General features: G+C 37.0%; 2 protein-coding genes and 1 pseudogene across 5 annotated transcripts; 2 read left to right on the forward strand and 1 right to left on the reverse strand.

The window, feature by feature from the left end:
- The first annotated feature begins 38,243 nt into the window (after positions 1–38,243).
- SHOC1 (shortage in chiasmata 1) lies at positions 38,244–120,330 on the forward strand. 2 transcript variants are annotated; one of them, XM_082469267.1, is made up of 25 exons: positions 38,244–38,331; positions 45,726–45,910; positions 52,989–53,154; positions 53,358–53,469; positions 54,397–54,547; positions 55,504–55,605; positions 56,690–56,798; positions 64,717–64,811; positions 65,918–66,160; positions 71,658–72,071; positions 75,034–75,153; positions 76,132–76,308; positions 80,695–80,799; positions 84,329–84,507; positions 93,563–93,635; positions 97,717–97,783; positions 99,467–99,645; positions 101,323–101,440; positions 102,630–102,741; positions 104,017–104,138; positions 108,269–108,362; positions 112,314–112,445; positions 114,562–114,711; positions 115,370–116,333; positions 118,750–120,330. In XM_082469267.1, exons 1-25 carry the CDS (start codon positions 38,267–38,269, stop codon positions 118,848–118,850), a joined length of 4,335 nt encoding a protein of 1,444 aa, XP_082325393.1. In that variant the 5' UTR covers positions 38,244–38,266; the 3' UTR covers positions 118,851–120,330. The 2 variants fall into 2 exon arrangements, with proteins under 2 accessions (XP_082325393.1, XP_082325394.1); XM_082469268.1 differs by having other exon boundaries at positions 53,358–53,451; positions 75,025–75,153.
- LOC309664160 (heterogeneous nuclear ribonucleoprotein K pseudogene) lies at positions 60,298–62,056 on the forward strand (annotated as a pseudogene). The gene has a single exon. The product of its transcript is annotated as a heterogeneous nuclear ribonucleoprotein K pseudogene (transcript).
- Positions 120,331–124,526: 4,196 nt separating the features above from the next.
- GNG10 (G protein subunit gamma 10) lies at positions 124,527–131,220 on the reverse strand. Of its 2 annotated transcripts, none has more exons than XM_082469266.1 (3): positions 131,064–131,220; positions 126,517–126,648; positions 124,527–125,484 (listed from the first exon to the last, which is right to left on the reverse strand). In XM_082469266.1, exons 1-2 carry the CDS (start codon positions 131,142–131,144, stop codon positions 126,523–126,525), a joined length of 207 nt encoding a protein of 68 aa, XP_082325392.1. In that variant the 5' UTR covers positions 131,145–131,220; the 3' UTR covers positions 124,527–125,484; positions 126,517–126,522. The 2 variants fall into 2 exon arrangements, with proteins under 2 accessions (XP_082325392.1, XP_082325391.1); XM_082469265.1 differs by having other exon boundaries at positions 124,527–125,487.
- Positions 131,221–137,450: the final 6,230 nt, after the last annotated feature.

Below are 137,450 nucleotides of genomic sequence, written 5' to 3' on the forward strand. Positions count from 1 at the left end.
CTGGTATTTGAGCCTAGTTATACCTTTTGCTTTTCTTTCTCCATATTTTATTTTTATTATTGCTGTGGATGGAGCAAGTGAGCTTTCATGGCATAAATCCACCGCACCACCTTGAAAGTCTATGTGCTTCATATCTGGGTCATGACTCTCTTCTGTATTTCTTAATTCTTCTCCTGGAATTTCTAGTGGCTTTTCTTTCTTCTTTATTTATTTGTATTTACATTTTCTTCAAATTTTCCAAGTTGTAAAAAATACTTCCTTTAATATTGGGTTCCCTTTATTTCTGTAAGCTTTCCTCCAAGAGCCCTTAATCTTCCAGCTTCAATCTGGAACAGTTGCTCCATAGACTTGTGAATTAGCTTCATCCTGGAACCTCCTTCCACTGCTTTTTTGAGTTAGAGTGTTATACTCTTTTCTGGATCTCATATCTCATCTTTGTGGTCTGTTCTCTAATTTTGCTGGAGTACACCCTCAAGTTCTAAAAACAGGTACTTGGAAGGTGAACTTTTATTTTTGTGTGTGTCTAAAAAGATCTGTTTTCCTCCCTTATCCTTGGTTAATAGTTTGCTTAGTGTTGGATTATACTTTGAAAACAATCTTCTCTCAGAACTTGAAAATTCTGGAAAGACTTTATGTGGAGGGACATGTTCTGGAAGATGTCCCAGTGATATTCAGGATCAGAAATAAGTGAGCAATTCCTTAGGCTTCTGGAGGTTTGTCTTTATGTCTGCTTCAGGTGTGTATGTACATTAGAAGGGGACAGGTCAGGCTGACAAATATCTCTGTGGGGAGAGTTCAGGGTTTTGAATAGTCTGGAGAGGTTGGCTATGTTCATTTTAGGACAGAGACAAAACACCTGGAGATGGGTATCTCTGGATTTAACTGGCTTTTCTTGGTTAGAACAGTTCCCCTTTGAATTCTTCATTTTCTGGGGCCAGCTCTGGATGGCTGGGAGAAAGATTTGGGCGGGGGGGGGGGGGGCGGTGGCGCATAATCAAGCTCAGGTGCAGAGTATCTGTGTGCTTCCTGTACCAGATGGTGCCCAATCATCACTGGGGCTGGACTGCTGAGATATCACAAGGCAGGGGGAATGAGCAACGTGGAAGTGTTTGTATTTTTATTTCCCTTGTTTGTGAGATAAGGCATTATCTACTTGCCTGTCCAGTGCCTACAGGACAGAAACAAAACCTGGCCCACCTTGTACGAGATGAGGTAAGTTTCTAGGGCCTCAGTTGTTCTAAGCTCACTCCCTGAGGTTTCGTCTTCATGCCTCTGAGGTAGCCTTTAAAGCCAATAACTCTAACTCCCACATGGGGTAGTTGTGGAGTCATAGTTATCTGGCTCCTCTATGAATATGATAATCCTATACCAGAGGGATGGAAGTAAAGCTTCTGACAATATGGGGGTGGGAAAGGCTTGGGATGATGGGAGTTTTTCATGGCTTGAAGATGTAGCAATGCATCACACAGTATGTTCTTTTTTATGAGGTGGTTTGGATAAAATTGGGAGATGAATTGCCCATAAGACTACTAAAGCCAAAGATATGCTAAATACTTCCCATAATTTTGAGAAAATCCCATTTCAAAACCATTGTTAACTTATTAGGCATCACGTGGAAGTCTTGTTTGGTTATGTGGACCAGTAATCAACCTGTGAGTCCTTAAACACAGATCAACGGTTAAGCCAGTTCTTACTATATTGCATCCAGGAATATCCACGTCCGTGATTTCTGTGAAGCTAGATTTTTGGTGTAGATCAGGAGGATGTCCCAATAACAGTAAGTAAGTGATGTGGTGTCATAATTAGCACTTGAGCTGTGAAGTCATGTTTCCAGGGTCCTCCTGGCTCTGGTGTTTACCGGCTGTGTGAACTGGAGCAAGTTACCTGCCTTCAGTTTCTTTTTCTGCAAAATGTGATTAATAGTAGTACTTATCTCATGGATTTGCTGTGAGGCCTAAACTAGACATCCTATAAAGTACTCAGCACAGTGCCGGCATAGAATAAGTATGTAATAGATCAGCCGTTATTAATAGCTATTAGTTCAGGAGCTCCTTATGGATCCTTACCATTTGTCACTGGAAGATGATGGTGGGAGGGTTATCCAATAGTCCAAATAGTATAAAGTAGTATAAAGATGCTCTCAAAAGCCAAGGTATAACATGGGACCTGGAGAGTTGTGTTTGTTCATTGCTTTAATTGTAGGTGCCCAAAGACCCAGCTTCATGAACACCCATGTTGAGGTTGGTCCAAAGGTTGGCCATCAGTGAAACTGTGTAGCTGTCTCAGATGGTGAGCCCAAAGAAGCTGCAGTAATCCTGAGCCAAGCAGAACTCACAGAAGAGCTCCAGGATTGCCATTGATTTGAGGAGTGCCCAGGTTTGGAAAAGGCATATAGCAATGTAATGGGAGTATTTTTCACAGTCATATACATTCATGTGTGCAGAGTGGAAATGATTTCCTTATAACTCAACTTACTTTAGCTCTGGAGTCTTTATTTCACTGATGATTGAAAACCTAACCCTGTAATCCAATGTAATCTCAATGTTTTTTGGATAAAGGTCAAGTTAATATTTTCTCCCTTCACCTCCTTCTGTCCCTTCTTAGCAGTAATCTAAGTTCTGAAAGTTCTAAACGATCCAAGTCCTGGGTGGTCGATCATCCTGACTTTGAAGGTTCACGGTCATTGCAAACCACCTAGGTGGTTTCTGCTGAGAACAATCCCTGTTTCCCTTGTATTGGTTGCCTTTTCCTACTATAACCATGCTGAAATGTCTGTGTCCTGGTGACTGGTGAGCCACCAGTCACCAGGACATTGCAAGTCACTCTAAATCCATCTTATCCTGACCTCTCCAGGCCTACTGGCCTCACTTTCGTTTTTGTCTTCCTACTGCAGGTATGAGAACATTTTCACCTTGATTTTTTTAAATTGTGGTAAAATATACATAACATAAAAATTTCCATTTCCACCATTTTTACGTGTACAATTCAGTGGCATCATTGTTCATATTCACGTTGCTGTGCAACTATCACCACTATCCACTGCCATGACTTTTTCATCATCCCAAACTGAAACCCAGTACCTATTAAATAACTCTCCATTCTCCCCTCCCCCAAGCCCCTGATAACCACTATTCTACTTTCTGTCTATTCTAGGCATTCTAGGCAACTCATATAAATGGAATCATACAGTGTTTGTCTTTTTGCATCTGGCTTATTTCACTTAGCATAACGTTTTAGAGGTTCATTCCTATTGTAGTATTAGAATTTCATTCATTTTTAAGGCTGAGTAATATTCCATTGTATGCGTATACCACATTTTATTTACCTATTCATTTGTCAATGGATATTTGTGTTGTTTCCACCTTTTGGCTATTGTGAATAATGCTGCTATGAACATTGTTATAGAAATATACGTTTGAGTTTTTGCTTTTAATTCTTTTTTTTTTTTGGCTGTGTTGGGTCTTTGTTGCATTGCACACAGGCTTTCTTCAGTTGCAGTGAGCGTGGGCTACTCTTCATTGCAGTGTGTGGGCTTCTCATTGCGGTGGCTTCTCTTGCCTCGGAGCACAAGCTCTAGGTGCGCGGGCTTCAGTAATTGTGGCACGCAGGCTCTAGCACGCAGGCTCAGTAGTTGTGGTGCATGGGCTTAGCTGCTCCGCGGCATGTGGGATCTTCCCGGACCAGAGCTCAAACCAATGCCCCCTGCATTGTCAGGCAGATTCTTAACCACTGTGCCACCAGGGAAGTCCCTAGTTTTTCATTCTTTTGAGTTTACAGCTAGAAGTGAAATTGCTGGATCATAAGGTAATTCTATGTTTAATTTTTTAAGGAACTGTCACACTGTAGCTTAGGAATTTAGAAGGTTCTCCCACACCATGCAGGGGTGTGCAGCACTCTGAGAAGCTGCCTAAGGCCCATTTACCTGGTGATCTCATTTAGCCACTGCTCCTCCTCAGCTCAGATGCTTTCCTAGAGACTAAGGCTTCACCACAGGCGATGCCATCTCACCAGGCACCACTCTGGGGAGCTGGATGGTGGTTCTCCTGCTCTGAGAGCCCCCTAAACCTTAGCGGAATAGCCGATGTGTTTTGCCCATATTCCTCTTGGGATTCAGTCTGAAGAGCATCAAGGACAGATACTACCCCCATGAAGCCAAGTTTCTTTCGTGTTCTCTCCAATTCTTTCTCCTGCCAAGTCCTGGAAATTTTACTTCCTTTTGCCTTGGAAAACTGCTCTTACATCATCCTATATTGTTCCAAAGTTGATAATTATGGTATAAACTTTATATTTGGATTTTGGCTTTTGATTTTCAAAGGCAAGCTTCTGAACTTAAGCATACTTTCACTTTCAAACAGCCCAACTTTTGCAATTTAAAAGTCTCTACTTGCACTTATTGTCTCTGCTATCAATTTCAAGAGCTTACTTTAGAATTGAAAGCCCAGAATTTAACTTTTTGTTCCTGGCTCTGTAGGCAGTACCTTTAGAAACTATTGCTGCTACCCAACTGATGGGAAGAGGATAGCTGTTCAAAAAAGCACAAGTGTCAAAAGGAAAACAACCTTCAATATCTTAAAATATTTTATACCTGTTAGCTTATTAGCTATAATACAGATCATGGACACAAAGTCTTAAGAGTTTCTGGGGGTATGAAACCAGTCAGCCAGAGAAAGGCCTAAGATAGTTTCTCGAAACCAGAATATAACAGAACATCAGAGAGCTCAGGGAGCTGATAATGCAGAATAACAGGATTCTCATGCACCCTGGGATGGGGATCCTAAGCAAATACAAGTGTTGAGGGCTGGTACTGGTGACTGACTTTGACATATTCTCTATGGGGCTGGCTAAATTGAAAGGGCCAGGAACAGGGTAAAGTGTGCAAGTGATCCACCTTACACCCTAAAGCGTTCCTGGTACCCCTGTGTACAGCATGTTAGCCTATAAATTCCCCCAAAGAGACTCAGCAGGACCATGTACTTTTGATGCAATTATCCTTTGATTATCTAAAAGCACTTAGTTGGTCATTATTGGGAAGGAATTTTCTCAGTAGATGTGTGTGTGTGTGTGTGTACGTGCGAGAGAGAGAGAGAGAGAGAGAGAGAGAGAGAGAGATTTTTAAATACAGTTTGTTTTGCTTATTATATATACCAAGGAACAACAAAGCCCACTTCTGAATCCCACAAACCCAACCACAGAAAACAACCATAACATTGCTGAAGGTTAACAAAGGTTGATTAAACAAAGCTTTGTGATTGAGATTCAGGGTTCATTGAATTCTAGTCTTTATTGTTGCCCCTGAGTAGCTGTGGCTTTGGCTAGGTCATGTTGTCTCTTTCTGTGCTCAAGTTCCCTCCTTCACTTGCAAAATGAGGTTAATTATAGGGACCAGACTCACTCCCAAAGTGGTTTGTGGTTGTTGACTATTTTGATTAGCAAGTCTTTTAGTACCAAGAATCATCAACATAAATTATCTATACTCTTTATTGGTAATTGTATGGGTAGAGATGTAAATGTCACATTTCAGAAGTTGTTTTTTTTGTTTGTTTGTTTGTTTTAATTTATTTGGCTGTGCCGTGTCTTAGGCATGCGGGATCTTCGCATGCAGGATTTTTTTTTTTTTTTTTTTTTTTAGTTGCAGCATGCAGAATCTTTAGTTGTGGCATGCAGGATCTAGTTCCCTGACCACGGATCGAACCCGGGCCCCCGGCATTGAGACATGGAGTCTTAGCCACTGGACCACCAGGAAAGTCTTGCATTTCAGAAGTTTTTGACAAAAGGAAACCATGTAAGGGTCAGTCTCTTTCAACAAGTGCCAGTTCACAAGAAATAAATGTTTCTGATGTTGTACATTTAGATACCTCTTCATGAATGTCCTTCTAGTTAAATAAAATCTTAACTAAATTTTAACTCAGGATGCTGAAAGGAAATGCAAATTAACTTCATCATCTTCATAATAAATATTAGGTCTTTGCCATTCTTATAATGTCTCCTTTGGCTTTGGTGAATCCTACCAGGCTCTTGGCTTCCAAACTTCTCCATGTTTGTAGAACACAGGTCATAAAAACGGGGACTATTTTTCCCAAGCAGGAAGAAGCACACAATCTTCTTAAAGTTAATGGGCACCCATGTGACTGTCCCATATCATGTGATATCAGAATGGCTAATAACTCACTGGCCTTCAGACAATGTTCTCCTAGCACTAATTTGTGTCATCTGAAGGCTCACAGGGTATCCAACACAGGAGGAACATTATGTGCCAGCACCCTGCTGGTGCTTGTGCACCCCTGATCTCACCTATTTCCACAACAACCCTAAGAGTATTTTACACTTGAAGAAACTTAATATTAGAGTTTAAGAACCTTCCTCCTATGACCACATAGCTATGAAGTTACAGAACCAGGACTCAGACTCAGACCTCTATGACACCAAGCCCAGGATTTTCCTGAGATGATATATGAAAAGTATTCAGAACAGTCTCTGATTCACAGCAAGTTCCATTTAATATTGGCAATTCTTTAAGTCATTATGAGACATTCCAGTGTTTCTCAAAAGAGCACTCCCTCTTTCTTCTGAAAATGATTCCCATATGCCAATCATGGGGAAATGGTTGAAGATGACCTTCTTCCCAGATCTCATTCATACCAGGAACTTGAGAACAGATATTGCCCAATTTATAAGTAAGGACATCCTATTTCCCACTTTAAAAGCCAGTTTTTATAAGTCGTTTGAGATTATATCTTCCTCCTATATTTTGCCCTCCCTCTGACCTTTCCGTCAGATGTGAAGTTGCTGACATTTTCTTGAAGTTCCCAGGGGACACTGGGCCAGCTGTCATAGGTTTACCTCTTTCTTTAACCTTATGAAGACATGATCACATCTTGTGACTTGCGTGGTGTGTGCCTCTAAAGCATTTAGCACAGATACACAAATTTATGAATAAGGCAGACTTGTTCGCTCTTTGCTTGGGGGAGATACGAAAAGCCATGTGAGTGGCACATAGGAAAGACTTGAGTGCTTTCACCACAAAAAAGACACGATAATTATGGGACATGATAGATGTGTTAGCTACTGCCCCGGTGATAATCACATTGCATTATATAAGTGTATCAAATCAACATGCTGTATACCCTAAACATACAAAATGTTAGATGTCAGTTGTACCTCAATTAAAAGAAGAATCAAGAGGATTTTATTGATCTATAAGCTACTCTGTATAAAACTTCAATTTCTAATTAACATTCTAACACTGCTGATTTTTTACACACCAGAAAGGGGGCATAGAGTTCCTCCTCTAAAGGAAAATATGAAATACGGACTTATCTTTTACATAAATGGTGTACCTCTCCAGCAGCCATACTGATAGCCACTCTGGAGTTCCCCCAAAATTACACCTGTTTTGCTGCTAAGTGTAGCTAGCCATTGAAGTTCAAGTATGTGTGAAACTAGTTTTATTTTTATGTTGAATTCAGCTCATATTCTAATGGATAAGAATGAAAAAAAGTAGCTGGGGTTATAGGAGGAGCCATTAGGAAACTCTAAGGAAATGAGGACGGAAAATGAGAAAGTAGATGCAGGGAGAGAAACTCTCCAGAACTCCCTTTTCCTCCACTTGTAAAATCCTGCGTATGTTTACACAAAATGTAGTTTATAATTAGGGTGACAATACTCCCTGGTTTGCCTGGGATAGCCTCCATTTGTTCTTGCTGCCCTGGCATGATTATTAGTTTTCTTCTTTAATTCTTAGAAGTATCAGGTTTAGAGAATAAATTATATGGTCACTTTATTTCTAATCTAATGTCCAAAGTTCTGGTTTCATGCCTATATAGTATTTTTCAACTATCAAGGATTAGATTTCAGCAAGTCAAAATTTTTATTTATGTTTAACCTTCCTTACACACAAGTGAGTATAGAAATGTTGGCACCATTCAAAGAAGGTTTGACAAACATTCCAGAATTAGCTGAATTAACAGAAGTTAAATAGCTTTAGCAGAACTTTTGAGATCATGTACTATCTTTTAATACAAAATGGTTTGTTTTCTTAGATTGTCACATGAAATCCAAAGTCAGATTCTGTACAGGGTTATTTAGAACTGTCTTTTTTTTTGGTCATGACTTCTGCCTTCACACCTGATTGGTTGAGGTAGGACGGTATAAGAGTGGGGAATAGTTCTATTCTGTAAAATAGATACGCCTGCTGGGATAGAGTGGTATTGGATCGAAGCCCAGCCGGACACCGTAGCTCAGAAACCAAAAAAAAGTAAGTAGTAGTAGACAGACCACTTCAACATCCGTATTGGACCAGACCCACCTGCCTGGCATCAGCTCGTTATTGTTAGGTAGTCCTCACAAGACAGTTAGTTAAATCTTTCAGCATTCACACTTTAACCTATGGTACTTTTACCAAACAGCCAGATCAAATTACTTGTGACTAAGAGGAACCTCTGCACATATCAAAACTCATGGGGTGATTATATCATGATACTTCTTAAATTCCCTCAATTCTGAATTTAGTGGAAGTCTCTATAATCATTGGAAATCAGAAACAGGCCACCTGAAGCTTGAAGAAGCAAGTTTTTCTTAGTTTTCTAACCAGAATTTTTGACTATTTACTTAGAAATTTCTCAAAGGATGAATGTGCCCTTAAGATTCTACATCCAATTCTGATGTGTGGGTTTTTTTCCCCATACCAAGCAATTTTCTGACACCAAGATGGGTGTTCTACAATTCAATTAAATTCTGAAACTATATACCCAGAAAGAGCATCAGATCTCACAGGTTAAGGGCTCAGTCCTACAAGACTGCCTCCCACTACCACCACTACAGATGCCAATCGCAAGTCCAGGTTGTCACCAGTGCTTCTGACCACCTAGCTGTAGATCAGAGGGCGTCCAAGAACCTTCTCCTGGGGTTTGATCAAATTGCTTGATGGACTCAGAATTCACAGAAACATTTTACTTACTGGATTACCAGTTTATTATAACAGGATATAACTTAGGAACAGCCAGATGGAAGAGATGCATAGGTCAGGATACAGGGAAAGGGATGCTCTCTCAGAGCATGCTGCTCTTCCAGAATCTCCACATGTTCACCAATGCAGAAGCTCTCCAAACTCTATCCTTTTGGGGTTTTATGGAGGCCTCATTACATAGGTATGGTTGATTAAATCATTAGCCATTGGTGATTGGACTCAATCTCCAGTCCCTCTTCTCTCCCAGGAGGTGGCAGGGGTTGGGGGGGGTGGGAGGAGGTGGAGAGGATGAATGGAACTGAAAGTTTCAACCTTCAAATCCCATGGTTGGCTCCACTGTTGTGTTTTCTAAAAGTCACCCCATTAACATAACAAAAGATAACCTTTATCTGTCTCATCACAGGAAATCCCAAGGGCTTTAGGAGCCCTGTGCCTGGAAACAAGACAAAGACTAAATATATATTTCTTTTTTTTTTTTTAATTTTTATTTATTATTTATTTATTATGTTTATATTTGGCTGTGTTGGGTCTTCGTTTCTGTGTGAGGGCCTTCTCCAGTTGCGGCGAGTGGGGGCCACTCTTCATCGCGGTGCGCAGGCCTCTCATTATCGCGGCCTCTCTTGTTTCGGAGCAGAGGCTCCAGACGCTCAGGCTCAATAGTTGTGGCTCACGGGCCCAGTTGCTCCGCGGCATGTGGGATCTTCCCAGACCAGGGCTCGAACCCGTGTCCCCTGCATTGGCAGGCAGATTCTCAACCACTGCGCCACCAGGGAAGCCCTATATTTCTTTTAATAAATCACAATATCACAGCCACATTCCTTTTGGAATATTTCCCAGGTATATATTTCCTTTGGGAAGACTTATACTCTCCCCAGCTTCCTCTCATCTTAGGCATCATTATATGTATTGGCAATCCAATTACCTTTTTTATAGCATTTTTCAATACCCTCCCTAGACTCTTAGACAATTGTACCCTAGTACCACAGACAGTTTCTCTGAGTCTGTATTTGTCAATATTCTCCCTTCACTGCTTACATTAGAAACAACCCATCATTTGTGTTACATAAATACAGAAAAGAAGAAATGACATGACTACGGGGTAGGGGGGAGTCAAAAGAAGGAAAATGAGGAATAGAAGTAAAAAGAAAAAAAATTTAAGAAAAAGAGGAATAAGAGACAAAAACATAGGGGGGAAAAGAAGCAAGAAGAGAAGATGGGCAATAAAAGCCTCAATAAAATTTAAGGGTTTAAGAAAGTTGCTCTTGGGACTTCCCTGGTGGTGCAGTGGTTAAGAATCCACCTGCCAATGCAGGGGACATGGGTTTGAGCCCTGCTCTGGGAAGATCCCACATGCTGCAGAACAACTAAGCCCATGTGCCACAACTACTGAGCCTGTGCTCTAGAGCCTGTGAGTCACAACTACTGAAGCCCGCGCACCTAGAGCCTGTGCTCCGCAACAAGAGAAGCCACTGCAATGAGAAGCAGCCTGTGCACCGCAACGAAGAGTAGCCCCCACTCGCTGCAACTAGAGAAAGCCTGCAAGCAGCAAAAAACACCTAATGCAGCCAAAAATAAATAAATAAATAAATTTATAAAAAAAAAAAGTTGCTCTCAAAATCTAAAGTCAAAGCAATCTTGAGGAAGAACAAAGCTGGAGCCATCACACTTCCTGACTTCAAACTATCTCCCAAAGGAAGAGGGGTCCAAGCCCCACATCAAGCTCCCCAGGCTGAGGGTCCTGCACCTAGAAGGCAAGCCCCCAGAACATTTGGCTTTGCAGGCCAGTGGGGCTTACTTTTGGGAGAGCCAGAAGGCTGTGGGAAATAGTCTCCACTCTTAAAGGACACACACAAAATCTCACAAGCTCTGGGATCCAGGGCAGAGCAGTAATTTGAAAGGAGCCTGGGTCAGACCCACATGCTGATCTTGGAGAGCCTCCTGGAGAGGCAGGAAGCAACTAGAGCTCACCCTGGGGATGCAGACTCTGGCAACAGCCATTTTGGGGAGCTTGGTCTACCACAAAGACACTGGTGCTGGCAAGCACCATTTTGGAATCCTCCTTCTAGCTTATTAGTGCTGAGAACTGGCTCAGCCCACCAGCCTGTCAGTACCAGTACTGGGACACCTCAGTCCAAGCAACTAGCCTGGCAGTGACACAGCCCCACCCACCAGGCTGGCTGCCTTAAGACTTCCTGAACCCATAGCCTCCCCAGGACCCAGCCCTGTCCACCAAAGGACCCAGGGCACAGCTCCATACACCAGTGCACAGGCACTAGCCTCAGGGCCCACAGGGCCCTGCAGCCAGAGACCCTAAACCTGGCTCCACCCACCAGAGTGACAGCACTATCCCCAGGACCAGCCTCATCCACCAGTTGGTGAGCACCAGCTCTGGGATCCCCTTGACCCTGGCCCCAACCACCAGTGGGCCGAAACCAAGACCCAGGACCACCGCAGCCTGACATCCTGTCATGTCAGGATCCAGTCCACCCACCATCAGGCTGGCACAACCTGGGGACCCCCTGGGCCCTGGACTTGCCCACCAGCAGTCCAACACCAGCTCTGGGACACCTTGGGTCCTTCAACCAACTGCCCAAGGATGCAGCCCCACCCACCAGTGGGATGACACAAGCTTTGAGACAACCCAGACACCACAGCCAGCTATGTTAGGAACAGGCCAGCCCTGCCTACTGGTGGGCTGACACCAGGCCTGGGACCCCCAAGGACCCTACAGCCAAAGACCCCGGGGCCAAGGTCTGCCCAACAGTAGGCCAGCTGTAGCTATGGGACCCCCTATGTCCTGGTCCCACCCACCAACAGCCAGCACCAGTTCTAGGACACCCAAAAGAGAATCACACAAAGACACATTGTAAGTAAAATGGCAAAAATGAAAGATGAAGCGAGAATATTAAAAAGCAGCAAGGGAAAAGCAACAAATTACATACAAGGGAACTCCCATAAGGCTATCAGCTGACTTTTCAGCAGAAACCCTGCAGGCCAGAAGAGATTGGTCTGATATATTTAAAGTGATGAAAGGAAAAAAACCTACAACCAAGAATATTCTTGTCAAGGCTATCATTCAGATTTGAAGGAGAAATCAAAAGTTTTACAGAAAAGCAAAAGCTCAAAGAGTTCAGCACCACCAAGCCAACTTTATAAGAAATGTTGGGACTTCCCTGGTGGCGCAGTGGTTAAGAATCCACCTGCCAATGCAGGCGACATGGGTTCGAGCCCTGCTCTGGGAAGATCCCACATGCCGTGGAGCAACTAAGCCCATGTGCCACAACTACTGAGCCTACATTCTAGAGCCTGTGAGCCACAACTACTGAGCCCGTGCGCCACAACTACTGAAGCCCTCGTGCCTAGAGCCCGTGATCCACAACAAGAGGAGCCACTGCAATGAGAAGCCCACACACTGCAATGAAGACCCAACACAGCCAGAAATAAATAAATAAATTTATTAAAAAAAGAAATGTTAAAGGGACTTCTCTGAGTGGAAAAGAAAAGGCAACAATTAGAAACATGAAAATTACAAAAGGAAAAAATATCATTGGCAAAGGTAAATATACAGCAAGGGTAGTAATTCAACCACATATAAGGCTAGTAAGAAGGTTAAAAGACAAAAGTAGTAAAATCATCTATATCCAAAATAACTAGTTAAGGGACACACAAAACAAAAAGATGTAAATTATGATGTCAAAAACAGTATATGTCTGGGAGGAGGGGGGAGTAAAAATGAAGGGTTGTTAAAATGTGTTTGAACTTAAGAGATCAACAACTTAAAATAACCACATACACATATAGATAGATAGATAGATAGATAGCTATATATAAATCTCATGGTAACCACAAACCAGAAATCTATAATAGATACACACATACAAAAGAGAAAGGAATCCAAACTTAACACTATAACAGTCATCAAATCACAAGGAAAAAAAGCAAAAGAAGAAGAAAGGAACAAAAGAGAACTACAAAAACAAACCCCAAACAATTAAGAAAATGGCAATAAGTATACACCTACCAATAAGTACTTTAAATGTAAATGGACTAAATGCTCTAATCAAAAGACATAGAATGGCTGAATGGATACAAAAACAAGGCCCATATATATGCTGCCTACAAGAGACTCACTTCAGATATAAAGAAACACACAGACTGAAAGTGAGGGATGAAAAAAGGTATTCCATGCAAATGGAAATCAAAAGAAAGCCAACATAGCAATACTTATATCAGAAAAAATACTTTAAAATAAAGACTGAACAAGGGATGATCAAGGGATCAATCCAAGAAGATACAACAATGATAAATATATATATATGTACCCAACATAGGGGTACTTAAGTACATAAAGCAAATATTAACAGACATAAAGGGAAAAATAAACAGTTATACAATAATAGTAGGGGACTTTAACAGCCCACTTATGTCAATGGACAGATCATCCAGATAGAAAATCAATAAGGAAACACTGGCCTTAAGCAGAACATTAGATCAGATGAACTTAACAGATACAGAGAGAGCATTCTACCCAAAAGCAGCAGAATACACATTCTTTCAAGTGCACATGAAACATTCTCCAGGATAAATCCCATGCTAGGCCACAAAACAAGCCTCGGTAAATTCAAGAAACCTGAAATCATAATAAGCATCTTTTCTGACCACAACGCTATGAGACTAGAAATCACTTACAAGGAAAATAACTGTAAAAAACACAAATACGTAGAAGCTAAACCCAATGGGTCACTGAAGAAATCAAGGAAGACATCAAAAAAAATACCTAGAGATAAATGAAAATGAGAACACAATGATCCAAAATCTATGGGATGCAGCAAAGCAAAGCAGTTTTAAGAGGGAAGTTTATAGGTATACAAGCCTACCTCAGGAGAAAAGAAAAATCTCAAATAAATATCTTAAAGTTACACCTAAAGGAACTAGAACAAAGAAAAACAAACAAAACCCAAAATGAGTATTTATAATAAAGATTATAAAAGAAATAAGTAAGATAGAGACTAAAAAAACAATAGAAAAGATCAATGAAATTAAGAACTGCATCTTTGAAAAGACAAAAAAAATTGATAAAGCTTTAGCCAGACTCATCAAGAAAACAAGAGAGAGGGCCCAAGTCAATAAAATCAGAAATGAAAAAGGAGAAGTTACAACCAACACCACTGCAATACAAAGGATCATAAGCGATTACTATGAACAATTATATGCCAATAAAATGGACAACCTAGAACAAATGGAGAAATTCCTTGTAATGTACAATCTCCCAGGATTTAGCCAGGAAGAAATGGAAAATGTGAACAGACCAATCACCTGTAATGAAATTGAATCAGTAACCAAAAAACTCCCAACAAACAAAAGTCCAGGACCAGATAGGTTCACAGGTGAATTCTACCAAACATTCAGAGAAGAGTTAACACCTAGCCTTCTCAAACTATTCCAAAAAATTTCAAAGGAAGACTTCCAAACTCATTCTATGAGGCCAGCATCACCTGATACTAAAACCAGAAAAAGATATCACACACAAGAAAAGAAAATTACAGGTCAATATCACTGATGAGTATAGATGCAAAATATTAGCAAACTGAATTCAACAATGCATTAAAAGGATCATACACCATTATCAAGTGAGATTTACCTCATGAATGCAAGGAAGGTTCAATATCCACACACCAATCTGTGTGATACACCACATTAACAAATTGAAGAATAAAAATCATATGATCATCTCAATAGATGTAGAAAAAGCTTTTGACACAATTCAATATCCATTTATGATAAAAACTCTCAACAGAGTGGGTATAAAGGGAACATACCTCAACATAATAATGTATGTCAAACCCATAGGTAGCATCAACAGTGAAAAGCTGAAAGCAATTCCTCTAATATCAAGAACAAGACAAGGATGCCCGCTTTCACCACTTTTATTCAACATAGTATTGGAAGTCCTAGCCATAGCAATCAGATAAGAAAAAGAAATAAAAGGAATCCAAATTGGGAAGGAAGGAAAACTGTCACTGTTTGCAGATGGCATGATACTATATATAGGAAATCTTAAAGACATCATTAAAAGACACCATTAGAGCTCATCAGTGAATTCAGTAAAGTTGCAGGACACAAAATTAATATACAGAATCTGTTGCATTTCTATACACTAACAACGAATTATCGTAGATGACACAAACAGATGGGAAGATATACTGTACTCATGGATATGAAGAATTAATATTGTTAAAATGACCATACTACCCAAGGCAATCTACAGATTCAATGTAATCTGTACCAAAATATCAAAGACATTTTCCACAGAACTAGAACAAATAATTCTAAAATTTAACGGAAACACAAAACACACCAAATAGCCAATAGAATCTTGGGAAAGAAGAACAAAGTTGGAGGTATCATGCCATCTGATTTCAAATTATACTACAAAGCTACGGTAATCAAATCAGTATGGTACTGGCACAAAAACCAACACACAGATCAATGGAATGGAACAGAGAGCCCAGAAATGAGCCCACACTTATACAGGCAATTATTCTATGACAAAGGAAGCAAGAATATACAATGGGGAAAAAGACAGCTTCTTTAATAAATAGTGTCAGGAAAGTTGGAAAGCTACACGCAAATGAATCGAACTGGGTTTCTCTCTTATACCATGCACAAAAATAAATTCAAAATGGATTAAAGACTCAAATATAATACCTGAGACCATAAAATTTCTAGAAGAAAACATAGGCAGTAAGCTCTTTGACATCGGTTAGTAATTTTTTTTAGATATGTTTCTTCAGGCATGGGAAATAAAAGCAAAAGTAAACAAATGGAACTACATCAAACTAAATAGTTTTACATGGCAAAGGAAACCATCAACAAAATGAAAAGTCCACCTACTGACTGGGAGAAGATGTTTGCAGACGATATACCCAGTAAGGCGTTAAAATCCAAAATTTACAAAGAATTCATACAACTCAACATCAAAAAATCAAACAACCTGGTATAAAAAATGTGCAGAGGATCTGAACAGACATTTTTCCAAAGAAGACATACAGGTGGCCAACAGGCACATAAAAAGATGCTCAACATCATTAATCGTCAAAGAAGTGCAAATTAAAACCACAATGAGATATCACGTCACACCTCTCAGAATGGCTATTAACAAAACAGCAAGAAATAATAAATATTGGTGAGGATGTTGAGAAAAGGGAACCCTCATACACTGCTGGTTGGAATATAAATTGGTGCATACTTTATGGAAAACAGTACAGAAATTCCTCAAAAAATTAAAAATAAAACTACCATATGATCCATCAATTCCATTCCTTGATATTTATCCAAAGAAAATGAAAACACTATAATTCGAAAAGATATATCACCCATATTTCATTGCAGCATTATTTACAATAGCCAAGATATGGAAGCAACATAAGTGTGTGTATATACACATATATATGTATATATGTGTGTGTGTATATATATATACACACACACACACATACATATACATATGAAATTATTCAGCCATAAAAATGAATGAAATCTTGCCATTTGCAACAACATGGATGGACTTAGAGGGTATTATGCTAAATGAAATGTCAGACAGAAAAAGATAAATACTCTATGATTTCACTTATATGTGGAATCTAAAAAAGAAAACAAATGAACAAAAATAACAAAACAGAAACAGAGTTATAAATACAGAGTACAAACAGGTAATTGCCAAAGGGGCAGGGGTGAGGGAGATTAAGAGGTACCAACTTCTGGCTGCAAAGTAAATGAGTCATGGCTACGGAATGTATAGTGTGGGAAACATAGTCAATAACTATGTAACATTTTTGTATGGTGACATATAGTAAGAAGACTTATTGCATTAATCATTTTGAAATGTATAAAATATCAAATCACTGCATTGTGTAACAGGAACGAACATAGTGTTGTAGGTCAATTATACTTCAAAACAAACAAACAAAAAACAAACAAACAAACAAACAAAAAACAAACAAGCTCATAGAAAAAGAGATCAAATGTGTGGTTACCAGAGGCAGGGGGTAGGTGGAGAGGGAAATGGATGAAGGCAGTCAAAAGATACAACCTTCTGGTTAGAAGACAAATAAATACTAGGGATGTAATGTACAACATGATAAATATTTAACACTGCTATATGTTATATATGAAAATTGTTAAGAGAATAAATCCTAAGAGTGCTCATCACAAGGAAAAATATTTTTTCTATTTCTTTAATTTTATATCTCTATGAGATGATGGATGTTCACTACAGTTATTGTGATAATCATTTCTTGATGTATGTAAGTCAACTCATTATGCTGTCCACCTGAAACTTGGAAGGAAGGAAGGAAGGAAGGAAAGAAGGAAAGAAAGAAAGGGAGAGAGAGAGGAAGGAAGGAAGGTAGGAAGGAAGGAAGGGAGGGAAGAAAGGAAAATGACAGTAATTCACAGGAAAGCGGAGCCCTCTGGAGGCTGAAATTTCAGTTTAGCGTTTTATTGGGATTGTACTCTACAATCACAATTAATAAAGTAAAAACCAACAGGAAGATAATAGAAAAAAAGATCTCATTTGTAATAACAATGTATAAAACACAATTAAATTTAGTATGTAACATGAAATGCATATAGTATATAAACACATATAACATTAGGTAGTACTTATATGGTACTTACTATGTGCTAGATACTATTTTAAGTACTTTATGTATATTAACCCATTTCATCTTCACAATAAGTCTAGGAGGCACTATTATTATTGTTCCCATATTACAGGAGGGAAAAATGAGGCACACAAAGGTGAATGAATAGGTTACATGATTAGCTAATGGCACAGCTGAGTTTGGAACCCGGGCAGTGTGATTCTTGCATACATGCTCTAAAGCACTATGCTCTACTAAAGGGTTCATGTATATACACACAGCTACGCAAAAATTGTAAAATTATAAAAGTACTGGGAGAAATGAGAGAAGGCTTGAGTAAATGGAAAACCATATCAGGGTTTCTGATTTTGAAGATTCAAAACCAGACGTATTAAATATGTCAATTCTCCAAATTAATCTATAACTTTTATTCCATCTCAATCAGAATCCCAGTTTTTTTAAAAATGTGGAATCTTGACAAAAACTTTTCATATGCTGATTTTTAAGAGGGTAGCCAGGAATATTTCTTTTAAAGAAGAGTAGTAAATGAGATTGCCAGCCAGAAGTTAAAACTTTAATAATTAAAACAATATAAATAAATAAATAAAAACAGCCGAGGAGTAAACCATCAATAGAAAAAATGACAGATCTAGAAAGTTGATATATTTATACATATATGAGAATTTAGCATATGGGAGTATGTAATTTAAAGTCAGAAGGGTAAATCAATAAATAACTCACTAAACTATATAAGAAAAATATTAAATTATAAACCTATGTTATGCCATACACACATACACACAAACACATAAACACACACACACACGTAATCCCAGAGATTCTAAACGTAAAGGATGACATGATTAAAACAGAAGAAAACATACTTGAATCTTTGGAATGGAGGTGGCCTTTCTAACCATGACCCTAAAAGCAGAAACAGTAAGAAAGAGAATGATAAACTTGGCTACATAAAAATAAAAAACAAAAATTGAAAAATTACTCTCCCATCTTCTTCCTACTCACTGATTTTAAATAACATAAAGAAACTTGTTTGTTAACGGTGTGTGGTACTGGTGTTTCTAACTGGATAATACAGACTTCAACCTAATGTTGCCTAAGATATTTTATCAGAATGGGAGGGTTTGTTTTTCCTTCTGCCTAAATGAACAATAAATACCATGTATGGGGATGAGTCATATCCTGAAGTGCTCTTATTCCTGGTGGCCAATAAATCTCTCATGATTCTCAAACTGAAAGGATATGTTCTTAACAGACATTTACTCATTCATTCAGAACATATTCAATAACTACTCAGACCAAGGTAAAGTGCTAGAATATATGGGGGGGAACCAAACTCAGAAGCCATAGGTAGTGTTGTAGAAAGAGCCGTTAATTGGAGACATAACTCTTGGGCTAGAGCTTAGAACAATTTTGCTCTTTGGCAGGTCTCTTGATCTCTCTGAGCCTCAGTTCCCTTATCTTTTGTAAAGTATAATCACACCTTGGAGAATTGCTATGCAGATTAGAATCAAACAAACAAACAAACAAACATTTATTGAGCTCCTACTCTTTGCCAGGTTCTTAGCATGTATAAAAGAGTTTTTGTAAAATTCTACACAAAAGTATGTTACTATTACATAACAAGTTCCCTGCTCTAAAGGAGGGCAAAAAGCATACATATGATTAATGATAACAAAATCTGAAAGTGAGGAAAGCTCCACCAGGGGGATAAAAGGAAAGAAGGAAGGAAGGAAGGAAGGGGGGAAGGAAGAGGGAAAGGAAGGAAGGAAGCAAGGAGGGAGGGAGGGAAGGGAGGAAGGAGGGGAAGAAGGAAGAAGGAGGGAGGGAGGAAGGAAGGAAGAAGGAAGGCGGAAGGAGGGAGGAAGAAGGAAGAAGGAAGGAAGGAAGGAAGGGAGGATCAGAGAAGATTACAGAATTCATCTGGGAAGTTTGAGCTGGGCTTGAAAGGTGGGTGGGTATTTGGACCTTTAGACTTGTATGAGAAGGATAACATAGACAGAGGGTATGATACAAGTGAGAGCAAATAGAAGAAAAGAAAGCAAAGAGAATATGAAGAAAACAACATCACTTTAACAAGAGTGTGGGGTAGATGAAGGTCAGCAGTAACTGGAAAAAGTTTGGAGCCAGATCACAAAGAATCCTGAAGGCCCAACTAAGGAGCTTAGACTTGATTCCTTAGGGAATGAAGAGTTCAGTAAAATGTATGACTTTGGCATAAGACTGCCATGGATTTGAAACCTGGCTCCGCACTTCCTAGCCATATAGTTTTGACGCCACCTAACCTCAGTTTCTCTTTTATATGATTGAGATACTACTAACTTGAGTCAAGTTCCAAGCATAGCACCTTATAAATAGAAGATGCTTGATATGGCATAGTTATTATGTATAAGCATTGGTTGACTACTGAAGGACTCTAATGAAAATAGTGGACATAATCTAAATTCTACAGCACTAAGCAGACTACATTAGAGGCTAGGAGAACAGTTACGAGAAAATTACAGCAGTCTAGGAGTCCTAGGGGATACAGAAAAGTTAAAAAGTAAAATGATCAAAATAAGTTTTAGAGAATATTTTAGGACAGAATATAATTAATCAGACTTTGGACACAGTGAAAATGCAATACAGCAGAGAGAATGACGATGTACACGAGAGGAAACAAGCTATGAACTAAATTCTGGAGAAGGTGAGTGGGGATGAGATAAAGAATCCAAGGGGAGGGACTTCCCTGGTGGCACAGTGGTTAAGAATCCACCTGCCAATGCAGGGGACACGGGTTCGATCCCTGGTCTGGGAAGATCCCACATGCTGCGGAGCAACTAAGCTGGTGCACCACAACTACTGAGCCTGTGCTCTAGAGCCCGTGAACCACAACTACTGAGCCCGCATGCCACAACTACTGAAGCCCACGCACCTAGAGCCCGTTCTCCACAACAATAGAAGCCACCACAATGAGAAGCCCGCGCACTGCAATGAAGAGTAGCCCTCACTCACCACAACTAGAGAAAGCCCACGCAGAGCGACGAAGACCCAACGCAGCCAAAAATAAATAAAATTAAAAAAAAGAGAGACTTGATGCTGAACTGTCTCATTCTAATAAAAAAAATCAAACAATTTTTTAAAAATTAATAATAAATAAATAAGAATCCAAGGGGAATAGTACTCTTTGCCTGATTTCTTATCTGTTTTTATTCTGTGATACAGAATGCATTTTTGTAGGTAGCATAATTTGGGGAATAAGGTAGGGCATAAGTATTGAATGAAAATAGTCTTGAAAAGAAAGAGAAATACTTATCCATAGAAAGAAGAGAGTAAGAAAATGCCAAATGAGGCTACCTAGGCATTTTGAGACAAAAAGAGAAAAGTGAAGGAACATAACTTCTCATTCAAGAAGAATGTGAAGCCATCTGCAAGGAATGAGGTAGGTTTTATATATATGACTAGAAAAGTGTGGAAATAGTTTAGTCTTTAGTTAGTTAATATCAGGATTTCTCAACCTTGGCACTATTGATGTTTTGGGACGGATAATTCAATCTTTTTTAGGGAAGATGTGGGGTTTTCCTCTCTTTTTTAGAATGTTTAGCAGCATCCTGGACTCTACCTATTAGATGGCAGTGGCAGCCTTTCCCCCAGTTGCGACAACCAAAAATGTCTGCAGACATACTTAAATGCCCCCTGGGAGACAAAAATACCTCCATTTGAAAACCACTGGTCTAGGTGTTGTTGGAATATGATAAGGGTCTAGGTGTTGTTGGAATATGATAAGGGGCCTAAAAATACAGACATTGTCTTGTTTGAAGTTATTTCTCACATCTAGGACACTGTTGGCACATACTGACTCTCCAGATAGATAGATAGATAGATAGATAGATAGATAGGAAGAAAATGAAAGGAAATAATGATTGATAATTGGCATTGAAGGACGAGATGAAGTTGCATAGCGTATATTTGTAGTGGAACCAATGAGACTGATTTTATAGGTAATATTTTCTCCCCAAATTATGGAGATTGCAGGTCCAGAAGAGGTGAGAGAAACCAGAAAGCTAGAAGTCAAAAGAGGAAAGTATTTAAAGGAGAAGGAGGTCAAATAGTGTTAGTTGTTAGTTGTTTTTGCTTCCAGCTATTTTTCTTTTTGTTCTTTTTTTTCCTGTAAAAGACAATACAAGTTGTTTAACTTCCTATTAACTTTGTACATACTGAGCACACAGTAGCTGTTAAAAAATTATTTGTTAAATTAATTTATATTCCAAAGTACAAGATTGGGTCTAAATTCAAAATATGAAGTGGTCTGAAAGGGAAGTTGAGGAATAGGATAGAGATAGGTTAAAAAGTAGACCTTAATTACATCCTTTGTTACTAAAAAACAAAACAAAACCTAGTTGAAATAAATAATACAAAAATTGAATATTTGTTAGTTCTGGATGGCGGGAATATCTATGAAATATCAAATAAATAGAAAAATAAGGAAAAATAAAATAAAATAGAATAAAATATGAAGTGGTGAGAATTGCTGTTTACAATTCAAATCTTCTGATTTATGGGAAAAGCACTCCCTCAGTTTTTCATATAATTATTTTTCCTGCATTTGGAAATGTAACTATTAATGTAATATCCTCTTCCCAAATTTAGTTTAATGCCCAATCTCCTCCATTTAAAAAATATAAAGCATAAATACAATCAAGGATGCCTCAAACAATATTAAGACTTCTTCTGGAGAGAAAAAGAGAAGTAATCATTTTCCCACCTTTTATAAGTATGATATTGGCTACCTTAGATATTTGTGACATTTGTTATAACTAATTATAGTTTGAATTTTCAAATTTAGACCTTAGGAAGTTATTTATTTTATAAGTTGGTTCATTTTTCATTAGGTACATAGTAGTACTGTTACGGCTTTTGTGGCTCAAACAGCTAGATTTCCCATAGTTGTGGTTAATCTGGTGAAATATCTAAATGAGTTACCTAATCAATTATTCTTCTCTATCTCTACAACTTATTTGTTAAAATAATACAACAGGGGCTTCCCTGGTGGCTCAGTGGTTGAGAATCTGCCTGCTAATGCAGGGGACACGGGTTCGAGCCCTGGTCTGGGAAGATCCCACACGCCGTGGAGCAACTAGGCCCATGAGCCACAACTACTGAGCCTGCGCTCCGCAACAAGAGAGGCCACGATAGTGAGAGTCCCGCACAACGCAATGAAGAGTGGCCCCCGCTTGCCGCAACTGGAGAAAGCCCTAGCACAGAAACGAGGACCCAACATAGCAATCAATCAATCAATCAATCAATCTTTAAAAAAATAATACAACATTTTCTCCTTTTTATACTCCCATAACTCTCAGGACATTAATTTTCTGAGGGAATAACTAGTTACTTATGTGAATGTCTTCTTTTCCCTGCCACAGTGACAGAGTAGAATCATCTGCTCTCCCCAACTAGCATGGTTCCTCCATATAATATACACTTAAAAATAATTGATGGATAAATCAGTGACTGAACAATTACACCTCACTGGTTGAAGTCAGAAGACTTGTGTTCTAGACCTACCTATGTAATTTTGGGCAAATCGCTTAACCTCACTGGACCATGAAGTGTTATAACTGAGCAGGACCTTATGGGGCCTTCCCAGGACAGACTTCTCCCCCATATCCTCTGCTTTAACTCCTCTCTGAAGTACCTGCATAACAGTATCTGATGCATATTTCCTGAGTTGTTTTACAGATGGTAAAACCACCAGCAAATGGAAGAAATTAACTACTTGATGATCATAAGCACGTAGCCCCCAGACCTACTGGCGCCTAAGGATTGATAATGTTGGCCCCCGTCACACGCCCTGTTACCTCACTATCAACCAATCAGAGAATTGTGCACAAGCTTATCACATACCCTGGGATGTCCCTCCCTCACTTTGCCTTTTAAAATGCCTTGCTGAAACCCATTGGGGGAGTTCTGGCTTTTTGGAGCACTAGCTGTCTTGAACTCCTTCCTTGGTGCCCTGCAGTAAATGCTGCACCTTCCTTTACCACAACCTGGTGTCAGTAGATTGGCTTTACTGCATAAGGGTGAGTGGACCCAAGTTTGGTTAGGTAACAGTATGAAAGGTGTTAGGGTAAATGTTACCCAGGGAAATATTAAAGTGTAGAGTTGGCTTTTTCATTTTTCCTAAGGAAATGGACACTCAAGCATAACTGTTTATTCCAGCCTGTGTTTTCTTTGGTGGGTACAGAGTCAAATATAAGCATGGATAAAGTTTTCATCCTGGCCAGAAACTTCACTTATGTGAATTTTCAATGCGTGTGAAAGATCTGATAAACATGTGAGGTATGAGATGGCTCATAATTAGAAAAATGTTGAGGGGTTGGACATGTGGAACAGAGAAAAGTGATAGTGTTTATAGAGACAAATGTTGCAAAAATAAGCTACAATAACATTTGGCTTCTTTATGTGAAAAAAAAAGTAAACTAGTGAATATGAAATGTTAGGTTTCTCTTCTATACTTGAGAAAATTTCTTTACATGCTGATGCTACCACAGCTCTTTTCTAGCACTATTATCTAGGTTAATTAGATTAAATATGTTGTGCTAAAATGTTTGCTCTCAATCTATTTATGTGAAATAGTCCCTTACTGATCAAAAGATAGTATGTGAGGCTACACCCATAAATTAGCAAATAAGACAATAAGCTACTTATGCAACACATTTGTGCAATATTGTTTCATTTTATATATCCAGATTTTCTCCATTAGCAGTTTCAGACTAATCTGCAATTCTGTTTCAAGATGATTATCTGCCATATTCATGTCATGTTCCCTTTGGCTGGTGTGTGTGTGTGTGTGTGTGTGTGTGTGTGTAATATTTCATACACATTAGTGCTCTTGCAAAAACATCAAAAACCTAAAAATACCAAAAAAAATTTTTTTGATAGCTATTATTTCAAAATGACCTAGTGCCAGATTTTAAGTAAATTAAATATTCATTTCAGAGCTTATTCTAGATAAAGCATTGTGCTAGTTACAAAGTATATAATTAAGACACGGTCCATGGTCTACCATCTCAGGAAGACCAGTCTAGTGGGGGAAGCAGACACAAACAAAACAATTATAAACCAAAGCATGAACATTTCCCAAAGTGGGATGTTGACAAAAACTCTAAGAGTGCTGAAAAGGTAACAACTAATTCTAAAAGTATCAGTGGGAGGAGGAAACATTTGAACTGAACCTTATAGAATAAATTGGGTTTCAACATGTGATCAGAAAAGAAAATAAAACAGCAGGAACAAAGACTTGGAAGTGGGAGGATCTGGGAGATGTTCAGAGAATGGCCAGCGGTTCAGGGTTGCAAAGTAAATGGGGCTGAGTGAGTAGTCGTTCCTTGGTAAGGATTTCAGATTTTATCCTGTATGTGAGAGAAAGATGAAAGAATGTGCAGCAGAATGATATTCTCAGTTAGTTGTTTTAGAAATATCATCCTGGCAGCAGTGTATAGAATTGTCTGAAGAGATGAAAAACAACCTCAGACAAGGATTTGTGAGCTTCTTAAAGGTAAAGATTTGTTTTCCTTATTTTTGCATCTTCAGTGCTTCGTATTGTGCCTGGCACAAAGTACGTTCTCAAAAACATTGAACATTATTACTATGGCCTCGACAGCACAGCATGTGAATATAACAATGAAGCTTAACATCATCACGGGAGATTTCCTCAAATGTGTGGAATTAATCTGGATAGAAAGGGAGCTTTCCCCCCTTCCTTTATGGCTCCTCAACTTAGTTTATATTCAAGTGTATCTAAACATTTATTTCCACCTGGATTCAAAATAATAATGGAGCAAATAATTGTGAATTAAAACTTATGGGGAAAAGTAATTGTCCTAAGATTCTCTTTAAATGCATAATTTTAGAAATTATGCAGAAACATTACTGAGAAAAAATACAGATGATTTAGATATGATAAAATTCACTGTAGATATATAAAGAAAACTTTTAGAAATTTCCAAAGATAAGCAAAGAGAAAACATTCGCAAAACATATAGCAGACCAAGAACAAATATTCCTTTTAAAGAGTGTATGGCCTAGCTAAAAGCATGGATTCTGAACCAGACTGTCTGGGTTTGCAATTCTGTCTCATACTTTCTAGCTTAACACTACTTAAATTAGATACTTAAGTTCTCAATGTCCCAGTTTTCTTATCTGTAAACTGGGGTTTGTAATATGGTATCTAGTTTATAAAGAGTGGCAAAGTGTTTATAATAGTGTTTGTCACATAGTAAATGCTCAATAAAAGTTAGCTGTTTTTAAATTATTATTCTTAATGTGGCAGAGACTACTATGTATGTCCCCCAGATCTGTCCTCTCCTTCCTATTTTAGTAATAGAATCTCTAAGTTGTAACTATGCACATGACTGTCCAGAATAAAACCTGAATCTTCTAACCTTTATTACAGAGAGGACTGACCATGTGACTAGGGCCTGGCCAATGAGAGGTAAGCAGAAGTGTCATGTGGAAGCTTACGGGAACCTTCCTTAAAAGACAGCTAGATACTTACCAGATTCTCAAAATTAAATAGAATGAAATTGATCAGGGTCAATGAGAATATAGAGCAACAGGAACTCTCAAACGTTGCTGGTGGGAATGTAAACTGGTATAATCATTTTGGAAAACAATTTGGCATTCTTGAATTAAATGTAAAAATATGCACATTTCTCAATAATCAAGAAATTCATTCCTAAATTTATATTCTAGAGAATGGTATATGTGTTCTAAGATACATGTACAAGGATATTGACAGCAGCATTATTTGTAATTGCCCAAAACTAATAATCCAAAGATCCATCAATAATAGAATGGATAAACAAGTTGAGGTATATTTATATGAAGGGAGTAGTTCAACAATGAAATTGAATTAACATATATACGTACAAGAACATCCACTGAATGGAAAAAGCAAGAACCAAACTAACACAAACAGTAAGATTCAAAAACAGGCAAAACTATATCATTTAGAAATGCATACTTGGGTGAAACTTTAAAGAAAAGCAAGGCAATGATTATCATAAATCAGGATTATAGTAATCTCTAGATCTAGGAGGAGAATTCCTCTAGGGAGAGTTATGATTAGAAAAGGAAACAGAGAGCTCCTGAAATTCTTGTAATGCTCTGTTTCTGAGTAGAGTTTGCATGGATGTTTCTTTAAAATAATTTTTAAACTACACATTGTCTTATGGACTTTTCTACATGAACATTGTATTTCACAATTTAAATTACAGATTCTATAAAGGGACATTGTGCTTTTGGTCTCTCTTCTTTTTCATTCCTTCCTCCATCCTGATGCCTGAAACATAGATACTGTCACCTGAGACCATGAAAACAAGGATCACAAACTAGGAATATCAGAGTAATGAGCTGGAAGGTAAGTCCCTGAGGACTTTGTGAGGACAGCTGCCATATCAGTTTTGAACCTTTTACCTCTATGCTTCATTTACATGAAAGAGAAATAAATTTTATATTATTTTGGAATTTTCTGTTTTTTACACAGCCAAACTTGATATTAACTAATATACCTATACTCAAGATCTTCAGAAAGACAACCTACTCAATAGAAAAATTGCATGATCTCATACACACACACACACACACAATTCCTGGGCAATTAGTTCCTTGAAGAAGAAATCCAAAGGGCTCATAAACTTCTAAAAAGTGCTTCATCTCAGCAGCAATCAGAGAAATGCAAATTAAAACAAGATAGTATTTTTCATGTATCAGATCAGCAAAAATATTTAAAGAGCAATATATTCATTTCTGTTGAGTATTCAGGAAAATGGTTCCTCTCAGGCACTGTTAACATAAAATGCATAAATTTTTGGGAGGTAAATTGGCAATATCTATTAAATCTGAAATGCTCTCACTTACGTGAGTCAGCAGAACAACACAAATATATACCATAGAAATAACAGCAATAATATTCAAGACCATATGTCCAAGAATTCTTACTGCGGTATTATTTTCAAGGTAAAAAACTGGAAACAATCTGTTAAAATCCATCAGTAGTAGAAAGTTTGGATAAATTATGGCACATCCTTACTATGAAATATGTGGCTGTTTAAAAATGAGTTAAATCTGTATGTCTTGATCTGGAAGGTTGTTCAGGATGTATTGTTTAGTAAGGGAAGTAAGTAACCCATTTTTATGTAATTGGCCAAACTATTTTGTGCATGCATACCTGTATAAATTTGTATGAACATGCAGGAAAGTGTGAAAAGATACACCCCAGATTGTTAACATCATCTACCTGGGAGTTGGGGTGGTAACAGAGATTACTTTTTCTGTATCCATCTTCGGATAGTTTTACTGGTTATGATGAGTATAACTACTTCGTGTTACTTTTGTAATTTTTGCAAAATTAAATTAAAATTGGTTTAATAAAAGGTATACATCCAAGAACACAGAATAATTAATGTAACTCAATGCCAGATGAACACCTTTACAATTGATTCTTGCTAAACATAAAATCCGTATCGCTGTAGCAAACTGCACAAACCTCTACAACGTAGAATGAAGTAGGTAACTTACTGTGGCTTAACCACTGAGTTTCATAATTAGTATTTCGTTAATAATTAACTTGAAAGAAACCCATGTGTTAGTAAACTAAACAAGTCTATGTTACTTCTTGCAATCCTCTGGGAAGGAATCAAAGGCCAAGCTATGTCAGGAAGGCAGGAGTTAAGAAATGGAGAGAGGGCTTCCCTGGTGGCGCAGTGGTTAAGAATCTGCCTGCCAATGCTGGGTACACGGGTTCGAGCCCTGGTCTGGGAAGATCCTACATGCCGCGGAGCAACTAAGCCCGTGAGCCACAACTACTGAGCCTGCGCGTCTGGAGCCTGTGCTCCGCAACGGGAGAGGCCACGACAGTGAGAGGCCCGCGCACCGCGATGAAGAGTGGCCCCCGCTCGCCGCAACTGGAGAAAGCCCTCGCACAGAAACGAAGACCCAACACAGCCAAAAATAAATTAATTAATTAATTAAAAAAAAAAAAAAAAAAGAAATGGAGAGAAAGGGACAAGTCTCCTTCCTTCTAGGGTGTATCAAGGGACTCCTAAAGAGTCTGTCGGTTAAAGGGAGGCTGTGATCAAGGTACACAATTTGCATTTCCCCAGTCTAACTCGTTCTCTTCCTGCCCCTCCTCGAAGGTTCTTCTGCCAAGGCACGACCATCACTTAGCCAGACATGTCTGGAGTCACGTTTGCCTCCTCCCTTTTGCTTTCCTTTGCCCCTGAATCTGGCTGCTAAATCCTCTCATCTGCCCTCTGGCACGCCTCTGCCCTTGCCCTCATCTGGTCCCTCCGCGTTCGGCGCAGCCACACCAAAGAATTCCAGACTCCTGTGACCGTCGCGACTTTCCACACCGGCTCCTCCGAGCTTCCCGCCACCATCCCCACGGTCCATCCTGTGCCGCGAAGGTTTGCTCACCCGTGAGAACCTCGGCGCTGACCACATCACGTGCTCGGGCCGTCTCCTGCCTGGGCGTCCCAGGATGTGGGCCACGGCAGACGGAAGTGCCCTCATCCCGAGGGGCGGGGCAAGAGGGCGGGGTAGGGCGACGCCTGGCCCGGCTGGCCAATGAAAGCACTGAGCTCAAGGTCAGAGGTCAGGTGTCCAGCGGGCGGGAATTTTCTCCTGAGAAGAACGGGAGGACGCGATTTCACCTCTGGTAAAAACCCTGAGAGGCTGGAGACAGGAGGGAGGTAAGGTGTTCTTGAGCTGAGGGGAAGAAAAGGTCGGGCTGGGGCTAGAGTATGGCGACTCCGAAATCTCTAGAAGACAGATTTGTGAGGCCCGGCTGATGTGGTTCTGTGGGGACAAGACCCCAGAACCAGCGCCCACCTAACCTAATTGGTCAAGAATAGAGGGTGTGAAAGGAACAGAAAGACCAATAGGATTTCTAGCCACTAATTAGGTTGCATAGATTAAACAACTTGAGAATATCCGTGAACCTTGCCTCCTCTGCGATTTGACAATGGTGAAAGTGTGGTTTTTATGCAAGGAAGTGAGGAAGGGAAGAAATCTCCCGATACCTGAGGCTGGTGGAAGGAGATGGGAAGACTGCAAACCACACTCACCTCTGTGTGATCTTAAGTGATCTTGGGAATAATATTCCATTTTATATTTGTACGCTGTAAATAGATACAATTTTTATTTGTCAATTCTGCCTCAATAAAGCTAGGTGGAAAAAATCTTGGGAAACCTAACTTCTCTAGCATTGTGCATAAGAGCCTGACCTAATGATTTGTATGCATTTCTATTCTGACCCAACAGAGTCCTGTCAGGAGGTAGCACAGGAGCAATAAAATTTTTAGGAATATGTAAGGAAAACTATTTCAGGAATTGCTGCAATTCAGAAGTTGATTATTTTAAGATACCTTCTCTCTAACCATGATTTTGCTTGTTTTCCCCCTTGTCTTGGATTTTAGAAGTAAGGCCAGTTTCTCTCTCTTCCTGTCCACCCCACCGCTATGAGATGGATTCAAATATCTGTAATGCAATGAAATACAGTTGACAGATGAAAGAAATTTTATGAATGTATATGATGTCCGGTATCTTATTTAAGTACTATACATTTAGCATGAATTTAAATGACTAACTTCAATACAACAGTAATTATTGTTTAAGGTAGTTGATGAGAGTGATGAATCCAAAGCTGATAGAATATTAGGCTTCACAAAAAAGGAAAATTTAAGATAAACACTGACAATAAACTGAATGGATATACTAGGTAGAGTTGGTTGATTTTTAACTTTTTCTACTATCAGGCACATTCAGATAATTTTTCCTGAAAGTGCAATATCAAGAAGTAGAAATTCTAGAATCAATATTTGCTTCAAAGATCAGTGATACTCTGTATGGAAAAGGTATGGAAGTACAATGGTTGGAAATATTTCCAGAGAAGTAATCACCAGTTAGAAGATGCTTATGTTGGCATTAAGTAAGAGTGAAAGAGGGTACCAACACTATGTGTTCCCCACATTTGTTGATATCACAGAATCTAACAACATTAAAAAGTATTCATATAACTTATTGGGTTTGTTTTCATTGGAATGCTTATTATAATATCCAAAATGTCTTCTGATTCATTAGTGAAATAAAATAATTTTGCTCTATATTAAGAAGTTTGCACTTAGATTTTTAACCCAGTAATTGAGTAGTTAAGAATGTTCACTTGACGATAACTGAAAATAGGAATAGATTCATAGCCAATTAACATAAATGAGATCTTCAGTTCTTCTGGAGAGCAATTTTACTATTTGGAAATAGGTAAACCTCAAACAGATTTTAAATGATAATGAAACTAAGGCAACACCATTTGGATTAAAATGTATATTTCATTCACTGAAAAACTACTACTGTATGAAAACTTCTAGTTTATATCTGAATTCCCAAAAACATTTTAAATGATTGATCAAAATGCTAAGAACTTTCTGATAAACTGGACTGTGTCCTAGAGTAAATATTCTAAGCTGTAATTCCTCTGATTCTCACATAAATGAGAACCATTTTGGACTCATTCAGCATTCAAAATTTATTGAGACAATCTGGGACTAGCAGATGCAAACTATTATATATAGGATGGATAAACAACAAGGTCCTATTGTATAGCACAGGGAGCTATATTCAGTATCCTGTGATAAACCATAATGGAAAAGAAAAAAAAAATTACTTCATTAGGTGAATTTGTTGATTTACTAATAATGACCCAATGACCTAAAAATAATATACCATAGTTGCTTTATTCCAAATGAGGTAGTAGGGAATTCTAACTCAGGCTTTTTATTTTCTAAGAGAGTGGAATTTTCCAAATCCTACTCCACTGCTTCAGCACAGTTTTGCCCTTGGTTATTCGATTTCGAGACCACTTAGGAAATACAGTTATCCTGAGAAAATCACTCTATCAGTCTTGTGAACCCCAGCCTCTTTTGCAACAAAATGATCACATTAAATATATTGCAATCCACCAACTAGGAGTTGTATGGATAAAATAGTATGAAAAAATATATGAACAATTTTATACCAATATATATTATTTTCATATTAGATTTAAATCATAGTAATAAATGTTATTTTCATAGTTAAATTTTTATCATTCAGAGCCTTTTTTAAAATGAATGAACCAATGTTTTGTGATTAAGAATGGTTTTCTGCTCCTGGCTTTGCTGTTTTACCAACATTTACTTTTAATTTTTATATTTCCGGATGTTGAAATTTGTACTGCTTCCAAAGAAAGAAGACATGTTTCCAGCATTCAAATATTGCGCAATAGACTATTCATATGAGGTAGAGTGTTACTGGATCACTACCTATTTACTAAAAATTATGATATAAAAGTGTTATCTACATTCACTATATGACTATGATCATTTTTCAGTAATCCTTAGTCTAATTACTTTGAAATTCATTTAAAATTACTTTCCACTTTTAATATACCTTAAAAATGCTACTTTGGGAAGGAAATTATTGACAATTTAACATGAATTTGAAGCTATCAGCAGGAAAAAATATAGAAACTCTTGACAAGTTTGGACTGCTTTTATGAATGATCTTGAGTGATCTTGAGAGGACTGGGGAAAAAGCAATCCCAGTTATCTTTATGATAAAATGACAGTAACAGTATGTATTGGCCACTTACTATGGGCCAGATACTTCGCTCTTTGATGGATTATATCATTTGATCACTTGCTCTTTTGATGGATTATGTCATTTTGATGATCATAACTACTCCATGAGGAAGATACTATTATCTTATCAGGTTTTACAGTTTTACAGGTTAGAAAAATGGTGTCTAGAGAAGTTAAATAGCTTGTACAAAGCTGAAATTCAAACCAGGCACATTGTTAAGAAACTAATTAAGGACTTCCCTGGCGGTCCAGTGGTTAAGACTCTGCGCTCCCAATACAGGGGACATGGGTTCGATCCTGGTGGGGGAACTAAGATATCGCATGTCGTGCAGCAAAAAAAAAAAAAAAGAAAGAAAAAAGAAACTAATTAGAATAGTTGTCACACAACAGTTCATAGTTCTTATGATCTTAATTAACAAGTTAAATTTTGGGTTTCTTTATAACCTTGACCCCCATCTATCAGGAAAAAAATTGCTCCACTATAACTAAAACTGTGTTATATTTTATAGGAAATAAAAAAGGTATATAGGTATCTTCAGGTTTTCTTATTCCCTCATAACCGAGGAAGGCAAATGTATCATTATAACACATATATGGTAGGGAATCAGAGGTCATTGTTACACAAATATTTATGAATATATTATCCACTTGCAAAATTAGTCTATACTCAAACATCCTCAAACTTTTATCCTCGCCAATGGTATCTTAGTTTCTTGCTGATATCTTAGTTTCTTGCCATGATACAATACAAATATACTAACCAATGGCAAATCTTGCAAAAGATACTGGGTTTTGTAAAGTTCGTGAAAACAGTGTTGAAGAACCACTCAAATAACAGGTAAAGCTATTATCAGATGAAGATTTTACAAAATTAGACCAGATTACAGACAAGAGAAAGAGAATGGTTTGAATATCAAAGGAGTCAGAGATGCCTTGGGAAAATTTGATTAAATCCTCAAATATTTTCTAGAAATATTTATGATCAAAGGTGAAATAATGATTAGTATCATGCATATCATCATATAATACAGTTTTGAGGGAAATTATGACAAAAAATCAGTTATAAATATAAGCTAACTATGAACAAAATTTCATTAAATATAAATTTTAATTTTTATAATTTTATTTCATTTTTTAGACAAAGTTCCAATCAAGCTTTTCTTTCCTTTTTACTATGAATCTTTGGTCCTCATTTTATATAAATTACTTTAACTGAGCTTTTCTTTGTACCATTTATTCTTAGATAATGAAGACCTCTTATTTAATATGTTACTATACCTTCAGCAAACATAAAACTCTTGGGAAGTAATGCAAGAAACTATCATTTGTCCAAATACATAGAATAATGAATTCTGTGGGAAGTTGAGAGTCACTGAGGGACGGCTTCATAGAGGAAATATTGCTTAAAATGAGCCTTGAAAGATGAATAGAATTTTGATAGCTAGAGAAGAGTATCAGGGCGTTTTTCAGAGGCACAGTGTAGACCACAGTGTTGATGAGGAAGTGACCACTAAATGTTAATGGGGTAGTAATTGATCTATTTAAAGACTACAGTTAGTATTAAAGAGTAATGAGAAATAAAGCAGGAAACTAAAGGCAGACCCAAGTATAGAGAATTTTGATTTATAAGCTTACTTAACTGATTTAACATCCTTTTAAGGTTTAATTATTAGATTTTTTTAAAAATTAGTAACATATTTGCTGGATGTCACAAGTGAAACTGCAAAGACGTAGAAAACAAAAGTTAAGATAGCCATATTATACTGTTAAGTGAAAAACAGCACATTGCTAAATGGTATATAAATGATGTGATTCCATTTTTTTTGTCACACGCACTCACACACACACACACACACACATTTTAGCCTAATCTAGAAAAGAAAGTATCTAGGAAAATACACGAAACTATTACTGATATGACTAGGGACCTTGACTTTCTCAGTTATGTGGTTCTGTGTTAGATATTTTATAGTGAGCATGTATTACCTTTAAATAAAAATAATATAAATTTGAAAGAATAGAGAATTTTAATATTCTGAATATTGACAGATAAGTATTTTAAATCCACTATCTATATATTAAAAGATTTTATAATCTTACTTTCTTACATAGAATGTAGTTAGAAAGAAGTTTTGCAGAGATGCTTTATTGCTTCGAATCCCTTCATGTTTATATCAAGATGAAAATGATCCTGCAAGAGTTATTGATAATAAATTTAGGAGGCCATGGACAAGAGGTATGTTTTATTTTTATTTTTAAAAAATCTATTTTTAAAAGTATTTCAGAGTTTAGCATAATAAATTATTAAGAAAATGCAGTGATTTTCTCATTATATAAAATTGTATTCATATCAGAATTCCAAGAAGTTTACAAATTAATATTTTTGTGACAGAATTTAGGTGACAAAGTAAGGAACTGGAAAGCTTATACTAGATATGAATAGAACAAATAAAAGATATGTAGGTAATGAAGTCTTAAAATATTCTAACATTGTAACATTTGTTGTACTATAATAGGATCTTGTTCAACTGTAGGAAGGCTACTTTAAGTTGTAATAATACACTGAATATAAAACTTTTTAAATGTATATATACAAAATACCATCTTTTGCTTTTATCATGTCATAGACTTAAGAAAGACTAGCCTCCCTGGAGGATACAAGTCAGTTAACAACATTTATTTACCCTGTATTCTGTATAGGCACCATTACAGGTGCTAAGAACACAGTTACTAATAAGACATAGAAATAGTCCCTGCCTTCAGTGGGTTTTCAGACAGGTAAGGAGGATGCAACAATAAAACCATTAAATATGTAAACTAATATTTGGTATTGATAAATGTATAGAGAAGACACATAGTATAATGTTATATGAAATTTCAGGAGTAGGGAATGCTATTTCCTAAGATGGTTAGGGTAGGACTACAATGAAGAGGTGGACATTTGAGTTGAGATCTGAGTAATAAGACAACAGCAGCCATAAAAAGATATAGGGGAGAAGCCTTTCAAGCAAATGCAAAGTTCCTGACTCAGGAATAAACTTGATGTGTGTAAGGACCAGAAAATTAGGCCATCATGACTACTTAAGGAAAAAAGGGGACATCTGACAAGTAGGCAAGTTCTGAAAGATATGAGGCTTTGAAGGCCATAAGATGGAGTTTGTTTGTTTGTTTATATTATGGCTGATATGGTAAGTCATTGGACAGTTTTAAGAAAAAGTGGCATAACCTGATTTTTGTATTAGAAAAACCATTCTGGTTGTTTGGAGGTTGGAAGGGGTAGGGATTGGGAGGCAAGGGTAGAGGCGAGAAAATCAATCAGGAAGCTACTGGTATGGTTCAGAATCTAGACTACTAGGTGAATCTATACTCTACATAAAAGATGGTACCTTAGACTAGGCTTATAGTAATAAAGATGTGAGAAGTGGTTGAGATTGGGATTATTTTAGAGGTCCAGCCAACAGTGAGAGGGTTAAAAAAAAAAATAGAAGAATAAAGAGTTTCTTCTAGGTTTTTGACCCGAGCAACTGGGTGGATGGCAGTGCTATTTCCTAAGATGGGGAAAGGCTTGTGGGGAAGCCAATTCGTGGCTGGAGTCAATAGCTCTGCTTTGGCCAGGTTAAAATGCCTATTAGGCATCTAAGTGGAGACATCAAGAGGCAATTGGTTATATTAATCTTGAGCACAGCTGGAGTTTCAAATTGGGGTCATTGATATGTAGACTGCACATTCATTTGTAGAATTGTATGAAGTCACTGAGAGCATGAGTATAGATAGAGCAGAGAACCTAGGACAAAGCAGTAGAACACTCCAACCATTAAAAGGCTGATATAGAAGGTGAACCCAGCTAAGAAGACAAGTGAGGTAGAAAAACCAGAAGAGTGTGGTGTTGTAGAAGTCTAAAGGAGAAAGTGTTTCAAGAAGGAAGAAGTGGTCAAAATCATTGATCCCAGTTAAAGTGTCAAGTAAGATGAGAATAGTGTGTTGACCATTAGCTGAACTAAATGTAGATCATTGATGACCTTGGTAAGAGCGGTTCCACTGGAATATTGTGTATGAAAGCCTGATCAGAGTATGTTGAGAAGAGAATGCGAAGTGGGATGTGAGATGGTAGTTATAAACAACTCTTTTGAAGAATTTTGCTATGGCGGTAAATAGAAAAATAGAGGTGCATTAGCTGAAGGGAGAAATAGGGTAAAGAGTTTATTTTTTTAGATGTGCGAATTAAAAAAATATATGTGTGATAAGGAAAGAGACTATAAAATGTTTGTCTGCCAATGGAAATAATCTTGGTAAAAAGAAAGAAAATGATGATGCAGGAAGTAAAAAGGATAACTTAGTAAAAGAGGATAGTATCAAGAGCACAATGGGAGGAGTTGGTATTAGAAGCCAGGATGGTTCTTCCACTATGATAGGATAGGAAGGCAGGGTTTGTAGGTACTTATGCTAGTGAGATGTTAGAATTGGTGATAGAAGATGAGGTCGTTCTTTTCTATTTGTACTAAGTTTTTGTGTGGAGGCAAGGACATAGAGAGTGGGTAGGGGGATAAGTATCAAAAATTTGAGGGGGGGGAGTGTCACATAGTTGGCCTGAAGAATGAGAAAGTCAGTTTCATTAAGAAGGATATTAAGATGAATTACCATTATCATCTGTCAATATTGGATGCCCATTTAAAAGTTATGGTCAAAATCTCAAGTGAGCTAATTCAGAATGGCTTTTTTTTTTCCAAATAATTTTCAGCTGTTCTAGTGTACATATACAAAGTGAAGAGTAGGGGGTTTCCTAAGTTGGTATAAGGGAAAGAGAGGCAAGGGAATTAAGAGTCTTTGTAAGGGAGTGATTATGAGACTGGCCGTGGAAGCTAAGCTGTATGAGAAAGGAAGTGAGGACATGAGGGAGGATGAATATATTGTAAAAATGGAAGGGTCAGTGGATTGAAGGTCTCAGTCAGGTTGGAAATAAGGTAGAGAGTAGCTTTCATCAAATGCTTCTCTAAAACTATAGAAGGAAAAAAATGAGTTAATTATTTTTCCTATTTCTTTTCCTTTTCTTCTTTTTAAAAATAATAATAACAATAACACCAAAATTTATTAGGCATTTACACCATGTCAGGCACCATTCTAAGCAATTTACATGTCTTATCACATTTAATCTTTACAACAACACTTTGAAAAGGCCATTATTGTTCCTAATTTGTAGATAAGGAAACTGAGATAGAAAGAGGTTAAGAGATTTACCCAAGATCATACAGTTAATAAGTAGCAGTATAAGTATCTAGGCAGGGTGATTCCAGAACCTGTATTCTTAACCACTAAACTTTTATATTTTTCAGTGAGGCACAGACTCAGATGTTCAGTTGTTTGTTCAAGGTAACAGGAATAGTCAGAGCTAACGCTTAGGTAGAATACAGGTCCTTTGCCTCTTCACTCAGTTGCTGCTTCTGACACTAGCATATGACGTGGTCCCTCTACTTAAGGAACCGAGGGTCTAATTTGGGAGACAAGCTATAGATACACATAAAATTTTAAACTATGACTGTATATGATTAAGTACTGAAGTGAGTGCCACTGACAATATTATGGCCCTTCAAGGGGAATGTATCAGAGTGAGCTGGAATGGTAAATAAAGGCTTTATGAGAAGTTACATGAGCTGTTGAACAGGATTATCTAGGATGGTAGTGCTGTATAAGCAAAAGAGAGGCTGTAAAAATGAGGATGCTCTGTTCAGGTGATATTGTTCTGACTGTGGTAGAGAGGGTTTTTTTTTTTTTTTTTTTTTAGTGGGGGTTGTAATAATGAGAATGATTATTTAAGTATTTGGAATCTGGTATAACTTTGAAAAAATTACATTTGTGAACAAATAAAGATAACACCATAATGTAAAAGGTGAATGTTTGGCTTCCTTGTATTAAGTTTAAAAGAAAATTCCAGAAGCTAACGTTTACCATTCTCCTTTCTAGTTTCAGCTGTTTCAGTTAGGGGAATGACAGAAATCTCAGCCTTGGATCAACAGAAAGCAAATCTCTTTGTGGAGGAGTTCCTTGAGAAGTATGTGTCCTTAATCCCAAATTTCCCCTATACATCTAGAAGATGAATAGTAAATTCTCCAGACACCTAAGAGAGAAGATCCTTTCCTTTATATCCTCACAGGTTTTCTTCTTTTATCCAAAAAACAAGCCCTAGTCTGAACCACAAAGGAGGGGTTAATCGAAATGATTTACAGCCTTTTTTTTATCTTTCCCTCATTTATCACATATTAACACTTTTCTATGCATTTGTATTGCAAAAGACAGAAATAAATCCAAGACGCTATTATGCTTTTAACAATAAGTAAACTTTTGGTGGAAAGAGTCTATAAAAAATCCTTTCTATTAAAATCAGTCTTTTTATCCCTGTAGTAGAAATGCAGATTAAGGTTGTTTTCTATCATACTTTGTCAAAACGTTATTTATTATTAGTTCAGTCATTCATCAGATATTTATTGGATACCATTCTGTATGCTGGATACAGGATAAAAAATGAATAAGATACAGTCTCTGCTCTCAAAGAACACAAGAAAATAGGGAATAGAGATTTATAAATAAATAATTACAATAGAATGTGGGAAGTACAATGCCAGAGATAGGAACACAGAGCATAATATGAGGAAGAACATCTAACCCATTCTATGATGTTCAGGTAGACATAAAGTAGAGATTTTAGTGCAAATATGAATAATTTACTCTGCTGCTTCACTTCATGCAAAGAGTGCTGATCAGACCCAGGAAGGATTTAGTTATTGTTCAGATTTCCAGTTTTAGTAATTTAAGTTTTCCTTAGTTACAGAGAAGCCCAATATACTATTTCTGTCATCTAGGAATTTAAAAATCAGGTTAGGAAGATAATATATGAGCAGAAAAAATTAACAATGTTAAGAATTAAATGATAATATAAAATGACCATCAAAAGGTCTTTCACAAGGTATAAGGTCAATGCAAAGTATCTATCACATGACTAAACTGTCGAGCAGGGAGGAAGCAGAAGGGTGTAGTGAAAAGAGCCCTGCACTATGAAATAAAAGATGTAGACTTGATTTGAAAAGTCAAGTACTGACTCCTCAACAAGTCATTTTCTCTCTCTGATCTTCACTTTCTGTTTCAGTATAATGATGATGAGTCAGTGTTTCTCAAACTTTAATGTACATATGAATCACTGAGGATCTTATTAAAAATGGAGATTCTGATTCAGTCAGTCTGTGTCGGGACCTGAGATTCTGCACTTCTAATATGCTCTTAAGTGTGCTGATGCTGCTGGTCCAGGAGCCTACTTTGAGTTACAAGATACACGATGCTCTCTAGAATTTCTTTTCACCCTAAGAGTTAGATTGGTAGGGCTGTGCCTTTATAAGCAGGAGAGATCAGCTTCACAAAGAAGTAGGGACTGAGCTTGAGCGGGACAAAGAAGGAGAAACTAACTTGAGAGAACGCATTTCAGGCAAAGGAAACAGCCCGTCTGAATAGAGGCAAAAATGTGCAATAATTACTCAACGAAGGCAATGATGAGGCTCAAACAAAAGATTCCTGTATGAGAGAAATGCGAGGCCCATCATATCTGACCCTCCATTTTGCAGTACCAAGATCACGTCCATGGCAAAGAAGGTGGAATCTGTGGCACCACCTAGAATAAAATTTATATTTCTCTGCCTCCCTGTAGCCACGTGACTGAGCTCTTCCCAAAGCATATAAGCAAAAGAGGCTTATGCAATTTCTGAGGGATGTCCTTAAAAGGAAGTGGTGTGTCTTGCTCCTCACTTTTCTCCTTCCTGATGTTATTGATAGAATACAGATGTAACAATTGGTTCCAGCAACCACCTTGGAGTATACAGGATAAGAACTAAATCTAGGAATGGCAGAGTGGAACAAAAGAAGCCTCAGTCCCTGATGAATTGTGAAACTGTCTCGCTAGCCATGACCTTCTAGCCTTGGGACTTTTTGTGTGTGTTTTAGCCATCATTAATTTCAAGTTTGTCTCATGAAGTGAAATTTAATTTTTAATAGCCTTTACTCTTTAGATCAGTTTTTGGTTCACAGTAAAATTGAGCAGAAGGTTTAGAGATTTCCCGTATCAAAATTTAATTTTAAATTTGGGAGCTTTATTACCTAATGGAAATTAAGAGTAAACATTCTGATCATTAGCACTACCTAGATTTCCTAAACCTTGCTTGTCCTCTCTTTCTCACCTCTGTTTCTTCTTCCTGTTTTGTTACTTCTTAATATTGATTCTAAGACCTCAGTTTTTTTACTTTTATTAATTTGTTAGTATACTGTTTTAACATATATAGGCATTTTCTGCCATGTGTCCTGAAAAACCTTATGTTCTTCAAAACTGCACAGTAAAAATAACAGGGCATACAGGAAAATTAGCTTCTGTAGTCAAAGCTATGCAACTTGCAACGGAGCACTAATAAAAATAATAACTATTCTAATTTACTTTAAAAAAGACCACCAGCATACTTGAAAAGACATGTTAAATTCCTAACAAATAAATACATATTAGGGTAAATATAGAAATTTGAAAAAAATGAAGATATCTTAATGGACAGGCTAAAGGAGGAGTTGAGGCTACTGAATTATGGAGACAAGGGCAAAATGCAAAAAGATCATGGAGAACCATGCAGTAAGCTTCCTAGCTTCCAGGACAGAGCTCATGGCCAACTAGAGCAAGAGGAAGAACATATAACAACATTCTCTATTCCTCTGTGGCTTGCTGCATTCAGATAAATGCAGTTGAATACAGGACATTGCACATATATTTAGTTCATGTACACCTCATAATAACTATGTGAGATGGGTATTACAATCCCAACATTATATGTAAGAAACTAAGACTCAGATTAAGTCAATTGCCCACAGACATGTAGCTAGTCGATAGTTGGAGTGAGGATTCAAACCCTCAAACCGTAGTCTGTATGACTTCACACCCTATACTCTGGTTTGGTTTATATAACATCTTTATTGAGATAAAATTCATATCCATATAACTCCCATTTAAAATGTCCAACTCTGGGACTTCCCTAGTGGTCCAATGGTTAAGACTTTGCCCTCCAATGCAGGAGGTGCAGGTTCGATCCCTGGTCGGGCAGCTAAGATCCCACATGCCTTGCAGCCAAAAAAACAAAACATAAAAGAGAAGCAATATTGTAACAAATTCAATAAAGACTTTAAAAATGGTCCACATCAAAAAAATCTTTTAAAATTTTTTTTAAAAATTTAAAAAATAAAGTGTCCAGCTCAACAGTTTTTAGTACAGTCACAGGGTTGTACAACCATCACTACAATCAACTTTAGAGCATTTTCATCAACACAAAAGAAATTCTGTACCTATTAGCAATCACTCCCTATTCTTTCCCCCTTACCCTGGACGGACAACCACTAGTCTTCTTTCTGCCTCTCCAGATTTGCCTATTCTGTACATTTCTTTTAAATGGAATCTAACTAAAATCATACACCAATCCCAGCAGGGGTGGCGCTGGTGGTGATTTCCCCACACCATGAAGCAATGCTCTAACACCAGCTGGGTGTCTTACGATTCAACTCAATTCTGACACTATCAACCTGGAGATAGCATCAGATCCCACAGGTTAAGGGTTTAGTTCTATAAGACTGCCCCCGCACCCCACACTTTAGATGCCGTTTGCAAGGTTATCACCTGTGCTTCTGACTGACCATCTATAGATTGGAGGTTCCAACAACCCCCTCTTTGGGTTCAATCAACTTGCTAGATAGACTCACAGAATTACAGAAATATTTTACTTACTGGATTACCAGTTTACTACAAAAGGGAACAGTCAGATAGAAGAGATACATAGGGCAAGGCATGGGGAAAGGGCATGGAGCTTCCATACTCTCTCCCATCACCCCACTTTCCCAGCACCTCCATGTGTTCACCAACCTGGAAGCTCTCTTAACCCTGTCCTTTTGGGTCTTTAGGAAGGCTTCATTACATAGGCATGATTGATTACATCATTGGTCATTGGCAGTTGATTCAACCTCCAGCCCCTCTCCCCTCCCTGGAGGTCGGAAGGGTGGAACTGAAAGTTACAATCTTCTACTCACATGATTGTTTCTCATGGCAACCAGTCCCCATCCTTAGGTGCTTTCCAAAAGTCACCTTATTCACATAACCAGAGATAACTTTATCGCTCTCATCACTTAGGAAATTCCAATGGCTTTAGGAGATCTGTGCTAGAAACGGATATGAAGACCAAATATATATCTCATGTTATAAATCACAGTATCACACATACAGTATGTGATCTTTTGTGACTGGCTTCTTTCACTTAGCATAATGTTTCTAAGTTTCATCTATTTGGAACACTATTTTTTTTTTGGCCATGTGGCATGCGGGATCTTAGTTCCCTGACCAGGGATCAAACCCTTGCCCCCTGCAGTGGAAGCATGGAGTCCTAACTACTGGACTGCCAGGGAATTCCCAGCACTTCATTTTTTATAACCAAATAATATTCCATTTTATGGATATACCACATTTTATTTATCCATTCATCAGTTGATGGATATTTTTTCCCCCTTTCTGGCTATTATGAGTAATGCTGCTATAAACATTTGTGGACAAGTTTTTGTGCAGACATATGATTTTATTTCTCTAATGGTGGAATTGCTGGATCATATGGTAACTTTGTGTTTAACTGTTTGAGGAATTGCCAGACTGTTTTCCAAGCAGCTGTATCATTGTACATTCCCACCAGCAGTATATGAAGTTAAAATTTATTTACATCTTGTCAACACTTGTTATCATCTGTCTTTTTGATTATAGACATCCTGGTGGGTGGCTCATTGCATGTCATTGTAGTTTTGATTTGCATTTCCCTGATGGCTAATGATGTTGAGCATCTTTTCATGTAATTATTGGCTTTTAGTATATCTTCCTTGCAGAAATGTCTATTCAAGTCCTTTGCCATTTTTAAATTGTGTCATGTGCCTTTTTATTATTGAGTTTTAAGAGTTCTTCATGTATTCTAGATACAAGTCCCTTATTAGATATGTGATTTGCAAATATTTTCTCCTGTGGATTGTCTTTTCACTTCCTTGGTGGTATCCTTTGAAGCACAAAATTTTTAGATTTTGATGCAGTTTGATTTATCTACTCTTTCTTTTGTTATTTGTGCTTTTGGTGTCATATCTAAGAAGGCTTTACCTAAACCAAAATCACAAGGATTTACTCCTATATTTTCTTCTAAGAGTTTGCCTGTGATTTTTTTTTTTAAAGCCATAAATCAGATCGTGAAATGTCTCAGTTATTGGTGGTTTATCCATTTCATCAATGGTATCCCATTTCACATAGAATAAAATCCAAAGTTCTTACCAAGTCCTGTAAGATCCAACATGATCTGATCCTTGCCCACCTATCTAATCTTACTCAGTTCCAGTCACCCTGACCTTTCTGCTTTTCTTAGACTATGCCAACCTTGCTCCCCTATTTTAAGCCTCTGTATGGCTTACTCCCTACCATTATTCAGGTAGCTGTAGCTCCTCAGAAGGCCATTTACTAACTACACTCTGTAAAATATACCTTTTGTCAACCCTCTGGCTGTTACTTGATGTTCTAATACCTCTTTTTATTTCACTCATAACAGTTTTTCACCACCTGGCATTATGTTATTTACTTACTCATATATTTGTCTGTTGTCCCATTAGCAGGTAAACTTCATGAGGGCAAGAACTTTGTTTTGTTCACCATTCCACTCCCAGTGCCTAAAGAGTTGTTAGCACATTGTAGACACTCAATAAATATTTCATTTAAGTTAAGGAATTAGTGAACTGCAGTGGATTAATTTACTCAAAAAGAATGATATGGAAAGAAAGCAAAGACAATATAGACTGGAAGCCTGGGAAACATCAGCACTACAAGTTAGGCAGAGGGAGTGGCACCAATGAACAAGGAATAGATAATATTGGACAAGGAGGAGATCCAGGATATACTGGTCTTTACAGTTCACTTATATCTAGGGAAAGAGAATTGATGCGGTTTTCTCAAAACTATAGTACCAAGGATTTTTATAAAGTACTGACTCTGTCAGTAATATTTATTTTTTTAAAAAGCAGTTATCTAAGCACTAAATTTAGAAGCCTATAAAGATCCACATAGGAATCAGTGTTCTTTTGAGTAATATGGACCTGGGTGAGTTGAAATATTTTTTCTTGTACCTTGTATTTTCTTAAAGAGTAAAGCAGAAACTTTAGAGATTTTTCTATATATGATTTGGGTATGACATGTTCATTGTTTTTCTCTAATTACATTGGGGAATTATATTGATTTTGGTTCTTTCAGTCTGTACAGAGAATTATTAAGGCTAAAATATTTTAGGATATCATAAAAAATGTATATCAGAATGTGTAGCTAAATTGCCAATAATATATTTATCTGTTGCAAAAATCAGTGGAAAGATCTCTTGTAAGTCCAAATACCCCAATGATATAGACAATGGCAGATATACCTGGATCAATCAGGAAACAGGCAAGGTACAGGCAGGGTCAAGGGAGCCAAAAAAAAAGTTCCCAGGACTAACAACAGCTGGAAGTTGTTACCACCCTAAGCTTGAAGGAGCAGTAACCAAAACAGTAAGAACTGCAGCTATGGGAGAGAGGCTGTCTGATAAAAGATGTAACTGTTGGTAGAAGAATGCAGCCACTTCTCCAAACTGTGGCCCAGGAGGGAAAGATTTGGAAAGAATAATATTTCAACCTGTTTGTTTTCCCACCTTTGATCTCCTGCCAATGCTTCCACTGTTTGAACGCAACCAGAAGACAGAGCAAGGGAGCCTAGTTGGTTCACAGAGATCAGTCTCCTAGGTTGTAGAACAGAATGTAAAAGTTGGATAATGACATGGAAAAACAGACATTCAATATCCAGCACAAGGGCATTTTGGCAATGCATGGCAAAGTCTAAAAATCTATGTATCTTTAACCTCATCATTTCCATTTTTAGGAACTGCGTTTTGAGAAAACGATTAGACAAGTGCACAAAGATATTCCTTGCATTGTTGCTCATAATAGCAAACAATTACAAGTTTAAATTTCCAATACTAGGGAACTGGTTGAATAAATTATTATTTACCAATACAATGGGTTCTTGTTCATCCACTCAAAAATGGAGTGAATTGTACATTGATTGACATATAAATGTGCTCATGCTTCATTGTTTAGCAGAAGAAGAACAGGTTACAGAATACTATGTACTTGAATCCACTTTTATTTTAAAATATTCCAAAATAATTGAGAAAATGCAAAATTTTAAAATTCATCTCTTGAATGGTGGAGCTATGGGTAATTTTTCTCTGGATCTGTTGGAATTTGGTAATTTTCTAGAGTGAACATATACTATTTGTTAATAAAGATGTTTTAAAATAGGACATACACAAAATCAGTAATTTTCTAAAGTCACAGGAAAACAGTTACAGGAATGGTGGCTAAGCTTAGCTGTGAATTTGAGGAAATTGTTCCAAGTCCAAACCCAGACTCCCAAACTGAAGTAGAAGAAGCCAGCTTATATACCCATAAGGACTACAATGAAGTCTTAACACCTGTCAACGGCTTAGAAAAATGTCCATTACTTCAAGCACAGAAGCAAGGTAAAACATTTGTTATTTCCATTGTTATAAAACATTTCTTACTAATATACAAATGTTCATTTCGGTGATTTTTTTTTCTTTTATTGGATTTTTAAATTTTTTATTTTGCTAAGGATATTCACCTACAAAATTGTAATTCTAAGTTTTACATTAGTGAAATATTTTCTTTCATATTAATCCCCTTTTTGTAAATGTAGTTGTTTTTGGAGTTTAAGTGTGCTGAGCTTCAGAATAGCCTCAGAGGTTTGATCATAGGTTGCTCACAACATATTGCTATAATGATATTAGCATCTATGTACAGATCTGATGACACAGCAGTCTGGTGTAACATTAAATTAGTAGATTATTAAGTGATAGTTATATTTTATTTTCCCAAATATGCTAAAGATTTTCAATCTTATCTAATTTATATGAAACCATAATTCAAAGTGGAGATAGAAGAGTTGCAGTATTAGGTCAAGAAATTCACTCCGTTTTTACAAATTTACAGTAAGTAATAATTAAAGATACATTTTATCCAAACTATATTCCAAATCTCTCATCTTACTAGAGGGTGATAAATTTTTCCAACTGTGTAAAAACTTGCTGAGAACTACCTTTCTTGTATGTATAACAACCTATTCCCTTTTTATATTGAAAAACTTATGTCTCCATTATATAATTGCTACTATCATTTAAGATATGCTTTAGCTTGAACATGAAAAATAATTTGGTTCTTTTAGTGCTGTTTTTATGTATATACATAAATGGTGTATAAAATTTTTAGTGTTGGTAAATATGTGTGTGATATAGAGAGAGTTAAATCCCTCTTATAGTTTGAGAAGATAGAGATTGCATTAAAGACTAAACTTGAGAGCATGCTATAATAGGAAGAGCCTGAATTTGGAGTCAGAAGATTTGATCATAGTCTAAATCTACTCTTAAAAAGTGGCACAATTTTGACAGTTATTAAAAAGTTTATGGTTTTCAATTTTCTTCTATAATTTCTTTCTTTTAATTCATTCTTTTAATTTCTTATAAACAATTTTGTGGGGATCAAATTATATATATGTACATGTAAAGATATGATATATAAAAAATAACAGGCTACCCAACCACAACTGTTATTATATTAATGGGGCAAGCTAGAAGCATCTATTGGCAAATTTCATAATATCTGTCATCAGCTAGAACCAGAAGCTTCTTTAACTATTATACACCGAATGAAAATATGCTTGAGTTTCCCAAATACATATGAATTGTCCATATCCTATATCTCCTTAAGGGTCCTGTGTCATTTGACATCACTTTATAAATTTAAATTTGCAATTCCATTTATTTTCCTTGCAGTTATATTGATTGCTACCAGATTTATAGATACTTTGGTCTCACTGTCTAAATGGAAAGGAATGTATTATACTTTGAGATTCAATTGATACTGTAAATTTGCTCTGTCTTATAAGAAATATAGTTATTACTAAATTATAAGTTAATTCCAAACATATATTTCTTTAAGACATAAAAACAGTGGGTATTTTTTTTTATTGTTTGTTGGTTTGTTGATATGTACTAATTTTTCTATAATATTCACATATTATTTGTCAATAAATGTAACCATTTTTATGAATATCCTTTTAGACATCCCAGGAATATATAAACAAATACAAATTTTTAATTTTTAAAAATTGTACATGTACATAGTTTAGAGAGTCACATAGTTATTCAATGTTTATAGTAAAAAGCAGCAGCCCCCTAGCTTCATCAACCACCCACATGTATTTTAGCTTTATAGAGGTATAACTGACAAATAAAATTGTAATGTATTTAAAGTGTACAATGTAATGATTTGATATACGTATACATTATGAAAGGATTCCCACCATCAAGTTAGTTAACACATCCATCACCTCACATATTTACCTTATTTTTTCTTCTTTTTTTTTGGTGGGAACACTTAAGTTCTACTCTCTTAGCAAATTTAAACGCTACAGTATTATCACCTATAATCACCATGTTATACATTAGATCCTCAGACCTTATTTACTTATAACTGCAAGTTTGTACCCTTTACCAACCTCTCTCTATTTCCCCCACACCCCAGTTCCAGCCCCTGGCAACCACCATTCTACCCTCTGTTTCCATGAGTTTGGCTTTTTATTTTTTAATTAAAAAAATTTTTTAGATTCTGTATATAAGTGATACCATGTGGTAGTTTTGGTTGTTCTCTGACTTATTTCACTTTGCATAATGCCCTCCAGTTTCATTCATGTTGCAAATGGAAGGATTTCCTTTTTCAAGGCTGAACAATATTCCCTGTGTGTGTGTGTGTGTGTGTGTGTGTGTGTGTGTGTGTATCACATTTTCTTTACCCGTTTATCTCTCAACAGACACTTAGGTTGTTGGCTATTGTGAATAATGCTGCAGTGAACGTGGGAAGACTCTCTTCGAGATAGTGATTTCATTAGGCATCTGTTTCTCCCTTTACAACATTTATATCTTTTTTGGTCTTACTGTGCTGGCTAGGATCTACAGTACATTGTTCAATAGAAGCAGTAATAGTTGCCATCCTTGTCTTGTTTTGATAGTAAAGGAAATACTTTGTTTCACCATTAAAAATGATGTAAACATTATTTCAATGTTTACATCATTTTCAACGGCGAAATGTTAGAAAAACTTACATACTTTATTGGGTTGAGGAAGCTTCTTCTATTCTGAGTTTGCTAAGAGCTTTTGATCATGAATGAGGACTGAATTTTATCAGTCCTCATTCATTTAAAATTTTATTAATGAATTTTATGTTTTCCTACATCTTAAGTATATAGAATGTCCCTTTACTAAAAACTTATAATCCTATAATCTAAACAAAATTGTTTTACTATTGTGATCATATTGTATATGCCTTATAGTATTTTTAAATGTTAACAGTATTTTGGGAACATTTCACCATATATTTAAGTTTTCTTCCAAATCATGGCTTTTAATGACTGCAGCTTTTAATCTTATTCATGTATTATAGATTTCCCAATTAATGTTGTTTTTAATTTAAAGTACGTTCCTAAATGTATTGTGGACCTGAAATAAATAGATTGCCAGATATTTCTCCTGCAAAGATGGGTTTATTTGGGATCAGCAGAGACTTGCAATTCCAGGTCTGCAACCATGGTGAGCCACATGTAAGTCCTTGCCCAGCAACGGGGGAACTCTTTTATAGAGGGGAAAGGAAGGTGGGAGGTGATAGTAAACCAAGAGCCTATGGCTTTCCATCGGCTGAGTCCTTGCCAGGGAAGAAGAGGCGTCTTCCTTCTTCTGTTGGGCTCTGCTATCATAGCAGAACATGAGATCTTCCCCTGATCATCTCCCAACTCTATTTAATGAGGCTTCTGTTTCTTAATTTTTTGCATTATGTTTCCATTTCCAATTATTTCCTTAGAGTGAATTTCTGGAAATGAAATTATTGATGTAAGCATTTTTTGGCTATACGTCCACTAGCATGGTAGGAGAATACCCTATTCATGCCAGCCTTATCATCGTTACTCTTGATGTTGTAATACATTTATCCAATGTGATGGGCAGAAAATTATATTTTTGCTTGCATTTTTTAAATTACTGGTGTTTAATGTTCATTTGCATATTTTTATGTTGTGAGATGATTCTCCTTTGTCTCTTTTTCTATTCTTATATTTTATCTTTATGTATCAAAGATATCAATAACCCCAAATATATTTAATTTGAACCTAAGCAGTCCTGTCAATGTTTCCTTTATGATTTCTTTCATTGTTTTTAATACTGAGAAAATTCTTCCTTGGATTAAATAAATATTTATTCATATTTTGTTTGAGGTTTTCTTCAAGATTTTAGCATATGTTTAAAAGTAAAAATAAAAAGTTTTTTTCCTAAATGTTTTGGCAGTTGTCCCAATATTGTTTATGGAATACTCTTTCCTTTCCCCACTGATTAGAAATGCCACTTACATCATATGCCAAATCCTCATCCACATTACTGTTTGTTTCTGGATTTTCTATTATGTTCTATTGATTTACCTATTACTGTGTCAGTATCATACAGTTTTAACTATTTAATACACTAGTGTAACATGTATTAATAGTCTCCTCATTTTTTTCCTACTCTCACGTCTATATTCTTCCAGACTTACTTTGTAATCAGTTTTCCAAGTTCCAAGACGGACCACTTGAGATACTGAAATGTTATTGGTACCTTTTAGAATTTTTACCATAGTTAGTCTTTTTAGCCAGGAAAATGGTTTATCTTGCCTTTTCTTCAAGTTTATTTATTGGTTGATTGATTGATAATGCTCCTCAGTAACATTTTACGGTTTCCTCCATATACTTTCTGCACATTTTTGTTATGTTTATTCCTCAATATTTGCATATCTGTGGCCATCATGAACGAGTTTTTCCATTAATTTTTGACTAGGTTTATATATATATATTTGAAAACCATTGATTTTATAATTTTTTATCAGACACTTTAGTGAACTCAGTTGTTTTCATTTCGTTATCTTGGGTTTTCTAAGTAGACAAAAGTATCTTCTGCAAAGAATAACCCTATCTTCTTTCCTATCAGTAGACCTCTTTCTTTCTGCTTTTTTTCATAGTTAACTAGCCAAAATTTTGTTTCCTCATGACAATTTAACACTCCTCTACAATAGAGGAAAACAGTCTCCTCATATCTGTGTTGGTACATATACTAGTGGTAATAAGGTAAGAAATCCAGGGTATGCTGGATTTCTTAGAATATAAGGAAGTAACACCCCTGGTAAAACCTTTGATAGTTATAAAGAACATTAGTTGTGGTGTGATGCTGCCCTCAAGTGGCTCCAACAGAAAAAGGTGGTTACAATGTTCATTGCAGCACTATTTACAATAGCCAGGACATGGAAGCAACCTAAGTGTCCATCGACAGATGAATGGATAAAGATGCGGCACATATATACAGTGGAATATTACTCAGCCATAAAGGGAAATTGAGCTATTTGTAGTGAGGTGGATGGACCTAGAGTCTGTCATACAGAGTGAAGTAAGTCAGAAAGAGAAAAACAAATACCATATGCTAACACATACATATGGAATCTAAAAAGAAACAAAACGGTTCTGAAGAACCTAGGAGCAGGACACAAATAAAGACGCAGACATAGAGAACGGACTTGAGGACACGGGGAGGGGGAAGGGTAAGCTGCAATGAAGTGAGAGACTGGCATGTACATATATACACTACCAAATGTAAAACAGATAGCTAGTGGGAAGCAGTAGCAAAGCACAGGGAGACCAGCTCGGTGCTTTGTTTCTACCTAGAGGGGTGGGATAGGGAGGGTGGGAGGGAGATACAAGAGGGAGGGGATATGGGGATATATGTATACGTATAGCTGATTCACTTTGTTATACAGCAGAAAGTAACACACCATTGTAAAGCAATTTTACTCCAATAAAGATGTTAAAAAAAAAAAGGTGGTTAGAAAACAAGACCTCATAACTGATACGAGACATCCTCATGGACTCCCAGAAATACCAGGATGAGCCTGTAGGAAGGAAAGACGGCTAGAGGGGCTGAGTTTGAAAGTGGAAGGTGGAGATGGGGATATAAATGAATGCTGTTTGGGTTTTTACTGTTAACATGACTTCATTAGTACTTACAGAATGGATTTACAAACAAACCATCTTTAAATCGTCTCAGCTAAACCCTGCTTAGACATGGAACTGATTTTGGCTAGCTTTCTGCGGTGTATCATGCATGGGAAGCTCTTGGCCATAGGATTGTCAAGAACTTAACAGGTTCCAATAAACAGATAAACAATCTCTTAGGAGGCTAGTTTACACAACAAGTTCTCTTTTGGTATTGTAAGTTAGCACTAGGCAAAGAGATGGTCCCTGCCTCTCTACTCTACACCACATATTTATTAAGCACATGTATACCAGTGATGTAGCTGGTCATGGGAGACATCACTTCATGCTATCCTTCTCTCGTACCATTCTAAAATTACTTAACTGAAAGGCCACTGCCCAAAACAAGAGACCATTGCTTCCCCTTCAAGGTGGCTTTCGCTTTGGGGAGCTTGGTTTTCTGAGTAGTTCCTCATCTGAGCTTATATTTTCCTCTTTCTTTTTCCACTCAGAGATTATTGAGGAATGGGAGTAGGTTTTATGTTCCCTCCTGGGCCTAGAAACTGCTAAAGCACTGACACTGTTAGCTAAGATTCTAAAGTGACCCAAACATGATAGGGTCGGGATAGAGAGGAGAAACCTATTCCAACAATTAACTGTTAGCAGTCGTGTTTCCTAATATGTAAGCTGTATCACATTTTTCTAGTAGATACTTCACTACACAGCTTCCATTGTAATTAATTTTATAACAAACATGTTTGAACAACCTTAGCGTGCTAGAATCAGAGTTGGTCTCATTTATAGGCTTTTTAGACCATCTCCATTCCCTACATGTCAGTCTCTGGGGATGAATTGGAGACCTTAAGAGATAAAATCTTACAGAGAAGAAAACACTAGGGTCAGCAAAAGTCAAATGCTTTTATTTCTTTACAATCTTGCTGAGGCTAGCCCTGGCTATTTTGAGGCATAAGACCACAAGATATTTTTCTCCATTGATTACATTAATTTTGTTGGAAAAAAATATGAGCCTTTACAACTCTTTCAGGACATTTGGTTACTACTCAGTGTACTAAATAATGTTAAATTTTATTGAGTTTCTGTCTATGTACCAGTACTATGCTACATGATTTATTTGCACAGTACAATGAAGAACTAAAGAATTTAAAATGTGTTTGACTATTATGTATAAAATAAGCTACAACAATATATTGTACAACACAGGGAATATAGCCAATATTTTATAATAACTATAAATAGAGTATAACCTTTAAAAATTATGAATCACTATATTGTACACCTGTAACTTATATAATATTGTACATCATCTACACTTTAAATAAATAAATAAATAAATAAATAAATTTTAAAAATGTGTTTGAAAACCCCGACTGTATCAATGGCTGACTACAGTAACTATCTAGATCCTTTTGTATAACTTTTAGATTTCTTCTTCTTCCTTTATATTTCTTATTTATTTTCAGATTTTTATACTGATGATGAAGAAATAATTTTTGTAAATGATTTGATGGCCTATAGAAGTCAGCTACCAACTTCGCAAACTCTGTTGAGTAGGCTAAAACTGTTTTTGGTAAAGGATCCCCTGTTAGATTTCAAAGGACAGATCTTCACAGAAGCTAATTTTTTCAGGTACTTAATTGCCCAGTGTTGTGAATATTTTTAAGAGAAGGAAATATTCTTTGTATGCTCACAAGTCTAGATGTTATCAATCATAGTATTTTATCATTGTTTACTTCAACTCTAATTTTAATCACTATGTATTTTGATTAACTACATTTGGTATGTACCTTGCTTTTAGTAAACACTAATATAATGTTTTATTTTTTGTTAAGGGAGTGTTTCTCTTTTCAAGGAGATATGAAAGGTTTTGTGGAAGATTTTTACATGGATAAAGAGAACTTTCGTCAGGAGAAGCTAGAAGATACAGTAGGTTTAAATGAAGCTGTAATATTTGCTTTCAGTAATTTTTAAATAAAAGTTAGTAAATCACACTTTTACAAGATGTAGTAATATACATTGGCCATCTGCTATTGTCAAGTTAAAAAGACTTGATAACGGATTGAACGTGTATCAGTTAAGGAGTCAAATTTACTTCAGAGACAGCGGTCTAAACCTTGGCTACACATTGGAAGTACTTGATAAATTTTAATAAAATTCTGAAGCCTGGATCCTACTCAGATATATTCTGATTTAATTGGTCTGGTGTGCAGCCCAGGTATAGGGAATTTTTAAATAATTTTAATCAATATACCTGGTATAGGACATTAAGTGGTCATATATATATTGGTCTTAAGGCGTTTAAAGGTTTTTTTTTAACTAAAAACTTTAACACACATGGTAAAAATATTAATTCACCTATTAGCCCCTTTTCTCCAGTCCCCCTCTTCCTCCCCTGTTAATTCTGAGAGTTATGCACATACAGTCTCACTTGTTGAAGAATCCAGTTCTGTAGGAATGAAAGAGAAATAAATTCTATGGAATGCAGTAAAGATCCATTCCATTCCATCTGCTCTTTTTACTTCTCTCCATTCACCAGCTCTCATTTGCTGCAGTGATTGTTTTTAATTTAGAATTTTGAAAATTTGTTATTAACATAAAAGAAGATACTTCTGCATCTAGGGATATTGTATGTCACTAATGTAATCAGTGGCCATGAAGGATATTACTCAGAGAGAACATTGCTTGTAATATATTTTTTTGGCTGCTACACTTACTTTTTAAATAAAATGTATGCAGAGCATTAAAATTTTTGAGTGTGGGTTTAGTCTAAAATTTGGTACACCAATTAAGCAAATGTATCTATTTATGAACTCAGAAATATTTATTTGGAAAACCTCACTAAAAACTAGTTTTACCTATATGTTATTTCAGCCATCAATTTTGCCTGAGTGTGAATTCTTAATATCTACAAGCCTCAAACAAGAAGTTGATATTCCATCACTCTCAGAACTGAAGGAGTCATTAAACTTAATGCCAGAAATAATAAATTATGTAGATGAAAATGAAAAGCTTTTCAAAAGAGGTGAGAGTTAATTTTTAAATCTATTACTTGTTAGAAGTACTTACTAATGTTTGTTATAAAAATTCTTGTTCATTAAACTTTTTTCTGAACCTTCAGATTTTTGAAGTGTCCTGTAAGTTTACACAACGAAATCTCAAAATTATTATTGATAAGACACTTTTCTCATTGTCTCCTCTTTATACACTTGCAAGTTTAAAATGTCTCTGAAATTAATCTAACCATTTCAAGATAATTATAAAAATAGAGCTAAAACACATATGACTGTATTAATTTTTTTGAGTTATTTTCTTATACATAGTGACAAAGCACTAACAACTTCTATGCTGACTTTAGAAGCTCAGAGTAAGGTTATGATTCATGGAATCAGATGACTGGGAGAGTCATAACCTAGAATTTAGATGGTTTCTTCCCAGTTAGACTAGTAAATATTGTTGAAGTCTTTTAATATAATTTAAGCCCAAATATTTAACTGTCCTCTCATACATTCCAGTTGAAATAATCGAAGATAAATAATATTAGGGAGAAGTGAAGGGGGATTTGTGATATCCATTGAGAATAGGGATGCTTGCCATCAACAGAATTGAAGGAATTCTTGCAGACAAGACTAAATCAAGGGGATTACTGATGAGCCTACAAGTCAAGCAAGGTAATGAAAAGCCAACCTAAGTAAATAGATCAAATTTATACCAGAACTTGGAAATCTAGCAGAGCTCAAAACTGCAGGTGGCCCATGGGCTTGTTAGAAGGACACAGATCTATGCATGGTAATGGAAAAGGACAGGTGAATTTACTGAATGACTGTGGTGCTACGCTCCCAGCCTTCACTTGGCCCTGATGGTGTACTAAATGACTCCTCAGAATCATTGCCACTGAGGAATGAACAAGATTACAGAAAAACTAATATCATAGTACTTTTGCTGGTAGTAGACTTTCTCCTTTTTTTTTTTTTTTTCCAGATCTTACCATCAAGCATGGAATTCACATTGAGGATATAAAATGCAGCTCCACAGAAATTTTGGCCATTCAAAGTCAATGTGAACCAGAGTACAAGGAGCCAGGTAGAAATTTTGAATAAATCATGGAGCTTATCAGGGGATACCTATATATGATGTAAAAGTACAATACATTCACATATAAAGTCTACTATGAGACAGTTTTCATGTTTAAAATTTGATTATTGCAAGCCAAGTTGTTCTTTTCTCTTATCTATCCCTTTACATTTGTTACTATCGTTAACATCCTTCTAGCATCAAAAGAGGAGAGTTACAAAGATTGAGGAAGAGGAATAGAGGAAATAGCATTAATATTAAAAATAGAAATCTTGTAATTTTATAGCTCAGTTAAAAAGAACTTTATATTTTACCTCAGTATTAGCAATCTTGCTGACCCTTGTTATACTTTTGTAAATTTAACTTTTTAATCCCCAAAGCAATCCCATCATTATTGTTACTATCACTATCCTACCAAATTTGGAATCTCAGAATCATCTCTTGTTCCAGTGTAATGCCAGATTGTATTGCTCCCTAACTATGTTGATGATGCTGTTATTTAGTTACATTTATATCTGATCATATTAATCATCTATTTGGTAGTGTACTGCTTTATTTATGAAAGTGACAGAAACACACTGACTACTTATGATAAATGAGGATTAGTTTTTCAAGCCCACCCTATAAAAGATATAACTCTGTGCTAGGCCACCTAGACTCCATACTTTTTAAGGTGAAAAACTACTGTCTATTAATACTATTTGTTTAACATCACCAGTATTTAGTATGGAGATAAAAATAGTACTACCTCTTAAGTACTGACAACATAAGTTGTCAGAATTGAAAACATTATTACACATAAAGTCTTAGAATTTATCTTATATAGTAAACAATAAAGTTTAGTTGCCAACGTATTTTTTAAAAATCACTAGTATCATAGTTGAGACACCATGTGGTATATGTGTAATCCTTTACATGGATGGAAATTTAAAACTGTTATTTTGTATTTCAAATGACCCAAATTTCTTTTGATTGAAAATTTCTGTTGTAACACAATGATCAAACATAATAGTTGCTTACAAAAAGTTATGAATTATACATAATTTTATTCAATGTTTATGTAACATGATTTTTTAAATTTTATATATTCTAGTAGAGTTAGAAATGCCATTAACTCATCTACACCTAACAAACCAACATTCTTCAGTGAATTCATTATGTGCAGAACTTCAGAAATTTCCATCTTCTCCTGCTTGTAAAATGTAAGTAAAGATTAAATCTAGAACTCAAATTGCAATTCAGAAGAAGCAATCTTTAATTAAATCTCTCCATATAAAGTCAATTTCCCAGATAGCTCTGTGAAAAAAATGTAAGAGATTAAATGGTGTTCATAGTAAGCAACTGAAGGGAATATATGAATATATATGTACATAATTGTTTTTATGTGCATAGAATATCTTTAGAAGGGCACACAAAAATCAGGTACTGTTGGTTGAGCCCAGAAGGGAACTGGGTAACCTGGCAATATAGGAGCTAGTAAGTGATCAAGCTAGGCTCTTTTATACTTTTAGTATTTTGAATGTGAATATATTACCATTAAATATAAACAACTTGAAAATTTTAATTTTAAATTTAAAATTTAAACAATCTGCTTAGAACATTGCCAGTGGATGCTTACCAATGACACTGCCTCTGTTGTCACTCATTACCATGAAATACAGTGTAGCGGTATATTGGTTTGTTAGGGCTGCCATAACAAATACCATAGACTGGCTGGCTTAAACAACAGAAATTTATTTCTTCACAGTCTAGACGCTAGAAGTCCAAGATCAAGATATCAGCAGGATTGGATTCTTTCTGAGGCCTTTCTCCTTGGCTTGTAGATAGCTGTCTTCTCCCTTTGTCTTCATGTGGTCTTTCCTCTATGCATGTCTATGTCCTAATCTCCTCTTCTTAAAAGGATACCAGTTATTTGGATTAGAGCCCACCCTAATCACCCCATTTTAACTTAATTACCTCTTTAAAGGCCCTAGCTCCAAATACAGTCATTCTAAGGTACAGAGAGTTAGGGCTTCAACATATGAATTTTGAGGGGGACAAATTCAGCCCATAATAAGTAGTTAAGAGTCCTGAACTAGAGCCAGATTGCCTGGCTGTATCATTTACTAGCTCTGTGACCTTAATTACCCTGTGCCTCAGTTTCCTTATCTGTACTATTGGGATAATAATTGTACATACCTCATAGGGTTGTTTTGGGGTCTTCCAAAAGATTTGTCATACCTCTCTGACCAGGAAGAGCCAAGGATAACAGAGCAGTGTGTTCAGTGGTTGAACAATAGATTTGGCTATCAACTTACTTCCCTAGGAGTACCAGAGATCACATCTCCTCTCTAACAGAGGACATCCACTGACCTTCTTTACCTGTGTCAATGTGGTATTGGTGTTGGGGAAACCAGATATGTAGAACCAGATACTGAGCCACAAATATGTTCAGTACAGCCCAGGATGGTCTGTAATCTTCTCAGAGTTTATACTGCAGGGTTGGATCATTGTATTCTAGTTTGAGCCAAAATTGCATAGCTTAATAGCCCAGCATCTTTGTCCTCTGAGTCTGAGATAGCTTTGATTGCTATCTTATACCATACAGCATACCTGTAATTTAATGTTTTTTATGTTAGATTAGTCTGCCATCCTGGAATAAAGTCACCTCATTCCCCTACTTCTTATGCTAGTTACACAACTAAGAACATAACCAGTACAACCCCCTTCTTCCCCACTGTAATCCTGGAACTTCATATGTCCTAAAATAACACAGTTTAAGGAAAATTACAGGAACGTCTCCAAGTATCTAATAAATTATTCCCAGAGTGGACACTGTGTGCTGTGTTTTGAGTTCTTAGCTGTGATTGGCTGATCTGCCAGAGGAGAATGCTCTTGGATTACTGGAAGCAACTGGAGCATCTCACCACTAGCTGCTCAGGCTTCTATTAATGGTCTCAGGAAGGTGTCACAGCATAAGGTGGAGGAGCCTGACATTGAGGGCCCCAATTATCTTCATCTTCTGGCAAAGAGGTATTTCCTTTGGGGGGTAAATTTGTGCTATACAGAACTCTACCATGAACTAGAACTGCCCATATCAGATATGAACTCTAAAAAAATAGCATGGGATGAGTACAGAAACTACCTAAAATTGGTTTAAATATTTTTAATCCCTTTGTTAAGGTGCAAGATGTTTATTTGCAGGACCTATACTTCTTTTTTTGTGTGCTCTTTTACTCTTTTATTTACTCCACATACCCTAATCCATCTGTTAAGGCAGATTGGCAGTTAGAAACAAAAACTAGCTGAAATTAGTATAATCTTGAATTTCAATCTGATACTGAAAGTATTTACTTAAACTGCAGTAAACTCTTTAATCACACAAGTTATATACCTACTTATTGTTATAATTCAAATATCTAATGAGAATTTATGAAACTTGTCTTATCTGTATATGATGATTTACCAAAGTTAGAACAAAAAGACTTTTTTTTTTGGTGTTTTAAATAGCAATGTTATTTTATTTTATTTTATTTTTTAACATCTTTATTGAAGTATAATTGCTTTACAATGGTGTGTTAGTTTCTGCTTTATAACAAAGTGAATCAGCTATACATATACATACATCCCCACATCTCTTCCCTCTTGCTTCTTCCTCCCTCCCACCCTCCTTATCCCATCCCTCTAAGTGGTCACAAATCACCGAGCTGATCTCCCTGTGCTATGCGGCTGCTTCCCACTAGCTATCAGTTTTACATTTGGTAGTGTATATATGTACATGTTTGGAGAAAAGGGAACCCTCTTGCACTGTTGGTGGGAATATAAATTGATACAGCCACTATGGAGAACAGTATGGAGGTTCCTTAAAAAACTAAAAATAGAACGACCATATGACCCAGCAATCCCACTACTGGGCATATACCCTGAGAAAACCATAATTCAAAAAGAGTCATGTCTATTTACAATAGCCAGGACATGGAAGCAACCTAAGTGTCCATCAACAGATGAATGGATAAAGAAGATGTGGCACATATATACAATGGAATATTACTCAGCCATAAAAAGAAACGAAATTGAGTTATTTGTAGTGAGGTGGATGGACCTAGAGTCTGTCATACAGAGTGAAGTAAGTCAGAAAGAGAAAAACAAATACCATATGCTAACACATATATATGGAATCTAAAAAAAAAAAATAGTCATGAAGAACCTAGGGGCAAGATGGGAATAAAGACACAGACCTACTAGAGAATGGACTTGAGGATAGGGGGAGGGGAAGGGTAAGCTGTGACAAAGTGAGAGAGTGGCATGGACATACATACACTACCAAACGTAAAATAGATAGCTAGTGGGAAGCAGCCACATAGCACAGGGAGATCAGCTGGGTGCTTTGTGACCACCTAGAGGGGTGGGATAGGGAGGGAGGGAGGGAGGGATACGGGGATATATGTATATGTATAACTGATTCACTTTGTTATAAAGCAGAAACTAACACATCATTGTAAAGCAATCATACTCCAATAAAGATGTTTAAAAAAAAAAAAAACGAGTCATGTACCACAATGTTCATTGAAGCTCTATTTACAATAGCCAGGACATGGAAGCAACCTAAGTGTCCATTGACAGATGAATGGATAAAGAAGATGTGGCATATATATATACAATGGAATATTACTCAGCCGTAAAAAGAAACGAACAAAAAGACTTTTAACGCTCGTTCAAAGCGTTACGCTCGTTAAAAGCCTATGCTCGTTCTCTGTCTAGCTGTGACCAGCTGAGGCAGCGCGGTGGCATAGGGACGGTAGCCTTGCCTGGCTACTGCAGCACTAGGGTGTCAGTTGGTCCGGCCCAGAACACTTCAGTTCTGCCCTGCAAGTATATATTTAATAACTGATTGGTGTGTCCCTATAATACAAGAAAATGGAAACTGAACAGCCAGAGGAAACCTTTCCCAACACCGGAACCAATAGCGAATTGGTAAACGCCCTGCTGAAGATATGGAAGCCAAACAAGCTTTTAAAAGATCTAGAAACACTGATGAGATGGTTGAATTATGCATTCTGCTTCAGAGCAAGAATCTTGGGGAAGTTATTGGAAAAGGAGGCAAGTATATTAAGGCTCTCTGTACAGACTACAATGCCAGTGTTTCAGTCCCAGACAGCAGTGGCCCCGAGCGCACATTGAGTATCAGTGCTGATATTGAAACAATTGGAGAAATTCTGAAGAAAATCATCCCTACCTTGGAAGAGGGCCTGCAGTTGCCATCACCCACTGCAACCAGCCAGCTCCCACTCGAATCTGATGCTGTGGAATGCTTAAATTACCAACACTATAAAGGAAGTGACTTTGACTGCGAATTGAGACTGTTGATCCATCAGAGTCTGGCTGGAGGAATTATTGGGGTCAAAGGTGCTAAAATCAAAGAACTTCGAGAGAACACTCAGACAACAATCAAACTTTTCCAGGAATGTTGTCCTCATTCCACTGACAGAGTCATTCTTATTGGAGGAAAACCTGATAGGGTTGTAGAGTGCATAAAGATCATCCTTGATCTTATATCAGAGTCTCCCATCAAAGGACGTGCTCAGCCTTATGATCCCAATTTTTATGATGAAACCTATGATTATGGTGGTTTTACAATGATGTTTGATGACCGCTGTGGACGTCCTGTGGGATTTCCCATGTGGGGAAGAGGTGGTTTTGACAGAATGCCTCCTGGTCGGGGTGGGCATCCCATGCCTCCATCCAGAAGAGATTATGATGATATGAGCCCTTGTCGAGGACCTCCTCCACCTCCTCCTGGACGAGGGGGCCGGGGTGGTGGCAGAGCTTGGAATCTTCTTCTTCCTCCGCCACCACCACCTAGAGGAGGAGATCTAATGGCCTATGACAGAAGAGGAAAACCTGGAGACCGTTATGATGGCATGGCTGGTTTCAGTGCTGATGAAACCGGGGACTCTGCAATAGATACATGGAGCCCATCAGAGTGGCAGATGGCTTATGAACCACAGGGTGGCTCTGGATATGTTTATTCCTATGCAGGGGGTCGTGGTTCATAGGGTGATCCTGGTGGACCTATTATTACTACACACGTAACTGTTCCCAAAGATCTGGCTGGATCTATTATTGGCAAAGGTAGTCAGCGGATTAAACAAACCCGTCATGAGTCAGGAGCTTCGATCAAAATTGATGAGCCTTTAGAAGGGTCTGAAGATCAGATCATTACCATTACAGGAACATGGGACCAGATACAGAATGCACAGTATTTGCTGCAGAACAGTGTGAAGCAGTATTCTGGAAAGTTTTTCTAAGACTAGTGAAGAACTGAAGGAGTCCTTTGTCTTTTTCTTTTATCTGCTTCTATTTAAAAAGCCAACATTCCTCTGCTTCATAGGTGTTCTGCATTTGAGGTGTAGTGAAATCTTTGCTGTTCACCAGATGTAATGTTTCAGTTCCTTACAAACAGGTGGGGGGTGGAGGAGGGTGTGCAGAAACACTGAAATTTTGAAACAGCAGCAGAGTGAGTGATTTTTAATTTTTGTTCATTGGTGGTGGTTTAAAAAAAAATCCGGGGCTTCCCTGGTGGTGCAGTGGTTGGGAGTTCGCCTGCCAATGCAGGGGACACGGGTTCGAGCCCTGGTCTGGGAAGATCCCACATGCCGAGGAGCAGCTGGGCCCGTGAGCCACGATTACTGAGCCTGCGCGTCTGGAGCCTGTGCTCCGCAGCAAGAGAGGCCGCGATAGTGAGAGGCCTGCGCACCGCGATGAAGAGTGGCCCCCGCTTGCCACAACTGGAGAAAGCCCTCGCACAGGAACTAAGACCCAACACAGCCATAAATAAAAATAAATAAATTAATTTTTAAAAAAAAGAAAAATGGAATAATATTAAAAAAAAAAAAATCCCCCCATGTAATTATTGTGAACACTTTGCTTTGTGGTCTCTGTAACATTTGGGGGGTGGGACAGGGAGGAAAAGTAGCAATAGTCCATATGTCCCCGGCATCTAGTCAGAGCAGTGTGCAGAATGTAATGCTCTTTTGTAAGAAACGTTTTACGATTTTTAAAATAAATTTAGTGAACCTAAAAAATAAATAAATAAATAAATAAATTAGCCGAAGGTTCCAGGGCCATTTGAAACAACTTAAAGGAATTTTCTCATCACTGGCGAAAAGTAAATTGTTTCCATTGGTTCATGACTATAAAAACTTAAAAATCCCTATTTAAGAAATAGATTTACACCTCAACTGTGAAACTAAAAACAAAGAGAAAAAGTGTTTAAAAAAAAACAGAAAGGAAAAATAATATGTAATGTTATTATACTCTTAACTTGCTTTTATGGCCCTAATTACTTTTATTTCAGAACACAACATTTTGGCTGGAGGTAGGCCCAGTTAACAAATATTCTGAGTTCCTGCTACATGTAAAACTCTATGCTAGATTCTATGGTGCTAAAAAGAAAAGTCTGTATGGCGTTGCATCTTTATTTCCGCACTGATTACTGAATCGTGAATATATTTTTATACATGACCAAAGAAGATATCAAATTCAGACATATCTTCAGAAAGCTCCATTAAGAATGAGAATAGGGACTTCTCTGGCGGTCCAGTGGGTAAGACTCCACGCTTCCACTGCAGGGGTCACGGGTTCAATCCCTGGTTGGGGAGCTAAGATAGCTGCATGCTGTGCAGTGCAGCCAAAAAAAAAAAAAAAAAGGAATGAGAATATTTGTCTGTATTATTGTTTTCTGCTGAACATGGCTTGCCTAAATATTTTCTCTTCCTTTCACTTTAAAATAATCGCCTACAATATGAGGTGTCTGGTTGTCAAAGAGACCTTGGTAAGGTTGAAGAGTTGTCTAGATTCTCAAATATTGCCACCACATGCCAGATTTTTTGATTATGTGGGTAAATGGGATGGTTTAGACGTAAGACCTAGTTGTCTGCTACTACTCAGAACTGTCAATTTAACTAGCAGTACCTACAATTAGCATGCTCATATATGCTCCATATGAACAGAGAAACAAAATACAATCAATTCTCACTTAGGAGGGAGTGGGAGGTTTGGGGCATAGATTAAAGGGTTTGTGAATTAATGGTCTCTTCCCTACCAAGGCTAATAACTTCATACCTACTAATAAGCTGTACTTACTGATTTACACTGCTTGTCATACATACTTCCTTCTCTCCTCAGCACCCAAAACACACAAACAGACACACATCGCTCACTCACACACAAGACTGAAGGACTTGAACTAAACTTTAGGGCCTGTCACTTCCTGAGAAGGTAGAGCAGACAGAACTTTTTCATAGTTCTGATCCTCAGCCAGTAGTAGCTCCAGAAGTTCTGTTTAGAATGGACTTGGTGGGGACAGCAGTTTTATAAAAATTTGTGTTGAAGCTACCATTTTGTACGGTAAGCAAGGTAATTTTATGTAAAACGCATTTTTATTTTGGGTGGCTTATAGTGTTGGTGCTAGCAGGGTTTATGGAAGGAAATGCTAAAACCCTCCCAAGTCAGCCCCCTCTGGCTCCAGGTTCCACTGAAGGAAATGGAAGGAAGTAGAAGTAAGTTATAGGAAAGCAGGAGCAGTTAGGGAGCTGACAAACTGACAAACCTTCCTAGGGTAGGAGGAAGTAAGCACTTGAAATTTGGTCTATGGAACTCTCTACTTCAGTTTACACATTTATAAAATAGAGTTCATTTTTTTAAAATAAACGTATTTATTTTATTTTTGGCTGCATTGGGTCTTTGTTGCCGCACGTGGGCTTTCTCTAGTTGCGATGAGCGGGGGCTACTCTTCGTTGCGGTGCGCGGGCTTCTCATTGCGGTGGTTCTCTTGTTGCGGAGCACAGCCTCTAGGCGCGCAGGCTTCAGTAGTTGTGGCACGCGGGCTCAGTAGTTGTGGCACATGGGCTTAGTTGCTCCGCGGCATGTGGGATCTTCCCGGACCAGGGCTGGAACCCGTGTCCCCTGCATTGGTAGGCGGATTCTTAACCACTGTGCCACTAGGGAAGCCCTAAAATAGAGTTCATTTTTGACATGCTTTTGAGTGTAGAAAATACTTAGAAAAATACTTTTCTTGAAATTTTATTATGCAAAAAGATAATATAATTAATAAATTAAACTTTAACTCTTCTTTTTCAGTACTTTGCTTATTGCTGGAGAATCAGCTAACAAATACTGTATGGTGTGGCAATCAGAAAGCTGCAGAAGCTCTTTGAATCCATTTTTGTTTAGAGGTAAAGATTAATTGATTTTGAATGCTAAATAGAAAGTATAGATAAAAGGTACAATCAGTAGAAATGTATTGTCAGTATTATTATTATTATTATTGAAAACACTGTCATTATAAAAAGCACCATTCCAAAATTAGGATTTCAAAATTTATAATTCTAATTTTGGGTTGAGGCTTGTAATGCAGTTAATAATATTAAGTAGTTGTGCTACTTCAGTTCCTCCATACAATATTCTGTGTCCCTACTTAGGCTAAAAAGTAATGAAGCGGAAAGTTCTGTGTCACAGTATTTAAAATGATAGTCATCATAAAAATCTGATAAAATATATCATCTTGTTTAGGCTCATTATAATGAATTGGAATTTCTGATTTAATAAATCTTACGTTAACTCTTCAAAATATTGTCAAGGGCTTCCCTGGTGGCGCAGTGGTTAAGAATCTGCCTGCCAATGCAGGGGACACGGGTTCGAGCCCTGGTCTGGGAAGATCCCACATGCCACGGAGCAACTAAGCCCGTGCGCCACAACTACTGAGCCTGCGCTCTACAGCCCGAGAGCCACAACCACTGAGGCTGCGTGCCTCAACTACTGAAGCTTGTATGCCTAGAGCCTGTGCTCCGCAAGGAGAAGCCACCTCAATGAGAAGCCTGCACACCGCAACGAAGAGTAGCCCCACTCGCCACAACTAGAGAAAGACCGTGCTTAGCAATGAAGACCCAACGCAGCAAAAAATAAATAAAATAGAATAAATAAATTTATTAAAAAAAATATATTGTCGAATGTATTAATTTAGTAATTACTAAAATGGTCAAACAAAATAATAGTTCCATCTCCTACTAAATAGTAGAATAATTTTAACTTCATGATATTTCCGTAAGTTGAAATAAACCTTTATGTGACTTCTATTGCTATAATATTTTGGACTTTTACAAATATTAGCATCTTGAAGATGAAATACTAGACATAACTTTATTTTACTTTTTTTCTAATTTGTAAAAATCTATTTTGTAAGAAATTTCCAGTGTGGTTCTGTTTATTGCGTTTTTTAATCTTTTTTGCCCTGTGGACTGTTTCTCACTATTTGTTCTTTGGTTTGTTGTGGTTTTTTAAGTGCCAAGAACTGAAGAGCCCAACAGTCTATATTCAGTTGCAGATTTTAAAAAGATATTTTCTATTGAAGAAGAAAGCCTTGTGGTTAATCCTGAAAACGCAGAGTGGTGGAAACAAGCAAGACTAAATCTGATAATGACAGAAACTTTGGAACATCTAAGTACATATCTGCATCATAATAATCTATCTTCTGATGATAGTAAACTGGAGACATTTTTGCCTACCAATGTGCTTCAATTAGAATGTAAGTATGTAATAGTAAATATCACTTGTGTAAACATTTTCAGAATGAGATGTTAGATACTGGCTTTCCACTAGGTTATTGGGAGAATAAAACTAAATTCCAACATTCAATATAGCTCTGGCTCCACCAGAATTTAAAACTTTGACCTTCACTAAGCCTCATTTTCTTCCTTGAAAAAATGAGGAAGTTTGACTAGCTAATCATTAAATCTCTTTCTGTCCTAAAATTCTATAGTCTCAGCTTTAAATGTCTAGCCATTTTCAATTAGTGTCTTTGTTTTCTTTTATAAATGATTAATTTCTAGCCCATTTTCTGTTTACATCAGCCTAGATACAAACCAGCACTGTTATTTTTCAACCTGACAGCTGAGCTTTAAGTGTTCAATAATATCTAGTAATCTCTCTTCAACAATAGAAAATCTTCCTTTGTTACCAAAAAGTTTACTCATTAAGGGTTTTTTACTTGTATAATTTAAGAAGTCAAAAATGTCTTTTGAGTTAATTTTTTTTCTTCTTCTAGGAACTTTATGTTCTCCCAAGTTCTTTGAGCATATTTATGATTATTACCTTGAACTCTTCATTGGGTAGATTGCTTATCTTCACTTCACTTAGTTCTTCTTCTGGGGTTTTATCTTGTTCCTTCATTTGGAGCATAGTCCTCTGTCCCCTCATTTTGCCTGATTCACAGTTTTTATTTCTATGTGTGTGGTAGGTTGGGTATGTTTCCCAGTCTTGTAGAAGTGGTCTTTTGTAGGAAATGTCGTATGCGTCCCAGTAGCACACTCCCCACTGGCCACCAGAGCTATATGCACTAGGGGTGCCTCTTATATGGGCTGTCTACGCACTTCTGTTGAGGCAGACTGACTAATGTGAGTGGTCTGATAGGCGTGGCTGGCCCCTTGTTCAGTTGGTTGCCAAGCCCTGCCCTTGTGTGGAGGCTGCGGGCCACTAGTGGGCGGGGCTGAGTCACAAGGTGGCTGGAGCTCTGGGGGCCCCTGGGGTTACTGTTGGCCCACTCATGGGCAAAGCCAGGTCCCAGGATGGCTGGTTATAGACCTGCGGGTCACAGATCTACTGTCAGCCTGCTGGTAGGCGGGGTTGGCTTTTGACCTGGCTAGCTGTGGGGCCTGGGGTGTCCTGAAGCTGGTGTCACCCAGCTGGTGGGTGGGGTCAGACCCTGAGGTGCCTGGCTGAGGGGCCAAGGTGTCCCAGAGCTGACATTAGCCTACTGGGGGGTGGCAGTGGGGCTCAGGGGATGCAGGGCTAGTGCCCACCCACTGGTGGGTGGAGACAGGTGCTGGGGTCTCTGGCTGCAGGGTCCTGGGGTGTCATAGCTGGTATTGGCCTGCTGGTGGGCAGGGCTGAGGCCTAGGAGATTCTGGGGCTGTTGTCCAGCCACTGGTGGGCAGGAATGGGTCCTGAGCCTTCTGGTGGGCAGGACCAGGTCCCAGGGTGGCTAGGGGTTCAGGGGTGCCTGCTGGTGGGTGGGGCTGGGGAGTGGGGCAAGAAGCTAGCTGGTTGACCTGAGGCATCCCAGTACTAGTCCACAGGCTGATGGGTGGGGCCAGTCCCAGTGCTAATAAGCTAGAGGGAGGATTCCAAAATGGCACTTGCCATCACCAGAATCTTCATGGCAGAATGAGCTCCCAAAAAATGGCTACTGCCAATTTCTATGTCCCCGGAGTGAGCTCCAATTGCCGCCGGCCTTTTTGGAATCTCTCCAAGATCAGCTGGTGGGTCTGATCCAGGCTCCTTTCAAAGTACTGCTTCTGCCCTGGGTCTCAGGGTGAGTGAGATTTTGTGTGCCTCCTTTGAGAGTGGAGACTGTTTCCTACGGCTCTCCTGCTCTCCCAAAAGTAAGCCCTGTGGTCTTCAAAGTCAAATGTTCTGGGGGCTCGTCCTCCTGGTGCATGACCCCAGCCGTGGAAGCCTATGTGGGGCTCGGACCCCTTACTCTTTGGAGAGAACCTCTGCAATTAACCTCTGTAATTATCCTCCCATTTGTGGGTCACCCACCCGGTGGGGGGGTATGGGTGTCTACTATACTCTGTCTCCACCCCTCCTCTCTGTCTCATTGTGGTTTCTTCTTTATATCTTCAGTTGTAGAAGATCTTTTTCTTCTAGTCTTCAGGTCTTTCTCATCAGTAGTTGCCCTGCAAATAGTTGTACTAATTTTGGTGTGCCCATGGGAGGAGGTGAGCTCAGGGTGTTCCTGCTCCACCATCTTGGCCACTCCCCCTCCTCTTTTGAGTTATTTGGGTTGCTATGTATGCCATTATAGTAAATGGAACATACTTAGACTCAATTATACCTTTCTGAAATATGTATTGTTTTAAATACGTATTGTTTTAAAATCAGTTTGTGCAATAGTTAATAAATTTAGCTTTTAAAGGAGCTGGGGAAGTTTACTTTTTGTTTATTACAGAGTAAATAAATATATTTAAAAGTGAATTTTAGGGACTTTCCTGGTGGTGCAGTGGTTAAGAATCCCCCTGCCAATGCAGGGGACATGGGTTCGAGCCCTGGTCTGGGAAGATCCCACATGCCGCAGAGCATCTAAGCCCATGCACCACAACTACTGAGTCTGCATGCCACAACCACGTGCCTAGAGCCCGTGCTTCACGAGAGAAGCCACCGCAATGAGAAGCTCGCGCACCACAACAAAGAGTAGCCCCCACTCGCCGCAACTAGAGAAAGCTTGCGCACAGCAACAAAGACCCAACACAGCCAAAAATAAATAAATAAATAAATAAATAATTTTTTTTAAAAAGTGAATTTTAGACATTATTGTGTACGTTGGAAGACTGCTCTAAGGAGATAGGAATTGGGGTGAGAATTGTTATCAAGGGATGTTTCAAAGACAGAAGACAGAGGGCTTTGGATGTGGTAGAAAAGAGGGTAGATAAACAGACTAGGTCAAGCAAATGCACACCAGTCTATCCTAAGACCCAGATGGTTACCCATGGTAGAAGAAGAATTTTAAAAGAGATGAGGTCAGATTGTGAGACAAAGAAAAGAGAGAAGATGATTTTATGGGGTCTTCCAATATCCATAATTATGTATTAAATCTATAAAACTATCTATAATCTTTATTATGATATGTAACTATATTGAGGTTACAATGAAACATATAACTCATCCTGTTATCTAGTAGAATTATGAATCCCGAAGTTTCATTCTGAAATTTAAAAAGCAATAACTTTATCAGGAGCCCATGGCCACGTTGTCAGGATAGGGGTGGTTAAAAGAGAGTAGTAGAGGAAAATAATCAGAAAAGTGAAATTGTAAACAGTTCCTATTTACCTACTAAACACTCCAGAATATCTCTAGAAAATATCTCAGAGGTTGCCAATTGGTAGCACTCAGATCCTGTTCAGCCCATGTACTGTTGACCCATATGGTATTTTAATTAGTTACCAGCATTTAAAATTTGGAGGGTTGTACGAAAGTGATCTGTATTTTGGAATTGTCTTTAAAATTCCAAAAATCAGACTCAGATTCTCACATGGCAACAACTGGTTAGGGCTGGTAGTAGCTCACCATTGAGACAGACCATGCACCCTCCAGTTCACCGTAGTTCCCAGCACTCACAAATTGAGGCCAGGTGTTGGTTGGTATTTAGCATTACTCTTGCACTTTTGTCTTATATTTATAATAGTTAAGAGAAAAGTAAAATGTTTCCGATACCAGTATCTGTAATAAAAGCAAAAGCAAAAAAATTTATAGACCACATTTTGGAGGAAAAAACCAAAATCTATCTTCCCAAAGATTATGATTTAAGCACTGGCCCTATACTTCACTCATTTACATTATTTAGCTGGCCTATAAGGCACTTATGTTTTTTTCAAATAAACTTTGAGGTATAATTTACATATAATAAAATGCACTTGTTCTAACTGTACAGTTTAATGAATTTTGACACATGTATTTTTATACCATGAAACTATCACCACCATTAAGATATAAAATATTTCTATCACCAGGAAGTTCCCTTGTGCTCCATTGCATTCTATAGTGATTCTCCTTCTATCCCACCCTTCTCCCCTACCAACCTTCACCCCTGACTTCAAGTAACCACTGGTCTACTTTCTGTCACTATATATTAGTTTCCCTTGTTCTGGAATTTCATTTATGGAATCATACAGTATGAACTCTTTCGTGTCTGACTTCTACTCAGAATAACATTTTTGAGATTCACTCATGATGTTGTGTGTATCTCTAGTTCATTTCTTTTTTATTACTGAGGAATTTTTCATTATATGGATGTACCAAGGTTTGTTTATCAACTCTCCTGGATTTTTTTCTAGTTTTTTACTGTAATGAGTAAAACTGCTATGAATATTCTTGTAGAAGTCTTTTTGTGGACATTTGTTGTCATTTCTCTTCAGTGAATATCTAAGAGTATAACTGTTAGGTTTTATGGTAGGTGTTTGTTTAACTCTTTAAGAAACTACTTTTTTCCGAAGTGGTTGCTCTGTTTTACATTTACACCAGCAATGTGTGAGGGTTTCAGTTACTCTATATCCTTGCCAACTCTTGGCATTGAAAATCTTAAATTTTAGCCCTTCTGATGGGTATGTTGTGGTATCTCATTGTGGTTTTAATTTGTATTTTCCTGATAATTAATGACGATGACCATCTTTTTACAAGCTCATTGGCTCTATTTATACCTTCTTTTAAAAAATATTTAATAGCTTTATGGACATGTAATTCACATACTGTATAATTCACCCATTAAAAGTATATACCTCTCTGTGAATACACTAAAAACCATTGAATTACCATTCAAAGTTAGTATATTCACAGAGAGGTATAATCATCACCACAATCAATTTTAGGAGATTTTAATCCTCCCCCAAAAGGAATCTTGTACCCATTAGCAGTCACTCCCATTCTCTGTCTTTATAGATTTGTCTCTTCTGTATGTGCCATAGAAATGGAATCATACAATATGTGGTCTTTCGTGACTGCTTTCATTTAGCATGTTTTCAAGATTCATCCATATTGCAGCACGTGCATATCTTATATGAAGTATTGATCAAATATTTTGTCAAATTTTTAATTGACTTTCTTTTAAAATATTAAGTTATAACAGTTCTTTATATATTTTGGATACAGTCTTTTTTAAAGTATATGTATTACAAGTATTTTCTTCTGGTCTGTGGCTTGCTTTGTATGTAAGTTTTTGACCCTTAGAATAACTGTAGGTATGATAGCTCCAAGGCTATGACTTGTTGTTAAACTATTGACAATAGTCTGGAATTCTTTCTTTGCTCAGTAACCTTAGCTCCAGTAGTAGGAAAAAGAGGTGCTGAATTTTTATCCTTTAAAAAATTATTTTATTCAGACCAAAAATTGATTTTAAAAGCAGTAAACAAAGTACTCGTAAGGATCAAATTATATTAATCAGAACCCAGAACTAAAGGTTATCTTAATACCCTAGTAGAACATTCATTTAGGCATGAAAGTCATTGGATATTTTCATTTTCTGTTTTCAGCATGGCTAGAACATAAAAGTTGTTCCTCACCTATTAAACTTATTGAGATATCTACAAATGATCATTTATCACCTTCACCAAAGACTCCACCTCTGGCAAAAGAAGTAACAGACTCGTGTTTTTCTGATGAATATGTCGCTGTTGAAAGACCACGAAAAGAAGAAAAACCAAAGAATGACCTAGAACTAGGTTATAGAATAATCCGAACTAAAGAAAATAAAGATTACTTGGAACTTGACAGCACAGTACCATCTACTGAATCATCTTCCTCTTCCAAAATTGAAGAAGCATCTTTTAAACGTGGTAAAAAACAGGAGAATAATTTGGACCTTTTGAATGACTTTATTATGCTGCGAAATAAGTATAAGACTTGCACCTCAAAGACTGAAGTCACAGACAGTGATGGAAAAGATGGTGAGTAATTTAGTAATATTTTGGTGTAGGTATGATAGCTTCAAGGACTAAATGTATAATTTATTATAGAAGGTAAAGAAATAAAGCTCTTCAGATAAAACACATTATTCTTCAAAGTCAAAGAAAATGTCATTGATTCATGACACATTATATACGGAGATAGATATGGGATATACAGATGTAGATATGTATTTTCCAAAAAATTTAAAAGTGCATTTGAACTTTTAAGAAAAAACTTTTAAGTTTACTATTTGTAAAAACTCACTTTCTACAACTTGGTCATACAGATTCATAACATTTCTAACTTTTGCTGATCATTCTGCCATTCTTTTTTCTCTTTTAGCTCACAGTTCTACCTCCATATTTTAACTTGTATTTTAATGTGTACTTAAGAACCTTTTGCCTGTTTGATTGCCTATTACTCTTTTTAACTTTATCAAAGAGTTTCTGTTTGAGTTGTAACTGTTTTACATTCATCACTTATAAACATATCAAAGTAGTATAATGCGTCATATCATTTCACTTCTGGTAAAAAAAAAATTCTAGAATTCTAGCATTCTAGAATGTGTTTGACACAGATTACCCAAATGAAATAAGTACAAAAATATTTATTTGTGAGAGTTAGAGTATACTTAGGTCTTACTGTCCTATGTATTGATACTGTTAATGTACACAAGGTCTTGCCCCTGAATAAACTGTAAAATAAGACAAGAAGTAAAATATATACCAAAAATTAGTTTGAGAGTCCAATGAGCTTGCTAACTAAACACCAGAATTGGGCAGAGTACCTACCCAGACCCAGACTATGCTGGACTGGGCCAGGATTCCCCATGGTTGGGGAGTTGCTTGGGAAAAAGTCATGACATAGAAAAGCAGAAAAGAATGCCTGTTCTTTGTGTGCAGCATGATATGACAGCCTTTTATAGATCTATATAAAGTTATATTACTTTGTCAATCAGTGCATTTTCACAATGAAAAATTCAACAAAAATTCAGAAAAGTATTTAAAGATCTCAGAATTTTGTGACCCTTTATGTTTATATATATTTGTCATAAAGTTTCTTTTCATGTAATTGTTTGACCACATTATAACTTACCTTGCTAGGTGACAATTCTATATGTAACAGATCTTTCTAACCAATTTGTACCATAATTCAGAGCATAATTTCTACATGAAAGAATGAGCAAAATATAAAGAATTATCTTATGAATGTGATGCATAAATAGGAATTTTTTAAAGATTTGTTGTTTTCAGGTTTGTGAATGTTTTCAGATTCTATTCATATTTGAGGCCAGAAAACAAAAAAAAAAGGAAACCAATCCAAAATTAGCTCTGACATCCTTTTCTGGTTGTCATACTTGTGATGATGTCTTGTAACAAGGTATATTGGCAACAGAAAATGAGAGAAAGCAACAAGAAAGGAGAAAAAGATAAAAAGAATATTTTCTTATTTTAAAAGTTAGCCATTAATTAAACAATTAAAGGAATACTGATGTTAGGTGGGAATGCTCTGTACTCCTGATGTTTCCTCTATTAGTATTATGTTCCTGGCCTCTTTGCCCTTTAATGTGTTCTCCCCAGAGGAACTGGAATTAATTATCTGTATTGTAAATTTGAAAAAGAATAAATCGGGCATAAGCTTGCAGGAATGAGCTGCCTCACAAGTAACAGGCATTCTCCTCTGCTTCTCTATGTCATGAATCTTTCCCAAGCAGTTCCCCAACAGTGCAGAATCCTGGCCCAGTCCAGTATAGTCTGGGGCAGGGTAGGTAACTCTAATTCTGTTGTTTAATTAACAAGCTCTTTTGACTCTCAAACTAAGCTCCTTTCTCCAACTTAGTTTTTATTAGTAACAGAGGTAATATTTTGATATATATTTTACTTCTTGTCTTATTTTACAGTTGATACAGGGGTGAGAAAGAATGCTACAACTTATTAGGCCCCCTCAAAAACTCCAATAATTTGTAGTATTTAATCATAGCTATTTAAATTATTTATAGTTAATAAAAAATATACTTGAAAATAATAAAAAGCTAGTTTAGGATATTTCACTCTGTTTTCTTTTCACTGTGTATTTAAAGCTCATATATTCAAACGTTTCAAGATGGCAATGTTTTTCTAAAATTATCTTGTAATCATATTATTAATGGACAACATTGCAATCTAGTTAATATAACTCTAATCATAAATAAATTACATATATATATATATTTTTTAATCCTCTACAATACTTACAAACGAAGGAAGAAAACTACAGTTATTGAACATTGTGTACCAGGCACTAAATCACATATCAGAGATAAACATGATAACGTTGCTGACCTTGAGAAGCTTACAGTGTAATAGAGTGGACCAGACATGCAGATAATTTCCATACAACATTGTCAGTGACAGGAGACTATGCCGAGTGCTGAGGAAACAAAAAGGAGAGGCACTTTGCTGGCCTGGAAGTAGAGTGGGCAGTTACATAAGGCTTCCTGTAGAAAATGCCTGAGAGCTAAAGGGTAAGTAGTAAGAAATGACCTTACTAAGAAAGGATGGAGACAGGTAGGGTTTGGGGCATAGGAGAGAATTAGTAACAGAGGAAGGGTCTGTGGACAGTCACAGAGAAATGAAGTAGAACAGTATGTGGCTTTTAGGTGTCAGGAATCATCCTTGGTGTTTATAACACCTTATAACAATATTCGAAGTAGGTATATTAATCAATATTTTACATATGAGGAAACTGAGGCTAGTGTCAGAACTGGGATTGAAACACTGATCTGATGCCAAAGTTCCTTCCTTTATTACCATTCAGCTTCCTATCCAGCACAATAAGTCCATTGACCTGAATAGTTGATCAATTTAATACTGATGCATTTCAGAGAATTTTAACAATTATGATCATATTACAAGAGAGCATTTTAATCAACATTAAGTTTCCCTGAACAATGCAAATTAATATTTTTATTAGAACTTCAAGACAAAGAAGAACGTTCTTTAAGTCTTCAAGAAGAAAATCCTATTGTTTGTACTAATAAAACACTAGAGAAAGCAAATCAGGAAAGGAGAGCAGATAATGTCATTGAAATTCAAGCATCAGGTATGCATTATGCTTTTTAAATGCATTCAAATTAAGTAAATTTGAAAGCCCTTTCCTGGGTATCTAGGACACACCTTATTTTCCATATAATTTTCTTCACTTGTTTCAGATATTTCTTCATTCCAGTCCTACTTTCAGGTTATTTCCAAACCTGGAGTGCCTTATTCACTGCCTCTGCCCCTCCCTCCCCATCGCCCTATTCCAGTCCACTAAGTGTTATTTCTTCCTTCATTTAAACTGCTGCTTCCCTACATGCATCAGAGAACAGCAAACTGCAACTCCTCACTCAGACTTTTCTTCCCAGTCTGGAAAAATGAACTGTTGATGGTTGCTCTCTCTGTTCTCTTACCCACCATCAAGGTGGTGTAGATAAGTTATTATTGATTCCTATACCAATTAAAATTATTTGTTCTGCTGTAAAGAAAAATATTCTTTACATTGACCCCTAAAGAACAGCCTGCTTAAGAACATCATGCTCACTATTAAAATCGATAAGGAAATATGACACTAGTTCTTGAATATCATTTCATTCTTTTGGCTAAATTTCATTTATGACCTTTAGATGACAATGCAGATCTTTAAATATTGATATTCTAGTGAAAACTAAAAACAATTTGTCATTGTTATAAATGTGTTCATCTTAAGGTTGTAAGCTAATAGTGGAGGGAAAAGAAAAAAGTTATGTGATTCTCTTCCTTATAGTTGCCCTGCCAAATTAGCCACTGAATAAATCCTTTCTAATAAACAAGATAGCCATAAAATTATATTAATTCTACAGAGGGTTTTTTTGTTTTGTTTTTACTAGTTTATTTAGAATAAATATCCTAAAATAAGCCTGTATAGAATCTCATGATTTTTAACTCAGAAAAGAATTTGGATTGAGTTCAGGTTTCCATGAAGTAACATGTATGATTGATTTGTCAAAAAGAACATACCATTCTTATAAAAACACTGCCTTTAATGCTTTTATTTTTGCAGATAGCCAGTGCCAAGCATACTGTCTCCTAGAAGCAGCAGCTTCTCCTATCTTAAAAAAACTTGTATGCCTCTGTACTCTTCCTGTTGCTACCTGGAAATTTGACACTGTCATTTTTGACCAAACAAGGTTCCTCTTAAAAGAACAAGAAAAAGTAATAAGTGATGCCATTCACCAAGGTGAGTACAAATAAAAGTCACATTATTTTAAAGGATATAAATTTATGGATTATTAGAAAATGAATGCAGAAATTAGTCATAGATGGAGGCATAACTGTAATTCAGCATATGGCACCCACAAACCAATGCTGGAATATCAGCTAAGCAAGGATAAAAAGGTAAGAAATACAAGTGTCGCCTGCTTTTCATGTTTGCTTTATGTCACTTTGATTTTATGAAGACCTACATTAATATCTGTTTTCACTAACTGAAAGAAATCAAAGAGGATTTTCGTTTTTATGAAAAAAGGTATTTGCTTCTTTACTCCATTTCAGCTTACAGAAGGTTTCATAGGAACTCTCCATTTTCAGATAGTGGGGGAAACCTGTATCATCTGGCATTACTTCTCAGTAAAGCTCCTAGTTGACATATATATTACTTGACAGATTCCTATTGCAGAAACCAAATTAACCCTATTATTGTTAGCATCTGAACCACTTAGGTCCCTCCCAAAAAGGTGGGGGGAGGTCAAAAAGTAAATTGATTAAAGTCAATCCTGGACTTTTGCTTCTGGCCAAAATGGAGTAACAGGGATTGAATTTACCCTCCTTCCAGAAATAACAACAACAAACAAACAAAAAGACAAAGACAAAATAGATGAAACCAGTTTTTAAGATCCTAGACATCAGGCAACGAAGCACAATGATTCCTGAGAGATGGGAAACAAGTGAGGTGAGCCCTACCATTGCCCTAGCTTACTGCCTTGAAAGAAATGCCAGGCCTTGGCACAGGGAGAGGTACCAGAGGCAGAGCTCAGTGGACAATCTGAGTTGAAGAAGCAGAGCTAAGAGTCCAGGGAGACCAAGGCAGCTAAAGTTCAAAGGATAGAAGGTTAGGGGCTTCCCTGGTGTCACAGTGGTTAAGAATCCGCCTGCCAATGCAGGGGACATGGGTTTGAGCCCTGGTCTGGGAAGATCCCACATGCCGCAGAGCAACTAAGCCCGTGTGCCACAACTACTGAGCCTGAGCTCTAGAGCCTGCAAGCCACAACTACTGTGCCCACGAGCCACAACTACTGAGCCCATATGCTACAACTAATGAAGCCTGTGCACCTAGAGCCCGTGCTCTGCAACAAGGGAAGCCGCTGTGATGAGAAGCCTGCACACCGCAGTGAAGAGTGGCCCCCGCTCGCCGCAACTAGAGAAAGCCCATGCACAGCAACGAAGACCCAATGCAGCCAAAAATAAATAAATTAAAATAAATAAATTTTTTAAAAAAAGGATAGAAGGTTAGAGAGCAGAGAGCTTCACAAGGAGAGTCCTAGAAATTTGCAGAAAGTCTCCCTGAAGTATTCAGCAGAGTACTGATCAAAGAGTATATGTGAGGACAATAGCCAAAACATAGAAACAACCTAAATGCCCACTGACAGATGAATAGATAAAGAAGATGTGGTGCAGGGCTTCCCTGGTGGCGCAGTGGTTGAGAGTCTGCCTGCCAATGCAGGGGACACGGGTTCGAGCCCTCATCGGGGAGGATCCCACATGCCGCGGAGTAACTAGGCCCGTGAGCCACAACTACTGAGCCTGTGCGTCTGGAGCCTGTGCTCCGCAACAAGAGAGGCCTCGACAGTGAAAGGCCCGCGCACCGCGATGAAGAGTGGCCCCCGCTCGCCACAACTAGAGAAAGTCCTCGCACAGAAACAAAGACCCAACACAGCCAAAAATAAATAAATAAATTTATAAAAAAAAAAGAAGATGTGGTACATATATACAATCGAATACTACTCAGCCATAAAAAAGAATGAAATAATGCCATCTGCAGCAGCATGGATGGACCTAGAGATTATCATACTAATTAAAGTAAGTCAGACAGAGAAAGACAAACACCATATGATATCACTTATATGTGGAATCTAAAATATAACACAAATGAACTTATCTATGAAACAGAAACAGACTCACAGACATAAAGAACAGACTTGTGGCTGCCAAGGGGGTGGGGTGGGGGAAGGATGGATTAGGAATTTGGGATTAGCAGATGCAAACTATAATATAGAGAATGGATAAACAACAAGGTCCTAATGTATAGCACAGGAAACTATATTCAATATCCTGTGATAAACCATAATGGAAAAGAATATGGAAAAAAGAAAAAAAGAACAGCCATCTCAAAAAAAATAAATGTATATGTGAGGAACTAAACTACCAGAGGTTGGGAAACAAACCATCTGAAAGGATTAGAGGGAATAGTACTCTGAATTCACACAGGGCAGGAAATAATGTCTGTTCCCACCAGCCAGACTAGAAAAACTCATAATTCATGGAGTATTGATCATCATACTTAGAGAAGTCTTGTCTCAGTGGTGGGGAATAATTATCCCTAGATCTAGCACTGCTCTGGACCTGCCTAAAAAAATCATAAAAGCAAGACTCAAGGTTATCAAACTATTTCCAAGGAACTTAACTGCATCCCAGAACAAAGCTTAAGACTATTTATATGAATACAAAAATATTTAGCACTAACAAGGTAAAATTCACAATGTCTGACATCTGATCAAAGATTGTCAAGCATAACAAGAGACAGGAAACCACAGCCCATAAGCAGAAGAATCAATCAAAACAAACTCAGAGCTGACAAAGATGTTAGTATTATCAGAGAGGACACTGAAACTTATTATAACTGTAACATTCAATAAGCTAGAGACATAAAAGAGATGCAAATCATAGTTTTAGAGAATAAACTACAATGCATGAGATGAAAAATACACTGGATGAAGTTAATGGCAGATTAAATATTGCAGGAGAAAAAGCTAGCTAACTTGTAAGCATAGCAATAGAAACTACCTAAAATAAAACCCAGGTGGATAAAAGAATAAAAAAGAAGGAAAGAAAAGGGCATAGCGGGCTGTGAAACAACTTCAAATAGCCTTATATACTAGCATTAGAGTTCTCAAAGGAGAGGCAAAAGGGGGTAAACAGATAAAAAAATAATGACTGAAATCTTGCCAAACTCAGTGAAAACTACAAACCCACAGATCCAAGAAACAATGAACCCTAAGCACAAGAAGCATAATAAAGCTACACCAAGGCATATTATAATCAAGTTGCTCAAAACCAGTGATAAAGAGAAAATTGTAGGAGCAGCCAGAAGGAAAAAAATATATGCTGCAAAAGAGAAACAATGACAAGGTTGACATCAAATTTCTTGTCAGAAATAGTGCAAGTGAAAAGACAGTGGAATAACATCTTTAAAATACCTGAAAGAAAAAACCACCAACCTAGTTTTCTGTACTAGGCAAAAACATACATTACAAAAACAAAGGGGAAATAGAGATGTTTTCAGACATACAAAAGCTGAAAGAATTCATCGGCTGCGGATCTGCACTGTAAGAAATGTTTTCCTAAAGACAGAACAAAATGATACCAAATTTGGTTTCTCTGCTCTCTTCTTTTCCCTTCCTGGTCATGATTGACTTGTTTACACAAGTCCTTCCAGGGAGATACTACCCATAACTGGTTTTTCTGTTGCTCCTTGATTCCCAGTGACCACTGATTATTTGCTTTGATCTTCATTGCTTAAATCAATAGTTTTCATACTTTTTTTTTAACATCTTTATTGGAGTATAATTGCTTTACAATGGTGTGTTAGTTTCTGCTTTATAACAAAGTGAATCAGCTATACATATACTTTTTAGCAGAACTCTTTGTTCAATAAATATTACATGGCATCCCACTATATAAAACAGAGAGAAGTAGAGCTTCTCTGGTTAAATTAGGCCTGGAATCCGGTCTTCTTGGCCCCACTTTTGCATGCAGTAAAATCCGATCTATCATCTTCAATAAGCTCTGGAACTACATGGAACGTATTAATTAGATAATTGTCTTGTCCCTATAAGTACCTCTTTTGTTTGAGTCATATCTTTGGACAAATATTCCCAGGTGTCTACCTCCATTTCAAGGTATTGCTTTATGTTATGATCCTCCACCTTTATCTAAACCAGTTGGCAAGTTATGAGTTTAATTTTCTTCTTGTTTCATAACTGGGAATCATTGTCCTTCTTCCCACCAAGAGTAGAAATAACTGAACATTCTTTGGAAGCAGCAAAGTATGAACTCTAAGGTTAGCTGTAGGGGTTGGAATGCCAGCTCCATCATTTATTCACAAATTGACCTTGGGCAAGTTACCTAACCTCGTTAAGACTGTTTTCTCATCCATAAAATCAAGATCATAGTAAACTTGTCTGATAGGGTTATTGTTATAGATTCAATGAAATAAACAGATTATGTACAGCTTGGCACATAGTAAGCACTCAATAATAAATGTTATCTATTATTGTTAAGCATTCTGATATATATTCTAAAATTCTAATGTATATTCTGTCTTTAAATTATGTTTTTGCTTACCTAGGTAAAAATGTTGAAAGAGAAATGACATTCAAGTATGCTGCCCTCTTACACCTTTTGGTAACAATTAGAGATGTCCTTTTAACATGTAGCTTGGACACAGCATTGGGTTAGTGTGAAAATTTTTTATTTCCCCTTTTCTTCCTATTGAAATATTTTGTCTGAAGTAACGTTTACTTTTCTGAAAAAGATGCGCTTTGTAAGAAATTATGTAGTTTTTTTTCCTTCTGCATTAAACATTATATATATATTGACATAATTATAATGGAATATATATTTTATTCTACTTACATTCATTAAAAGAAATTTTCTGTAACAACAATCATCACCTAGAAAAATAGGTGTAGGATTCTCTATTCTAGGCCTGAATTACAGACTCCTAATGGCCTTAAGGGATTTGACTGTGTAATCATTATTATGCACTGCATTTTTTAAAACATCTTTATTGGAGTATAATTGCTTTACAATGGTGTGTTAGTTTCTGCTTTATAACAAAGTGAATCAGCTATACATATACATATATCCCCATGTCTCCTCCCTCTTGCGTCTCCCTCCCACCCTCCCTATCCCCCCGTTCTAGGTGGTCACAAAGCACCGAGCTGATCTCCCTGTGCTATGTGGCTGCTTCCCACTAGCTATCTATTTTACATTTGGTAGTATATATATGTCCATACCACTCTCTCACTTCGTCCCAGCTTACCCTTCCCCCTTCCCGTGTCCTCAAGTCCATTCTCTACATCTGCGTCTTTATTCCTGTCCTGCCCCTAGGTTCATCAGAACCTTTTTTTTTTTTTTAGATTCCATATATATGTGTTAGCATACGGTATTTGTTTTTCTCTTTCTGACTTACTTCACTCTGTATGACAGTCTCTAGGTCCATCTACCTCACTACAAATAACTCAATTTCGTTTCTTTTTATTATGCACTGCTTTTTAATGTAAGATGACACTTTGACATGTACATTTTAGGTCCTCATTGAATATCTGTGGCTTCGAATCTTTGCTAGATGCAATATAGCTATATAGCAAGATCTTCTGCAATTTCTTTTTTAGTTGTGCATGTAAGTTAGGATATGAATTACTTGAGTATTAAAAATCAAACTATTTTGAATGTATTGAAAATTTTAAAGATTTTGGAAATTTTTTCTAAACTATTAAAATCCTTAAAGTATCTGTCTTACTGCATTACTGTTTTAGGCCCCTTATTGCAGGTTGTTTAGACTTGTTTAGTAATGGTATATTTTTAGGATTATGTTTTATAATTTAAAGTTTCTAGAACCCATTATATACAAAGTGAAAATAATTTTTCTCTGATCTATGACCCAGACATTTTCTCTTATCTGTGACTCAGACAAATATTTCTCTAATCCAAGGTTTAGATAAGTACTGGGCAGCAGCGAGTTACAACTGTACTCCCTCTACATCACTGGGAGTTGTAATACTTGGCCAAGTATTATATTAGTATTATCTGGCCAGGTATTGTAACTAAGTTACAGCTACCTTTAGAAAGCCCAACATGGTGCTTTTCCTTTCTTCTCCAATTAAAGCATTTGAGTGTTGATGCTGAATGAAGTTGTCTTGTCTCCATTCCCAGACAACTATAGCCCTAGTTTACAGTATCTGTAGCTAGTATAATGGTGTAGTGTCACATGCTTCTGTTTAGTCACATGTCTTCATTATAATTTTCAGCTGCCATAGAAGATTGTCAGTCCTACCAACAACTAAGCTAACTATAAAAGCATAATAGTAAGGCAGAATATCAGAATCTAGAATATTTGGATTCCCAGGGAGAGTACAGTTGTGACTCACTCGTGCTCAATACTTATCAAAATCTTGAATTAGAGAAATAATATTTATGGAGGATTGCTTAAAGTATATTCACCTTTAAGTATTCTACATTTTACCCTAGGATTAAGTGAGACCATTGAGAGCTATATACTTGAACTGAATTGTTTCCGTTCCTCAAAGAAATGCCTTTACTAAATCACACTTTGGCATTATTATTTGGCTACCTTGAGGAACACTTATAAAAGTAAAATCCTTGTTGGAAAACATAACTTCTTAAACCCTGGGTACCAAGCCATAATGAGTAACCTTGCTTCCTTGGACATTTTTAGTAGAAGGCTTTCTCACTCCTCTAAACCTCTCAAAATCAAAGAGCAAGTTAGGTTGTCCTCCTTTCTTTCTTTGTGAATAGTGACAGAGGAAGAAAGGTCCATGTGGGTCTGGCTGCCTACCCTGGACCCAGAATTCTGTATTTTCTCCCAGCTTCCAATTTGCTTCTTCTCCCAAACTAGCAAGGTAATTAGTTTCAAGGTTTAAAGTATAGAGTTTCACTTCTGGGCTTTAACCCAGAAATAAATTCAGTATTGTGTACTGGGTACTGTAGTAAAGATACATAGTAATGGCACAAAGGATGGTGACTGTTAGCCTTTCAAGCTGAATTTTTTTTTAAATAAGTAGGAGTTTGCCAAGTAAATAAAGTATGAAAGGGTATTGTAGGCAGAATTAAGAGCCCAGAAGAATGACTTAGTGGGTGTATGACAAACGGTTCCATGTGGCTAAATTGAAGAGTACAAGGTGGAAAGCAAAGAGAGCTAAGCCTGAAGAAGTAAGAAAGAGCCAAATCATGAAAAGCCTTTTAAGCTACACAAAAGAATTCAGTCACTACTCTGTAAATAATAGGGAACCATTGAAACAGGAAAGCTACTGGATTAGGTTTGTCTTTCAGAAGGTTACATCTAATGGCAGTATGGAGAATCAGTGGGAAGTTTGGAGATTAGTAAGCAGAAAGAACATAAGTCAGTCTCTAAATTGCCCATCATTCTAGCTGTATTAAAATAAAATTAGAATTAATATGTACATAGTATAAAAATATGAACATGAACATTAAATTTTTGATTTATTATTGTATTTATTGTCCAGATATTCATTGAATACCTGATCTACATAAGTTACTCTGCCAGGTGCTCTACTTCAGTAATTCACAAAATTCACTGTGCAGTAGAATCACTGGGAGAAGTTTTACACATAGGAATCCCTGGGACTCAGTCTAGATTTCTTGAATTCGAACCTTCAAGGATAGGTCTCAGGAGTCTGTGTTTAAAATTGCTCTTAGTGAGTCTGAATTTAGGCACTTCTGTTTTAGCAGCTACATAAATTAATTATGCTTAAATATCATGGATTATGAGAGCTTATAGACTAGTGAGGTTGTTAAGTCATATACATAAATAACCAGAAATCAAGTGCAAAGCTGTATCGATAGCATACCAAGAAAATCTCAGTGAAATGCATTACCACAGGACTTGCATGTAAGTGTAGATTCTAGGGTTTAGGAAGAAGGCAATAGCATTTAACAAGCCAGAAGGCAGAAAAGGATGAGAAATATTCAGAGAATATGTAGAGTATATCCAGTTATATTGGTATTATGTAGCTTAAAAATAGACATTTGCTACATATTTCTCAGCGTCAGTTAAATTTAAGGTTTTCATTAGTTGCTATCTTTGATCAAAATCAGAAAAGTAGTAAAGGGAAATTTAACTGTCTCTGCTATGACCCTTATTTCCTTTTAGGTTTTTACCATGCAGTTTCTAAAAGAACAAAAAGACATGCTTTTTTTCCCACTTTTGTTTTTAACAGGATATTTGTCAAATGCAAAAGATATCTACAGAAGCATTTTAGGCTCCTATTTGGATGACATTTGGCGACAACTGGAGATTGTACAGTTTATTAGGGAAAAAAAGCCTGAAACCAACTACAAGATACAAGAATTGCAATGTCAGATACTAAATTGGATGCAAAGTGGACAGCAAATTAAGGTAAGTACTGAAATAAAGCAGATAACAGCAATCAGCTTATATAAGAATTGGATGTAAGATAAATTTTTGCATTTAATTTGAAATTATGAAATAATATAGTATATACTATTTGGTCCCTTGACAGTTTTCTCCTTAAGTAAGTTAACAGGACAGAATCAGACCCAGAGAAGGGATCATTGGCATCATTATTTATATGTCTTGAATTTTTTAAATACTTTAATTTTTATTATACATAGTTTTCTGTGGATTAATCCTTTAAATCTCAAAAATTTTGTTTTCTACTTGGAAGTTCATGAACACATACCCAACAATAGAACTGCAATAATTAATTTTTAGATATTGAGCCAGAATCTCATCTTATATAATTCTAAAAAAAAAAAAAAAAAAAAAAAAAAAGCTCTTGTTTATTCCTTGGATTATGTTGGAAATTTTTTGCCCACTCTACCTCAAGCATTGAACAAAATTTGCGTAAGTAAAGATTTAAGAGAAAATACTTAAAAGAAATTTTCAAGCAGAAAAGCATCTCAAAATCTTTACACTAAATCTGGAAACAAATTTGGCCTTTTTCTTCGTTTTCCTCTCTGTCCCTGCTGGGGATATTTTTATCCCCAACTCTATGGTTACTTGGGTAACTTGCCTAAGTCATTAAAACAAATTAAATCAATCAGTAAGAAATTTAAAATTGGGGAGTGATGTCAGCATCATAGCAGGAAGAGATGCTCGCTCGGCTCTCCCCTTCAATCTGCAACCAGGAAAACATCCACAACTCAACAAAAGGGCCTTTGCCCAACACACCAGGACACTGGAGAGTTCCACCCATCTGTACATGTAAAGATAGGTGGCATGGAACCCATAGAAGAGGCAGAACTGGAGGATCAGCATAGGCAGTGCCTGCAATTTTGGCCCCTGGGCTGCAGCAGGTGAACCCCAGTCCAGAAGAACCCAGTAGCAGCGAGGGCGGCATCCCACATGACCGCGGCATCCCACATGACCCCGGCCTCCCACTTGCACTGGTACCCACAGCCACAGATAGCTGAGCAGCCGTGGCACGAGGCCTGTGACCCTGTTCCTCCAGCTCAGAGCCACCCACAGCTCTGGCGCCCCACCCTCCATCAGCAGTGGGTGAGCCCAGAAACCCAGGAGCACCAGAAAAGGAACGGCACACATGACCCCAGTTCCTCCTCCTGGCCTTCCTGCTCCTCCTGCAGTGGCAGAGCCTGTGACTCAAGGATCCCAAATGAGGCCACCATCCGAGTACTCAGGCAGTGACATCAGTAACAGCAAGGCACCAACAACCCCAGAGGCACAAGCAGTGATAACAAATGCTTTGGGTGACCCCTCTGACGTAGACACGGAGGGTAGAAAGTGCCAATACTCAAACACAACCAGAGGCAGCGCAGGTAAGAGAAAACAATGTGCTATAGTGCCACCTACTGGAAAATAAGAGAAAGGCTTCTATTTACAATGGAGAAAAGACAGCCTCTTCAGTAAGTGGTGCTGGGAAAACTGGACAGCTACATGCTAAAGAATGAAACTAGAACATTTCCTAACACCATACACAAAAATAAATTCAAAATGGATTAAAGACCTAAATGTAAGGCCGGACACTGTAAAACTCTTAGAGGAAAACATAGGCAGAACACTCTTTGACATAAATCACAGCAAGATCTTTTTTGATCCACTTCCTAGACTAATGAAAATAAAAACAAAAATAAACAAATGGGATCTAATTAAACTTAAAAGCTTTTACACCGCAAAGGAAACCATAAACAAAACAAAAAGACAACCCTTAAAATGGGAGAAAATATTTGCAAATGAAACAGCCGACAAGAGATTAATCTCCAAAATATACAAATAGCTCATGCAACTCAATATCAAAAAAACAAACAACCCAATCAAAAAATGGGCAGAAGATCTAAATAGACATTTCTCCAAAGAAGACATACAAATGGCCAAAAAGCACATGAAAAGATATTCCACATCACTAATTAGGGACTTCCCTGGTAGTCCAGTGGTAAAGAATCCACCTTACAACGCAGGGGACACAGGTTCAAAGCCTGGTCAGGGAACTAAGATCCCACATGCCGCAGGGCAGCTAAGCCCGCGTGCCACAACTACTGAGCTCACACGACTCAACTAGAGAGCCTACAGGCCCCAAACTACAGACCCCACGCACTCTGGAACCCATGCGCCACAACTAGAGAAGAGAAAACTGGAGAGAAGCCCATGCACTGCAACGAAGAGCCTGAAGTACCACAACTAAGACCCAATGCAGCCAAAAATAAATAAAATAAATAATAAATAAATCTTTTTAAAAATCACTAATTATTAGAGAAATGCAAATCAAAACTACAACGAGGTATCACCTCACACGGGTCAGAATGGCCATGATCAAAAGATCTACAAACAGTAAATGCTGGAGAGGGTGTGGAGAAAAGGGAACCCTCCTACACTGTTGATGGGAATGTAAAGTGGTACAGCCACTATGGAGAACAGCATGGAGATGCCTTCAAAAACTAAAAGTAGAACTACCATACAACCCAGCAATCCCACTCCTGGGCATATACCCAGAGAAAACCATAATTTGAAAAGATACATGCACTCCAGTGTTCATTGCAATGCTATTTACAGTAGCCAGGACATGGAAGCAACCTAAATGTCCATCAACAGAGGAATGGATAAAGAAGATGTGGCACATATATACAATGGAATATTACTCGGCCATAAAAAAGAACAAAATAGTGCCATTTGCAGCAACATGGATGGACCTAGAGATTGTCGTTCTGAGTGAAGTAAGTCATGCACAGAAAGACAAATATCATATGATACCACTTATATGTGGAATCCAAAAAAAGGATATAAATGAACTTAGTTACAAAACAGAAACAGAGTCACAGATGTAGAAAACAAACATGGTTAACAGGGGATAAGGGGGGAGGGATAAATTGGAAGATTGGGATTGACATATACTCACTACTATATATAAAATAGACAACTAATAATAACTTACTGTATAGCACAGGGAACTCTACTCAATATGCTGTAATGGCCTATATGGGAAAAGAATCTAAAAAAAGAATGGATATATGTATACGTATAACTGATTCACTTTGCTGTATAACTGAAACTAATACAATATTGTAAATCAACTATACCTCAATGAAAATTTAAAAACGAAAGAAAGGAATAGAAAAGATGGTGTGGAATTTGGAGCATGGCCAGGCCAGGAGTGCGATTTCTCTGGAATCCTCTGCCCCAGTCCCAGAGGATGCATTAGGGTTAAGGCAGAAAAATGACTGACAAATTACTAGGTCACTGAGTGTGAAATTTACATTTTTTGCTCCTTGCTTTCACCCATCCAATAATTGTATCAACCTAAACAGTAAAGATATTGCTATTGTCTTCTTTATTGCAGCACCTCTGAAAGGGGAACTGCTGTGTCTCAGTAGATTTTTTTTGCTGGATAAATCTTTTCCTTGTGGTAAATAAATCTCCTAACAGGGTCTTATGTTTTTTTAAAAAAAGAGAAAGGCTTCTAATTTATAACTTGTTGGTCATTAAAATCAAGTAGAAAAAATTATTTTTACCTAAAGAAGAAAGGTGTTCACTACTTCAGATGTGTCAGCTGAGGAACAACTTATCCAGCACCATGAAGAACCACAGCAACACTGTATCACAAAAACAAAATGACAATTCAGCAGAAATCAAACTTAAAGTCATGGAATATTGCAATCTAACTGATAGAGAATTCAAAATAGCTGTCATGAAGAAATAACAGGCTACAAGAAAACTCAGAAAGGCAGTTCGATGAGCTCAGGAATAAAATTAATGAACAGAAGGAATACTTTACCAAAGAGACTGAAACTAAAAAAGAACCAAACAAATTCTGAAGCTGAAGAACTCAGTAAATGAAATTGAGAATTCACTAGAAAACATTGGAAATAGAGAAGACCATATGGAAGAAAGAATTATTGAGCTCAAATTTAGAAATCTAGGTAGAAGAGGAAAAAGAATTAAGATATAAAAAAGGGGGAAATTTTATGAGCGTTATCTGACTCTTTTAGGAAGGGCAACATTAGGGTAATGGTTATCCCAGAAGAAGAAGAAACAGAGAAGGTAGCAGAGAGTTTATTTAAAGAAATAACAGCTGAGGACTTCCCAAACCTGGGGAAGGAACTGGATATACAAGTCTATGAAGCTAAGAGAACACCTAATCACCTCAATGCAAAAAGATCTTCTCCAAGACACTGTCAAAAGTCAATGGAAAAGAATTTTAAATTCAGTCAGTGAAAAAAGGATGCAACCTACAAAGGAATCCCTATTAGCGGATCAGCAGATTTCTCAGCAGAAACTCAACAGGCCAGGAGGGAGTGGAATGACATTCTCAAAGTACTGAAAGATAAAAACTGTCGTCCAAGAATACTCTATCCAACAAAGTTATCATTCAGATATGAAGGAGAAATAAGGGCTTTCCCAGACAAACAAAAGCTGAAGGATTTTTATCAACACTAGACCTGCCTTATAAGAAATGTTGAAAGGAGCTCTGCTACCAGAAAAAAAAGGCAAAAGTACACAAAACTTTAAGGTGATAAATAGATGAACAGAATCAGAAAATTGCAACTCTGTATCAGAATAGGTTTTTAAATACTTTATTACAACATAAAGGTTAAAGGGAGAAATATCAGGAAAAAAAATAGCTACTTCAATTTGGTAACTAATGCAATATAAAAAGGGATAATTTGAGACAAGAAGAACATAAAAGGGGAAGAGGAAAAGAAGGGAACCCATATAGGCAAATGAAGATAAGATGCTATCAGCAGAAAAAGGACTACTTTATCTATGATACATTTCACACAAACCTCTTGGTAACCACCAAGCATAAATCTAGAACAGAGACACAAAACATAAAAAAAAGAGGAAACTGAGAAAACATAGAAAACCACCAAACCAAAATGACAGACAGAAACACAGGGAAAAGAAACAATGGAGATATAGAACCAACAGAAAACAAAAGATAGAATGGCAGTACTCAGTACTCATCTATCAATAATCACCCTAGGTGTAAATGGATTGGATTCACCAATCAAAAGACACAAAGTGGCTGGATGGATTAAAAAACAAGAGCCAACTATATGCTGCCTCTGGGAGACTCACTTCAGCTCTAAAGACAAACATAGGCTCAAAGTGAAGTGATAGAAGATGATACTCCAAGCAAACGACAGCCAAAAGAAAGCAGATGTAGCCATACTCATATCAGACAAAATACACGTTAAGCCAAAAAAAGGTAACAAGAGACAAGGAAGGACATTATATTCTGATAAAGGGGACAATTCATCAAAAAGACATAATAGTAAAACAAACAACAAAAAAAGACATAATAGTTAGTAATATCTATGCACCTAACATAGGAGCACCAAAATATATAAAGCAATTTTTAACAGACCTAAAGGGAGAAATTGGTGCAGCACAATAATAGGAGGGGACTTTAACACCCCACTTACATTAATAGATAGATCATCCAGACAGAAAGTCAACAAGGAAACAGTGGTCTTAAATGAAACATTAAACCAGATGGATTTGATAGATTGGTACAGGACATTCCATCCAAATGCAACAAAATACACATTCTTCTCAAGCACACATGGAACTGTCTCAGGGATAAACCGTATGTTGGGACACAAAACAAGTCTCAATAAATTTAAGACGATTGAAATCATATCAAGCATCTTTTCCAACCACAACACTATGAGACTATAAGAAGATAGCTGAAAACATCACAGATATGTGGAGACTGAACAACATGCTACTGAGCAACTATTGGGTCAATGAAGAAATCAAAGGAGAATTTTTAAAATACCTTAAGACAAATGAAAATGAAAATACGATATACCAAAATCTATGGGATGCAGCAAAAGCAGTATTAAGAGGGAAGTTTATATCAATACAAGCCTATCTCGAGAAACAAAAGTCTCAAATAAATCATCTAACCTTACACCTAAAGGAACTAGAAAAAAAACAAATGAAGCCCAAAGTCAGTAGAAGGAAGGAAATAATAAAGATCAGAGCAAAAATAAATAAAATAGAGACTAAAAAGACAATAGACAAGATCAGTGAAACTAAGAGTTGGTTCTTTGAAAAGGTAAACAAAAATGACAAACATTTAACCAGACTCACTAAGAAAAAAAAAGGAGAAGGCTCTGATAAATAAAATTAGAAAATAAAGGAGAAAAATAACAATGGATACCACAAAAATACAAAGATTGTAAGAGAATATTCTGAATAGTTAGTAACCAACAAAGTGGACAACCTAGAAGAAATGAAGAAATTCTTAGAATCATGCAACCTTCCAAGACTGAATTATGAAGAAATGGAAAAATTGAATAGACCACTTTCTAGTAAAGAGATTAAAACAGTAATGAAACAAAAACCTCCTAAAAAACAAAAGCCCAGAATCAGATGGCTTCACAGGTGAATTCTACCAAACATTCAAAGAAGAATTAATATCCATCCTTCTCAAACTCTTCCAAAATATTGAAGAGGAGGGAACACTTTCTAACTCATTTTACAAGGCCAGCATTACCCTGATACCAAGTCCAGACAAAGACAATACAAAAAATATACATTACTGACCAATATCTCTGATGAATATAGATGCAAAAATCCTTAACAAAATAGTAGCAAACCAAATACAATACATTAAAAGGTTCATATAGCATTATCAAGTAGGATTTATTCCAGGGATGCAAAGATGGTTCAATATTCTCAAATCAATCAGTGTGATACACCTTAGCAATATGAAAGATGAAAAACATATGATCATCTCAATAGATGCAGAAAAAGCATTTGACTAGATTCAACACCTATTTGTGATTAAAAAAACTCTCAATGAAATGGGTGTAGAAGGAGTGTATCTCAGCATGATAGAGGCCATATATGACAAACCCACAGCTAACATCATACTCAATGGTGAAAAGCTGAAAACTGTCCCTCTAAAATCAGGAACAAGACAAGGATGCCCACTCTCACCACTCTTATTCAATATACTATTAGAAATTATAGCCAGAGCAATTAGATAGAAAAAGAAATAAAATGCATCCAAATTGGAAAGGAAAAAGTAAAACTGTCACTGTTGCAGGTGACATGATTTTATGTGTAGAAAACCCTAAAGACTCCACCAAAAAACTATGAGAAATGACAAAACAAATACAGTAAAGTTGCAGGGTACAAAATCAACATATAAAAATTTATTGCATTTCTATATGCTAAAAATGAGCTAGCAGAAAGAGAAATTAAGAAAACAATCCCATTTACAATCACAACAAAAAGAACAAAAAATACCTAGGAATAAATTTAACCAAGGAGGTGAAAGACCTGTACACTGAAAACTATAAGATATTGTTGAAGGAAATTAAAGATGCAAATAAATGGAAAGATATTCCATGCTCATGGATTGGAAGAATTAACATTGTTGAAATGTCCATATTACCTAAAACAATCTACATATTCAATGCAATCCCTATCAAAATCCCAAGGACATTTTTCCACAGAAATAGAACAAAAAATCCTAAAATTTATATGGAACCACAAAAGACCATAACTAGCCAAAGCAATCCTGAGAAAAAAGAACAAAGCTGGAGGCACGACAGTCCCTGATTTCAAACTACATTACAAAGCTATAGTAATCAAAAGAGCATGGTATTGGCAGAAAAACAGATACATAGATCAGTGGAACAGAATTGAGAGCCCAGAAATAAACCCACACATATATGGACAATTAATTTACAACAAAGGAACAAAGAAGAAACAATAGAGAAAGGATTGTCTCTTCAATAAATGGTGTTGGGAAAACTGGACAGCCACATACAAAAAAACAAGTAGACCACTGTCTCACACCATACACGAAAATCAACTCAAAATGGATTAAGGATTGGAATGTAAGACCTGAAACGATAAAACATAGGCAGTACACTCTTTGACATCAGTCTGAGCAATATCTTTCTGGCTATGTCTCCTCAGGCAAGGGAAACAAAAGCAAAAATAAACAAATGGGACTACATCAAACTAAAAAGTTTCTGCACAGCAAAGAAAATCATCATCAAAATGAAAAGACAACTTATTGAATAGGAGAAGATATTTGCAAATTATTATATTCAATAAGATGTTATATCCAAAATATATAAAGAACTCATACTACTCAACAACAACTACAAAAAATTTTTAAAATGGGCAGAGGAGCTTCATAGATATTTTCCCAAAAAAGACATACAGATGGCCAATAGGCACGTGAAAAGATGTTCAACATCACTAATTGTTAGGGAAATGCAAATCAAAACCACAATGAGATATCACATCACACCTATCATAATGGCTATTATCAACAAGGCAAGAAATAATAAATATTGGTGAGGATTTGGAGAAAAGGGAACCCTCATACACTGTTGGTGGGACCATAAGTTGGTGCAGCCACTATGGAAAACAGTATAGAGATGCCTCAAAAAATTAAGAATGGAACTCCCATATGAACCATCTACCCCACTTCTGGGTATTTGACCAAAGAATACAAAAACACTACTTTGAAAAGATACACCCTTATGTTCATTGCAGCATTATTTACAATAGCCAAGATATGGGAACAACCTATGGTTGATTTGTTATCTCCACCCTGCACACCCCCAAAACTGTAATGGTAAGTAGGAAAGTATAGCAGCAAATCATTGGTTTTCTCCAGTAATTCAAACCTGCCTGGGTTAAATTTAACACTTACAGTACAGGCAGAGACAACTTATATATAGTCACCTATATTGGAATTCTTGAGGAATGCTAGGAATGCCCTACCCCAAAATACTTTCCTCATTAATATTTGATCTTACCAGAATTTATTCCTTTGTGTTCAAGCACTGATATCTTTTGCAACACAAATATTTACTTTGCCACCTTATTGTCATTAGTTTCATGTAACCAATGAAGTTTGTTATTTTTGTCACTGTAGCAAAAGAATATGAAAAAGAATAATCATTCAGATATACATGTATATGAAATTCTTATTTTTGAACAGGTGCTGATTATAATAAGAATGGATTCAGATGGTGAAAAACATTTACTCATTAAAACCCTTAACAAAATAGAAGGTAGGGAGTTTTAAATTATGCTTCATTTGATAACAAATGCTTGAATATATAAAAATGTACCGATCTAACCAAGTTTTTAATTAAGATATGATTAACACACCATAAAATTCATATTTTAAAAATATATAATTCAGTGGGATCTAATCAGTTTTTAAATCAATGTGGACTATATTAGTCTGCAATATAAATATACTACAATGTACTTATATGTACATTATCATTACTGTTAATTATTATTACCAATTGACACCTTTTATTGTCTACTAATCGCTAATATTATGGACTACTTACAACTCTATGAATAGGTTTTATTAAGTCAATTTTTACAAATGAAGAAACTAAAATTCATAAAAGTGATGTATCATGCCAAAATCACAGGTAGTAAGTGAGGGAATCAGGATTTGAACCTAAGTCTCTCTTGTTCCAGGGTCATTTTTCAACTCTTCTACCCACTACTGCCGCCTCTGCCAACCCTTTCCACCTTGTGCTGTGGAACCCATTGCTAAGATGTAAACTTTTCTCCTTCTTCATCTCCTTGTCTTAAGTGAAACCCAACTTTCCCTAGATGATAATGCTTCCCCTGTATCCCTTTCATATAGAAGCTGATAATTTTCTCTCTCTATGTATAGGGATGAGAAGGCCATTTCTTGCTTTCCATTATCCTTTCCAAAACTTTATTCCTCCATCCTTTGAGGCTATGCCATATTGCCATGTCCTTCTCTACTACCCCACAATCATCCATGGACAGTTTTGCACCTGGTCTTGCCATTATCCTAGATGTCTTTAATGTGAATGATTCATTCAACACCCTGACCTTTTAGTTTCATTGGCCTTCACACCACATATGATATTCACTCCTTCACTTTGCTATCGACCTTGTGATAATACAGAACTGTCCTGCCTCTAAACTTTAAACTCTGATACATTGTTCTCTGTCTACAGCTACCTCTAGCTCTTTCATGATCTTCAGCATTCTAGAGATTTATAAATTGTCAACTCCTTTTTTCATTTTTTTCTCCTTCCAGAATTGGTGATGGCCATCACTTTAATCAGTCTTGTTCTTCTATTGTATTGATACCTTGCATTTAAACTTCAACCCTCAATCAATCAAGATTTAATCTCTCTATCCTACACATGAGCTGCTGATCATTACTGGAGAAAATCAGATAGATTTGTACCACTACAAAATCAGGTTCTCTGAACTTATAAGGGCTTTTAATAATTCTTAACAATCTTTCTATATGTTCTTAGTTCCCATTCCTATCATACTAATGGCTGTACCATAAACCTGTACCATGCCACTCATCCCCTCATTTTGAGAAGGGAATTATGCCTTCTAACGTCCTTTAGTCCAGTAATAATCCTCCTCAGTTTCATCTTCCCCACCATCTACAAACTTACATTTATTTCTTCTATTCTTTTATCTTTCCTCCTTTCTCTACAGAGGAGGTGAATCTCCACCCTTTGAAAACCAATCTGTCACTTGTGCTGTGGATCCCATCTCTTCATGCAGTCTCAAACATTTTGTTCCATCAGTTATTTCCCAGCCAGCCTTCTTCTCTAATGACTCTTTCTCTTAATCTTTAAGCCTTCCAGTCTTAAAAATAAAATAAAATACCACCCTCAACCTGTGTCAACCTTTATTCTCTTCCCTCTATGAACTGCATCTTTTGTCATCTCCCAAAATATTTCTTTGCTCTAACCCTACCAAACTATTCATCATGCTGTTTCCTATCTCCATGCCTTTACACTTCCTGTTCCTGCTATCATAACACTCTTCTCTCTTCTTTACGAAGCTAACTCCTACACATCCTTTAAAAATTAGTTAAGACATTTGTTTAGGAAAACTTGATTTAAATACTTTCCCTCTCTACCCTCAGGGTATTATGTGCATCCTTCTAAGGCGCTTCTTACCATCCTGGGCTATAATAACTGATTATCTTGTCTGTTTTCCTCACTAAAATTTCAGCTTCCGGAAGGTAATGACCATGCCCTGATTTGTATCTCCAGCACCCACAAAAATGCCTGGAACATGGAAGGCACCTCATAAAGATTTATTGAATAAATGAATGAGCTAATGAATACCTCCCTATATACCCTACTTAGACTAAGACTAGTGAGAAAGATTTAACTGAAATATATGCAAGTATTGTGACAAATATCTGCTTCTCTTAGTAAACTATTAAAACATATCAATAGTAATGTGAGAATGGAAACTCTTTTAAGCAGAGCCTTATACGGTGCTATTTCTTGACGATGTTATCATGTGCTAGAGTCCAAATTTTCAAGCATGGATCTTATTATTTTGTTCAGTTTTCCAGTCCTGGGAAGATGAATTCATATTTACCAAATCACAAGATCCTTACTAGTACCAAAATGCTAGAGCAATACTTAACAATTGTGGAGCTGAAGCTGCCACAGTTGTCTAGACAACCAGGGTAATTGGAAACGTTTTTTTTTTAATTGGGGTATAGTTGCTTTACAATGTTGTGTTAGTTTCTGCTGTATTGCAAAGTGAATCAGCTATATGTATACATATATCCCCTCTTTTTGGGGATTTCCTTCCCATTTAGGTCACCAAAGAGCATTGAGTAGAGTTCCCTGTGCTATATAGCAGGTTCTCATTAGTTATCTATTTTATGCATAGTAGTGTATATTGCGCTGACCAATGTTAGCATTATAAAACAAAGGGGGATATATGTATACGTATAACTGATTCACTTTGCTGTACACCTGAAACTAACACAACATTGTAAATCAGCTATACTCAAATAAAAATTCTAAAAAATAAATTTTAAAATATTAATAAGACAAAGGGATTTGGATAACCAAAGAAATATTTTTGTGAAGAAGCTGAGGAAATATTCCTGCCCCACAGAAAAGAATACTTAAACCTACTTAATGAGACACATTTTCCTTTGATGTCACATAAGGTATATTGGCAAATTATTGCTGTATATATATCGGTTCTTATGTAGGTTTCATGCCAAACATTCCTATTTCTCTTGACATTTGGGATTATATCATTACTACTCTTATTGTTTTGTTTCAACAAGGTCTGCTGACACAAAAATATTGACTCTATATACTGAAAAATGTTCTTACTCTCTTTGTAACTGGCAACTATCCTCTGTATCTAGAAGCTAGGCCTTTTTTTCTGTCTAGTGTTAGAAAATAAAGATGTGGTTCCATCGTTCCATGTGTTTGAAAGATCCTAGTAATGTGCTCAGCAAGTAATCTGCTTTGGGATCAAAGCTAGTACAAACCACTTAAGGAGATTAGGTTTTAAATAATATGACCTCATAAATTATAAAAGAGAAATACTACTAACTCCATTCTTATTATCACCAAAACTACTGTCATATCAAGTAAACATGAAATTATTAAACATTACTCTGCCATTATTACATCACACCTTTGGGAACTCTACAGTTGACAAAAGTTCACTAATAGAGTATAGAATTTATTTTAACTAGAATTAGCTACTCTTAAATCAATTATGTCTACCAAAAATAAACTGTATATGTGGGTATAATAAAATTTTTAAGTTTATTATATTTTGTTTAAAATATAACATAAATAATATAAGTAATTTAAATTATAATTGAGAAGCAGGAGTGAATCTACGAAACAGGTAGTGTCCAGGAAGTCTTCTTTTTCTTATACAGCAAGAAGAAAGGAAAAAAAATTCCTACCAGACTGAAATATAGTCTCTTGCTGTTTAGTTAGGTACTTAAATTTTTGGCTAGAAAAAAGGTAAAATCTACCATAATTTTTAGCAAAATAAAATGAACTGCACAGAATTGGTGAGTGCTTAGTTATCTTAACATTAAGTTTTTGATCCATTTTTATTATTTTACATAATAAATTCAGAATTTCCAGGCTTATATACACACAACATATATACACACCAGAAACAGTGCCCATGGCTCAAACTTTCTGATTCCCTAGACTTAGAAAAATAATCCTCGTTCACAGATCTTTAATTCATTTTTATGGTAGTGAAATATATGACACACCTAAAAATATATATGAACAAAATATTGAAAAAAACTTTTTGTATTACTCTTTTTTCCAACAGGTTTGACACTGACTGTCTTCCATTCGAACAAAAAAGATTTTCTGGAATCCAAAGGTGTTTTAAATGGGTAAAAACATATTTGTTCATCTATGGGGAGGAGACACACCAGTTCCACAGGAAAAGCACAGTTTCTCCTAGAACTTAACTTTTTAAACAGTTTTTTTTAAACCAATTTTTAAAAATTTATTTATTTATTTATTTATTTGGCTGCGTCAGGTCTTAGTTGTGGCACATGGGATCTTCATTGCGGCATGCGGGTCTTTTCGTTGGGGCACGTGGATTTCTCTAGTTGCAGTATGTGGGCACCAGAGTGCACAAGCTCAGTAGTTGCGGCGCGGGGGCTTAGTTGCCCTGCGGCATGTGGGATCCTAGTTCCCCAACCAGGAATTGAACTGACGTCCCCTGCATTGGAAGGCAGATTCTTAACCACTGGACCACCAGGGAAGTCCCAAAAAAGGTTTAATAAAACCTGAAATTAATCAATGTCTCTACTCTCTTCCTGAAAAATGCTTTAACTAAGTTTATTGCCTTGTGTATTATGTGTTATTGTCATCCAGAATTTTAGTTCAATCTTTCTTTAATATCTCCAAATTATCATTGTTATTGTTAGTGACAGTACAAGTAGTACCTATTTAGACTTACACTTTTTTTTTACCAGTGTTTTTGCTCAGCATTGTTTTTTATATTTTCTTCATTCCTTTTGAGTTCCCTTCTTCTTGTAGTACATCACGTAGAAATTCTTTCAGTGAGAGCCTGCTAATAATAAATTTAGTGTTGACTTATCTAAAAATGTTTTTATTTTGCCTTATTTTATGTGAAATTATTTCTAGATAGAAAGCAGCAATAGAGAATTTTAATTATAGTAAATGCTATGTTATATGAAATTCGAAGATGGGAAAGATAAACTTATGATATTTAAGTACCCATCTTTTTGTTGTTGTTAAATCACTTATGAAGCCCATTGAGGAAAAAAAAAAGCCATTTCAAAGTTGTCAGGTAGGGACTTCCCTGGTGGCACAGTGGTTAAGAATCCACCTGCCAATGTAGGGGGCACGGGTTCGAGCCCTGGTTCAGGATGATCCCACATGCTGCGGAGCAACTAAGCCTGTGCCCCACAACTACTGAGCCTGCACTCTAGAGCCCATGAGCCACCACTACTGAGCCCGCGTGCCGCACCTACTGAAGCCTGCGCACCTAGAGCCCACACGCCGCAACAAGAGAAGCCACCGCAATGAGAAGCCCGCGCGCTGCAACGAAGAGTAGCCTCCACTCGCCACAGCTAGAGAAAGCCCGCACGCAGCAATGAAGACCCAACACCGCCAAAAAAAAAAAATAAAAATAAAATAAATAAAAAACAAAGTAATCAGGTAATATTCTACTATATAGATTCTCAAAGATTAAAATCTCACATTTATAAGAAAATGAGGTTGATTTCTCATGGTGATTTGTGTATTACTGATAAGACTCAGGTAATAAAATAGGGTCCCTTGCATATGAGGATGTCAAATAGTCCACAGTTTTTTTATATCCTGGTTTGTTTGTTTGTTTTAAGTATGACCATCAAAAAGAAAGATAAAAAGAGATTAGCACAATTGGAAAACAAGTCAACAGAAAATACGCCAGTGTCCTTCCAAGATAAGTAGGCATAGATTAGAGAAGAATAAAATAGCCAAAACAGTCATCTTTTAGCATTCCAAGTGTATAATGACACGAGACTAATTCTATTTTCTTGGCTTTCTTTTGTCTTCAGTACAAGTTTCTGTGCAGTTGTACACAATCAATATATTGGAGCAGATTTCCCCTGGAGTAATTTCTCATTTGTGGTGGAATACAATTTTGTAGAAAACTCTTGTTGGACTGAACACTGCGAAAAATTGAATATTCCTTACTTGGCCTTTAAAGTGATTCTTCCAGACACAGTTTTAAAGAGTAAGGATATAAACTAAAATTCCTTTTTTGTTCCATTAGCGTGAAAATTTTCTGCTTTCTATTTCTGATCTATGGAAAGAGAATAAACTATAGCATTAGAAGACTTGAGTTCAAGCTCTAACCTCACCACCAACTGTGTGACCTTGAGCAAGGCCTTTAACTATCTCTTGCCTCATATTCCTCTTTTGTAAAATAGCCTTTACTGATTCTATTTGTCTTCATCCCTTTAGCTTCTAAATTTTACTTACAATAGCACAATTAAATTATAATTATATCAAATCTTAATCTGACTTTTATGCAACAATATTTTTATTGAATTTTAGGGGAAAATATGTCATAGTATGTTGACTGACACAGAGAACTTTTAATACACAACAAAAAATTATGCACAAATGCTTGGCAAAGAGCCTAAACCACTTTGCATAGCATTTGGTTTCTTTGTATTTCTCAGTAACGTTTCACATGACTAAGGTTGTGAATTCTCAGATCCATTAAATTAAAAAGCCTGTATATTTTTAGTCCCAGTGCATCTCTCATTCAAAACTTGCCATAAGTTACTTTCCATCCACCTCAAGTATGAGTAGGAAGTTTGAATTCTGAGACATTCCAACTCAATTCTAAAAATACAGTAACCATAATTATTACTTTGGAATCTTTGATACAGAGATTTAAGCGTTAACTTCATTAAATAATGAAAACATGGGTTCAAGAAGGGATAAAAGTTAAACATTCATCTTTAAACTGAATTTATTCAACCAATTCCTTATTTGGGTCATTTATAATGCTTCAATTTTCTACTATTATACCACAAGATTTACAGTAGCTTATATATCTTATATATCTTTATGTACTTGTTCTAAGAAGTAAAAATTCCAGGGTAAAATGAATTGCTGGTTCAAAGGTATACACACATTTATATATTGCCAATAGCTTTCCAGAAATTCTATCCCAATTTATGTTTATGCAGAAAGTGTGAGAGAATCCTTTCCCTCATATTTTTACTATGAGTAGGTATTATTAATCTTTTAAATTTTTGGAAGGATTAGAGGCAAATAATATTTTATAGTTGTGTTAATTTGCATTTCTTTGATTATCCATATCATTTCATAAGTGAATTGATCTTGTATAGCCATTCTTTTATAAATTGCCTGTTTATGTCCTTTGTCCACTTATTTGTTGTGGTATATGACCTTTTTCCTATTGATCTGTAGCATTCCCTATGGATTATTGTGCATAATTTTAAATTTTGATGTAAATCAGTATATATATTTACACAGGAAATGTCCAACATGTACTAATTGAATAAAGCAGATATTAACATTCAGGTAGAGTATGATCCTGTTTTTTCTTTTCCTTATTTTTTCAAGTGAATGTACATGTGTAAGTATAGACAAGCAAACATATAGAAAAAAGTGTGGAAGTATGTGTTAAACTCTGTTTTTAGTATATAGTAGTTTTAATAAATTCTATTAACTATTATTTCTAGGAGTAGAATAACATGGTTTTTATTTTATTCTTCAGACCTTTCTTTATTCTGAATTCATATTTTTACAATGAATATGTTTTATTTTTATACTACTCCTTGAGCATACACCTGTTATTCTCATGTTTAGTAAAAAGAGAAAGAACTGAGGGATGAGAAAAAAGAGAAATATTTATAAATTTTTTCATATTTAGGAAGCAACTTGCTGGATAGTTTTGGTGGTTTTCTTTTGGAAATTCAGATTCCATATGTGTTTTTTGCATCTGAAGGACTTCTTAATACTCCAGAAATACTTCAGTTGTTAGAATCCAAGTAAGTTATTGATTTCATAACTTAGGAAAGATATATATACCCTAATTGGCTAAATATTATGCTATATATGTGGCACTATTTCTTTCTGATTCAAGCCTGGAATTATATCACATAGGAATAGTTTTCCATAGAGTTTATGTCAACTTATACTTCTCTCCCTATAGTACACCATCATAATTATTGAATATTGTCTTTTTTTGGTTATATATCAATTTTGTGGAGAAAAAATAGTTAATTATTATTTCAATTCATATTTTAATTGCATTTCTTTTGTTACCAGCAAATAAGAACATTTTATGTGGGGGGGTTTTCTGTGAATTACATGGTCATGTCTTTGGGTCATTGATATTATTGAGAATGAGTATTCTTATTTAGAGGACTTTAAACACTGACTAGGAAACAAGATTATGAAGTTCTAAATGAATTCTCAAGTTTTTAGACCTTTAGTTCTAACATCATACCAACACGGAGCATCTTTAAATGATCTAAAACACTATCATGGCATACAAGTTGTCACAGGAAGGTTAGACATTGGGCTATATATCAAGGAAGGATAATTATGCTGTGACCTTCGTTAAAATGCAGATCTATTTTCCATGCTTTTGTTTTTATATCTTAAGGCTGTGCGGCATTCACAGAAAACTGCGAGCTTGTAAAAGATAGTTTAAATCTAGGCAACTTTTCAGGAGAAAAAAGAAAATTCTGATAAATGCAGAATGTTTTAGTCTCATAACACAATGTTTTAATTTCATGAATTATTACTTGCGGAGCCAGAATAAATTGGTCAAGACATTTATAATAGGGGAATTCCCTGGCAGTCCAGTGGTTAGGACTCTGTACTCTCACTTCTGGGGGCCCAGGTTCAGTCCCTGGTGGGGGAACTAAAATCCCACAAGCCGCGTGGGTGCGGGCAAAAAAAAACCCCAAAAAACAAACAAACAAAAAAGACATTTATAATAGTATCATGTACAGTAATATTTAGCAAAATACCTAAGGCAACACATATCTCAACTAATTTGTCATAAACTGAATAATTCATAGTTTCATTCCTCAAATTTCTTAAGTAGAATAAATTGAGGTATGAAACTTGCACAGTAGTTCAAATAATTTAATATGCAGGAGGACAGTACAGTTTTTCTTAAAGAATTTTTCTTAGCCATCTGTCACCCCAAAATATTATATTTTACAGGTATAATATCACACTGGTGGAGAGATGCTACAGTGAGTCACTGAAACTCTTTGGAGGTACAGAGCATTATGTAGTGGTGACAATTGATGAGAACACCACCATAATTTTGCAGGTAAAACTATACAATAAAAAATCTGAATCAAGTATATTAAAATACATGTGTAACCATGTAATCTATTAGCTTTAGAGAGCTTAACTATAATCTACTCATGATTTCTTCCAAAACTTTGCAAATGGACCATAAGTGCTAAAATCATCACCGTAGAAAATGGCTATTACCAAGCTTTTTCAATGCCTTGTAATTTTTAACATACTTTAAGAAGATAGAGCAAATATAGTATCTTTAATATTATGTATTGACCTATTTTTAAATACATTTATAGAATAATTATAGTGTTGAAAACTTTAAAAATCAAATTCTAGCCACTGTGTTTCTTAAAAGGAGGTAACATATTAATCTGTAATTGGTAATACGGGATTTCCTCTAAAGTAAGTGGGGATTGCCTATAAATTAGTCAGTTTTTAAAAAGAGAGAGAAAATCTCTTCAAAAATCCATATATTTTAGAATTTAAGATGTATGAATCTCCCTGATATGTTTGCTTGATTGGAGTACAAATTACAAAGAAATTAATTTAATAGTGTGGGAGTGGAGAGCAGAAAGCAGTTTGATGGTATGGAGTGTAAATTAATGGCACGTATTATGGTAAGGTAGAAGTCTGATTTGATAAGCAAATGTTAATACTATAAGAATTATATGACGGAAACAAAAAAACTCTGTTAGAAAGATTCTTATGGAATATTGTGTCTTGCATATTTAAGGTTATTAAATAACAATTATTTGTGGGAGGGAAATCCTGTTTGGGAAAACTGTTTTAATCCACGCTTACATAACTTACTGTTAGAATAAAATACTTCTTGAATTATTCACTCTATCAAAAATTAATATTGTTAAAGGAAAAAAGGGATTCTAGATCATTAGAAAGACATTCCTATAAGTCCATTAACTGCTGCTTTTTCATCTTCCTTAAGTAAGCATTAAGTGCAGATTATCCCATGGGTTTTTGTCCTTAAGAGTAGCCAGATCCCTGTCTACAAAGAACTTTGCCCAGATAGGAGCACTCTGTAGACTGCTTGCTTCATGTCTAGGACTTTGGGAGATTCATGAACCCTCCTTGCTGAGGCTATCATTAACCGTTTTACAACTACTGTAGCTTTTCCCCTACTACTTCCAGTGTGACTTTAATTTTTCCATAAAATGGGAACCCATACCCATGCTTCTTCTCAAGTTATAATTTATATATCATAGATTCTAGAAATATGGCAACAATAATTTCATAACAACTGGTCAACCTAGTGAATCTTTTTATTTTATTTATTTTCTGGTAGGACCTAGAAGAATTAAACTGTGAGAAGGCATCAGACAATATCATTATGAGACTGATGGCATTATCATTCCAGTACAGCTATTGTTGGATAATTTTATATGCCAAAAAACCATTAAACTCAGAGTAAGTAAACACGTCTCCATCCAAAGTCACATATATATCTTTTAAGTTATTCCATCTTCTTCTTCGAATAAAAGTAGCTATGTAAATTTTCCTCTTGCTCATCTAGTTTGCTTTAAGTAAGGGATTCTCAAGGTGAAGGTATGCCCTTAGAAAACAAATCGGAATTTTAGAGATGATATATTTCCCCTGGACAGTCAGTGCAAATCATGCTCCCCTCCTCTACCTCACTAAGAATTGCTGCTGTGAGTGTTTCACTTTTTATTAATTTTTAATTCTGGATTCGTCTGTTAAAAAATGTCATTCTTAAATCACTTCTGTCTAAAATTTTATTAGATATACCAACTAACTAGCATCTTACTATACTTTCTTTCACTGACGTGCTTAACTGAAAAATTGCCCCCCAAATCCACGCCAAGACACTGGCTCAAATTATCATTATATGTCTCTCCTTTCCCTCATTCTAAATTTTATGAACATACTGCTTTCACTTTCTCCTTTTATTCTTTGCAATCTGGCTTTTCTCTCTATCTCTATACTGATCTCTATCTCTCAGATGTCACTCATCATTTGTGACTTTCTTATGATCATATCCAAAAATATTTTTATCTTTCACTGCTCTGAAGTATTTAAGACTATTGTCAGTGCTTTCTGTCTTGAAACTCTTCAGTTCCATGGCACTTCAATGTTTTTGATCTTCTACGTCTCTACTTCTTCTCTGTCTTTACCTCTTCTTCTTCCTTGTCCCAGTCTCCAGATAGATATGAAATCTCTTTTTTTCTTCTATTTTGTCCATTAAAAATCTTATCCTCTCCCATAGCTTCAGTTATCATCTTTCTGCATATAATTATTATATTTCTATCTGCAGCTGCAGTCTCTCTTTGAAATTCCTGACATAATATCTCTAATTTCCTATATAATATTTCCACTCTGATATTCCACAGGCTCTCAAAGTTAACATAGTATGAGTTCATTTTATTCTCTATTCCCTCCAAAACTGTATCTCCTCTTTTCTGCCCTTTAGCTATTTATGACCATTGCCTTTCTTTTAGTCATCAAGACTGGAAAACAAATCCTATAGATTCAACCACTGGACTTTCATCTCTCCCCTCACTCTATTTATATTACCAATATCTTAGTTCAGTTTCTCATTATTTTATGTGGACTATTATAACAAACGGTTTTCCCACCTCCAGATGACTCTCAACATTACTCTCCATAATCTGTCATACACTCAATTAATATTCCTAAAACCAGGCTGTTATTATTTCACTCTGATAAAACACCTTCACTGACTTCCCCATTATTTACTGAATATATACAGACTACTCACCCTAATATTCAAAGTCTTCGGCATATAATCCTAACCTATATTTTCAGGCTTACTTTTCACTGCTTTCCATTTCAATCAAAAGTTCTGCTCACTGGCTTGCAAACATCCTCCTTGCTTTCCTACTTCTACTTTTGCTCATACAGTTCTCTCTTCCTACGATATTCCTTCCTTCCTCCAGCTATTCCATCTGGTGAAATTGTGCCTATTTTTCAGGACCTATCTACTTTTTCTAGTCAACCTTTCTTCAGTATCCCCCACTCATGCATATAAACAGATATTTAGCTGTAACCTTTCCAACCTTCGAACTCCTTAGCTCCGTTTTCTCTTCATCTTTGATATTATCGTATTTTGTTTTGTATTATCATTTTGGGGCACTTGCCCTACAGCAATGACCACATTGCTTTCATATGATAGATGCTTGGTAAATACTCCTTGATTGAATGAATGAATCTTCCCAACTAATTTGCACACTAGTCTTATTCACTTTTTTAATCTCTACAATACTACATTACACATACCACATCATAGTAGAAGTTTCAAAAATATTCTTTAGTTATTAGATAAGGTACAGATATCTTATCTTATTTAACATTATATTATCTGTGTGATTTTTTTCCGTTATTGACTTTCTTGTTTGACTCCATTTTTGTTTATCTTACTGTACCAAGCTCTTTGTATAAAATTATTATTATCATGTGAGGATAAGTGTAAGTTAGAATGTAAGAATACAAACAACTTGGTTCTTATTCCTTCCTCTATTAACAATAACCTCTAGTAGTCACTTAACATAGTTTTTCCTTTCTACCAGAACTGAAAAATTAAAATAATTATTCAGTTCTAACGGGGGGATGGGAAAGCTGGGACGAAGTGAGAGAGTAGCATTGACATATATACACTACCAAATGTAAAATTGATGGCTAGTGGGAAGCTGCTGCATAGCACAGGGAGATCAGCTCGATGCTTTGTGACCACCTAGAGGGATGGGATAGGGAGGGTGGGAGGGAGGCTCAAGAGGGAGGGGATATGGGGATATATGTATACTTATAGCTGATTCACTTTGTTGTACAACAGAAACTAACACAACATTGTAAAGCAATTATACTCCAATAAAGACATTTTTAAAAATTATTCAGGTCTAAAATCTTCATTTTGAAGATTAATAAAGGCTGTAAAGCATTTTAAGCTTTATCAAGGACTTGGAAGTATTCTGGATAAATAATTGATTTGAAAATTTTTAAAGTTGTTTTTAGATTGGTATCCACCTAGAGGTGCAATTGAAGTACAAGAGATAATAAGAGGAGATTTACACTTATTTTTATCCAGATGTTCATGAAAAAAATTAATTATGTAACACTCTGAGATTATTTTGTGTTCAGGCTAGAATTATCATTTATTCACAATAATATATTATTTAAAAATATAATTCTTTTCAGACTTCTAGGTATCTCGGTTTCATATTTTTAGATCATTGGAACATTTTTAAAGTATCTTAATCAACTGACCAAATGAGGAGAATTGAAAATACAAAATAAAATTTTTTAATTACTTTAGTAGTTCATGCCATTAGTTCCTGTTTGAGAAAATGTGTCAGGAGTCCCCAAGACAACCCCCAAGTTGATGATTTGTTAGGAGTATTCACAGCGCTGAAAATATTCTTGTACTCAAAGCAAATCCAGCAAAGGGAGAAAGGGCGTGGATCAAAGTCCAGAGGAAACTAGGAGGAAGCTTCCGAGAGTCCTCTCCTAGGAGAGTCACACAGAACATGCTTAACTTCCCCAGCAACGAGTTGTGATAACGTTTGTAAAATGTTGTCTACCAGGGAAACTCGCCAGACACTCAGTGCCCAGGGCTTTTATTAGGAGCTAGTCACAAATCAAAACTCTAGATTCCAAAAAGAAAGCAGGTGTTCAACAGAAACCACATTGTTTGAACAGTTTAGGCACAGTGTGTCTCTCTTATCAGCCACTCTTTTGAAAAGAGCTTACCTGAGAAAGAAGCCAACAGAGGAAAGAAGAGCAAAGAGATTAAGAGCACCATTGTCTCAATGACATCGTTTGAGTCCCTGGGTCCAAAAATGTCTTCTCCTGGACCCCTTAGTAATATAAGCCAATAAATTTCTTTTTCGTTGCTTGGAGTACTTAAAGTGGATAAAGATAGTAGAAATATCCACCCACAGCTCGAGTCACATCTGACCTGTTTAATGACTATAGACAGGAAAATAGCGGTGTTTTTTAAAATTACTGAGATATAACTGAGATATAAGATTGTGTAAGTTTAAGGAGTACACTCTGTTGATTTGATACATTTATATACTGCAATATAATTACCACCTTAGTGTTAGTTAACACCTCTATCACATCATATAATGATCATTTAAAAGAGTGTTTTTTCTAACAGTTCAGGGAAAAGACCCAGAGAGGATTCTAGTTATCTTGGCTCTGGTCATATGTTCATATCTGAACCTGATACTTTGGCCAGGGGGATGGAGTATTCTAGCTGGCTAGGCTTCAGTCACATAGCCATCCCTGGGGCTAGTAAGGGGATGAGTTAAACTTTTCTACACACACACACACACACACGCACACTCAGCATCTCCTAGATTTAACGGTACTATTGAAGAATGGAGGTGGAACTGTTCTTACAAAAGAGTACTGAGTGGAAAAAAAAATGAGTCTGCCACACAAGCATTGTTTTAGCCAGGTTATTCTAAAAACTTTATAAAACGTGAAAAATAAAATGAATTTTAGTAAGTATAGTCAGACATCAAATGAGTAGAATATAATAATATAATTTTTTTTAGGTACTATCTTACAGAAAAGACACTTCATCACCTAGCTTTGATTTATGCAGCTTTGGTTTCATCTGGGCTAAAATCAGAAGAACTGGATGTAAAGGTATTCTTTTTCTATATGTTTGTTTGTATTTTTCATAAACCAAAATTTATGAAATCTGAAACTCAACTGCCCAGTGAGAAGAAACATTAAATGGGTAAACTAAAAAACACTTAAAAGCCATATAAAGAACAGTTTCAAATTAACAAATATTCTTTCCACTTAAATTTCTGCTCTAAAAGCCTTTAATGAATTTAACTTCATATTTTATCTCTTCATTACTACTTAGATTTTTTGAAACAGGTCAGGATATGAATAAAAATAAATATCCCTTGATCAAAAATGTTCACTTATGAGAGACATACTGTTTTTATCTGCTGTAAAATGGAAATCTTATGACATATGAATAGAGCAATATCTTGATGATCTCTAATCAGTCTCCTTTCTTGGCTTTTTTTCAATGTCCCACTCTGAAGTTTATATATTTCCCCAAAATTCAGGGCTCAGTCCTCTACTGTTATCACTTTATATTCTTTCCTTGATAAACTCAGACATTTCCACAAATTTAGCTTTCATTTTTAAGAAAATCCTTAAAATTTTTCTAACTTTTCTTAAGGTCTGCACCTATATTCTAGAATTCTACTGGAAATCGCCACATGAATATCCCACAGGTGCCTCAAATTCTGCATATCCAAAATACAACTTCTCATCCTCCCCCAAACTTGATATTGACCTAAAACAAGTAGACTGCCAGTTATTTCTGCAGCAAAAATGGGTTTATACGGGATCAACAAAGAACTGCAACTCAGGGCCTGCAACCATGGCAAGCCATATGCAAGTCCGGGCACAGCAACGAGAGGCAAAATCTTTTAAAGAGGGGAAAAGGAAGTTGGGAGGGTTATAGTAAACAAAGAGTCCATTGGAGGAGTTGAGAGTACGAAGTATAGTGGCTTTTCATTGGCTGAGTTGTGACAGCCTCTTATTGGCTGAGCTCTTGCTAGGAAAGAAGAGGAAGTCTTTCTTCCTATTGAATTGTACTATCATGGTAGGGCATGAGAGCTCCTCCTGCTGGTCTCCCAACTCTATTTTAATTAAGGTTTCTGTTAGTTTTTTACACCTAGTTTATGGCATCACTGTTCTAATCTAATCAGTAGCTAAATCTTCCTTTTAACTCTGCAGTGTCTCTAGAGTATGCCTCTCCTTTCTACTCCCATTGCTATTTCCCTAAATTCAGGCCTTCACCTCTCACTTGGCGTTCTAAGGTAACTTCCTAATTAATCTCTTTATTTCTACTCTTTTCCCACTCCCGTGCATCATGTATATTGACACCAATTACATTTCTGAAATAACAGCTGTGAATATTTCACTCCCTAGACTGTAAGCATAAAAGAAAGGGAACATGCTTTTCATTTTTGTCTTCCTAGCACCAAGCACAGAGCCTATGTAGTAGGCTCTTGATAAATATTTGTTGTTGAATTGAATTTTTGTGCTCAAAAGACCTTCTGTAGCTTCCTACTTCATCAAAATGGAGTTAACCTCAGGTGGATTCAAACTCCTCCATGATTTGACCCCTAGTAATCCTTCCTTTAACATCATTCTACTCACCTTTTCCTGAATATGCCCCCACCTCTCAGCCATGTGATTCTGTCCTGTCTTCCCCCAGAAATACTATTCCCCATCCCCTTACTGCCAGTCTTCATAGTTCTGACTTTTTCTACCCAGCTCAAATACCACCTCCTTTAAAAAATTTGCACCAGTTATACTCTCTCAAGAGGAATCTCTCCTCCCATCCTCCTAATAATGCTTATACCTTTATTATAATATGAGATGTTTGTTCATATACCCTCCACCCTGGATGGTGAGAACTAGGCCCTTTTCTTTGTAAAGCTTATAGCATCTAGCACGGTGTTTTGTACACAGTAAAAATATTCAACAAACATCTACTAAATAGAATTCAGTGAAAGCAGAACCTGTTAAGAAAATCAACAAATGATCTATTTGAAATAGAATCCAGATAATTTTGATCCTGTGATGCATGTTAAACATAGAAGTAAAATTCTTAGAAAAGTTATCTAAATAAATATAAATTTGTCTCATTTATTCATTCAAGTGAGGTTTTACCACTTAATCAGCCTCTTTTCTCTTCAGCTAATAGAAAGCAGTCATATGCAAAATATGCTTTAGAAAATCATTAAAAAAATCTATGCATGGGGTATCTGATACCAGTAAGTGACCCTATTCAGGTACAGTGACATGATCCACAGAGGACATGTTCCAAGGAAGGCATTTGGAGATGAAATAGGAGGTACTGCTCAGGCACAGTCCATTCCAAATGAAAGTCTGTTCCCACCTGGATCAAACTACTCCAAAAGCTTTTCAAGTTTACATAATAATCTTAAAAGTATGTCCATTTTTCCATGGAATTTAAGAAACAAGATGATTAATTTGCTCTAATTCTTGTATCAATGTATCACCAATACTCAAGCCTCCCATTCTCCTAACTTGATGACCTTATGACATTAAAGGGGGTTCCCGAGACTCGTATTATTTTAGAATACATTTAGTAATATGGCTTTTGGCCTCTTAGGCCAAAAAAATCCATCAGGTTGGATTATTTTTTTATTTCCAAGCGTCTGGCGAGCCTAGCCATAAAGGGAACATTAAGAAATTTAAGTACATTTTCTTAAACTAAAAGAAAATACAGCTAGTAGTGTCATGCCATATTTTACTCTAATATTAAAAAATTCTATAAATTTCTTATGAATTCTCTTTGCAGAAAAATGCATAGATACACACATATGCAAATTTTTGAAAACAATGTTAGCGGGGGTTCTTGAATCTCCCAAAGTCTAGCCATGAGCTCCAGAATCCTTACCCTTAAGTTAAGGTAATATTCATTACCATTATAAAATTACGCCCTTTAAAATAAAATTTATATTTAAATAAAAGTCTCAAATCTTCTCAAAACTTCCAAAACTTTTAATAAAATAAATTTGGAATCAAACAGTGTATTTCTGTGTACTCTATATATTTAATATAAAAAGAAAATCCTTCTTTAGCATGCATATACCCCCAGGTATATGCTAGCAGTTTTATTTATTTATTCTTGTGGAAGAAAAAAATGTCATAATTATTTTGTGAGGTTTGTACAGTCTTTGTTTCTTAAATTTCCACTACAGGACAGAATATTCATATTTTTAAGATGTGATTGTTTAGGGCAGTGTTCTCTATCCACATTAAACTGCTAACCCATGAACTATCTTTCCTTCAACCAAAGCCAAAAGACGAAGCAGAAGATAAAAATAGAAATGAAAGGGGAAGGAAAAGGCTGGCATTTCAGAAGAGGGAAGGGCATGGAGGAAAACACAAGAGACAGACAGGAAGTAGGGGATATTAAGAAATTCTTTTTAGAGTTAAGTTTAACACACACACACATCACACATTTTTGGCAGGGGTATCTTACCATCAAATAAGCCAAGATTGGATGAACAATACCAAGAATACTCTAAATCAAAACACATTCTTCTTTTTGAATACAGCGTCAAATTAATCTGTAAATATCCTTATTTTTCAACTTTGTTTTTGAAAAATCTTGCACTATTGTTTAATTCTTATTTTTATTTGAGAACTATTAAGTTTAACCTAGAAAAAGCAAAATATTAATTATTGCTAGTGACATCCAAATTGCTTTTTTTCTAATACAGATGAAATAAAACACCAAATATGTTTAAAAGACTTTATTAATAAATGCCAAATGGAAGTGAAGAATAACAATTTAGTTCCAAAAATTAGAAGCTACAAGGATATCATATTTAAAGAAGGAAAGTAAATTGATTATCCTCACAAATAAAACATCCTGGATTTCACATAGATAAATTAGTAAATTATATCTAAAATAGTGTACAAAGATTAGAATCTGCTGGGGGAGTTTTTCTCCTAATTGCAGACAATTTTTGAGTGATATATTTTGTTTCCTAGTATTTCCTATAATCTAACATAAAAAATATATTTTAGCTTATAATTGCCCCAGGAGTGGAAGAGACTGCACTGCTAATTCGACAAATTGCTGACCACAATTTAATGACCTCGAAGAGGGATCCTCATGAATGGTTGGATAAATCCTGGCTTGAAGTTTCACCATCTAAGGTTTATTTCCTAATATATAAATTAGATATTTGCAAAGCAAATATAAATATATGTACTTGAATTCTCTTTCTGGTAGCATTTTCTTGTTCTATCATGCTTGCATGAACATATGTAACAATAGCCATAATGCACAGCATTTATTTAGACAGTTTTCCAGAATTATGAATATTTTCAATCTCATAGAACTGTTTTTTTATAAATTTATTTATTTTTGGCTGTGTTGGGTCTTAGTCGCTGCATGCAGGCTTTCTCTAGTTGCAGCGAGCGGGGGTTACTCTTCGTTGTGGCACACAGGCTTCTCATTGCGGTGGCTTCTGTTTGTTGCGGAGCATGGGCTCTAGGCACGCGGGCTTCAGTAGTTGTGGCTTGCAGGCTTAGTTGCTCCGTGGCATGTGGGATCTTCCCGGATCAGGGCTCGAACCCCTGCCCCCTGCATTGGCAGGCGGATTCTTAACCACTGCACTACCAGGGAAGTCCCTCATAGAACTATTTTAATGGGATCTTTTATAATGAACTTTCAAATCTAACTTATTATAGGGTGATCTAATGGCTTCAATGTCTAATATTTTTAAAATATAATAATTTTTCTAATTCCTACATTTCAGCATTCAAGAATAGTAGGTATATTATGAGAATAGCAAAATTCTATCATTCTGTGATTTGTCAGTAACTCAATTATATAATTGAAAGTAAAGTTATGAAATAGTTATAAGATTAGTTAATTTTCAGAAATTCCTTTTGTTTAAGCATAAATATTTCCAGGCTCTCATACCAACCTAGTGTTTCTGTTGCCTTTATTTTTAATATATTCAAATCCTGAAGCCATGAGAAAAGAATGATGAAGATCGTTATGTACTAACTTGGAATGACCTTCAAAATATATTAAGTGAAACATGAAAGTTGCAGTGCAGAGCATGCAGTACACTACCATTTGTGTAAAACAAGGGGAAATTAATATTTATATGTATTTGTTTGTAAATGAGTAAAATATCTCTGGAAGGATACCAAGAAATTATAACATTGATTATCTCTAGAGAGAACTGAGGTAATGGAGTAGGAATGGGACTTTTCACCATATACCTTTTAGTGCCTTTTGAATTTTGAACCATGTGACTATTTTACCTACAGAAAAAATAAAATTATAAAACAAATAAATAAAATAGTCATATATATTAAATCACAGGACTTTTACATGCCTAACAGAACATAGCACTATCAACAAGTATGGGTATAATTAATTATGACATATATGTATGTATGTGCAATTTCCTTCCTACAAAGGCAGGTCCAATCTATTCACATGTCTGTCGTTTGATAAACTAAAAGAGGGTGCAAAAAGCCAGTGTAACCCAGAAAAAAAAAGAAAAGAAATTTGGCAATAAAGGTGGCTGCTACATTTCTAGACATTTATGAGATCTCTCTGAAAATGTATATTTTTAGACTGTCAGGGTCAGTTCTGGTTGATAGTAATTCTTCCTGTACTTTTCACAATAAGCCTTTCCTGAAATTATAACATCTGCTAGATATCATAAACATGGTTCATTTAACCAAACCATGATAATATATGGTCTACAAAGGGAGAGCTAAAGAAATCTTGAGCTATATAACTAAGTCCCCTAAAACGGCGGTCCCCAACCTTTTTGGCACCAGGGGCCGGTTTCGTGGAAGACAGTTTTTCCACGGACTGGGGTGGGGTGGGATGGTTCACACGGTGATGCAAGCGATGGTTCAGGCGGTAATGCGAGCGATAGGGAGCGGCAGATGAAGCTTCGCTCGCTGGCCCTCCGCCCACCTCCTGCTGTGCGGGCGGGGGGCTGGGGAACCCTGCCCTGAAAGGTAGAAGAGCTGTCATTAGATAAAACGATTGTCATTTGAAGGAAATGGACTGTAATGAGTCTCTTTGGATGAGTGATTAGACTGAATGAACTTTAAGATCCTTCCCAATTCTGGGTGTATGAATCTTTACTGACAAACAAGTTTCCTTCCTCCTGGCCATACTTTTTTCCCCCAAGCATCTCAAATTGAGTGGTAGGTGCCACAACACAAATTTTAATCTGCTGGAGTGTGTAGAGTAAGAAAAAACCACTGGCTGATTATTCCTTACACTTTTTTCTAGGAAGAAATGTACTTACTTGATTTTCCAAGTGTTAATCCATTGGTGGCTCAGCTCATGTTAAATAAAGGACCTTCACTGAACTGGATACTATTAGCAACTCTTTGTCAACTTCGGGAACTCCTACCTGAAGTTCCAGAAAAAGTGTTAAAGGTTAGCTATTTGAGATCCATATTCTTCTATGAGTTTATTTCCTTTGCATTTGAGTATCTATTTTTACCATAAGGGTTTTCAAAATGAAGTTATCCAAGTTTGTTTTGGACTTCACAGAGCAAAGAAATGATTTACTTAAACTAAATTTCATACAGAATTCTCATTGGTCGTCAATCACATTATATATTTTAAAGCTATCTTATATAGATAATTCTGTACAGATCGTTTATCACACTTCAAATCATTTTGAAGTGTTATACTACCCACAGATATTCAATTACACACTCTATTCATATGTGTTTACATTATCTCTTCCAAATAATCCTGAAGCCCTTCTTTATAGTAGTAGCTAAAAAGAACTTTAGTCTTATCAGTAAGTTTCTTTAATTTTTATGAAGGAAATGGTATTCATGTAAATTGTGTAACTAAAAATTTTATTTTAAGTGATTAGAAAATAGATGCAAATTACAATAAGTTTTTCTTTTAATGGAGCCTAATTAAGTCATGTTCTCACTACATGGATCAATATAATACCTTTGGATGGACTTATTTATATTTTTCCTTATTTCCATTTAGATAAACGTCATTACTTATATTTACTTGACTCATGTTTATGTTGTATTTTTATTATATTAATTAATTTTTTAAATTTTTTTAGCATTTTTGTGACATCACTTCCTTATTCAAGATTAGTCCTTCTGTAACAAAATCACCTCAAATTTCATCACCTCAGGAAAATAGGAATCAAACTAGTGCCTTTACTTCTCAGAGTTCAGCTTCTGGCTCTTCAGATTCTGTCATTCAAGAACATAATGAATATTACCAATATTCAGACTTAGGAGAGACAGTGCATGAAGACACAAACACCGCTTCAAATTATAACTCTTCCCTTATGAAACTAAAAGAAATGCCACGCATTTTACCACCTGTGACTTCTTACAATCAGACCAGCTACTGGAAAGAGTCCAATTGTAACCCTAACATAGTGCAGAATAATTCTTTCCTGACTAATACGGAAGCAAGGAATGTGTCTGGTAATTCCTTTCTGAACCAGAATGATTCAGAGTCAGATGTCTTTTCTTTGGGTCTAACAGCAATGAATTGTGAAACCATGATATCACCAATTGACGCTCAGAAGAAAGTTACCCCTAACTTTATAAATTATCAGAAAAAGGGAACACATGAAGCAAAAGGACCTACAAATAAAGAATTGTCTGCCCCTGTCTTTTCACTAGAGGGTTCTCAATCTCCTCTTCATTGGAACTTTAAGAGAAATGTATGGGAACAACAGAATCACTCATTCAACTTACAATATGGTGCAGAGCAGAATACATGTGACAAATGGTACTCTCAGAAAGATAATTTATTCACTAATCAGCAAAAATGTCTATCGGATGAGTTAGAAGGCTTCATATGTGAAAGTTCAAATGCTGAGACTAAAAAGACTTTCTGGAAAGAATTACCATCCGTCCCCAGTTTGGATTTATTTTGTGCTTCTGATTCTGATGTAAGTCAAAAAGAATTCAACAGTCTTTATTTCTACCAAAGAGCTGGAAAATGTTTAGGACAGAAAAGGCACTCTGTATCTTCATCTAACTCAGGAGACAAGAAATCATTAACAGGTAATACTGTCAATAGTTGATAAAACTACTCTCTAATGTAATTTTAAAAGATAGACTCATCTCCAAGTTAAAAAAAACTTTTGTTTTAATTACTACACTTAAGAATCTTCAGTAACTTTGGCATCAAAGAAAATCAAAATTCTAATTATAGACTTTTAAGAAAATAAAGGCAAAGAAAATATGTCAAATTCTCGTAGCTTTAGATGAGCTAAGCATTTAACTTAAGAAGTTACAAGTAAAAACATGGAACAAATCTAAGTCAAGCAGAAGGCTAAAATTAACAAAGATTAAATAAAGAAATTAGTGAATTAGAAAAGTAGCCTCTTTGTCAAGCAGGGATATTTAATGAGCTAACATTTATTAAGAACTTATTATATTTCCTTTATGTGGATTATTTAATTTTGACAATCCTATTAAATAGATACTACTATTGGCTCTCTATTTTACAATTGATGTTTCTGAACATTTAGTCATATCAATTTTTTAAAAGAACAATTTTATTTTCTCACTTCTGGTAATTATACCTTTTTTTTCTGTGTTATTTCTTATTGCCTTGGCCTAAGCATTTAGAACAAAATATTAAGTTCTGATGGTCATACAAAGGTGGCCTTACTATGATGGGGAAAAAACAAAAAGAAAGGAGAAGCTGGAAGCTTCAAAACTCCTCTTTTGCCCAGGCCATTTTGTGAGGCCAAAAAGGGCCCAGAAAATCTTATATTCTTTGTTTTATTAAAAGAGGAACACTCAAACTATATAAGTCCCAGACTCACAAAACTTGGATTTGGTCCCATTTAATAGTCATGATTTGTTTTGTTCCTGATTTTAAGGGAAAATATTCTATCCCTAGTTTTGTAAGAACTTTTGTGAGGAATAGATACTGAATTTTATTCAAACTCTTTTTGGTCCCTATTGAGGAAAATCAAACATGTTCTCTCTGTTGACATTAATGTAAATGCTTACAGGTTTACTAATAATCATTTTTGTCATTTCTGTGATAAACCTAATTGGCTTTTTTAAAATATCTTTATTGGAGTATAATTGCTTTATAATGTTGTGTTAGTTTCTGCTGTACAACAAAGTAAATCAGCTATATGTATACATATATCCCCATATCCCCCTAATTGGCTTTTAAGGAATGATTTTTTTAAATATGCTATTAAATATGGTTGCTAATATTTATTTGATTTTCATATCTACATTCATAATGAAATTAATTTATTGTGCTCTATTTGTACTCCATAACAGTCTGACATGAAGGTGATTCTGGCTTCATAAATGAACTGGATGAAAATTTCATCTTTTTTCCACCCTGGAACAAATTAAGCATGTGAATTACTGTATATTTTTTTAACATAGGGCATCCCAATGTATGAGATAACCCATTTTCTCAATGAGAAGATCTCAGAAATTATTTTTTAATAAATTTTAGTATTTAAGGTTTTAGGGATATAGATGGAATAGTCAATGTCTACCTATATTTTAATTCATTAATTTAGTTATAATATATTTTATAATCATATATCATATAAATAATGTTGGTTTAAAAATATTTCTTTTTTCCACTTTGCAATTATTTTTATAAAATAACTTAATTCAAACAGTTAACAAGAATCTTTGATGCTAGTATCTTCATTATCACTATGGCAACTTTTGACTTTTTTACTGTGGTTTTCCATAGCACATCATTACCTCCAAATATGTTGTTTAAGATGTAACACTTTTTGAATTCATATTGATGCAGCCCTAGAAAATTTGTCCAGAGCCATTGGTATAACCTCAAGATAATTTTCCGTTTGTTCTGAATGTATATTTGTGGTCTCTATGATAAAATTATTTATTGCCTTGCCTTTTGAATTTGCTTATAATGGCATCCAACTCTTGCCATTGAGATTATATGGCCAGGAATAATTACTACTGTTTTAAATATTTTAGCCTCCCTTTTTATTGATTTAATGAATCAATCTCTATAAGTATCCAAATCTAGAATATTTTAGGCTAATGTGTCATTTATAATACAATCATAAAAGATGAGTCTATACATGATCACTACCTATCATATATCAGAGCTCAGGATAAATTTCACAGCATTACAGATATGCATTAAGAAACAGGCTTAATGAAGGAAAACTTAAAAGCAAGAGTCTTAAATCCAGGGAGATTTAATTGTTTGTACAAGGCATGAGCATACAAATACAAATACATGTATCTAACACTAATCAGTATTGGGCCTTTAAGAACAAGCACATATATGCTAAAAAAATGTAATTTTTAATAATTATTTTATCTCAGTTTGGAAATTTTAACACTTTGTAAATAGATGATGAAGAGACAGGATCCACTTGAACCGCTGGAAAAAAAATACCTACACGTATTATTATCAGCAATAAAATGGTTTTCCTTTTTCTCCTTTTAACAGATTTCACATGCTCACAACTACCACCATTCAAAACACGACGTCTAGTGTATGAAAAAGTCCCTGGTAGACGTGATGGACAAACTCGTCTGAGGTTTTTTTGAAAGAAAGGATAGTGCTGCATGCCACATTTCATTCTTTTTTATGATAAACCAGTAATAAAATTATTTAGATTTGCTCATGTATCAACGATAATGCAATTGTTCTTTGATGTTCTCGGTGTTTCTACATTAAATTTTCATAATATATATCTTGCCTTATAGTTTATATCTTTGTAAGTAAAGTATCCTAATTAACATAATATTGTTATAAGATCCAAATAGCTCCCAGATTCACTTAAACATGAAAAGCCTTTTTTTTTTTTTTAAGAGAAATAGAAAACCTTGCCGGATGTGTATCAAAGGGTTGTTTGTTGTCTCCTTAAGGGCCTGCTGCCTCCACCTTTCCAACAGCAAAAGCCTTTGAAATGAGCCTCCATCTCAGTCTGACCCTCTAGTCCAGAAGTGAAGATCACCACAGTCAACCCTCCACCACCAAGAAAGTTAAAACCTAGGGCAAAATTGAAGTTAGAAAACTTCCAATTTAAATGCTGTCTTCATAAACAAAATTTTCAAACAAACCACTAAGAGAAAATATTTGCGACCCACATGACAGAAAAAGGGCAGACATTCCTAATATACAAAGAATTCCTACAAATTGATAGGAAAAAAGACAACCTAATAGAAAAATGGGCAAAATATATGAATAGATATTTCACAGAAGAAACAAAAATAGCCAATAAACATTTGAAACAATATGCATCTTCATTATTTATTAGGCAAATGCAAATTAAAACAATAAATTACTGTTTTTTCACGTATCAGATCAGCAAATTTTTGAGAATTCCAGTGTCAGCATATGGGAGAAAGAATGCTTTCCTGTATTGTTGGTACAACATTTGGGGAGGATAGTTGGTATATTTTTACATGGATGATTGTAGGTTTCTATTTACTATATTACTTGTATTCCATTGAATACATTTAAAAGAAAGATGTAATAATTTTATTTTAAAATGTCAGTATTTCTAATAAAATTTTATTCTTTGCAACTATTCAAAGTTCTGATAAAACTTTTATATGTCAACTCTAAAATGGAGGTACATGGATTTGGGACATTCTTTTTGCAAAAATGTTTGAAGACCACAAGCATTCTCTCTCTCTCTTTCCTGGCTTCTGAAATTATCACCCTGTTACTACCAAAATTGACCTCTATCTTTTTAGATCCAAAGGACATTCAGACATCACCTCACTTGATTTCTCTTCAGTGTTTGATACTGTTAATCACGTCCTCCTTTTTGAAACTGGCTTAACTTGACTTTAAATCAACTCTCTTACTCTTTTATTACACTTTTATTTATAGGATGTTTGGTTTTGCTTGGGTGTGTGGTGGGTAGAGACTTCAAAGAGAAACTATTTCTGGAAATCTTATTGGAATTTCTGTTGTGCTTTCTTAAAGTTTTGGCAGGATTTCTCCTAAACTAAGGTAAGGCTGTCTTGGCAGTTTGCGGATCTCCTTGATCCCATCCTTTTTTTTTTTTAACTTTTTTTTTTTAAATTTATTTACTTATTTATTTTATTTATTTTTGGCTGCGTGGGGTCTTCGTTGCTGCACGTGGGCTTTCTCTAGTTGCGGCAAGCAGGGGCTATTCTTTGTTGCGGTGCACAGGCTTCTCATTGCGGTGTCTTCTTTTGTTGTGAAGCACGGGCTCTAGGCCCGCGGGCTTCAGTAGTTGTGGCACTCAGGCTCAGTAGTCGTGGCACATGGGCTTAGTTGCTCCGCAGCATGTGGGATCTTCCTGGACCAGGGGTCGAACCCGTGTTCCCTGCATTGGCAGGCAGATTCTTAACCACTGCGCCACCAGGGAAGTCCCTTGATCCCATCTTTAATCAGCTTGCAGAGGAGAGGAGTTTCTTTACAGGCCCTAGACTGGGGCAAGCTTAGGCCAGGCTATCAACACCCACCCCCCTGCTTCCTCACCAAATAGAGTGAAAGCGTCTGAGTCCTCCTGCCTGTATTTCTCAATGATGCTCGGTGTTTAAGGGCACATTCATTCTGCCTGGGTCTGGAGCAGCCTCTCGTGCTGTTGCCCATCAGAGGTATTATTGGGAGGCAAGTCTTGTGTTGGTAGCCTGGGAACAGAGGATAAAGTAAATGAGTTCTGCTTCAGCAGAGCACTCCCAGGGAGCGATTGTCACATGACCGGTTGGGTTGGCCCATAGGAGAAGCCTGAAGGGTTTGGATAGGTCCTTGTTAGGGGGTCAAAAGTGTCAGTCCAGCCTCCAAGATCCTCTCCCAAACACCATATCACATGGAATTATTTAGAATAGGCCCAACTTCCCAGGTTGGCTCTTGCCATGGAAACTTCAATTCTCTGAGAGCGTTTCCCCATGAGGTTTTTCATGTTCTAAGGGGAGTTACTTGCCCTTAGATCTATGACTGGTAGTTGTGATGCTCACCTTTGAGGGCTTTTGAGTAGCCTTACCCCCAAGTTCCTAGGCCCAGCCCAAACTCTGTAGGACTCATCAGAACATCAGCTTTCCCTTCCAGTTGTGGGTGGACATAAGATACTCCTTCCCTCGTCAGTAAGACTCAGCGTACAACTGGGGATCAACACCAGGGTGTCCCAAGCCTTGCCTCTCACAGTAAGAGCCCGGTTATTCTCCCCAGATAATAAGCCTGCCCTAAAGCAAAATATCCAACAATTTAATAAATGGAGTAGCCTAGGTTGGAGGGGATGGGGGAGTGCAAACTGTAGCAATCCAAAATGAAAGCTGAAAAAAATGTTTTCTGTCTTTTGCTTTTTTATTTGGTTTATCATTTTTACCGTACAAGAATTTTAAATTCCATACTAAATTAAATTATTTATTTATTTAAGTTTAATTTGATCATCAAGTATACACATCTTCTCTTTTTTGATTTCTGGGTTTCCTGCCTTGTTTACGAAGCCCTTTTTTACCCTAAAGTTACACAACTATTCTCCTAACTTTTCTTCTAATGCTTTTTTATCACCTTTCTTTAACCTATGTGGAATTTTTTTTGCATAGTATAATACAGGCCCAATTTTATTTCCTTCCAAATGCATAGCCGATAATGCCAGCACCATTTGTTAAATTAACTGTACTTTCCACGGAATAGAAAAAAAAAGTCAGGTTTATTTCTGAACTATTATGATCCATCCAATCATCTATTTGTCTAGTGCTATACTACAAGAATATTGTTTACTTTGAATTTTTTGTTTTGAATATTTTGTTTTTTTAAGTCATATTGTTCTGATTCAGCAGGTTCAAAGTAAGTTAGTATCTGGTAAGGCAAGTTTCACCCTCCCATGTTTTATACACACACATGCACGATTTTGTTTTGTTTTATTTATTTTATTTATTTTTTATTTTTGGTTGTATTGGGTCTTCGTTGCTGCACGCGGACTTTCTCTAGCTGCAGCAAGCGGGGGCTACTCTTTGCTGTGGTGCACGTGCTTCTCATAGCGGTGGCTTCTCTTGTTGCAGAGCATGGGCTCTAGGCCCACTGGCTTCAGTAGTTGTGGTGCATGGGCTCAGTAGTTGTGGCTCGCGGGCTCCAGAGCGCAGGCTCAGTAGTTGTGGCACATGGGCCTAGTTGCTCTGTGGCATGTGGGATCTTCCTGGACCAGGGCTCGAACCTGTGTCCCCTGCATTGACAGGTGGATTCTTAACCACTGCACCACCAGGGAAGCCCACACGCACAGTTTTAAAAGCTATTCTTGGACATTTGATTTTCCATATAAACTTTTAGATATTTTAACCAGTTTCCCTTAAAAAATAAAATAGGAATTCCACTAAATTTATATAAATTTTAGTAAGATTGCATTTTAATGAAATTGTCCTAATATCCTGAAATTTATTTGGACCCTGTTCTATAAACATCAGTAAAATCTTTTATGATTCTTACACTTCTGTTAAATGTATTTTCAAGTATTTTTTACAGTTTTGTCATTAAAGTGGAAATGGGATAGTTTCCATTTCTATTTTTTAAAATTATAGTTGATTTACAAAGTTGTGTCCATTTCCATTTTTAACTAGCTATTGTCAGTGTAGAAAATGCTTTTTATTTTTCTATACATACTTTGTATCCAGCCAGCCTCCCAAATTGTAATATTACAAATTCAAGTATTTCTTTTACTAAACTAAGTTTTCAAAGTGTAAAATTATATAATCCATAAATACAGATATTATTTCTTCTTAAATGTTTATGCCATCAAGTCATTTGATGAAATCCAATAGCTGTTCTGAATAAAAACTAAGTGAATTAGTGAAATAAGAGAAACAAAGATGATAAAGACAGTTTATTAAAATCAACAGCAAATTTCATATTACATGGTGAAATGTGGAAGCATTCAGCATATTAGGAACACACAAAATACTTTTTATCACCACTATTATTCAGCACTACTTTGGAAGTCTTAGCTAATGCAGTAAGATGAAAAAATGAAATGATGTAATAAACATTCTCTTCTTTAAACCCTTCATGTAATGAATGACATTGATAGATTTGCTTATGTTGAACTAGCTTTGTAAGGTTGTATCTTCTCTTGATAAACTACTGAACTTGACTTGCTTATATTTAAGACGTATCTATACTCATAAGTGAGATGTCTATAGTTTTCTTGTACTATCTTACCAAGTTTTTGCCAAAGGGAAAGTGAGATCAAGAGATATTTTTTGACACAAAAAAACTCTACATAATTAACGTATACAACTTAATGAATTTGGAGATACGTATACACCTATGAAACCACTAACACAATCTATGCCATAAACTTACCCATCACCTCCAAAAGTTTCCTCCTGCCTTATTATTTTTTGTGATAAGAACAATTAACATAAAATCTACCCTCTTACCAAATTTTAAAGTATACAGTACAGCACTATTAACTACAGGCACTGTGCTAAACAGTAGATTTCTAAGATATACTCATCTTTTATAGCTGAAAATTTGTTGTTTTTTTGTTTTTGTTTTTCATTTTGTTTGTGCTGGGTCTCAGTTGCGGCACGCAGGATCTTCGTTGCGGCATGCGGGATCTTTTAGCTGCGGCATGCAGGAATATTTTAGTTGCAGCATGCAGGCTCTTAGTTGCAGCATGCGGGATCCCTGACCAGGGATCAAACCCGGGCCCCCTACATTGGGAGCATGGAGTCTTAACCACTGGACCACCAGGGAAGTCCCGAAAAGTTATTTTTTAATGGAGTTTTTTTTTTTAATGCTTTTTGTTGTTAAGATGGAGAATGGAACATGTTTAAATGCTGATAAAAGGATGTAGTAGAAATGTTGAAGATAAAGGAGAAAAAGGCTAACTGATAGTGTGACATTTCAGAGAAGGTAAAACGGATCCACAGAATAAATAAGAGGGTTAGAAAAAGGACACCTGAATTTTGATCGAATGGAAGGGATTCAGATCACTTAGATTTGGAAGTTTAGTGGCCGGAAGTTAAAGGAGTTCCATCTTATGACTTCTACATTCTCTACTATAACACTACTTATGTTCAAATATATTCTCATTTATTTATTTATGGATTTATACATAGCTATTTCAAAGAACAAATGTTGCCAGTAATTGAGATATTTCTGCATGTTATACATATAGCTATTTTTCACAAAATTCTATGAGGGCTTGTAAACAAAAATTTCACCTCCCACTGCCAGCACTCAATCTCACAAGCAAACAAAATCTATGAAGCCTTAAAACAAAATCAGACACAAAATGTTGCTGTCATTAGCAGAAATTAAGCAGAAATTTTATTTCCAAGCTCTTCAAAGATTATAACAAACACAAAGTATTCTTTTAAGTGTTCCAAATTAAATCAAAGGCACATCATCAAAGTAAAACACTTGTGACATTGAGAATTCATTTAGGTTGTAATATTTTCACATCACTTTTTTTTTAATCATTTGCAATATTCTGTAGATCACATTTAAACATTGTTTTAAAGACATGAAATAATTCAGTATTTTTTTTAAGTAAAACCACCATTATAAAATAGAGGAACTTAAGAAGACAAAGATCAAATCTGCTTCATATACAGGATGGGGCAATCTAATATACAACACAACATTAATCCTTTCAAACAAGTTTGCTAAGAAACAGCTCCCATATTTAGTGTTAAAAATAAAACAATCCTCTCATTTAGAAAAATCAAGACATCATTTGATTAATAAAGCCCATTCTTCCCCCAATTTTATACTTGCTTGTCTTCATTTAGAAATTATAAATTCATGAGAAAAGAACAAATTTTGTTATGGTATAAAAATCTTAGTCGGGAACAACAAATTACAAATATTTAATTTTTTTAACAAACAATACTGTTTTCCTTCCCAAAATGTAAACATCTAGTAAATAAAACATACGTAACATTCCAGGTATAGAAACACTAGTAATTCACTTAATGAAAGAGGTGTATTTTGGTATATTTGGTGGTAAGGTTTTTGTTTAAGTATAAAGCACTTCAACAAAGAACCAGGCCATTATTATTTAAAATCTACTCCTTCACCCAGTTTCCTTGAGTAGAAACTCATAAATTTCCATAGAATTTTGGCTAAAGGACCAGGCCACAGGAAAGGTCCTGTGAAATATCTAAAAGTCATTTGGCTGGAGAAATGTGTTCTTGAGATTTGGAGGCAGTCATTCATCACTTGGTGCTTGAAAGCATTGCTCAGCGGACTTCTTCCCTACTGGAGAGAGAATTTGGTAGGCTTTCACTTAGTAAGATTTATACATAAAATTAACTAGTCATCATTTCATAGGTCACTTTAGGGTTCTCAAAGAAGAAAGTAACATGTTAATACCAGAAAATCCAAAGTACACCATTGAATGAGTAGGACCCATGAAAGTGCTCTGTAAAAAGAAAAATGCTATGCCAGCATAAGACTATTATTTTAATACCATAAGTGTGGACATTTTCCATTAAAACGTACAATAGTATCTGATAGTATGATTACTTCCTTCTTGTTAATGTGAATAATTTCCTTTTCAAGTATATGAGAAAAGACCTAAGATGATTACTTCCTGTATAAACACCCCTTAGAACATGTAATTTGAAATATATTGGCCCCAAAAGACGCTAATAATTTATGCCCTGACCTGTTCCCCCGCCTCCAAAAAAAACAGTGAAAATGTGAATGAGACCCCATACAACACACTAGAACCCAGGAAATTTATTATAGGCCACCAAAGAGGTGTTTTCATTTCAAGAATAAATTTTTAAGGTTCTTTTAACCCTACTCACACTTTCCCCAGTTACTCCATTTCTTCCTCCATTAAAACACAGAAATACATTCTGAAAGCTTCTAGGAAAGAAATCACAGCTGGTGATAGGACCAAGTCTCCTCTGGGGAGTCCTTAGTCTCAAGAGTAACAAGTCAGTTGATAGCACCAAGCAAAAAATCACAACTCCAGGATGGTGTAAGGACAGAGAAGATGGTATTGAGGTCAAGAAACTATTACTGGCCAGCTCAGTTCAAAAGCTCAAGTACATAAGGATATTAGCATCTCATGAGTTAGTGCAAAGAGCATTGAGACTCTTCTAATTAGATGTATTCCACAAGCAGGCGGATTAGAGTCACCCTTCAGGGAAAGTTGTGCATTTTGCTGGGTTTATTTTAATTCCCCCAAGAACAGTAGAAAACTCAGTTGCCCAAGTCCTTTGGGAAGCCCCATGATAATGCCATGGCCCCAAGACGGCCTGGTGTATCATTACTCACCAGTCTTCAGAGTAAAGCACAGGATCTGGGCTCCCGAAAGGGGTTGCTTCCGGCTGGAACACCTACCAGCAGGGCGTCCTTGCAGGCATTCTGCATGCAGTACTGTTGAAGCTCTGCCGCCGCCTGAGAGACCTGAAACAAAGGAACAAGAGCTTGACATGCTGCTCACAGCCAGATCCATCCCGCAGTCACTTGAGACTCTGAAAAATGATCATACAACCTGACAAAGGTCATACTTTGTACAACCTCCAAGAGTCTTTTTTGCTGAAAGTTCTAATAATTGAACTCCAAAGAGGAAAGGTTACAATTTCTATAACCTTGATTTAGGGTATTTTTGGTTTAGTGGCTTACTCAACGAAGGAAAGATAAAGCCGTATCTTTCATCCATTTAGAATCCTGGTTTTGAGACTGAATTTGTAAAGAAATAGCTTATCCTAGCGTGCCCTTTACAAATTTTCACTTATAAAGCATGCATTGATATATCCAGGTCTGCCATGTGAACAGACTATTTTAATGTTTACAAGGCTGGATGGAGCCTTATCTGGTCTGCTCAAAACAAGTGACGAGGTCCCTCCATCATGTTTTTGAAGCAGAACAGCTTATTGGTTAAGAGTGCAGTCTCTGGACAAGTTACTTAACTTCTCAGTACCTGTTTTCTCATCTGTGAAATGTATTTAGTAACAGTGCTTACCTCCCTGAGTTGATGTAATAATTAAATGAGTTAATGCACGTAAAGCACTTAGAATAGTGTTCACACTAGTTAGCAATCATTTGTGGCAGACTGCAGAAACAGTCACAATATTTTGCAGCTCCTACCACCAAGAAGTAAAGTCTTTATCCACCCCTTGAATCTGGGCTAGCCTTGAAACTTACTTTGACCAGGACAATGGCAGAAATAATGGGCAAGTTCCAGGCTTAGGCCTCAAAAGCCTTTGCAGCTACTTCTCTTGCTATAGTTGCAACTGTAAGACCACCATCAAATGAGCCCAAGCTAGCCTACTGGAGGTCTTGTGGAGGAGAACCAGTCAGCCAAACCCCAGCCACCTGCCTACCAACCTCCAGACATATGAGTGAGGCCATCCTAGATCATCCAGCCATCAGCCAACCCTCCATTTGATGGCAGATGCACAGAGAGCCCAGCAAAGACCAGCAGAACTATACAGCTGAGCACAGCTTAAACTGTTGATACAAGAATGGCGAGTTTATAAAGGTTGTTTTAAACCACTAAGTTCTGAAGAAGTGTTTTAGGCAGCATTGACACAATATTATTCTGCTTTTCTTCTTAGCCTCCATTTGATGCATATTTGTACTTGGAGGCTTTCCTTGCTTTCCATTTTTCTTGTACTGAAAAAGTGTTTTGTATAAAATCTTACCCATATTGTACAAAAATGTTCCAATTGCTGTTCAAGTATTACTACTAATTTGTGTTAATTTTCCAAGCTTCCAAATAACTCAAAAAATCAATTCCTTAGGTGTCAGTTACCATCTAGTTTCTAGAATACTTTAGGAATTTTGGTTTCGTTAATGTAATAACAGTCTACTTTATATCATATAAACATGTAATATAATATTGCCAAACTAATGTTTAAGCTTGCCTTTCCCTCCACAGAAGTTCTGACATTTTCATGTTAATTATAATTGGAATTACTGATTATATATATATATGTTATTAATTCAAAAGAAATTTGGAACCAATTATGCTCATGCTTATTATTTCACCTTCAGAGGGAACGAGTGAACTCCACACATGATGGGTGGAAAGAGACTGTCTCCCAGGACTCCCAGAGAAATGGGACTAACTGCACCCTAGCCTAAAGAACATGGTCAAAAAGTTAAGGTGAGGGATATGCAAAGCAAATGAGAGAAGGGTAAAGTGGTCAGCATTTCTCTAGCACTTTCAAGGGAAAGAAACTCTGGCCTGGGAGAATACAAACCCAAACCCTTAGAAGTTGTATCCTCCCAATGGAGGTGGGATAATCCCTACCCAAATCACATGACTTTCTTTGGTTTGAGCCCAGGCTGACCCATCAACTTCTGAGAGACTTCTCCAAAGCAAAGAAGGGGTCTTTGGAAGGATACTGAGCACTGAAGCACTGGGAAGGGGTGCCCTCCATCATATGCTAAGAAACTGGTATTCTGGTTTATTTACCAGTTAGCAAGTCTGTGAAAGAGAAGACGTCTCTGGGTGTGCTGAGAACATCCATCCGTCACTGAGCCCTGAAATGAGTCAAACCAGACCCTGGAAGGTTGTGATTCCCTAAGGTGCTGCCTGAGAGAAGCCCTGCCCAGCACCCTGAACCATACTCCCATGAGGACACCCCGCAAATAAGCTTATTATCTGTGTGACTTTGAGCTATTCACTTGACTTCTCTGGGTCTCAGTTTCATCACCTGTAACTACTTTTTAAGTGTAGATAAGAATACCTTCCCCAGCTACTTCACAGGGTAGGCAGGCATCTGGCTCACAGTTTTTCTTTCCACTTCAGGTCCCCACATCATCTTAAACATTTCCAACAACCCTAGTTTCATTTCCCTGAGCTTCTCTCTTCAAACAACCTTCTCCTCAACAGCAGTAGTTACAGCCAACACCTGTAACTGCTCCGCATCTGTAATTTCACACTCCAACATCCTGCCTTCCAATCACAATCTCTCCTGCCCATCCAGGGTGCTGCTTCCTTTCTCCTCACTACACCTGCTCTTTGACCTCAGGGGGAACATCTCGTCCTTTTTTGTCTGGCCCATTACAGGGAGGCTGGCTCTTTTCCTTCTCCATTCAGCCTGGGTTCAGCCTCTTTCCAGCCAGACTCTCAAATTCCTTGCTCTCCACTCCCATTTCTGTCTTTCTGGCAAAACTCCCCCGCTAACCCACTACTTGGATCAACTACCATTCACCTTGGGCACTCAGATTCGTGGGCAGCCAAATACTGCTGGAGACAAAAAAAAAAGTTGGACAATCAATCTCACAGTAGCTGGGTCTTCAGAATCACAAGGTGTCTATGATTGTGCCTGCTAGGGGGTCCTCTCCCACTCCCAACAGCGCTCTCTCCCTCATCCTCAGCGCTTGTGACACCATAAGTTCCCTTTTTTCTGCCTTAAAAGAAAACTTGGCCTCCTATTTCACAAAGAAAATTGTCATCATACAAGGTCTTAAGCCCTTATCTGGAAACATCTATGTTAACACATAACCTTCCTCCTTTCTTCCTGTCTCAGAAGGTGCCCCTCCAACCCCAGGCCCCCTTAGATAGACTACCTGTCTCTACCTCCAGTTCTCCTTCTCCATTTGTTTCTCCCCCTCGACCTAAAAATACAGTGTGTTCCTTCCTCTCAACCTCAAAATACAGCTTTTCATTTCCTAGATTAAAAAAAAAAAAGGTTTCCTCTCTAAAACCAGATTTTTTTTTCAAAAAAGTCTTTCTATCCTATTACAATCTAGATTCAGCATCTACTACTACATATGTCACTGAAACCCCTTCTGCTTTCCACAGCTCTCTCTCTACCTTGTTTTAGAATCAATTACTCTCTGAAATTATTTTATTTATTGGTTAGTGTGTTTATTGTTTATCTTCCCCACCAGAATGACGTATTCTCAGTACCTAGAATAGGGCCTGGTACAAAGAAAAGGCACTATTGAGGTCCACAGACTATCGCAGCAGTGTCCATTCATTCACACACACATTCTACAAATAATGCTATATACTAGTTGGTAAACACAATTACACATCAGATGCTTTTTAATCAACTGACTAACCATTGGACACGTTGACTAAGCCCCAGATTTGTGAAAACCCCTCCTTCCTCGCTTCAGTACCCTTGCTTTCCCTTGCTTCCCTTCTCGCGGCCATCTCTTTCGGCGGGTCCCTGGGTTCCACGCTCTGGTCACTTCCTACAGTTTTCACTCCTGTACGTTCTTTCAGCCTCGTTCTCTGAGCTTCGGCCCCGGTAGCCTAACACCTCCCGGGCATCCCCTCAAAGTCCACGTATCCGAAACTTACGCATCATCTCTCCTCCCTACCGTAGCGAATGGCAACGCCATCCATCCTGTCACCAGGCCAGAAACCCGAGCAGCGCCCTCCTCCCCCCCTCATCCTATCAACCCATCACCGAGGCCCATCCATCCATTCAGCCTCCTCCGCAGCTCTGGACCCCACCCTCCCGCACCAGCCAAGTCCGGAGGGGCCACCAGCACGTCGCCCGCATTCCTGGTGTCCTCGAGTCCGTCGGGCACCCCGAGTCATTGTCCCCATCACTGAAACGTGACCGCGCCGGGGCTCTCGGTCCCGGACCGCCCTCGCGGGGACAGGTGCGTTTCTCCCGGGCGCCGGGGTCCGGGCCCGGCCCTGCGCGGACTCCCACCGCCCGAGGCCGAGCTGCGAGCCTGGTCGGGCGCCGTCCTCGGGGCCGCCCACCGCGTCCGGCCAACCGGCTCGCGCTCGGGCCGGCCCCGCAGCTGTCCGCCCGGGCGCGGCCTCCTCCTCCCAGGCCCGCGGACGGCCGGGGGAGAGCGGGCGGTCTCCGCACCCCGAGGCCAGGCGCCGGCGCGGGCCTCACCTTGATCCTCTCCACGCCGGCCTCCAGCTTGAGCTGCTCCACCAGGCGCTGCAGGGCGCTCACGCTGGCCCCGGAAGACATGGCGGCGGCCTGGGCTCCGAGCGAGTGAGCAAGCCGGTGGGCGGGCGGAGACGCGAGGCCCCGAGGCCCGGCGCCGCCCCGGGGCGGGGAAGCCGCTGCGCCTGCCCCGCCGCCCGCCGGCCGCTCCCGGCCTCGCCCGGCAGCCGCTCCCCTCAGTGGCAGACCCAACAGGTAAGCGACACCTTGGGGTCCCGAGCTGACTGACACCTAACTCTGCGTGCTAAGCAGGGAGGGCGCCTGTGTCTACCCCTGTCCCCCGAGCCGCGTCGCGGGGCCCACACAGGGCGCCCACCTGCACATCGAAGCTTCTAGGAGAAGCAGGAGTGGGTGTGGGGGGTGGAAATGGCGAAGCGCTCTCCGGGAGACTCGGAACTGTGACTGCGTGTGGCTGGAGCAAGGTGTGGAGCGAGTGGCAGAAATAAGGCGCCACGTGTGAAGGCTTCGAAGCCCTGCGAGGGAGTTATCCTCGGGTAGGTGAGGACGGTCGATGGGGTTTCCATGCAACAGAAACAGGTTTCTGCGTTAGCCTGTGACTGTGTGACGGGAATCCTAGCGGTTGACCCGGTAGGGTCAGTAAAGTAAGCAGGGTAAAATCGCAGACCCTGACATCTTTGCAGAACATACAGAAGAAAATTAAATTCAGCCCCCCTCACTCCCGTCTCGCCGTTCAACTGTAACCATTGTTTCTGTTGTGCTGCATTTTTTTTATAGTGGACATTAGTTTGTTTCACAAAACTGGCATCATTACTATATGTAAAACGTGTGGTTTTGGGGTTTTTTTAAATTATTTTATTTTATTATTTATTTTTGGCTGCGTTGGGTCTTCGTTGCTGCACGAGGGCTTTCTCTAGTTGCAGAGAGTGATTGCTACTCTTCAGTGCGGTGCGTGGGCTTCTCATTGCTGTGGCTTGCCTTTGTTTCGGAGCACAGGCTCTAGGCGTGTGGGCTTCAGTAGTTGTGGCATGCGGGCTCAGTAGTTGCGGCTCACCGGCTCTAGAGCACAGGCTCAGTAGTTGTGGCACACAGGCTTAGCTGCTCCACGGCATGTGGGATCTTCCCGGAGCAGGGCTCGAACCCGTGTTCCCTGCATTGGCAGGCGGATTCTTAACCACTGAGCCACCAGGGAAGACCCAAACGTGTGTTTTTTGTTGATTTTATTTTTCGCTTAATGTATCATGAATATTTCCTTATTATTCTTGTGCGCCATTGTATTTGTTAGAACCCACTTAAATTGAGTAATGCAAAAAGGTAATACACTGGCTTGTGTAACTGAAAAGCCCAGGGACTTTAAAGTAATGGGTTTAATTGCCCAAATAATAGCTGTGGGGCTCTCATTCTCCATCTCTTGGCTCTGCTTTTTCTGACTGTTGGCCTTGTTTTTTGCAATGGTAAACAGACTCTCTCTAGTGCTGCGAAGGAAAGTTTCATGCTTTTATTGTCCCAGCCTAGGAACCCCAGGAGCAGTAGCACCTCTTTTCTGTCTTTCTAATTGCTGCAGCAAAAATCCCCATAATGGACCTCACTGACCTTATTGAGTCATGTGTCCACCCCTGAACCAGTCCATTTGAAGGCAAGGGTTTGTGTGGTGTTGGAATGCCCAGATTAGCTGCCCCTGGCCGAGAGCAGGATGCGGGCTGGGGTCAGCCCCACCTCTAGTGGGCCCTGTGGTGTGCCACCCAACTTCCCATTTAGGACCAAGGCATTCATTGCCCCACCTGCCGGGAGTAGCAGCGGTTGATGCCTCTCAGCTGAGTCCTTCTGGAAACTGCCCTTAGCCCGAGAGCCCCCCCTGCCAGGGTCATCCCTCATCCAATGACGGATGTGTGGGATGCATAAGATCTGCACCCCAACCCCCTTGCCTCAAGCTGGCACAACAGTGAAGGATGACGGCAGCTCAGAGCGCCCCCTGGGGTCATGTGAGGCCTTTATGGCAGCTGCCTCACAGTTCAGTTCCTCCCTCTGCCTGATCCCCAGTTCCTGGACTGCCCCACAGGTGTTGATCCTGACACTCCCCAACAGACTTTCTGCGTGAAAATCTCCATCTCAGAGTCTGTTTCTCTGGGGAACCCAAACTAAGACACCCACCCAAACCATACGGACTGAAAGGGGAAGATCAGTTCCCTGAAGGAAAACCAGGATGCTGATACTAGAAGGGGGCCAGGGGGAGTCAAAAAAAAGATCTGCTCTTCAACTATTATTTTTAATGACTGCATGATATTCCATTGTACAACTGGGTCATAATTTATTTACCTTATTGCCCTATTATTTAACACTGTGGTGGCCACCTGAAACATACAGCTTTGTGGATGTTTTTTATTTCCTTATGATGCATTTCTAAAAGTGGAACTGGTGGATCAAAGAATATAAAACAGTTTTTAAAACTTTTCCCTTCTTTATCCTCCAGAAGGTGGTAGCAATTGCTATTCCCACCAGAAGGCTGCCTGTTTCTCTGCACCCTCACAGTTCTGTATTGTGGTTCTTTATCTCTAAAAACCTAATAGATGAAAAATGGTGTCTTAAGTCTTTTAGATGTCTTAACTGTTGAGGCTGAACATTTCTCCTATTCCTTTTGTGAGCTATGTGTTCAATCTTTGAGGTGTTAAAGAGTTTTTCTTATCTCATGACAAGAGCAGATTTGCAAATTTTAAAGGCCTCTCCAAGGGGCTGCCTCACCACAAAGAACGTATATTCTTGTCAACACATGAAAGTACACGTTAGAAACGTGACTAAATTGGTGACAGAATAGAAAAGCTGTGTGTCAGAAAGATGAGGCAAAGATCTCAGAGGAAAGATATAGCCTGGAGGATCAGGAAAAGCTCATCTTAGATGGTGAGACCTAGACCTTGGAGACATGTGTCCTGCAGGTGGCAGAGAGGAAGGCGGAAAGCAGGGAGAACAGGAGGCCATGCACACGTGGAATGAATTAGTTAATGAATAAAAGAAGGCTCTAGTGAGTAGCAGAAAAGTCAGAGAAAACCTCATGAGAAACAGGAGTTTGCGGCAAACAGCGGGGTAGCCACATGGTAAGACATTTTAGGAATATTCATCTGGGATGAGGATAGAAAATGAACTGAAGTGGGGAGACAAGATGACTTCAGTAGTAGTTTTGTCTTTTTGGTGGAGTGGCTGGATCCAGGCCCTAGAGAGGACTGTGAAGGTGGGATGGAGAACAAATTCAAGAGATTAGATCAGTAGGACTTCATTGTAGTTATGAAATGCAAAGGAAAGTGGGCAGAGGCTTCTGAAGCAGAGAATAGGTGAGATCTGATGCCTGTCACAGAAATTAGGAAACAGGACTAGGTTTGAAGGTAGGAGAGAAGAATAAGGATGAGTTTGGCTTAGGAGAAAGTAAGTCTTCAGCTGTACTGCTTCGTGCCTCTAGGCTGCTGAAAATGTTTAGTGGCAGATATTGATGTGGGAGACATCTGCACAACCTAATGGTCGCTGAAGAAATGAAATGATCTCTAGTTAGAAAAGGGGGCTTTGGGGTTGCCCACGGTGAGGGAACACCCAAGATGATACTTGTGTGTCAGCCATGAGGTAGCAGAAAATGTCTAGGAGTGTGCCCCATCTCCCTCCTTCATGCCCGATCACACCCACCACCCTGCTTGCTGCTGTATGACTGATAGTGCTTTTCTTGGAGAGAAGTGGTCTGGCTTTGAAAGAAACAGCCAGGTTTTAGCATCCAGCCTCCTGCAGTGATCCGTGGACAGGCAGGCTGGGTACCACTTGTAACGGAGGGCTGACCATCTGTGCTTTGCTTTATACATCACCAAACTGTCTTCTTATCCATTATTTTTGCATCGTGGAACTTCAGAGTGGAAAGAGACCTTTAGATAAGGTAGTCCATTCCCAATTTTAGAGACGAGGAAACTAAGGCCCACTAAGAAAAGTGACTTGCCTAGTATCACACAAAGTGGGAGGAAAAGAACTTCCATTTTAGCTTTCAAGAGAAGTCACTGCTCACCTGGAGGACTAGAGTCTGTCCCCACAGATGCAGTTATTTCCAGAGCTCTGAAAGGTGAGGCATGGGGACAGAGTATCCTTTCCTCCTCACCCCAGCTAAAATGCACAGATCACCAGTGTATTATTTTAGAGAATTTGTTACCCATTTTTTTCTTGGTTAAGATAAAAACTTATAAATTTCCACTGTTTCTAAGAGTCTCAGTACTTTTGAGAAATGTCAGTGTCCTTGTAAAGACAAACATTTCATTTGTTTCCCTGTTGTGATCTGTAATTCTTCACTCCTGACATGTATTTTGTCACCCTTTTACTAACAGTAGGTTATTTTTCCAGAAAAGCAGCTTTAAATCACTCTTCTCCATAAAAATAATGATAAAATGGGAAGGTGTTTCTGCTACCTTCAGTTTTCTAAAAAAGAAACAGGGAAACACATTAACAACTATATTTAACGTGACACAGTATAATGTACCCAAAAAAATCATTTCACTTCCTTCTACCCATTGCATTATTTTTAGAACTTAATGACTCAGGAGTGAAAGATTCGCCAACAGATGTGTGGATTCAGCTTCTCTGGAGAGATTTTTACAGGCTGCTTGAGACTTTGAGAGGCAGTGTGACTTAGGGCTACTTGATGTTCTTTTGAGCAGCCATTCCAGGCATGCCTCTGTATCTCACTGGAAGTGTCCCTTCTGTAAACGGAGGCCTTGAACTAGTGAGTAGCGGATTATTCTATTCGCTCTGAAAGTTCTTTCTTTCCTGAGTTGTCATCTCAGCTGCTTCACCTGGTACCCCAGGGTACAACGAGGGGCAGGCGGCTGCTTTTAAGACACACAATTCCAATGCTAAGGAGCATCACTCTTCCACTCTAGCACCGTACTCTGCACAGAGTAAGGGGTTCAAATACCTATTTAAATAATAAAGAAACAACGGGTCTGTAATCATCACCAAACACTCTATTACCATGGATTTTAACAAACGAGACTCTTTCCTATTCCCTCTGAAGCATTAATATATGCCAGCCATTTGACCCCATCTTATTTAATTCTCATAATAATCCTGTGAAGTAGTTAGTATCCCTGCTATTAGAGATGAAAAATGGGGTTCAGAGGTTAACCTGCCTTAAGTCAAACTGTTCGTTGCAGAGCCAGGAACCAGACTTTGGTCTATCCGGCTGCAAAGCCTGAGCCATTCCCCTGCATCCTGCTCACTCTTCTTGAGGTTATAAAAGGCGACACTGTCAAATGGGAGGAAGTTTCTTCATCCCCTAATGAAACTGGGGAGGAGCCTGTAGGAAATCCCATACGTCCCTGCTCTAAGACCATGTGATCCACTCCATGCATAATTGTCAAGGATACTCTGAATCCGTTAAGAAACTGATTAAAGCTTATGACAAATCATATAGGCTTTTTACTTAGATACTCATAACCTTTCTCAGTTGCAGGCAATCTAATCTCCTTCAGACCCTAAACCTATGTAAATTTGCAGGCTTATAGATTTTTAAGTCCTAATTATCTAAAAAGATCCCCTCATTTCACAGATGAGGAAACCAGAAAGGTTAAATTTGTTTAGCAAATTTTATTTAGTTATCAGGGGCTAGATTTGGCCTTAGCCCATATTTAAATGTGAAGAGTATCACACTTTGTAAATAAAATTAATTATAACTCATCCGGGGCCTTCCCTGGTGGTCCAGTGGATAAGACTCCATGCTCCCAATGCAGGGGGTCTGGGTTTGATCCCTGATTGGGGAACTAGATCCCACATGCATGCTGCAGCTAAGAGTTCACATGTCACAACTAAGAAGTCTGCATGCCGCAGCTAAAAAAGAAATTCATCCGTACACAACTATTTTGTATCAATACCAACATTTATCTGCCTCAATTGCACAATTATAACTCAACAGAGACCCTGTCTGATTTAAAGTCTTTAAGTAGCTAGACCTATTCATACTAATGTCTAATAAAAGCTATTTCTCTTTAATTTCCACAGAACTTTCAGTATGGGGCTGGCACACTGGTCCGTAATACTAGCTGCATGTTAGCTTAGCAGTTGGCTTCTACTCGAGGAAATATTTCCAAGGTGTGGGTGTTAAAAGTTTCCTGCCATTTCAGTCCAAAAAAAAAAAAAAAAAAGAATCTCAAAGGAAGTAAAACTACTATTTTTCTAAACATAAATGCAGTAGTACTAAAATAGTTAATTCTATAAACTGAACTATTTTTTCATGTAACATTTAAAATTTCTGTATACCACTTGTAGTGTTTAAAATTCTACGCATGGCCCCTACTTGATAGATATGTTATGAAACTGCAACCCAGGATTTGTAGAACTCGGAGAATTCATAAAGAA

This window comes from Balaenoptera physalus, assembly GCF_965194825.1.
Source record: "Balaenoptera physalus genome assembly, chromosome: 7".
Taxonomy (NCBI): Eukaryota; Metazoa; Chordata; class Mammalia; order Artiodactyla; family Balaenopteridae; genus Balaenoptera; species Balaenoptera physalus.

Bases quoted from the DNA above. Each gene is read 5' to 3' on its own strand.
- GNG10 (XM_082469266.1), bottom strand. From the start codon at position 131,144: ATGTCTTCCGGGGCCAGCGTGAGCGCCCTGCAGCGCCTGGTGGAGCAG. The intron at 126,649-131,063 runs GTGAGGCCCGCG...CCTTTGTTTCAG, and splicing joins CCGGCGTGGAGAGGATCAAG to GTCTCTCAGGCGGCGGCAGA.
- SHOC1 (XM_082469267.1), top strand. From the start codon at position 38,267: ATGACAGAAATCTCAGCCTTGGATCAACAGAAAGCAAATCTCTTTGTG. The intron at 54,548-55,503 runs GTGAGAGTTAAT...TTTTTTTTCCAG, and splicing joins TGAAAAGCTTTTCAAAAGAG to ATCTTACCATCAAGCATGGA. The intron at 108,363-112,313 runs GTATTCTTTTTC...AATATATTTTAG, and splicing joins CAGAAGAACTGGATGTAAAG to CTTATAATTGCCCCAGGAGT.